At 40.9% G+C, this 144,179-nt stretch overlaps 2 protein-coding genes and 1 long non-coding RNA gene across 10 annotated transcripts in view; 1 reads left to right on the top strand and 2 right to left on the bottom strand.

Moving 5' to 3' along the window:
- SGCG (sarcoglycan gamma) overlaps positions 1-5,739 on the top strand; it is a 133,004-nt gene extending 127,265 nt beyond the window's left edge. For all 4 annotated transcript variants that reach the window (XM_019801195.2, XM_011226789.3, XM_011226784.3 and 1 more), the window contains 2 exons: positions 2,640-2,763; positions 4,928-5,739. In XM_019801195.2, coding sequence (XP_019656754.1) covers positions 2,640-2,763; positions 4,928-5,101 — 298 coding nt within the window. In that variant the 3' untranslated portion in view covers positions 5,102-5,739. The remainder of the gene's footprint in view (positions 1-2,639; positions 2,764-4,927) is intronic.
- A 4,538-nt stretch (positions 5,740-10,277) lies between these two features.
- Positions 10,278-106,589, bottom strand: SACS (sacsin molecular chaperone). 3 transcript variants are annotated; one of them, XM_034664978.1, is made up of 10 exons: positions 106,468-106,589; positions 92,512-93,030; positions 56,117-56,267; positions 51,866-51,953; positions 50,856-50,941; positions 44,482-44,593; positions 39,094-39,240; positions 35,408-36,890; positions 34,691-34,782; positions 10,278-23,169 (listed from the first exon to the last, which is right to left on the bottom strand). In XM_034664978.1, the coding sequence occupies exons 2-10, from the start codon at positions 92,529-92,531 to the stop codon at positions 11,615-11,617; spliced, it is 13,734 nt and encodes a 4,577-aa protein (XP_034520869.1). In that variant the 5' UTR covers positions 92,532-93,030; positions 106,468-106,589; the 3' UTR covers positions 10,278-11,614. The 3 variants fall into 3 exon arrangements, with proteins under 3 accessions (XP_034520869.1, XP_034520870.1, XP_034520871.1); XM_034664979.1 differs by lacking the exon at positions 106,468-106,589 and adding an exon at positions 106,245-106,400; XM_034664980.1 differs by lacking the exons at positions 92,512-93,030; positions 106,468-106,589 and adding an exon at positions 56,383-56,422.
- Positions 106,590-132,574: 25,985 nt separating this feature from the next.
- LOC117803064 lies at positions 132,575-139,635 on the bottom strand. Of its 3 annotated transcripts, none has more exons than XR_004626670.1 (6): positions 139,261-139,635; positions 138,464-138,579; positions 138,241-138,356; positions 137,910-138,063; positions 136,090-136,257; positions 132,575-135,499 (listed from the first exon to the last, which is right to left on the bottom strand). It is a non-coding gene; the product is annotated as an uncharacterized LOC117803064 (long non-coding RNA). The 3 variants fall into 3 exon arrangements; XR_004626669.1 differs by having other exon boundaries at positions 136,090-136,260; XR_004626668.1 differs by lacking the exon at positions 136,090-136,257.
- Positions 139,636-144,179: the final 4,544 nt, after the last annotated feature.

The raw sequence follows: 144,179 nt of genomic DNA on the forward strand, positions 1-144,179 counted from the left end.
ATTCAGTCAGTTCAAATGCAAATTAATGACCCACATTCTTCTTTCCTCTGGAGCCACTCCCCTTTCTCTTTCCTGCCCATATCTACTCTAATCTTACCCTACTGTGGGAGGATTACAGACCATTTTGTATCCTGTTCCTCTTCTCATTGATCTTTAAACATTTCAATTACATCAGCCTTTCAGACTGTCGGGTGGGGTTGGGTTGGGTTGGGTTGGGTTGGGTTGGGTTGGGTTGGGTTAGAGTAGCTGAAAAATCTTTCAAGTGATCATGTTGTGCCACCTGGTGGAAATTTAGTATTTTTCAAGCAGAAGCAAATAGAATTTCTCTGGTTCGTATACTCTTGGTTCTCTACGTTTGACTTAGTCACAGAAGGTTCTGATAAATTATACAAAAATAAAGCCACCTGAGGCCAGTGTCCATTCTGTCTCTCAACCCTACCAGTTCAGTATTTTCCCAAAAGACAGCTTCACATCTGCCCTGTAATCCTCCTAAAAAAACAAAACAAAACAAAACAAAACAAAACAACCCTGCAAACAAAACCTAAAGGCTAAGCTTACATTCTACTTTACAAACAGGCAGCAAATGAACATGTTACCCTTAAGTTTGTCTTTATCCCAGACGGGTTTGTGTTTTCACTAAAAAGATAGTTTTACAAAGTTATTCACAAATAGCATTTTCTCCTGGTGTGATATGCAGTGTTTAACCCTGCCATCTGAAACTACTATGTGGGGGTAGAGCTGTGTAAAGTTTTTATCTGTTTTTAGAGGATACTAGTCTTGTAGACACTTATTGGTGGGAAGTTAATTTCTTTACTGCACATTATTTCTGGATTTATCGATAAAGAATGTACACTATATTAGCATTCAAGAATAACATCATGAGAGATCTCAGTCTGCTTGACCACTCTCTCACACCATACACAAAGATAAACTCCAAATGGATGAAAGACCTCAATGTCAGACAGGAATCCATCAAAATCCTAGAGGAGAACATAGGCAGGAACCTCTTCAACATCAGCCACAGCTACTTCTTTCAAGATACATCTCCAAAAGCAAGGGAAACAAAAGCAAAAATGAACTTGTAGGACTTCATCAAGATAAAAAGCTTCTGCACAGCTAAGGAAACAGTCAAAAAAACAAAGAGGCAGCCCACGGAATGGGAGAAGATATTTGCAAATGACACTACAGATAAAAGGCTGGTATCCAAGATCTATAAAGAACTTCTCAAACTCAATACACAAGAAACAAATAATCAAATAAAAAAATGGGCAGAAGATATGAACAGACACTTCTCCAAAGAAGACATATAAATGGCTAACAGACACATGAAAAAATGTTCAACATCATTAGCCATCAGGGAAATTCAAATCAAAACCACATTGAAATACCATCTTATGCCAGTTAGAATGGCAGAAATTGACAAGGCAAGAAACAACAAATGTTGGAGAGGATGTGGAGAAAGAGGATCCCTCCTACATTGTTGGTGGGAATGCGAGTTGGTACAGCCTCTTTGGAAAGCAGGGTGGAGGTCCCTTAAAAAATTAAAAATAGAGCTACCCTACGACTTAGCAATTGCACTACTGGGTATTTACCCCAAAGATACAGACGTAGTGAAGAGAAAGGCCATATGCACCCCAATGTTCATAGCAGCATTGTCCACAATAGCTAAATCGTGGAAGGAGCCGAGATGCCCTTCAACAGACGAATGGATAAAAAAGATGTGGTCCATATATACAATGGAATATTACTCAGCCATCAGAAAGAATGATTACTCAACATTTGCATCAACATGGATGGGACTGGAAGAGATTATGCTAAGTGAAATAAGTCAAGCAGAGAAAGACAATTATCATATGGTTTCACTAATTTATGGAACATAAGAACTAGGAAGATCAGTAGAAGAAAGGGAAGAAGGGGGAGTAAACAGAAGGGGGAATGAACCATGAGAGACTATGGACTCTGAGAAACAAACTGAGGGCTTCAGAGGGAAGGGGGGTGGGGGAATGGGATAGGCTGGTGATGGGTATTAAGGAGGGCACGTATTGCATGGTGCATTGGGTGTTATACGCAAGTAATGAATCATGGAACTTTACATCAAAAACTAGGGATGTACTGTATGGTGACTAACATAATATAATTAAAAAATATTATTAAAAAAAGATTATGCTAAGTGAAATAAGTCAAGCAGAGAAAGACAATAATCATATGTTTTCACTCATTTGTGGAACATTAAGGAATAGCAAGGAGATTGTTAGGAGAAGGAAGGGAAAAACGAAGAGGGGGAGTAAACAGAGGGGGAAATGAACCACAAGAGACTATGGACTCCTGGAAACAAACTGAGGGTTTTAGAGGGGAGGGGGTGGAGGGATGGGCTAGCCCAGTGATGGGTATTAAGGAGGGCACGTATTGCGTGGAGCACTGGGTGTTATACACAAACAATGAATCATGGATCACTACATCAAAAACTGATGATGTATGGTATGGTGACTAACATATCATAATAATAAAAAAATAACATCATGATATATACTTTATACTTTATTAATTGTATTTTCTATGCAAAGCCATTCAATAAAGGATTCCTGTGGCAGCTTTTCTCTTTTAATACTATTTTTTGTTGTCTCTTTCCTTCATTTCAGATTAGAATCTCCCACACGGAGTCTAAGCATGGATGCTCCAAAGGGTGTCCATATTAAAGCTCATGCTGGGAAAATCGAGGCTCTTTCTCAAATGGATATCATTTTCCAAAGTAGTGATGGAATGGTGAGTTTGGTGTATGAAGCTCCTGTTGTACATCCTGATAACTTGCAGAGTGCTCAGAGACCATCAATTCTGCCATTACCTACCGATCCAACTTCTCAATATGGCGGTCACTGGCAGTTACCTGTAAATGACAACCATGATCAGTTGTTGCCTTGAGTGCTATGCTTGCTCACATCAAATTATGTTTAAACGAAAATTAAATATGAAAATTAAGAGCTTTAAAAGTCAACCACAATAAGGATAAAATCTGGAAATTCAAGTCCAGAAATAAAACATCACTGGTATAAGCCAAAGTCATAAGACGGCAGTAGAGCACTTGCTACTCAACACTGATTGTTCTAGTACTAGACCAATTCATGAATTACCTGTCTGAATTCAGAGAAGTTGACAGGCCTCCCCAGACCTGGGCTATCTTCTCATTTGTCAAACAGGGAAAGTACTATTTCCTTAACTATGTCACAGAGCCATGAGATATCAGTGTGGTACTATGAGTGGCAAGGTTTTGAAATTATTAATTTGATATTAAGAGAAAGGTGTTGTTGAGGCAGCAAATGGGGACCATGAGAGGCAGCTCATGAGTGTGGACAGGACCCATCCAATGGCAGGCTGCTAGTGGAATATAAAAGATATCCAGTGAAGCTCCTACAAGTTGTAACTTGAAAAGTTATGATGCCAAGAGCAGGTAAATGCAAAAACGGAAGTCAAGGATTTTGGAAACTCATTACTAATTATAATGTCACAACATACTTAAAATGTATTACCTTGGAAAAATATACTAATTTTAATTTTGAAATAGTCTCACTTATTTCCACAAATAAGGAACCACTTTTTTAATAGCACATAGCCTGACTCATAAGTTGATATCCCTTATTACTGGGAGCTAGTTCAAAGTGAGGGGATATCTGGCCTCCCACAAGATACATTCCCATAAAGATAAACGAACGTGAGCAGGGAAGGGGTATGTGGACTGCCAGGGACTAGAGTTTGCTAGAAGAGCAAGAAAAAAATAACAACTAGAAAACAAATTCACTGATTAACCATAAGAAAGGAGAGCAGAGAAACCAACAAGGAAAAGCTAGAGCACATTAGGGAAAACCAGGTGGCCACAGACCCAACGCACTGGACAACAGCTTAAGTAGGTTCTGTGTTAAAAAAAAAAAAAATGCAATACACATTTCATTTCTTTTACTCTGACAGTATCCCAGACCACAAGGTAACTTCTAGTGCTGTTCCACCCACTGCTTCCCATGCGGTGGTCAGCTTCCCGAGGGGGTACAGACTGCAAACACCGGGTTATGAAAAAAGTGGAGTTTGTGGGTGAGAGTGCAGAAAATAAAGGAAGAGTCCAACTTGTTTGCAAGGAAAAACATTATGCCCGCCCATGACATGCTTTAATTCCTTCTAATAAGTGAGGGCCCTGGCGTGGGTAAGATTGGGCTACTCAGTGGGACAGTTCTTCGTTCCCAAAAAGATATCCAAACCTCAATGGCCATCTATTTACATTTCAGTGTAACTAAACTGTCACAGGAACAAAAACCCCAGTAGCTTTCATTTAATTTTAGTTGGCTTTGGTCTGTGTGTCTACTGCTTTTCCACATCTAAGAGAAGGCAGCTGAGTTTCGAATATTTTAGAAGTTAGGGAAATGGTTGGTAGCTAATAGAATGAAGTTAATTGCCTCTTATAGGAAAACAAAATCAGCAGAAATTCCAACATTCACAGGTAGAAATTATTAAGATGAACTTATTTCTGTGGCTTCTACTTTATCCTAAGGGGGTAGAGAAGGTGATTTAGCATAAAGTCAAAATAGGTCGCAAGATAAATGTGAATTAAAAGAACAATTTTTTTCAGATAATTCTGAAGGTATTTTTAGTATAGCATCATAAATCTTCCTAGCTCAACTAGCATAATGGGTTTAAAAAAAAAAGGCTTCTCTTTAATTTGGAGAAGGAATTATTAAGCCCCTGCCTGAATGGGGAAAAAAAAGAAAAAAAGAAAAGAAATAGGCTTTAAAAGACTCTGATAATGTCTTAAGTCAAGTCAGGTGCCTATTTCATTTTCTATGCAGAGAAGAAACTAATCTGTTCGGAGCATTTTGAGATATGAGTTTCACGCTATCATATTCATTCTCCTTTACCACCTCGCCTCTCCTTTTCTCCCAAACAGCTTGTGCTTGATGCTGAAACTGTGTGTTTACCCAAGTTGGTTCAGGGGACTCAGGGTGCTGCTGGCAGCTCACAAAGACTCTATGAAATCTGTGTGTGTCCAGATGGGAAGCTTTACCTGTCCGTGGCCGGCGCGGGTACCACGTGCCACGAAAACAGCCACATCTGTCTCTAAACTCCCTGCATCTTCCACGGAGCACCTGCCTCATTTCAGTGAGCTTTACAGATGCCAACCTCAAGCCTTCACACCAAGCAACTTGACAGTGGGTGGGAAGTAGGAGGGCACACTTTCAAAAGGAACTCAAAAATGTACCAGCGAAGGTGTTCTGATGAAAATACATGATCTCAGAATGGTGTGCACATATTAGACATTAAAGTCTAGCAATAGCAAAAAAAAGAAAAGAAAGAAAGAAAAAAAGTCTTTATTCTGCTAGGTTTATTTTCATCAAAGCCATTTTGACTTTTTTTTTTTCTTTCTTGTGGATAATCGATCTACAATGAAATATTGAATTGCTGTGTGCAATTAATTTATGCTGTTCAACTGTGAATGTCTAACTCCCCATAAAAGTAGCTTTGGTCAATACTAAAACGCCCCCAAAGTTCCATGTGGTGTTCCCACTATAGCACTCAAACCCACAGGTGCTCTCATTTTAATGCAAAGTCAGGTTTCACAAGAAATCAGGTTTTGAGGGGACTTGGGTTGATCTGATTTTCAATATGTAGTCAAAGGAATAAATTATACAAAATTAATCATGTTTTCTTTATACATAGTCATAAGCAATAAAAATCAACCTACATTTTTCACAAACTTCAGTTTGTCTTCCTTCCTTTAATCCCCACGACAGCGCTTTGAGGTAATATTTTCCTCCAAGTTAACTGGTAATTAAAAAAAAGGTTCAGCTAGAACAAGTCAGAAGGTCATGCAGTAGCTAATGAAATTAAACTGAAATGTGACCCTACATGTGAACAGCTGTTTTCACTTTGAAAATCTCTGGTGTGTTGTCTCATTCTATCCAAACCCCAACCTATGTGAGAATTGTGTAGATGGGATGATATTCTTTGACAAGTGAAGAAACCAAAGTCCACTAGGATCAAACAACTAATAGGTGGTGGGACTCATTACTGCCCAGCCGGTGCGTTTACCTCTTACATGACAGTAACAGACTGGATGTTACTTCACAGAATCAGACTCTCTTCATTTTTGAAAGTAGGTTTAGTACCAGTTGGTTGTATGTGTTGCTATATAAGTCAAATAGGACACACTGAACCTATGAAAATAGGCTAGCCTTGTGTAAGCCACTCACTCACTTTGTAAAATTCCAGTCGTCACAGACTGGTGGGTTTGCTTTGGTTTCATTTTGTGTTTTACCAGTTGTTATAACTAGGATCTCCACATACCACAAGTTGTGGTAGGACCAACAGCATTGCAACTTTCTATTTATAGGATTTATAACTGTAAACATGAGTTCAGATTCATTTTCTGCTGTCTCAGAACTGAGAGGAGAAAAGTAAACTCTTGATTTCTCATGCTGTTTTAACAAGATGTTCATTTAACAGCATAGCCCACTTATAGCAAATCCTGGATTTTCAAACTGCTATGTACATAAACACCTGAAATTACAAAATAAAAATTAGGTGTGCCCTGGGCAGTTATGAGCAAACTCGACTCTAAATATAATGCAGCTAAAGTTTCACAGGGGGTGGGTATTTTTAGGTACTAAATTGGTATTCACCTTTTCCATTTAGTTAAGTCCTGATTTCTTAAGTTAATGTCTGCTTTACTATAGCATTCCTACTGTCCTAGTAAGTAGTGCTGCCTTTGTTCTGTCATATTTACTCTCTTGTTCCATGTTTGTGCAAAACAAATGTCTAAGCTCAATTGACACAAGGTCAAGAAAAAGAATCAAGGAGAAATTATGGAGGATAGAACCCTTTAAATAAAAGATGTAAATTAGATATATATATTTTTTTTCTTTTTTGGCTCCTTTGCTATTTGGAATCGTCATGAAAGAAGTTGTTGTAGATAGCTGCATTCTCTAGAGTGATAAGGAATTTATCCTTGGTTAGTATCAAAACTTTTAGATAGGCTGTATTATAAAATGTATTGCATAAATCTGTCTTTTTAAACACATTATGCAATTTAAATTTTCATTAAAAGTCTAAGGTCATGACTATGAACATACCTAATAAGCTATGTACACTAAGTGGTTGTAGACTATTGAGTATTGATTTTTGAGTGACCTCAAAAAATAGCTCTTATTTCTTTTTCAATTTCCAAACCAGCTGAGTAGGCACAAGTCAGAAAGATGAAGATCAGGGGCGCCTGTGTGGCACAGTGGTTAAGTGTCTGCCTTCGGCTCAGGGCATGATCCCAGCGTTCTGGGATCGAGCCCCACATCAGGCTTCTCCGCTATGAGCCTGCTTCTTCCTCTCCCACTCCCCCTGCTTGTGTTCCCTCTCTTGCTGGCTGTCTCTCTCTGTCAAATAAATAAATAAAAATCTGAAAGAAAGAAAGAAAAGAAAAAAAGAGAAAGAAAGAAAGAAAGAAAGAAAGAAAGAAAGAAAGAAAGAAAGAAGAAAGAAGAAAGAAAGAAGAAAGAAAAAGAAAGAAAGAAGAAAGAAAGAAAGACGAAAGAAAGAAAGAAAGAAAGAAAGAAAGAAAGAAAGAAAGAAAGAAAGAAAAAGATGAAAATCAAAATGTCAGCTTTAATAGTAAAAAAAGTTTGCTTTGCAGCAAAATGAATTCCACTAAGACCTGACTATCATAGGAAGCTCTCCCGTTCCAGGGAGAACTGTGGGCACCTGACTCTCGGAGCTCACCACGTGGAAGAGGGTGGGCAGGTGCACCTGTAATGAAGGCAGCCAAATTCAAAGTAAAAGGAAGGGGTGAGCTACACGCGTTCGGGTCCTTCCCCCAAATCCACCCAACAGGTCAATCTCCACCGCTTTGGGGATAAGGGAAGGAGAGCAGAAGCTGCTCTGAAAGGCAGAGCCCCTCACACTAAGGCTGTTAGTTGGTGTCTATCTAGTTTTCTGTCCCTTCCTTCCCTGATTTAAAACGTCAATTCCTACTCAGCTTTAGAAGTTTGCCGTATTAAAAATGCCATTTCAGATTCAATGTTGTTTCGAAACCGAATAAGCTTTTGTATCCGGTGTAAACCTGCAGGCGAAACAAGAGGATCTAAGGGCACCGCTAAGCCAAAACCCATCTTTAACTGAACAGACAGTGCAGCTCCACTTCCAGGATGGAGTGCGCACCTTCACGTCCCCAGCACCTGACAGACACACCTGCACTCGGTGCTGGGGGCGGTTTTCGAATGAATGAATGAATGGCACTGCTTTAAGCCAAGTTTTTTCAAACAAGGTAACAGAAAAAGCCTTTGGGAGCCAAAGCGCGAGGACACTCCACGGGCAGTCTGCAGGTCCAGCCCGGCCGAGTGTGTGGAATGTGGTTCACACGCCCGCTGGGTCACACGCTTGCCCACCCCGCAGCCACTGGTCACTTCTGGGAAACAGATCTCTCCGTGTGTCTGTATCTGGACATCTCCTCCTGGTTGTTTCCCTGGGAGAACCCTGATTAATACAGGACTAATTAAAATCTTCTATAATTGCTCTTTTCTACAGCACTACACATTTTATCCTTGAGAGCTATGGAACACGTGAAGTACAGAGGATGTTGACCGGCCCCAAGAGAATCCCACATACCCGCACGTCAGACCGTCAGATCGTGAACAACTGCTCCTTATTTTATTAAACACTACTTGAACTTTGTGCCAATGTCGTCCTCAGGCTCTCCGCAGCACCACCCCCAACTCCCCACTGCTTTCATTTTATTCATTCATTTATATTTTTTATATCTATTTAAGATTTTATTAAGTAATCTCTATGCCCAGTGTGAGGCTTGAACTCACAACCCGGAGATCAAGAGTCGCATTCCCCGCCGCTGCTATTCAAACTATCCGGGCTGCACAGGTTGTCCCTGAGCTTCCTTAAGGATGCTGTGACAGTCCCACCAGCCCACTGTGGATGCTTTTAGACCTTGCTCATCTGGCAGCACAGCATCTGCTCCCGACTGCAGGAAAGCCAGTTCCAAATATTTGTAGACTGTAGGCTACCCAGGAACTCCAGACACAGGCTAAGTGTCCACTTTCCTTTTAATAAGAAAAGCAAAATGGTGGGTAAGCATAAAATAATAAAATTCAAAAATCAGTTCACATCAAAAATTCCTTACCCTGAATTTCAAAATCTAAAAAGCTCCAAAAATAGGAACACTTTCCAAATATGTCTGCTGCAAACTATTGGTGGCAAGATCTGACCAGAATTTGGGTGAGGTATTTATCAGCCTGTGTATTAGAGTTAGGGTGAGTATTCATAGGTTTCATGGCAGAAATATGAATGTGTTTAAGAGTGCTACCAACCCAGATGGGAATGCTTGTATATAAGGGATTGTAAACCTTTCTTTTTTTAAGTATGGGGAAAAAAAAGAAACAGAACTCCAACTAGATCAACTAGCACAATGGCCAGACAAGGTTTTCTGGGTAAATTTTTTTTTTTTTTTTTAAAGATTTTATTTTTTTATTTATTCGACAGAGATAGAGACAGCCAGAGAGAGGGAACACAAGCAGGGGGAGTGGGAGAGGAAGAAGCAGGCTCATAGCAGAAGAGCCTGATGTGGGGCTCGATCCCATAACGCCGGGATCACGCCCTGAGCCGAAGGCAGACGCTTAACCGCTGTGCCACCCAGGCGCCCCTCTGGGTAAATTTTAATATCAAAAAACAATAAAATATATTCCAAGTGCTGAATCTGAGTTTCAAAGTGGCAAGCACTTCTTAAGACATCCCAGAAAGCTGAAGACCCAAAATTTGGTAAGCCCCAGAAGAGAAAACTCTTCACCCTGATCTGCCTAGTTTTGAAGACCTGTGCCTCAGGTATAAAGATGAACATTTTTTGTTAGGGCTCAAGCTTAAATCAGCCCCAGACATGCAGCCCCCTCCTGAGGCATGGTAAATTTCAATTCAGCCTCTGCCTATGGAAGAACCATAATAGTTAATGTATCTACATCCAAATACACACACACATGTGTGTGTGTGTGAGCGTGCATACCACATATATCAGCTAATCTTATTCCCTAAAAAGGGAAAGTACAACTTTTAACTAAACCAATGAACACCTAATAAACCCAGTATATATCAAGTACTTTATATTCAATCATAAAAAAAGAACATACTAAAATTCAAGTATAAAATATAATTAAAAAATTCTATCCTAAATATTGTCAATAAATACACACATATAAATGCTATATAGGAAGATACTAAGTTTGATTTTCAGGAAATACCAGTTACAATAATTTGATATGTACATTTGCTTTATTAAAAGTATGGCACTTAATATAATAGCAGAAATAATTACATAGCTTCACGTCCAGAAGCAATACAATAGTCGAGGCACAAACATTCCTTATTACCATAAAAGTAAAAAAGTTTTAATGTGTTCCATAAGCCCTTAATTGCATACAATATTATATTTAGCATCATTTACAGCCAGCACACTTATATAAACTAATTATCATTACCTTTCGTTTAAATTCTGCAAAAAAGAAAAAATTCCAAAGTAAGTACAGTAAGTAGGGTACTCAACAGGATGAGAATCAGATGTCAGTTCTGAATCATTCATGGGGAAAATGCAAGCTGACAATTCCTCTTCTATAAACTACTGGATATTGGCACAATGATTTTACACTTTTTTTTTTAATGTTTTCAGAGTAAAATCCAAAAAACTCCACTAAGTGCCATGTTGAAAGAAGAGATTTTTTTTTAAGTGCAGCACCTTTAGACAACGAAAGATTGCATCCTGTTCAATCACGCTATATAAATTATGATATTGGTGGAAAATATATACAAACAAACAGAAAGCAAATGTTCTAACCGTTGATAAATGTTGTTTTGGTAAGCAGTTCTTGGACGCAATATTAACATCTGGTGATAAGAACTGCCACCATTTTGAGTTTTCCATATGTTACCTTCGTGAAATAGGAAGCCTGTAAACATAAGGTGTAAAAAACCATTTAAAATAAAGATGTAAAGTGCACCCAGTGCACCCTAAGTACTATCTGCATACTCTTAATCAAGTAATATTCAGGATTAAAATACTGTACCATTTTTTAAATGTACTGAGTATTTAAGATGTAAAATTGCAACAAATTCATAATCAGATCCAGCTGATAATAATGCATCCAAAAGAGGATCCAATTAAAGAAGTGGTCAACGCCAAAGACTTAATTCCCCTCATTTGTTAAAACCAATGATATGTCCAGTGTTTCATTAGCTCCTTCAAAAATACCATGTCAAAAACAGAAAAGTAACTTCATCCTGATGCAGACATACACAGATTCTTACCTAACAAACCGCTAAGCTTTGGTTACTTAAAGTGCAGGTCAGTATGTGCCACCCTAGCCATTCAAAGACTTCCAGCAATTCTGCAGCTCACCATCTTCAAAATGCTGCTCTTTTAGATTGCGTCAAGGTCCTCCACTGATTTTCATGCTAACAACTCCGGAGTTCTTCCCAGCGATCTGCAATGTGCTTTACAGTTCTTAAAGAACTGGCAACGAAGCATAAGGAAGTACAGCAATTCATATTTGTGCTACGACACAGTCAAGCTCTAGCTCTGTTTTTTTAAATACCTTCACACTTTTTGTTGTATAAAATTTTCAAGTTTTATGATGATACAGGCAGTACATTCCATCACCCTCATAGCAACTTCAGAAGTGAACCTGTCATTTGGGATCTGTGGGAAAGGAAGCAAATCAGGGTATCTGGTTTTTAAACTGTCCACACCATAAGCCTCCAACGTGTGGACGTCATTTGTCAGTCCTTCGAGTTGCTGACTGTACTCCTCTATTTTTTGTGCAAGTGCAGTGGGCTTGACATCCTTATCGGACTTCCCTCTCACAGCATAGTCAGCGGCGATCAGAGCTAATTTGGTAGAGAGGTGACACTTAAAGCACACCCACTCATTGGCATTTTTATGAAGGTCATTCCTGGCAGCCGAAAAATTGGCTCTAGCTTGTCTTAACCATCTCCGTGCTTCAACTGGATTACCAACTGACTTGAAAGTGGGGGGAACGAAGAACCTCTGAGAGTAAGGCTGGCCAGCTGCAGGTGTGCTTTTTTCTTTATTTTGTTGTTGCCTTTCAGATTTATGGCTTGTTGCTTCTTGATTCCATGAAGTATAAAATCTCTGAAATGAGTACTTCTCTGACTGAAACCGGGATGCCGAGGTTGAAAATGTCCGCCTTGAGGCTCTGTCTGAATTCTGATCTAGAAAAGCCTGTTTCTCTAGTCTGTTGATTTCATTCTGCAAATGTTTAAACACTTCATTGGCAATGTCGTGATTCTCTGGATTTTTGTCGGGGTGCCATTTCAAATACAACCGCCTAATAATCTTTTTTCTTTCAGATTCTGGGAGCTTCCAAGCTTGCTCCACCACTGATGTCACTTCTTTTAAGATTTCTGGTAAAGAATTCACCTTGAGCATTTTGGGAGAAGGATGTTTTGAAGAGGAGGTCTTCTGGCTCTCTCTACCGGAGAAAAGAGGAGGGATGCTTCGTAGACCAGGGGCTAGGAACTCAGTAGGGCTGGTGGGCGTAGAAGGGGCACTGTCTCTGCTCTGAGAGCTTTCCTCGGGCCTCGAAAACTTATACAGATCGAGAGAGCTAACTATTTTATATTCACTATAGCCAATATCAATCTGATATATCTTTCCCAGGAAACTAGAATTATCAGCATCTTCTCTTTCAACTTCTTGTACAATAATTGCGTATGTGTATGTTGGCTGGTACGATCCATAGATATCACCACCTTCAGCATCGACAAGGTACCCAACATACTCTCCCGGGTAAAAAACGTTCATTGGGTCCATAAGCAGTGTATAATGGATTTCGGCAGGTATTGGGGTGCCGGGCATTGGAAGTTCAAGTTTTGATGGTTCTGAAGAGTCATACTTTACTCCTAAACTGTCAAGCTTCTCACTGATCCTGTAAATATCATTGCATCCCAGCATTGCAATTAAATATGAGGTGTCCGAAATCAAATTGTCCGTTGCCGACTTCAGCGTCATTGCCAACGCTAACAAGAAGTTAATGTCCTTACTGTCTGAGTGCTGTATGTACAGCAGAATGACTGCATTACCAAATCTCTTCAGAAAAGCAAAAGTTTCACTTCTACTGTGGGGAATAGGATTAAAACCTTTAACTCTTAATGTTGTTTGAAGCTTTTCAAAGCAGGACACTTTCAGTCCTTCTCTTAGGGCTTTGCAAAGTCTTATGGCTTTTTCTTCATTGGCCAGGAAAGCATTATCGTTTTCATGCTTCATAATTCTAATCAGTCCCGTGATGAACTGTTCAGAAGACAAGAGTAACTGCAATCTGCCCTGAAGAGAACACAACGCTCCAAACTGACAAACTTTGGGAGTCTCTTCATCTAACTGTTCTTCAAGTATGCTGCTCAGTAAACGGGGTCTAAGTTTTTGAGGAAAGAGCATTATCAGTTTAGTGTGAAAGCCATGGTCCTTCCCTAAGTAGCACTGGCTAAGGTCAACCAGCATCTGCACACCAATATTCCCCTGGATTCGACTTTTGTAATGCGGTGCGTCATCAAACACTAAGATGCTCGACTTCACCAGTCTGCCATCCTGGCTTGGAAGGTAAAGTGCGAGGTCTCGTACATTCTCCAGATCACCCCTCACCTTGACTGAATCATTCTGCAGACTCCTGAACAAGCCAGAAACTACTCTCTTAACCGTGCGCATTTCATTAGGATCTAACTGTTTTCCTTCAGAATTTTTGAATATGCGGCTCAACACTTCAACATATTGCTTGGTTGAAATAATATCTTCGGTACCTAGATGTTTGAACAACTGGTGAAATGTGCCCAGCTCTAAAGGTAGCTTGTACAAGTAAGGTTTAAAATCAGATTCATATTCTAGATTTATCACTACCTCCTCGGGCTTTAGGAGTTTCCAACCATCTTCTACCATCACAAAAGCAACCCCCCGCAGTTGAAACCGAAACTCCCTTTTTTCTGCACTGAGAAATTCGTATATGCTCCTCAAGACCTTTGCTCTAGTTTTTACCATCTCTTCATCCAAAGTAGTTATGCTGCATATGTTTCTGCAGTTATTAATGACCTTATCAAGAGGAGGATCCAGGTTCACATTAAGCATACTTAAAACTTGTTCAAGTTGTTCTTGTGGACCAAGCTCACTACCTTCTTGTTCTCTGATACTCAAGGGTGTGGCTTTCTCTGGAAGAATAGGGCAGGATGTCCAAAGGAGCTGGAGCACATCACACTGCTTGAATTTGGGGTTTACCTGTGCTCCATTGAACTTTATGAGAGGAAGTGTTCCATTGACCTCTTGGTATTGAGGATGAAACCTAATGAATTCAGCAGGGGCCCGCTCAGGACACAAGAATGGTATTAAGGAAAGTTCTTTCAGAAAATTTCCAGATAACAAATCCATTCGTTCTTGGAATATATGATGGAGCAGGATATCAACTGTATTTTGCAACGTTTCCTTAGACCAGTTTTCCGTATTAGCTCTCACACTGATTTCCTTAGCAAACTGCAGCAACTGCTGCTGAGAAAGTATGTATTTCAGTCCGATGTTTCGTAAGAATTCCACCCACGAGGTCATAAACGTGGCTTGATTTTTGGGCTTTATAAGTTGTTCCAATTTTTTAAAGAAGTCTTTAGGAATAAACAATTTTTCGGGAAGCATAACTTCAAAAACTCTCACTGTTCTATCATAGAAATGCTTTGCTTGCTTCAGTCGACTGTTAGCATCATAGATTATCAATAAACTTTCCAGTTTTTCAAAAAGTTGTTCCTTGATTTCTGACAGTTCCTCAATACTTGATAATCTATTCTTCAGATAGATCAAGTGCTCTAATTTTGCATCATATGAGAGATTTTCAATTTTTGGTAAAAGGTGTTTCAAGTATACCTCAAGATCATCTACAGGTACACAGCCAAGCACCTCATATAATTCTTTTAGGTGTATTTTTTCTTCAAGAAATGCAGACGACGAAGATTGTGTCCATTTTTCCACTTCAGCTGAAGGGATACTTTTTGTGAGTACATAGCATGTTCCAAATTTTGCAATGCTCATGTAACGACCACTGATGGATTTGTAGCACGGAAGGGACTTCAAAATTTTTATGTCATCTTGGGACATCAAGTGACTCAAATTGCAGTTGAAATACATCAAAAGTGCTTCAAAGTCATTTTCTACTAATTTTTCAGTTCTAAATGTTGAAGTTTGAACCATATAATGTACAGCCTTTAAAATGCTTGTGGGGCTCTCTATGTTTGCTGTGTGACATGACAACAGAGGAACAAATGCACTGTCTTTGGAGCAGATTTTGTTCAAAGCAAGTTGAATACAGCCAGCTTTCATGAGAGCATGAAAAACTTTATCACTTTGCGCATTGGGAAAAACTGCAATGTGCATGAGACTCAAAGGAAGCAGAACGTCACCTTCAGGAACTACAAGCTGGTTAGCTGAAACGGTAAACTTTGTTCCTGGAAGCAAGGCCCAGTCTTTTAGGGTATCAACAACAATGTCAAAGGTTGGTTGTGTTTCTTCTTGATCTTCTTTCACATTTACAGACTCGCTGATGAAATGCCATGCATTCTTAAGCCAAGACTCACTTGCAAAATTATCCTTCCACTTTGTACAATTTTTGGTTTTATACTCACGAGGCAACACAGAGGATAACAAATCTGCAAAGGTGGAAATGTCAAACACTTTTGCCACCTTACAGTTCAACAAAATATTACTGTATTTCAAATATAGCGTATTCATGAACAAGTCTTTGCGGGATGGAATCAATTCGTGGTATGTTGTCAGAAACTTGGGTCGTTTCGCATCAAAAGTTTGCAAAACACTGTCCAGTGTAATGAGAAGGGGCAATCCCTCCACTTCAATCTCATTTTCTTCAGCGTCCTTAAAACAATAATCCACTAGAAGTTTTAAACTATGAAAAAGCTTCAGGTTGGTCTGCTGGAGACGACAAGGCAGCTTCCCAATGTGGCAGTTTGTGTCAGGAGAAGAAAAGGTCATTAAAAAAGCCCTCACATCAGCAGGAGTGACATAACTGACAGGAATATCTGCGTCTATAAGACAGTGGTATAGGTTAGCAGTCTCATCACAGTTATACACCAAGTTGAAACCAATTTCTAAAAGTAGGTGTTTCAGTCTGTAGACGTTCTCCGCTACGGTCTTGCGGGTCGTGATGTTATAATCTGCATTTTTAAGGTGTTGTAATTCATCCTGCAGTAAGTTGTCAAAAAACGGCCTGGTTTTATTTGAAGTAGACATATTAATCCAAGTAATTATAACTGCAGAGTGTAAATCAGAGCCATCAATATTTGGAGCCCGTACAACAGGGAGAAGACGTTTCATGTCTTCATGAATACAACTGTAAAGCGCTTTCACTAGACAATATAAATCTGGTTGTAGGTCAAGCCTGTTAACTGGGAAAAATGATAAAAATTTCTTTAAAGTATCTTTTACAACATGAATAGGAGTGTTCTGTAAAACTGATAACGTTGGGTCAGAACCAGGGAAATAGCGCTTTTTCAGCTGGATTAGTAATTCCACATATGCAGGCGCTATTAATGCTGTCATTAAACTGTTATTCCAGTCACTGCGAACACCAACTCCGTTATCATCCCGCCACAGATTTCTCCTGGCTGAATCTAGAGCAAAGTGGCCATTCACATGAAATGGTAATCCTGTCTCTAAAGAGAGGGGCAAGAAACAGAAGGCCCTGTGGGGTTTTTTATAGTTGTGAGTAATGCAGGCAGCTACGCCGCCACGTGGAAACAGAGTGATATCTTGGTTCTTGTGAGCTGATATAACACTCTTAGACACTTTTTCCATACTTGAAAAACCTGACCTATTACAAATGAGCCATGTGGTAAGATTTCCTTCAGAGTCTTCAGTATCCATAGTATAGGTTATCTGTTGAACTGGTATGTCTTTGAGCTGTCTCTTTTTAGTAACACTATCGATGACAGATGCATGAAATTGCTTCCTTTTCAATCTGTCCCCATCAGTGATTTTGCCCTTTACCGAATACAGCACGTTCAGAGCTCCAGTACCTTTATCTATTTCACAAATAGAAATCTTTTCCATGTGGTTAAGAAACATTAAAAGTTCTGCCCCATCTGACCGCAGTTTGTCCAAAAGATTCTGGACCATTCTATCTGATGATGGAACTGAAGAAATTTCTGAAACCTTTGCCATTTCTGCATTACGAAGAGGAAATCTAAACATTGTGCAATTATCCAATTTAAAGTGGGTTCCCAGATAAAGATCCAGAACATCTGAGAACTGTGTCCGAAAATCTGCATCCAAATCTCTAAACATGCGTCCAGGACTAACGGATGTGGCTCCTGGTGCATATCTGGCATGAGGATCAAAAATACACAGGATATCATTGCCAGAAATAAAAGAAGGGCAGTCTGTAATATGATACACAGAATTGAATCCTATCCCATACTGTCCAGTTTTACAAGGATTTCCTTCTTTGGTGCCTTTTCCAAGATTCTGAATTCCTCTAACATCATCTTCTGTAAAAGGTTGGTTGTTGTACACACAAAGCGCCGGCCCTTGCAGTGGGGCCCACTTATCATCAAATATCCTATCGACTGGATGCTGTCTAGGATCAAACACAAAACAGATTTCTGTGGCCTTTGCATCATCAGCATTTTGAAGGAGTTCCTTCAACATTTCCTTTTCAGAGGGATAGGCATTAAGGATACTCTTTATTCTGCTGGTCAGTTTTTCTTTCTGCCCAAATTCCGTGCCAAGCGTGGTAAAACAGATGTTGGATGCATACCGCTCTAAGGCTTTATGCCGCTTTGGGACTGCTCCTAGTTTTACAGCTACTTCCCTGGGTATGTCGGCATGACAGTATTTTACGGTGGTGTCCTTCACTTTTATCCAGGGACAGTCGTTGTAGCATAAAGATTTAGCAGGGAGAAGCTTAAGATTAGTATCTGGCAGCAATATCTTGCCATAATTTTTCTCACAAAACTCTTGTTTCTTTTCTCTAATAAGACTCCATATTCCTTCACTAATTATTCGCCGGCAAAGCTGGAAATTCTCTTCTGTTATTTGCTTTGTTCCCTTCTCTTGATCAATAGATTCCAAAACAAGGGCAAAATCTTCAACAGTAAATGACTGCCTCACACCCACACTTTCAAAAAGTTCACGGAAATTATTTTTGTACTTATTAGGCAGCTGATAAAGGTATGGTGCCGCTTCAAAATTCAAATGAAAAGAAACTTTCTCTGAATCAACATAGGCATTCTCCACTAGAATGAAGCCAAAGGGTTTTAACTTTTCAACAATTGAAATCTTAATGATTTCATTTTGCATCATTGCTTCATGAAGGTATTTGTAGCAGGCATTGGTGATGTTCTCCTGGTACAATGTAATTCCATCATCCACGGATTTTGCAACTTCTTTCAATTGGTTCACAACCAGATCAACTGTTGGCTTCCTTAGTAGCCCCAAAAACTCCTTAACAGCCAATGACACGGAACCACAACCTCTGAAGGAATGTGAGTTTTCATTCAGAATTGGTTGCAAGAGACAAACTACATCTTGATGCTCAGCTGTATAAAGGTCAGTTGCTGCAAACATGGTTTCAGGCTTAAAACTGTTCCCCTTCCAGTCCAAAGAAAATCCTGCTGGCTTTGTGAGAAATGGAAGGAAAGGGATTGTTTGATATTTTGTGGCAAAATCCTTTGCTCGAGGATCCCTTATTTTCAGTTTTTCGTCAATGAGACTTAACAGGATGCTACTTCTTAGACAAGCAGCAGCATGATCACTTTTATTAATTTCGGCCACGGACTGTGCCCGTTCCAGCATGTCATCCCATAAAATGTCATCTTTTGCCATGCCTAACTGAACCAGCTTAATCAAAATAATAGGATTAAGATAATCCTGAGTAGAACCATAAGGAAACCGTCCATCTTTAGTATCAAATAACTTTGCAACTCGTCCTTCAGGGTGGATTAATCTCGATGGTAAAACCAAAGGATGCCCCTCCAAAGAGCATGGAATACATGGAGTAACACGAAGAATTCCTGAGAATTCATCAATTTTTTCATTTAGAACAAAATTCATTAAAGGATCTCTGAGTTCTGCTTCAATTTCTTGAATATTTGGAAAAAACACTTCCGAAAAAAACTGCTTCTCTGAAAATGTATTTTCAAGCAGTATCTGTTTGCAGCCAGCTTCTTCAAACCCTGATTTCACTGAAGAAGGAAGTTCAACAGCACAAAGGTTTTTTGACCCAGTCTTCTTGAGGTATTTCAAAAATATCTTGAACGCTGCTGGACCAACATCTTTTCTTTTAAGTATAGAGTCATCTAGAAACCTCACATTCTTCATGGAAACCCATGTGGATCCATCAGAGAAGACTCTGGTCAATTCTTTCCCTTTTCCATGAGCTATATCTTCATAAAACCCTTGGCAAATTACAGAAAAATCATCATGAACTAACTCAGGATCAGGCCACACAGAGTAGTAAGTATAATCCATTAGCTCCCCATTAGTGGCCAGGTCACGCAGGACACTGAGCGCCTCCAAGTAAGCTTTCACAATAACGTGCCTCATGAAGGTGGTGTTCCACCGTCCTTTTGTGTCCGTCTTCCAGATTTCTTTTCTATTTGAAGTAACAGCAAAACACCCATTGATGTGAACTGGCAATCCTGTTTTGATTCGTAAGGGTAAGTAGCAAAATACTTCTCCAACATGTGGTTTCACAGCCCACTTCTGGTCCTGGATTTCAGACAGCAGAACTCCCACTGCCCCACAAGGAACCAGCCCTAGTCTTCGCCCACTTTCATTCAGGGAAAACTTTAGAGCCTCTCCTGTATCCATGCAGGTACATATCAGCCACGTGGTACACTCTACCGTTTTTTGTGGCAGCTCATCTGATGGCTTTTTCGATTGGCCAGACTTAGCCATCTCAAAGAGAGCAGTTAGGTCATCATCTGGACCTCTGAAGAGTGGCGACTGTAAATCAGCAATCCTTCTGAACACGTGGTGAAATTCTTCAACTGTGATCTGAAGAATGCAAGATGACTTTGGCGCATCAGCAGGAAGCTTTTTATTACTGCTGCTGCAAGTCTTCATGAGCCTAGCAGCTTCTTTTAAAACACTTAAGACAGGTGCGCTCAATGCTTTGGAAGAGCAGGGTTTTTTTTTAATTACAACTGTATCTTGAGCCAATCTAGGATTGGTTTCCTCAATTTTCAAGTACTTCAAATACATTGAGTTCACACTCTGAGTGAAAATGATAAGCCGGTGTCCACAGAGACTAAATTCATCCACAAGAGAGTAAATATCTGCTGTATTATAGCAGGTACTACTAACTTCACTTACTTTTGCTTCCTGTTGAGTTCTAAAGGACAGTCGGAAAAGAGTTCCATTGTAGCTGTAAGGTGCTTCTACAGTCAAGGGTAACTGACAGCCAAAAACATCTATAAATGGTTTAAACTGATTAGGAAATTTCCTCAGTCTTTTCTGTTGTTTACTCCAATTAATTTTGATCCCAGGATTAGATTTGTCTTTAATGTGTTTACTGATATGGTTTATGTTTGGATCGAACATTATCATAAATTCTCGACTCATGATGATGGGAATGTCGGTGATATGGTACACGGAATTAAATCCAAGACCAAATTTTCCAACTTTGTCAACCTCTTCCCTCTTTAAAGATTCTCCTAGCCTAGTGATGTTCACAAAATCTGAATCAGAGAACTGAGAATTATTGAATGACCACAGAGCCGGTCCGTGGCAAGCCGCCATGCCAGGGTCCAGCAGATTCTCTCTAATGTCCATATTTCTTCGCATATCAATCATGAAACTGCATTCTGTTGCATTTGCGTCATCAGCATTTTGAAGTAGTTCTTTAAAAATATCTGACACTGAAGGGTATTCTTCCAGAATATTTTTAATTCTTACAGTAAGTGGTTCCCTCTGCCCTGACTGCTCAAATCCCATGTTTTCAGGATTGATCAGTCTTGTGCTAAGGCATGGAACTTTCAGCCATTCTGCAGTTTTCATGGGTATGTCCTCATGCACCAGAATGATTGGTTCCACTGAATCTTCCAGTAAGTCATTGAGGTCATCAACTTTGATGTCGCAGTAACAGCATTCATGAATTGGCTTCATGATAAGTTTAGAAGGATTTTTGCTATGATATATAGGAACAGGCGTGTTGGGGCTTGCTGGAATCTGATTGCTATAAAGCCATCTGATGATATTCAACATAAGGTGAAGATTTTGTTTGCTTTCTTGATCACTGAGATCTTGGTCACTTTTGAGATACACCTTCTGAATGACCATGGAAATATGATCTGATGTCAACTCCTCTATTGAACCACATACTTTAAAGAGTTGGTGGAATTTTGCCATGGTTTTAGGCACACTGTGCAAATAAGGCTGAAGGTCAAGATCATGGAATGGTTTTATCACAGCTTGGGCAAGGGGACAAAATTTTTTGCCAGTCCAAACCCATGGAAATTTCAAGGCTCTAAAAGCATCCTTCCCTTCATTTAAATGATCATGCATGAATCCATAAATTTCAAGCAAAATATGTTGAAATTGGTAGTAGTCTTCATCACTAAAGGTTTTTGAAGTATACCAATCAACAACAATTTTAAAGTGTTTTAAGACAGCACTGATGCTGGGTTTGGTGAAGATCCCTAAAGCTTTCTCCAAGTTAACATGGACACTCTCAACAAGGGGAAGTGACGAGCCAACCAGAATCGCGTGGGCTCCATCACACATATCTGGTGGGGCACAAAGGTTACATATATCTCCCTTCCAGACTAATGAGCCTGGATAGTTTGGTGGCCTTTCCTTGCAAGCTGGAACCCATTTTATTTTCTTCAGGGTCATCTTTCCTTCAGACGACTGCAATAGCGTATGATTCTTGTTTAAAACCAGTAAGAGTGTTTTGGCTTTCTTTAGAAGATCTTGATTTGGACAAGAACTGACCTGTAAGTCTTCAATTTTTTTTGCTACTTGCACAACATCATTCTCTTTGAGACTGGCTTCATTTTTTAGACCAATCTGTCTTAAAGAGTGAAGAATATCTGGTGAGGTAAAAACTGAAGGTGGGAAGCAAGTTTCTTCTTCACTGTAAAAGAGATCCTTTAGTATTTCTATATCAGGATCAAAGAGTTCATTGGCTGACACCATCTGTTCCTGTGAAATCTGAATGAATTTTAATGGCATTAACCAATCAAGCACATTCGGATTCTCATTTTTAAGAGAGGACAGATTCTCAAGGGTCCATAACATAAGCTGTGTTACCTCATCGTGTGAATAAAATGCATTTTCAATATCTTTTAAAATGAGCTTCAAGCAATTAGTGCTCTTTAACTTCTCTATTTTCAACATGTTTGCCAAGCGAATAGTTGCTTCGTCACTACTGTCTATTACTGAAATAGAGAGTCGCAGATCTGGTGGAAGTTTGGCAGTATGGTGCAAGACCTTACAACCTTTTAGTTTTGTGTAAGAGGAAATTCCCTGATCAGGTAAATGGTTAATTCGCTTGAATATTGGCAATTCCTGAATTATTCTTTTCTCTTTTTCACTGCTATCAGTTAAACTAGCTAAAAACTTCCTCAGGGCATCTTTGTGTGTGGGAAGTAGCGAAGCTATCTGATTACACAATTTCTGCAATGGCATCTTCTCCATTATCTGCAGAACAGAGCTCGGTAATGGTGAGTGAATGTATTTTTTAATAAGTGGATGCTGTATGGAGGCGTCTAATTTTTTAAGGACAATCCCTCCAAGTTTTTGTACAATGTCTGCTAAAAATTCAGGAAGCTGTGCTTCAGATTCATCATCTAAAATGACTAATGATGGAATCCTGAGTCTAATGAGTTCCACACACATCTGACCTTCTTCTAGTGTAGTTCTGGGGATAAGTGGCATCTCATCAAATAAAGTCAAATCCTCTGAAAAATGTATATAGAGATTCTTCCAAACCATTTTAAGCCATGAAACAGATGGGTGATTTTTGTCTTCATCAAATGGATACCACTGAACAATCAACTCTCTGCCAGGCCAGAATGTATTCATTACTTCTTTGATAAGACGTGCAAATCGTTCTGGATTTAGAAGCTGCAGCTGAGTACATGGTCTTCCTGTAAATCATATACAGAAATGTTACAAATACATATAACTCTACTATAACTTATTAGCTTTCTATTCTTGCAGATTAGATAGTACTACGAAGCCATTTTTAGAAGGTTTAAGTACACTATAAAAATGCAAACATTCAGCATACCTGGGCTAAAATAATTTTTATGTAATGACAGAGAATCTACATATACACTTATATTTATAACGACTTATGGGAGAAAAAATTCTCTTTGGAAAGTGCTTATTTTAAATATATAAAATGCATTTGCATATATTTTAAAAATTATCCTATGATGTTCTACAAACGGAATCAACATGGAAAATAATTTTTAGTGGTTGTCTGTCCACAAATAAAAGCACCAAAGAAAATGTGGGCAAAGCTTAACTAAGTACCATTCTATTTAAGGATAAGCAATTTATAAGCAAACCTGATATGAATTTCCTTTCTTCCTGTTTCCAGTATGGAAACGTGGCTGCATGGGAGGAAGAGAAGGGCAGGAGATTGGAGTCCCTGTCTCAGATGACCAACACTCTCTGAAGCTGAGGCAGCGAGAACACTTATAGACTTTCCTTCCACTCACTAAAACTAGATGTGTAAGGTAGGTGTCACTTAATCTTTTGGGGACCTGATTTCTCTCTGGAAAAAGAATGGGGATGAAGTTCTGGTCCCAAGACTGCTCCATTTACACGCCCAGGTAGGGACGTATTCACAGCTTGTCCAAGGAAGCTTTTACCTGGCTACTTACTACTTATTTATTAAAGTGTGTTCTTCGGAGCCCTGGGATTTTGCAGAAATGCCTCAGGGACAAGGAAAGGGGAGCAGCTCGGCACTGCTGCAAAGACGGGGCTTGTCCTCCACCCAGCAGCTCTACTTCTAGATGTTTTATAAGTGAGGAGACTAATAAGATTTCGTCTAGGGAAAAGATTTTTGCTGATTTTTAACCACTGGTCCAGAAAATAACATTATTTCTAAGTATATTTTATGATTCAGAGTATTTAAAATATCAATAGGAAAAGAACACTATATACCTATAGGTATGTGTTAGCCCATATAGAGAAATAAAAAGCATCTCAAATTCAATCTTGTGGAAAACTAACAATTTTCGTCCTATGTACATACAATTTCCAGACTCTTAAAAAGACTAATTTAAAAAAATTACGAAAGAGGGTCTCAAGCCCTTTGAAACTTTGGTACATCACTATTTTTTAACCAAGAAAAGGACACCCTTATTTCACAGTCTTACATGTCGGGAAGATGACTTTACCTTCTACCAAGAAAATTATCTTTCATGCTACAATAAGACATTTTAAAATTACTGCCACAGCAATTTAAGCAAGGACACAATTTTGCAACTTTTGGAAGATGTCAATACCCAAATTCTGAATATCTTCAGTTTCTACATGTGTGATTTAGGGTAAATCCAGTAGTAACATTTAGGAAATCATAAAATCTTGTCAGTAGTCTGACTAGTACAGTCTCCTTGACTTATGAGTCCCATTAAAATATAATTTTTAATAATTAAGTTTTAACAACAATGTTCTAAAAAAATGCTTACTGAATTGAATTAGTAGAATATCCAAATCATAAGAAAGGCAAGGATATAATACCAAAGATACAAAAAAGAGTTAGAAATTAAAATTCAGAACACTCTGAAAACAAAACGTTAAATGTGCACACACTGTGCTCTATGTTAATACTGGCCACATGACGTGCATTTTGTAGATAATGTTGTCTAGTATCCCCGTATGAAACTGGCAATTTATAAAACTATACCCACCTTCAGGAAAAATATCTAATATCAATGTATAAATAAGATACCAAGAAAACACCCACATCACATGTAACATGCAACTAAAACACCAGTCATGCTCAACTGAAAAAACGTAAGGAAAAATAAAGGAGAGAGAAAATGAAGTTAAGACACAATTCTAAGTACTTAGATGGGTTCAATCTGAAGTCATGATTTCTATTTAGTTTGTATTTAAGCTTTCAGCTTTTCACCCTAAAGTATAAATGTTAACACAGAAAAGTCTTCATGTCTTAGGTTAGAAAGCCATTGAAATGGTAAAGCACCTCCAACAGCATCAGCAAAATAATTTTTATAGCATTTTAATAAATGACTGTGTATTTGTTGTCCTAGCCTTAAAAATCATCAGCACTGTCAAAAGAGGTCAACTCGACAGTACTGAAAGTGTTCTGGAGACAGAAATGTGTTATCTAAACTATTATCAGACATGATTATTTCAGAAATAACCCTTTTAAGAGTAGTTTTTGTTTTACTAACGATCTGTTCAAAATAAAAAACATCCACACACTGCATCACTCTTTAAAGACTGAACTATGTTGTTTTGTTTACATTTATTTACATGTTTATGTTCAGTACTAACTTTGAGAAAGATTTTTGACAGAGATGAAAACAGGATATTATAGATTACTTCAACATTTACTTAGCCAAGAAATCTTAGTCCTGAATGCTTTCACTGACTGGGGGTTCACTATACTTGACCAGACTCCTTTGGAGTCGCAGACGGCTGACTCTCAGCATCTGAGGCCGTAAGCACAGCAACAGCTCTTTACGCTTTTCTTGTACAGAAAGGGGCAGTGGCAGCTTTGATGGTTGATGAGTTCTAACTATGCTCCACTGTGCAGAGCTAGCCAAATCTCTTTGTAAATACATGTGTGACAGAGTGGAAATCCATTCAATGGTAAGCTACACGAGTCAAATCTTCCCAGAAACAGAAAGAAAGATGGGAAAAGAAAGAAACCAAGGAAGGAAAGGAAAGCGCATGTCTGCCCGCCAAGCACTCCATCTGGCACCAGGCATTGTCTAGCGGCAGCACCGCGAGCATCACAGGGGTCCAGAAGAAACATCCACTCTGACGTGGAGCCTGACAGTGTGGTTCAAAAATCCACTGGTGGCCAAATTTCTTCTCAAGAAGCTCACACTGGCATCCTGCCTTCCTAGTGTCCCTAGTGTTCATCTAGAAAAGGAGATGCCACGAGACAAGGGGAGAGTCACTGCCATTACCCAGAGCATCCCCAGGGCATACGATAACTACACAGCCTACTCCTACCACCATTTTGTTTTCCTCTTTGATTATACCTTAAAATCTAGGATACATTAGGGTTTAAAAACATATACTAAAAGTAACAAGCTAGAAACCAAATTTAGTATTAATAGGAATCATCAATATAACAATGACTTGGTTTCTCAATTAATTTGAATATGGGTACAGCTTACTTCAAAGAACTGATTGACTCCAAAAATAATATTTACCATAAAAACAATTTCCGTAAAGCAAATCTTACATCCTCTCATTTTCCAAGTGAAACATGAACTGGGGGAAAATAATACCAGCTGAGTCAAAATATTTTTATTTAAAAAAAAAGTCAATAAAACGACACACTAGGCACTGTAAGAACAATCAGCCGATTGTTCCGAATGAAAGCTGTGTTAGCCACTTTACTTTCCTTAGTGTGCCAAGTAAAGGGGCTGCCATTCCCACCTGCGCCACGGTAAGCCCGACACCACTGTGGGGCCCAGAAAGCCTCCTCCCTTCACGGTCACAGGTCCCAGAACTGGGTCCCCTCTACACTTTCTAATCTCAATATTTATGTGTATCATGTAAGAGAGGTGCATTCATTCACACTTTCCCATTAAAAACCACAGCTTAAAATACAAATTTCAGCAGAATTCTTTGAGACCAAATGTTCTATGAAATGTTTTCAAATCATTTAAATATGGTTTTATTGTGGTATGTACAACCACCACCCATATACCTATATTGGTATAGTTTCCTCTCTCCTTTAATCAGCACCAGAAAAAAAAAAAAAAAAAGTTAACATAATCTCTAGCTACTTCAGTAAATGAAAAAACAAGATCCAAAGAATCAAATGAACAAAAACAACAGGCTACAAATAAATACAACATTTAGTCAGTTACCATACCTGAATATCCCCAGAGAAGTTGTTGTGCTAGAATATAATTAAATCCAATCTTAGAAAAAGCCAGAATTGTCACAATTTCACATGATGGCTACAGAAATTATTCTACATCTCAAGATAGCACTGTCTATGGAATCTTACACCATTATGTAAAAGAAAAGCCATAAACAAAACTCCAAATATAGCAGAATTTACATTTAAGATTTAAAAATGTATTTCAATGCAAACTAAATCCAAACTACATAATGGGTGGGAAATCTTAGTTCAGAAAGAAAGCAAAGAAGAAAGGAATATGAACTTTGTATGTATAAATTACATTTCAACAGCAAAAATAAAGTCATTTGATAAGCTCCCAATATGTTTTTTGTACAGATGATTATCATGTGATATTCAGATATTCCAGATAAGAATTAAGAAAGGGAAGGGTGCCTGGGCAGCTCAGTCAGTTAAGCATCTGACTCTTCATTTCAGCTCAGGTCATGATCTCAGGGTCATGAGACTGAGCCCCACTTCGGGCCCTGCACTGCGTATGGAGCCTGACTGAGATTCTCCCTCTCCCCTCCCTTTACCCTTCCCCCCTGCCTCTTAAAAAAATAATAATAATAATTAAGAAAGGGAAGACAGCTAATTTACAAGGTAAATCACTCCATAAACTGGAGTATCTCTACAAAAGTCCTCAATTTTTGGACTATATCTATAAAGTAAGTATAATTCGGACTCTATGATAAAGAAAGGGAGGTTTTCTCATATATTTCCACTGCTTGCTTATGGTAACTACCAATAAAATCAAAAATCAAACAATCCTCCATGGCCATCTAACCTCTCCTCGGCCTGAAGCAAGTCATTTCTTTGCTCAAGTACACCTCCATAGCTCTGTGTGATGTTTGTGTATTTGGCTACATTAGGTTACGCCTGGCAGCTAACACAGAGCCCATGCTCTTACCAATGGAATTTAAACTCTTCTAATCTGTACATCCTTCCAATTACTTTAGAGGCATTCTGTCAGTCAATATTGACTCAGTGCTAGAGACAGAAATAAACGCGATACATGACCTCAGACCATGTCTTATAGTGTAATGGGGAAGGCAGGTATTAGATAAATTATTATAAATGATGAAACAGGTACATGGGTGGGGCACAAGTGGTATGAGGAGCTCAGTGTACCATGAGGACACATGGGCCAAGAGACAGATGAGCATGAGAGTGAGATAGGCGGGCAAAGGAAACCATGCATACAACATCTAAGGGAGGAAAAGAACAGGCCATCTCCCAAATATGAGAAGGATCAAGGGAAACAATAAAAGAGATTATTAATAATAATCACAATAACAGCAAATTCTGATATATCCTTTCCATGAATTGGATTCCAGGCACCTTTTAACACCCAGAAATGGAGCCACATAATGAAGGCCCTCGTAAGAAATGTTAAGGATTTTGGCCCTTATTTCAAGGAAAAAGGGGAAGCCTTTGAAAGATCTTCAGATAAAAAGCAGGAATATATTTAAGAAAGATAATCATAGCAGTACTGTTGTGCTAACTAGAGAGGCAAGAATGGATGTGGGAAGGCTTTCAAGGTTAGTCCCGTATTCCAGGAGAGACATAATGGCCACCTGAAGGAAGGCAAGGGTGTGGTTGGGAGACTTCCTAAGACAGGGCCCTTCTGTTAGGCAGGTGGCTGTGAAGTAGTGACCCAGAACAGCCTCATGGCACAAATCTTACACCAAAATCTTTGGATGATTGCTCATCCATGTACCTGAGGTTGGCACCTGAAATTGCTACTTCTTCTGAAGATTTCTACATACACCTATGAGATTGTCTCTGCAATGAATACCGTAAATCACCGCAAAGTAGTGTCAACATGGACAGGTGAACATGCCATCCCTCCAGCCATGATGTTTGCGGTCTTTCCCTTGAACATCTGAGAAAGCACACGTGCCAGCTCCTCTGTGAGGGCCCCCAACCTGCCACCCCCTCCTCATACAGACCCTATTCTCAGTATTTGACACAGGACACACCCCACTAAATGGCAGTATTATTTACATTGCCGTCCCCACTGGATGTGAGCCCCCTCACTTTTATTCTTCACATTATCTCCATCTAACACAATGCCTGGTACACAGGGGAAATTCATACAAATGATTACTAGAAGTCTTTGGTCATGAAACAGAGCAAGGCGTGAGGCCATATGTAATAAGTAAATATTAAAAATATTTCAAATATAAATAGGACACTGGTGCTAACCTATCAGGTACTCCTACCATTTGTCTGATATAACTGTTTTTTCTATTTATTTCCTCCCAAACCCATCTACCCTCTCTTCTAACTATTCCCCAAATTCTGATAGTCAAGCATTTGTTCAAGTAACTTAACACTCAAATAACTCAAATGAAGAGGACAATATATACTCGATTACCTCACAGTTATGGAGAACAAGTAAGAGGACAGAAGATACTCATCCGAAAAGTTAACAGTAAATCACAGGCACAATCCCAGGGATTTATTTGCCTCTTCATCTTTGTGCCCCTGTCCCCTGCAACACCATCCCCAGCCCAGCATGTGGCAGCATGAACATGTCCAACCAGACTTGTCAAGCAGGCACTGGAAATACAAAAACAAAGTAAGAGATGGTCCCTCCTCTCAAGGATTTTACAGTCTAGCAGAGTAAAATTATGACCACGATAAGTTAGAGAGGACTGAATGGACTATGTACTGAGAACCCTGAGCAAAGCAGAGGCATCTACCTCAGAGATGCAGGGCAGGGGTGGGCGTGAGGCAGCCCACGCGAAAGGCAACCTCTTGGAGAACATGTGTGGGCTAGAGCATAAAGGATGAATCCAGCTCAGAGCAGCAAAGTGGAGGATGGAGAGAGTGTTCTAAGCAAAAGGAACGCCACATACAAAAAACAGACACGAGAAAACTTTCATTCAGGTAAAAACAATTACCAAGCACCCACCTTGAAGCAGTTCCTGTGCTACATGGTCGTGACAAGTGTCTCTGCTCTCATGAGATGGATAGAGTGGTAAGTTTATCAATCCACAAGTGCTTGCGATGGTGAGTACAGGAGGAGGACATTGAATGAACCAAAGCCAACGAGATGGCGAGTTCACAATCACAGAAAGCCCTGTCACCCACAGGAACAAGACCAAGTCCAACCTGAAAGGATCAGTGTCCTCTGATGCCGAGCAGGGGAGGGACATGATCGGGTGAAGAGTGAATACTGGAGTGAGTGAATCTGTGAGGAGGGACCTACACTACAACAGAGGCAGCACAGGAAGAGAAAGCCTAAACCAGAGAGCTGGGAAGCAGGGGAAAGTGATTTAGAAGAGGATGAGGACTCAAGTCGTGAAAATGTTGATTTCAAGACACTTAACAGAACTCCAAGTGAAAAATAATAGCAGCCATTTCGTCAGCGTCCTTATGTGCCCAGTACCGTGCTGAACTGTACATATTACGTATGCATCATGTGATCGCCAAAGTAACGACCACCGTGAGTAACAATACAACAGTGCTTTTCGATAATCCGCCCTGCTGCGATACGGCAAAACTGGATAAAACTCAATTAGAAAGTTGTGACTGCCTGCCATCCTTGACTCAACCCTTACTCTCATTTCTTTAACCTTGTAATAAAGCAATCTTGCACTGGATATCATTGAATCATAAGGGCTTCAGACAGACTCTCAAGGAAGGATGTTATTGTATTACCTTGTTACTGATTGGGAAATACAGGCTCAGAGAGGCTGGCTAATTTGTCCAGAGTCACACAATGGAGGAGTCAGGTGTCAGTCCAGATCTGTGTGACTACAAAGTCTCAGACACGTAACCACTACACTACACCGCCCCTCCTGACACTGGGATGGCAATGGGAGATGCAGTGGTCCTTCCACAGGCATGGCGGCAGGTGCCTGGGCTGGGTGGGGATACTCAAAGAAAGTGAAAGCAAAATGGAAGAGGTGAGAGAGAGCTCCTACACTAGCCCATATTCAAGGATAAACTCAGGAATAGGAATTCACAAATAATTCTGGGGAGCAGGCAAAGCAGCATAAGGACACCAAAAGAGAATGATGCCATAAAAGCCAGGGCATTCAGAAAGGGCATGAGCAATAGCATCTAAGCTTCACAGGGATCAGATAAAAGCAACAACAAAAGTCCACAGGATTTAACAATAAAAAAGTCATTAACTGGTGACCTCAGCCAGGCAATTTTATTGGAAATCTAACAGAAGCAAAGGTTCATTTGCAATGATAACAGATGATGAGGTGCAGACCATAAGCATATCCTACTCTTTCTAGAAGATGGACCAGGACAGAATGTAAGAAAGGAAATCAAAAGTCAAGTTTGTTCTGTTTTCCCCAGAAAGGGAAAGACTGAAACAATGTTTAAGGCTAACAATAAACAGGCAGTAGAGGCAAACAGTAAAAATACAAGCAGTTCTTGATATTTAGCTCAGGATTCTAAATGCAATACGAGTAAAACTTTCAAATAAGAAGACGGATTTTACCCAAGCAATGAAATCAGAGAAGTACCCACTGCAGAGAAAAAAAACACCTCATGTTTCAATTCTGGGCAGCAGTACTTTCAAAACTGGACAATCTGCTGTTACTGATAATCAGTAAACAGAAGCCCACAGTGCTCTATGCCAGCGAAATAGCCACATAATCATTATTTAGACCAAAAATTATAAAATAATAAATAAAAAACCAAATGTTGTATATGTGTGATGCTCCCTACCATATGAAGGGAGCTCCATAAATAGCACGTGGCCTCTCTTCTCCCACACTTACTAATGCCCCCCGACTGTTCACGCCACCAGAACGTGGAGTAGCATATCTGATTGGTCACTTCAGAAAAGGACCTGCATGTTCCCAAGAAGTCATTAGGGGTGGCTTCTCCTACACTGTGCTGTGCAGGGGCAGCCCGTGCAGGGCAGCTGGGGTCTCCCACACTGCCTGTATCTAGACCAGTGAGCTAATCTGGATGATTCTGGATCAAGGGCAGAAGCAAGCTGTCTGCCATCAGTCATGATCTCCAACACCAGAATTATCAGGATGTCAGGGGTGATCTGTGACGTTTATCTGCTGGACTCCTCTCTGGGCATCTCTTCGCCAACTCAGCTCTCAGAAAAGCAAAGCAAAGGTGTCACTTACTGGGTCCTCATCAGCCTCCACATCATAATGCTCCCAAAATATTAAAACTGTTCAAGGAAACAAATGAATATCAAAAACTAATTTTTTCCTGGAACTAACAGTACAAAAATAATAGGGAAGATGCCCAGGAGGCAGTTACCCATTACCTGTATGGCCAGATAGAATACTGAAAAGGCCAGAGGTCAGGATTAGTAAATAATCATGAGACTCGTACCCTAAACTTAAGCTGAGATAAAGAAAAGTAACTTGAAGACAATTTCTGGGAGAACCGAGCTACACATTATGGGTGACAAACAAAGAGTCAACCCAACCTATCCAGTGTAACAGTCCAGAGAAAATTAACCAAGAGCCAGAAACAAAACAGTGCTTACGGTATAATCCCAAAATAAGAAATCAGAATCCATAGTAGATGAGAAAATGAAAAGACACACAAAGTGGGAAGACTCAACTTTATAAAAATGTCAAATTATCTAAGTAAATGTATAAATTTAACTCATTCCTAAACATATAACAACAGGTGCCCCCATCCACCTAAGGCTAGACAAGCAAGCTGTGGCCATGCCCTGTGCCACAGGGTATCTGAAAAGTTTTGAGTAAAAGCAGTATTATTCTGTAGGACTTGTACCCTTTGCACCTGATTTGGTTCTGAATAACTTGAATAACTGGGCTGATTTCCAAATCCATATCCACCTGAGAAACTACTGGCCATTAACAAAAACATTTTCTTCAAAAGAAAATAATACATCACACGAGAAAGAAGGATCTACAACTCAGACAACCCGGATGGATAAGAGCAAGTCAAAGACACAAACACACCCCACCCACTGTATGATTCTCCTTCCAGAAAGCGCAATAACCAGCTGAGCTCCTCTGTGCTACTCAATGCTAAGATCACGGTGTGAGCGGATAGGACTGAAGAAGGCCTGAGATGGGGTCTGGGTGTGGGCAATCTTCTGGGTTTTGACCTAGGTGTGTTTGTAAAAATTTTATTGAGCCTACATTTATGATATATGTACTTTTCCGTATGTGCATTATATTGCAATGTAAAGTCTTTATACAAGACTATAATACAGATTTTGAAAAATAAGGATTTCTAAAACTTTGGAGCACACAACAGCAGAGTTATAGGAATCTAAGGTTAGACTTCCAGAAAAGGCTACTTTGAAGACGACCATTCCCAACTAAGTGAATCATCTATATTGGAAAGATCAATATCCACTTCCTAGCTCACAGTCACAGATCCTTATGGTAACAGCACTGCAGACTCTTCTTCCCTTAGTCTTACGCGGGCTCATCCTTAGCTCACCTCTCCCATTCCAACTCCTTTCATTTTTATTTAAATGAATAAAGATGTATAATAATTAGCAACTTTTCCTTTAGTCATTATCCTTCAAAAGAAACAGCATATGCTATAAAAGACACACCACAAGAAATATGCTTTATAACCTTAACCAATGGGACAAATCCAGAATTTTTCAGGACAGCATCTAACTTAGAGTTCAGACAATGGTTATATAAGGGAAAGGATGCTCACAAAAGTTTAAGGATACTATTAAACTGAGACCCATGCTGGTTCCCCCCCCAGACCACTCTGTCTTTTCCTAAAAAGATTCTCAATAAAGGACATCCATCCTTTGCCAAGACCTCAAGGGTCCCCTTTCCTGACGCTGCCATCAGTCTGCAATACCCGGAGTTGAGCCAGCACTGCCACACGAAACTCTGAAGGACTGGGTGGTGTGGCCAACACAAGGCTGGCAGGTGCAAGCCCTGAGCTCCAGGCACACGAGCTTCTGACCTTGAACCAATCCTCTTTCCCTCCTTCCTCTGTCCGATCCAACCAACAACAGCTGTGCTCACTACTACATGGGCTACACGATATGAGACTGGGGGTACACATGAGAAATGAAATGGGAAAGCATTAAAAAGCTGTGTAAGGGATGTCTGGGTGGCTCAGTTGGTTAAGCAACTGCCTTCGGCTCAGGTCATGATCCCAGGGTCCTGGGATTGAGCCCTGAGTCAGGCTCCCTGCTCAGCGGGGAGTCTGCTTTTCCCTCTGCCTGCCGCTCCCCCGCTTATGCTCTTACTCTCTCTCTGTGACAAATAAATAAACAAAATCTTAAAAAAAAAAAAAAAAAAAAGCTGTGTAAGAAATTACCATAAATGCATACCACCCTACCCTGACAGGAGAGGTTTTGAAATACAACACCTGCCTTTGGATTCTTTCAGATGTCAGAATCTAGCAATGAAATGCCTTAAAATACAACAATTACATTAGGTTGAACCATCTGAAAGTGCTGACTTATAGGTCTAGAATAGATAACTCCTGGCAATTTCATACTGGTTCAACTCCACAGAAAACTTATAAAAACTATTTATATTTTTAGAAATAGGTTTATTGTGAGGAAAAAAAAAAAGACTAAGCAACTATAATACCTCGGGTTTGGGCAGCTTCCTTTAAAGCAGCTATAAGGTGAGGCTTCAAGCTATCCAAAATGAACCTTCCTTCAAGACCTGGGAAAAGGGACCTAAAAAGTGAAAGAAACACAGCAATCATAACCTTCTAACAATTCTAAGATAAAGAAATTCTATTACATAATTTCAAATCAGTTAAATGTACTATTTTACATAAATTATAATGCACGTACCAAATCACACTATAATACTTTTTGATCGATTATCTAGGCTTCACTTTAAAACCTGGTAGCATCATGTACCATATCCAAGTCCAGAATAGTCTAAACATCTTAGAATGAAATTAACTTTATTTTCTGAGATGTCATACACATCTCAGTTATCAAGAGTTCCTTAATGTACTATTCCCATTAAATTCAATTTCATCAAAATAATTCATTATTGACTTAATCTTACTTCATTATTAGCACTTTAGAACCATTGTTTTCAGTGTTCTGTTATTGAGATTTCCAAGAGAAACAACTGTTGGATAACTTTTTGGCTGATTAACATCTGAATGCTTTTTCACTTTAGAATGTAAAAATATACCCTTTCATATTTTAACCAAGTATTTCTGCAAAAGTCTTCCTGACTATAAAATCTACGCTGATGATGACTGACGAATTTCACAATAAAGGACTCTAGACATATGTGGGGGTGGGGGGAGGGAAACAAGCACTGCAGAAGCGTGAGCTCTACCTTGGATAGTCTTCTGAGGTAATATAAATAACATCTTGATCTGATACAGATGAGGAGAAGGGCACAAAATTTCCGTTTTGTAAAGGTAGCAGCTCCAACCCCAGGAGTTCACTGTAGGCTTGGTCAGAAAGCACAAATTCCAGAAGGTGCAGCTTGTCTTGGGCATTGCCCGGGTGTGCAGACTTCCTCAGCACCTGCCGCACCCACGCGGGCGTCACCTTCCTCACAGGTTTGGGGCTGGAGGCAGCAAGCTGAACGGCAGCAGCAAGATTGGCCGGTACCTTGACAATCTGCTTCCCTGAGCTCTGGAGGTAGTTGAGCACGGTTTTTGTGTATTCCAAACTTTCGTCCAGGTCTGAGAAGTAGGCCTGCTCCAACTTGACCCAGTGGTTGCTAATGGAATACATGACTGCATTCTGGAACAGCTCGTTAAACAGAGGTTCTAACACCGGCTGCCAGTGCACCTTGACTTTGTTCGCATCGGGCCAAAGCTTATAGATGATGTCAACCGACAAGGGAAAATCGGAGCTCTTTTCTGTCTCCAGACGTTTTATGGAATCTAAGATCAGAGTTGCGTAGGCTTTAGGCACAACGTTCACAACAAGAAATTCATTCCACAAAGCTGCCGGGTCTCTCCACTGATCCAGCTCTCGCCACTTTATGCTTCTGCGATTGTCAGTCAGGCCAAAGAACCCGCTGATGTGAACTGGGAGGCCTGTTTTGCTTTCCTCACCTGGCGGCAAAGGAAGGAAGCAGAAGGCTTTTCCTGAGAAATCAGCTATTGCTCCTTTTTCTTCATCATCTCTTGATAAAGACATGGCTATTCCAATGATTGGGACAAATTTCAATTCATCAGCTAAAGAATCAAGTTTACCACTAATCCCTCGCCCGCCCACACTGTTACACACCAGCCAAGAAGTTTTTTGTGCATCCTTAGTACTCTCATCTTCTAAAACTATATTTATATGATATGTTACACAGGTTATGCTATTGCTTGGAATCTTTTTACAATAATTACTTATAGCAGTTTCCAGGATCTTTACAGAATTGGGCCTCTCATGTTTCAGGGCCTTATTCTCACTAGCAGTTACCCTAAACACCAGTCTCTCGGTTCCATCGGCCTCTCGGACATGTAAGGAGACATCCTGCACACTTTTTAGGAAGAGCAGCACTGTGTCTGCATCTGCCCTGAAAGACTCAAACAGCTCAAGAACCTTCTGCTTATTGTAGAGGTTACTACTAAGCTGGGAAGGTTGTAGGCGAAGAGGGAAACGGAAAAATGTTCCTGGAAAATTGGCATTTACAAACGTTTCCTTGGTGCTTCCAAAAATGCCAATAAATGGTGCAAACTGGTCTGAAAGTTCACTAATTTCTTTGCTGTCATCTTTGAGGTTCCAACATTGTCCTGATTCATGTGGACCAAAAAGTGTCTGATGAGGATCTAGCATTCCAATCTGGTCACCACTAAAAATACAAGGAACATCTGTAAAGAAAAATTCAACAGTCACGATCAACTCTAAAATTCAATGGACAATTATAATTACAATGTATAATTACTATCAAAATATTATATGTGGAAAAGCATACACCGTAAAGTGACTCTAACACAGATTTATCTAAAATCCAACTAAATTTAGCTCAGAAATTTAATTCTCTGAACATGAAATCTAATGATTTCTCTTTTGATTCAGTAAATACGAGGCAGAGAAACTTTAAATGATTACTGTGAAAACATAAGCTAAGTCTTCAAACACCTACTAAACAATTAACATATGTAAAGGGTATCTGGATATTTATACTCGGCCCCCACAGCCACCTGAACTCAATTATACAAAGAGTTGCATCCTACACTCAAACATTTCAACCACAGATCCTCTGCAAAGAGGGGGAGAGAAATCACAGCGCAGGTGACTCTGCCCACCGTATTATTTGGTAAGCAAAAGCCCTGGGATGAGTCTACAACAAGCCACCCCGCCCCCCTGCCGCAATTCGCCTCCACCCCTGTGCCTCTCATGCTGAGCACACCTCACCACACGGAACCTAAGCGTAATGCTGCAAGAGACAAATTTTTTATATAGCATGGCTCCTAAAACCAATAGCAACTGTTTCACCTGTTTCTCAACCACAGAAAGAATAATATTTCCACAGAGGCAGAAAAACTAGGAATGTCAGATGCTCTGGACTTCAGCAGGCTGAGCTGTCACAACCACGGACTCCTAAACTTCCAGGTATTTTAAGCAGGAAATGTAACATCCACCAACCCAGCCGCTAAATCCATCAACAATGTGGTGGGATGGCACTCTCGTCTGCACTCCCTTTACATCACATCTGCACTCCCGTTACTGAAATTACATCAGAGAGATTCCTGACAGTTGTAAAGCACAATGCATGACCTTTGCAAATCCTCAGATTAGAGCACAGCACTCCAGTTAATACCATCCCACATAACCGTGCTCGTTCGCAAACAGGGAACAAGCAAATCCACAGTGATTCGCAGATGCTGGCAGTCAGCTAGACTCTCTGACTGAACAATTCATTCCTGTACAAGTCTCCATGCTTATGCAATTCACCTATGTGCCCCCATAAAATTTTAAAACTTCCACAGGTCTCAGACCTGAGGGGTAACTCATAAATAAACACATCAATGTTACCATTTGTGTATAGTTGTTACACAATACTGTGAGATATGATTTAACATATAATTTACATTACACAATATATTATAATAATATAAATGCAATCAAAATAGACGCTTACTACAACTGGGCTATAGTGAGGGTGACCCAACATCCCACTTGCCAAGGGCAGCCCTAATTCAGACCAGCAGTTTGAGAATGATACCACCCTCTTCCACTCTGCTGAGTGTTCCAGTGTGAACAATTAGTTATATGATTACCCTAGCTATAGCTATAGCTCTGCCAGCTAGCTCAGTCTCTCCTCCTGCAAGTTCAAAATGCAGACAGAGTTTGAAACCAAACCATAGCAAGTGCCAATTACATTTAAAAAACCTTCTTAGCACAAACTACAGTAAATAAAAACTGAGAGCTCTGACTCTGGAAGAATAGCCAGCTACTCTTAGAGATGTCTACACCAAGAGTTTCATGTACTTCCTATTGTACCCATGAACCAGAATCCTCATATTCTTTCTAGATTCAAAACATGATTTCAAAGTAATCTTTAAAATACTCAAAAGTTAAGAAGAGCAAAATTTTTATCAGGAAAATGTTGAGAAACCAGAATCAAAGATCTTCACTTTGTTATTCAATTCTACTGAGTATTATACTTTCCTCTTTAATCTCCTAATTAAAAATATGTACAAGAAAATCTGTGAAAATGTTTGTCTGACTCAAAGATATTCAGTGTAAAATTTTTTTAAAGTAGTAACAATTTATGTAGGCATTTCAAGAGCTACATTTCAAACCTCATGTAAGATAACTTACTATGTAATATTACACTGATCCCATCGGATCACGACATTAACTTTTAGCATCACATGATGAAGCTTTGGTGTATCGACCATGGTAACTTTAGAAAACATGGATAGTTCACTGGCATACTTCTTGCTGTCACCAGAGAATTTGGAAAAGATGCCTTTCAAAGTATCATCTCCAAAGTTAACCAAATAAATTACAAAATATAGGTTAAAATAATTTTCACAACCGTGACTCAAAAACTAAATACTATACCTGTTATATGATAGACAGAATTAAACCCAATTCCGAATCTTCCAACCTTCAGGGGGTCGTCCTTTTTCCTGCTTCTGGCTATTTCCTGAATGCCGTGCCAGTCCTCTGGGGTGAAAACTGCATTGTTGTATACATACAGAGCCGGCCCTGCGTGTCAAAGCGCACATGCAGTATTCAGAAAGAAGCAAGCTGTGGTGCTCAGTCCTCTGTCAAGAGCTTCTTCTACATAAAACTGCTTGTTCCATGGGAAGATAGAAAGAAGTGAATGGAATGACTGAATTCTGCATGATAATTCTGATTTTCACAATAAAAGTAAAAACACAAACTAATGGTAAAAAATAACTAGCAGGAAAAAAAAAATGATTGCTGGCCAGAACTTCAAAAAGGAAAAATGAAGGACGTTATGATACGTAGACATCCAAACCACAGAGCAAATGAGGAAGTTAATCAGAGTATAGTATTACTTTATAAAATTTGTTCCTAAATGGCATATTTAAATCATTTTGTAAACAGGACAACCTATAAATGTACTAAGGAGACTTGCTATCTAAAAAAACCTTGTTAATATATTATTTCATAAGGAGAAAAATAATCCTTTAGTCATGTTAATAATCACCTTGTTTGTTTGTTTTTGTCAGCCTGTGGATTTTTCTATACAAGGCATTACCTGTGTAACTAAAATAATCATTAATGTGACAAATTTTAAAATCAGCACTTCAGAATACTACTACCCTGTCTTCAAAGTAGTTCTTTTAAAAGGTTACCTTTATAATTCAAAATATTTGCATTTATAATGTGATTTTATCATTCAAAATATTCTTGGAACACCACTTTTTGAAACTTCAGAATCTCTAACATTCTTTGACTATGTTCAACTATAGTAATTAATTATATTTAAAAATAATTTATATAAAGTGCAAAGATCTTAAGTGCACAGTTTGATGAATTCTTACAAAGTGAATAAACCTGTGGAAATGTCATCCAAATGAACACAGAGAACCTTCCGGCACCCCCAGAAGCTTCTCTTCACGCGCCTATAAATTCAAGCTCAGATATGGGGATGCTGGCCATCCCTTGTTTTACAAAAAATGGCCTGGTGCTGTGTGTAAAATAGTCTAAGGATGGAGAGGAAAGTAGCCAAGACTGCCGAGGCCTTTCCGAGGAGGAGCATGCAGGGGCTGAAGTGGACGCCAGATTTCTGACCCAATTCTACCATTACAAACTCATCACTTCGGGCAAACGAAAGTCTTTAAGGCTCAGTCTCCTCGACTGCTAGTCTGTAAAATAAGAATGAGAACAGTGTCGCCTCACAAAGTGTGGAGGCTCAAATGACACAATACAAATGAGGGCCCAGCACAATGCCTAGCAGAGTAAAGGCCTAAACAGTCAGATACCGAGACTGTTGTAATCACTAGTGGGATATGATATGTTAAATACTTATGATTAGCAAAATATTATTATAGGAATCTTAATAAAATTAGTATTTTAATCATCAACAGCTAACTATAGCTGGGCCAAAAGGGCATCTGGTGAACAGTGTCTGGTTCTGCCTACTCCAAATGTCCATTAAAAATACCTATGAAGACATAGACACAGGGACCACAAAACTTCACAACACTGAACACCAGGACTGAGAGTGAACCTCTGCCAGAATCCAGAAAGAACTTGCATAACTAGAAGGTCTACAGAAGGGAATTAGAAATCCAGCAGGGAACACACCAGGTAACCCCGGCCAGGAGCAAAGCAGAGCTGCCAGCCTGGAGGAAGACTTCCCTTCTTTTCCACTGTCAACCCAAAAACCCTCTGAGGCCCAGCTGCTTTTAGAAAACATCTGTCAAGTTACACAACAGATACATGTTCTTACAAATTCAAACAAACTAGTGCTTCACATGAAAAAGAATTTCCTCCTCACATCCTCACTCTCCAAGGTTTAGGACACACCAAAACTGTCTCCCATCAGACCCCATCACTGAGCTACTAGAAGGAAGGAGACAGGCGACCAACACCCCCGTGCGTGGAACTGTCCTACACACCGGCTTCCTGACGGCGCCTGACACACGTGTACATGGCTTCCGGGGAGCGCCTGACACACATGTACGCCGCCTTCCAGGGCGCACCGGACACACGCGTACGCCGGCTTCCGGGGCGCGCCAGACACACGGGCTAATCGGTCCTGAACCTTGCGGCGCACAGACAGTCCACTCAGCCAGCAAACAACCTGGTGAGGCAGCGCTATGCATCGCTCTTCACTGGCTTCTCTATCTAGCAGGCATAATCCAGTTATTTCAGATTTTAATCACGGTATTATCTGATTATACTCATCCTGAAATCATACTCATCCTGGAGGTTTAATCTCGTATCTCACTGAATCTCCACCTCCATCTTGCAGGTCAATTTTAAAAGACCCCAATCAACCCTGATTGAAAAGGAGCCTCTTGGTCCTGAGAGTGAAATAACAAAAGAATAAACCTCTTGAGACAATTTTCTCAGACAGAAGTTATTTATCTGGGAAGGAAAGGTGAGCAGCAGGCCTGCAATCTACTTTCTCCTTCTGAAAGGGAATAGGGGGAGAGAGGGAGAACCCAGACAAATCTCCTTGTAAATATGCTAATGACAGATCTCTGGGTAAACACACTATCTGCTAGCAGAGGAGTCCAGGGGATGCTTTTTTGAACTTGCTTATTATAAGTAAACCTGGAATTTACAGATTTATGAAAGAGAACTCCCTGAAAAAGTCACAAGCTATTTAATTATCAGAGAAAAACATGAACATATTTAATGACTGAAATAGCTCCTTTTGTGTAGGCGATGGCCTGCATGCATCACTCAGAGGCCATCTCCGCTAACTGTAGGCCCAGGTGTGTCCAGCACAGCATGAACGGACCTAGCAGGAGGTGCTAGGAATCCAAGACTTCTCCATACTTCCTTCACTGTGTCTCTTAATTAACCACATCCTTGAAATCCTTACTGGTGTGAAAATGGGTGAGATCTCCTCATTTCTATGCACCTGATTTGACAGACTGAGTCTTCTGTCACCTGATTATATAAAAAAGAACAAAAACAAGGTGGACTGAAAAGTTCTCTTTTGCAAAATTAAGTATCAATAAAGGGAAACAAAACTAAGATCCAAGACAATAATACCAGCTAAGACAACATTTACATCTGAACATAAGAGAAAGACATTCTCAAACATCCAAGAGCATTGAGCAAATATTTGTTAAATAAAGGTATCAAAGATCATTTCTTCCTACTTTAATGTGTCCAAGTTTATTTTAATTCAGCTCATCTGATAATAATTTAAAGACCCTATCTCTAAGTGTATAGCCGACCCTTGAACAACACAGGTTTGAACTGCACGGATTATACACGAATTTTTTTTGGTAAATGCTGTAAATGTATTTTCTTTTTTTTATGATTTTCTTAACATTTTCCTTCCTCTAGTTTACCATTTTGGAAGAATACAGTACATAATACATAGCATACAATATGTGTGTTAATTGACTACGTTATGGATAAGATGTTCTGGTCAATAATAGACTGTTAGTAGTTAAGTTTTGGGGAAGTCAGAAGTTATACACAGATTTTTGACTGCATGGGGGTTGGCACCCCTAACCCCGGCATTCTTCCAGGGTCAACTGTACTTATGCACAAATTAATAATCTGTTTTTAACACACAGTTAAATAATCTGGTTTCAAATATATATATATGTATATATATATATATATATATATATATATATACATATATATATATACATACATGTATGTATGTATATATATACACATACATATATGTGTATATATATATATATATTTTTTTTTTTTTTAAATGAGGTGAAGTCAAGGCTGGAAGCAAAAAATCCTAGACTTTAGGTAGGAGTTTGAAGCAAAAGACTTCTAGGATCTTCTCACACTGTTGCCTTTATGGCTCTACAGTACATACATAATAATATCAGTATGACACGAGACATAAAATTATCACACAGATAAGCCACAAAATAACTTGGAAGCAGGAGCACTGGGTAGCTCAGTTGGTTAAGTGTCTGCCTTCTGCTCAGGTCATGATCCTGGGGTCCTGGGATCAAGCCCTGCATCAGGCTCCCTGCTCAGAGGGGAGTCTGCTTCTCCCTCTCCCTCTGTGCTCACTTATGCTCTCTCTCTCTCAAATAAATAAAATATTTAAAAAAAATAACTTGGAGGCAGATTTTGTTCTTATTACCATTTACAGACAAGTGGACTGAAATTAAGCAGGGCGAGGCCATCTACTTAATCATGGTGAGTAAATATGAGGATTGGAGCAGTCGCCGGGCAAACTGGTGCCCAGTGGAGACATGCCTCGTGGTGGGCCCGTGCAGGACCAGGACCTAAACAAGAGACTCCTCTCCACATCTGGTATCTTTCAACAGTAGTTAAGAATAAATCAAGGAATCCCAGAACCAGGACACCTGACTTGGTACTCCTCTCATTATAAAATTGGAAGACGGTAGAGAGACAGCCTGCCCCCATCACCAAGGCAGGAGGGGTCAGGTCTAGAATGGCAGCCTCCTGGAATGTTAGGTCTCACTGTCTTCACACAACAAACAAGTACAACTTGCCCATCACAAATCTGACCAAAGAATGAATATATCAGCTCTAGTAAATGTTAAATATATAATGTTTAAGTATTTAACAATGTTGATTACTCTCCTAAATCATAAAACATCTTTTCAAAAATATATGACTTACACCTCTTTAAAAGTCTGTTCAGGGAAGTCTGAATCAATCGTTCTCATTTTCAATAACCCTCATCATATATAGTCATTCTATTATATATAATCATATGTGGTTTGTATGTATCATATATATATATCATTCTATTGACTTCTAAGTTCCACTAAAAGTTATGAACATTCTTTTGAGCACAACACATCAGAGTAGGCCAGGAGTTGATTGGTTATGGTTCTCTTACTGTCTTTCATTGTCCTTCCTTATTCTCTTGTCTCCTTCAATCCTTCTTCCCAACCCACATCAAAACACGTCAAGGGTACCCTAAAAGTAGAAAATGATACTTCTTCCTAAATGCAGAGAAATGTTACATATGTGGAAAGGGTGTCCTTCTGTCTTCCTAATGATATAACTCACAAGTTCACTGAATAGAATAAGAGGCTTATGTATTTACATTGTTACTTTGACTTTCAACATTTTTACTCTTTGTTCTCTAAAAATACTGACTTAGCAGACTCCTGCCCATCAAAAGCTGAGAAAAACATCTGAAAAAGTGGAATTAAGTATACCAAGAAATACAGTATGCATGGTAATTAGACTGTTCATCAGAGTATTGTAAATCACTATAAATTACCTGTTCACACATAAAACAAACCTTGTTCCTAGCTAATTATTGATTCTTACCCTGATATTGTGCCATATCTTTTGACCAAAGAGTCTCTGTTCCATATTGAGTTTCATCATATAAAAATTTAACTTCTGTGGCCCCCGCATCTTCTGCATTCTGAATTAATTCCTAATCAAGAAATACACCAAAAAATAATATTTAATAATAATACAGTAGCCTGCCCATCTTCAAATTTACGTATAACGTTTAAAAAGTAATTACATTTAAGTAACAGAAACCCACTATTGGCATCGTTACCTTTAAATCCAGTGGGGATATGATTGCAACTAATTGTCACAGCATTGAGAGTCTGGTTGAGAGCTTGTGAGTCCTTCTCCAATTATACACCTAAAATGCGATTTTTAACTTGCTATCTCCTTGCCCCGAATACAAATCCTAAGACTATAACTCTCTTATTTATAATCTACCCAAAGCCTTCATTCAAAAGAAATTAGTCCATTTCTGAAAGCTGCATGGATTGTTCTGCTTCTGGGACAGGTATCTTCTTCTCGAGGTAGTTACCAAATACAGACCTTTATTTATCACTTTCTTACCAAACTTACTTTCTCTTAGGAAAAATGTATGTGTGTACCAATTAGTATTCTGCATTCTTGAGAAGTTGGGTTATGAACCTGTCTCTCCTCTGCACTAAAGCTGAAAGCTTCTTCAGAGTCAGGAGTGACTCATTCCTTTCTCACAAGGAAGGCAGTAGTATTATTTGTTTGGCAGATGGGTGGTCACACCTCTGCAACATAGAAAGGAAAGAGCAAACTACAAGATTTACACCCATCCGTAGCCGCAAAAAAATCCTCAGTCTCAACAACCCCAATCAGTTTGGCATGCCCACCAAAAACAGGCTGGGCTGTGGTCCATTTGAAGGGAGCACCAGACTCTGAAATAAGAGTCCAACTCTTAAAGTCAGCACCATAATCATCAAACTTGAACTCAAGATATTATCTCTTGTTTATTCTGGACCTTGTCTAAAGTAAGGAAAAGTCAACAAAGGATAACTGCGTGGAGAAGCTCTGACTTAGACCAAACCAAATCAAGTGGTTATATTTTAAATGAATGGGTCTTTAAAACACAATAATTTACCTTGTATTATTCACCGTAAATGAGGGGAGGGAGCGGTGAGGACAGACAAGAAGTAAGGAGAGCTTATACTGATCCTATGGCAATGCCAACAGCAAAACCTACAAGAGACTCCTTTTAGACCTAAAGACACAGATTGAAAATGAGGGGGTAGAGAAGCATCTATCATGCTAATGGCCACCGAAAGAAAGCCAGAGTAGACATACTTATATCAGACAAAAGAGATTTTAAACCAAAGACTGTAACAAGAGACCAAGAAGGGCATTATATCATAATGAAAGGGTCTATGCCTCAAGAAGATCTAACAACTGTAAATATTTATGCCCTCAACTTGGGAGCACCCAAACATATAAATCAATTAAAAACAAACATAAAGAAAATCATTGATAATAATACAATAACAGTAAGGGGACTTTAACAACCCACGTACATCAATGGACAGATCATCTAAGCAGAAAATTAACAAGGAAACAATGGCTTTGAAAGACACACTGGACCAGATGGACTTAACAGATATATTCAGAACATTCCATCCTAAAGCAGCAGAATACACATTCTCTTCTAGTGCACATGGAACATTCTCCAGAATAGATCACATACTGGGTCACAAATCAGGCCACAACCAGTAGAAAAAGACTGAGATCATACCATGCAAATTTTCAGACCACAATATGAGACTTGAAGTCAACTACAAGAAAAAATTTGGAAAGACCACAAATACATGGAGATTAAAAGAACACCCCACTAAAGAATGAATGGGTTACCCAGGAAATTAAAGAAGAAATTTAAAAATACACAAAAACAAATGAAAATTGAAAACAAGACAGTCCAGAACCTTGGGGATATAGCAAAGGCAATCCTAAAAGGGAAATATATTGCAATATAGGACTACCTCAAAAAGCAAGAAAAGTCTCATACAACCTAACCTTATACCTTAAGGAGCTAGAAAAGAACAGCAAAGAAAGCCTAACGCCAGCAGAAGAAGGGAAGTAATAAAGATTAGAGCAGAAATAAATGATAAAGAAATGAAGAAACAAAAAAACCAGAACAGAGCAATGAAAATAAGAGCTGGTTCTTTGAAAGAATTAATAAAATTGATAAACCCCTAGCCAGACTTATCAAAAAGAGAAAGGACCCAAATGAATAAAATCACAAATGAAAGAGGAGAGATCAGAACCAACACCACAGAAACATAAACAATTATGAGAATATTATGAAAAAGTATATACCAACAAACTCAGCAATCTAGAAGAAATGGACATATTCCTGGAAACATACACACTACCAAAACTGAAACAGGAAGAAATAGAAAATTTGAACAGACTCATAACTGGCAAAGAAACTCAATGAGTAATCAAAAAGCTCCCAACAAACAAGAGTCCAGGGCCAGATGGCTTCCCAGGGGAATTCTAACAGACATTCAAAGAAGAGTGAATACCTATTACTTTGAAACTGTTCCAAAAAATAGAAATGGAAGGAAAACTTCCAAACTCTGAGGCCAGCATTACTTTGATTAAAACCAGACAAAGACCCCCATTATAAAGAGAATTACAGGCCAATGTCCCTGATGAACACGGATGCAAAAATTCTCAACAAGATACTAGCTAATAGGATCCAACTGTACATTAAAAGAATTATTCACCACGATCAAGTGGGATTTATTCCTGGGCTGCAGGGGTGGTTCAATATCTGCAAATCAAACCACATGATATACCACATTAATAAAAGAAAGGATAAGAACCATATGGTACTCTCAATAGATGCGGAAAAAGCATTTGACAAAATACAGCACCCATTCTTGATAAAAACCCTCAACAGGGGCGCCTGGGTGGCACAGCGGTTAAGCGTCTGCCTTCGGCTCAGGGCGTGATCCCGGCGTTATGGGATCGAGCCCCACATCAGGCTCTTCCTCTATGAGCCTGCTTCTTCCTCTCCCACTCCCCCTGCTTGTGTTCCCTCTTTCGCTGGCTGTCTCTATCTCTGTCGAATAAAAAAAATCTTTAAAAAAAAAAAAAAACCCTCAACAAAGTAGGGATAGAGGAAACATACCTCAATATCATAAAGACCATTTATGAAAGACCCATAGACAATATCATCCTCAATGGGGAAAAACTGAGAGCTTTTCCCTACAGTCAGGAACAAGACAGGGATAGCCCCTCTCACCATGATTATTTAACAAAGTACTGGAAGTCTTAGCCTCAGCAATCAGACAACACAAAGAAATAAATAAAAGGCATCCAAACTGGCAAGGAAGATGTCACACTTTCACTATTTACAGTCAACATGATACTATATGTAGAAAACCTGAAAGACTCCACCAAAAAATTGCTAGAACTAATATATGAACTCAATAAAGTGACAGGATATAAAATCAATGTAAAGAAGTCTATTGCATTTCTATACACCAATAATGAAGCAGCAGAAAAAGAAATCAAGGAATCAATCCCATTTATAATTGCACCGAAAGCCATAAGATACCTAGGAACAAACCTAACCAAAGAGGTAAAAGATCTGTACTCTGAAAACTAAAGAACACTTAGAAAAGAAACTTACGGGAACACAAAAAAATGGGGGAAAAAATCCATGCTCATGGATTGGAAGAACATTGTTAAAATGTCAATACTACCCAAAGCAATCTACACATTTAATGCAATCCCTATCAAAATATAACCAGCATTTTTTTAAGGTTTATTTATTTTAGATAGAGAGAGACAGTGTGTGCACACGAGTAGGGAGAGGGGCAGAAAGAGAGAGAGAAAAACACAAGCAGACTTCCCCATTGAGCTTGGAGCCCAATGCAGGGCTTGATCTCACAACCCTGAGACCATGACCAGAGCCAAAACCAAAAGTCGGACACTCAACTGACTGAGCTACCAAGGCACCCCACCATCAGCATTTTTCACAGAGCTAGAACAAACAATTCCAAAATTTATATGGAACCACAAAAGACCCCAAATAGCCAAAGTAATGTTGAAAAAGAAAATCAAAGCTGGAAGCAACACAACTTCAAACTTCAAGCTCTATTACAAAGCTGTGGCCATCAAGCCAGTATGGTACTGGCACAAGAACAGACATACCGCTCAATGGAATAGAATAGAAAACCCAGAAACAGACCCACAGCTATATGGTCAACTAATCTTCAACAAAGCAGGAAAGAACATCCAATGGAAAAAAGACAGTCTCTTTAACAAATGGTGTTGAGAAACCTGGACAGCAACACGCAGAAAAATGAAACTGGACCACTTTCTTACACCATACCCAAAAATAAATTAAAAATGGATGAAAGACCTAAAAGTGAGACAGGAAGCCAACAGAACCCTAGGAGAGAACACAGGCAGCAACCTCTTTGATCTCAGCAGTAGCAACTTACTAGACACATTGCCAGAGGAAAAGGTAACAAAAATAAAAATGAACTACTGGGATTTCATCAAGATAAAAAGCTTCTGCACAGCAAGGAAACGATGAGCAAAACTAAATGGCAGTCTATGGAATGGGAGAAAATATTTGAAAATGACATACCTAATAAACAGTTAATATCCAAAATCTATAAAGAGCTTATCAAACTCAACACCCAAAAAACAAATAATCCAGTTAAGAAATCAGCAGAAGGCATGAATAGACATTTTTTCCAAGAAGACATCCAGATGGCTAACCGACACATGAAAACATGCTCAACATCACTCATCAGCAGGGAAATACAAATCAAAACCACCACCTCACACCTGTCAGAATGGCTAAAATTAACAACATAGGAAACAACAGATGTTGGCAAGGATGTGGAGAAAGAGGAACCCTCTTGCACTGCTGGTAGGAATGCAAACTGATGCAGCCACTCTGGAAAATAGTATGGAGGTTCCTTAAAAAAGTTAAAAATAGAACAACCCTATGATCCAGCAACAGTATTACTACTATTTACCCAAAGGATCCAAAAGTACAGATTCAAAGGGATACATGCACTCTGATGTTTACAGCAGCACTATCAACAATAGCCAAGCTAGGGGAAAGAGCCCAAGTGTCCATCGACTGATGAATAGATAAAGAAAATGTGGTATATATTTACAATGGACTATTACTCAGCCATCAAAAAGAATGAAATCTTGCCATTTGCAACATGGATGGAGCTAGAGTGTATCATGCTAAACAAAATGAGTCAGGCAGAAAAAGACAAACACTGTATGATTCATTCACATGTGAAATTTAGGAAAGAAAACAGATGAATGTGTGGGAAGTGAATAAAAGGAAAAAAACCATAAGAGACCCTTAATGATAGAGAACAAACACGGTTGATGGAGGGAATTGGGTGGAGGGATGGGCTAAATGGGTAGAGGGTACTAAGAAGGGTGGGCACTTGTTAGGATAAGCACTGGATGTTATATGTAAGTGATGGATCAGTAAATTCTATTCCTGAACCCAAAAAAATAAAAATAAAAATAAAAAAATAAAAAATGAAAATAAAAACAAAAAAAATCACTAATGATGGAGCAATCCCCCCAATCAGCACCTATCAGAGTATGACTATTTAAATTCAATTAAACACACCTAATCCTTACTCTCTAAAAACTTAGCATCTAAACCAGAAATATATTGAGGGATAAGATGTTAAAGGCAATAAACACTAAATAAATCAACAAGAAGAAAAATGCAGGATAGTTGATCTACTCTTAAAATTAATTGAGGAGTTTCCTCATTAGGCTTAAACACAAAATCTAATTTTTGCTGTATTTTCTACCATTGCTTTCTTTTATGGTTGTTCAGTTTTTTGGGTTGTCTGACAGGTTTTCAATGAGTGTATTCAAACTAAAAGAATACACTGAAAATAGAAACAAATAACTAAAATCATTATCCTATTAAATAAATTCTCCTAAAAGGCAAATCTCTAAATCCAGGGGTCAAATGTGTTCATGGCCCCTGAATGCGGGTTTTGCATTATTTTGTTCATCTGGTCAACTGGTTGTTTTGTAAAGGATCTGCAAGATGTTTCACGTAACATTTATAAAATTACACTATATACTTACATAAAATGACAAAAAGAGTGTCCCTAGAGCAACAGTGTCTTGATCACAGCACACAACAACTTAGTGAGTTCCTCTGACTCTGAAACCTCATGTATTTACAATGGCTGCATTTTCAACCCATCCTATCCAGCATATGCACTGCAGGCACAAAGGGAAATAAATACTGCTACTCAAATATAGACAAAATTTTTAAAAAGTAAAACACTACTAGGACTTCCAATTCATTTTACTCCATCTCATTTTTATCAAAGTAAATTCACACATGTACACAACACATGCTCTACCTTAAGAATCTGTCCTCCTTCTGGATACCTTCTTAAAATGTCCTTGAGAAAATCAACAAGCGGTGGAGTTGTCTGACCAAATCGACCTAAAATCCATAACACATTTAAAAAATGATTTAGAAAAAAAAATGCCATGACTATTACCACTGGGTTATTTGATTCTAAGACACAGTAAAATTATACAAGTTATGACTTTATACATTTTATTGCAGCACTCAGGTATGGAAATCTACCTAAGACCGAGTAGAAAGCAAAGCGGACTCAATTTATCGACTCTCAAGACTTTTAATTAAACTACAAAATTCAGGTTTTAAAAAAATGTTCAGAAATAGACTATATATCACAAAAGATTATTAATTCAAAAATAAAAAGCATGGCAGGGGGTGCGGGCAGGGATTGCTGCCATTTTCCAAAGCAAGTGAAATAATGGCATCACTTTGTAGGTACTTTGCCACTAAACAATAAGCCAGAAATAGCGGTGTCTATCATGACATTGTTAATATTCTCAAACTCAACCAATGTTCTGATTATTCTGAGATCGGCATAGTTAATGTCCCCGTGGCTGTCCAGTTCAAATAGCCTTAGGCACTTCCTAACTGAGAGAATCATAGAACTGACTGACCCGGTTGCCTTCAGAGAGGTGGTGACAGGCAAGTATAGAGAGGATGGGAAAAGAAAAGTTAACTTTTCAGATGCACAGGGAAAAAAAAAAAAAATCTGTGTATCATTAAAAAAGAACTCTGTGCTTAAAAACAATGAAATCATCACTACAAATTTATCGACATCATTTTGGCACAGTGCCAACAGGAGCAAGCCCCAGCAAGATTCTGCTCCACAGGGTGTGATACCCCACACATTCTTATAATTCACCAGCTCCATCTACCCTTGCTTTCCTCCGGCCCGGATACCCCCTCATCTCATCCCATGGAATATACTTTCATTTCACTTTTAAAATATAATCTTTATGCAACTAAAAATGGCATACGCTTCCAGTAAAATCAATGTAATACCTCCCCCTTTCAAGCCTTTTGATTGAAGGTTTACAAAAAGATGACAATTTTTGAAAGTCAGATCTCCAATCTTGATCCAGTTAGGTAACTGAAAAAAGAAAAGAAAATGTAAGGAAAGCATTATTGTTCCTAAAACTGTACATTAGAAACTACCTCGTTTTTTTTTTTCATTTAAGAAATAATGTTTGTTAACCATTCTCATCAGGAAATGAGTTGCTCTGGAGAAGTGAATATTTCAAAAAACAGAAATTTAGTCAACAATTTTATTTAAAGGATTTTTCTTAACCTAAAGGATTTTAACTTAAACTTAAAAGATTTTTCCTTAAATAATTACAAATAGAGACCTGCTTCAAAAGAACTTAAATTTTTTATGATGAATCAGAATCATTAAAATAAACAAAATCATTCTTTTCACATTTCCAAAGTGTACAGCTCAGAAGCCAAAGCCACATCGACATTCTCCTGCACTCAAGTGTTACTATGGAATGACCACTCACAGGTCAACGGTCTGCAAATCATTACTCAAAAGTTCACCTGAAGAATCACCTTCATAACTTACACTCCTCAACAAGGTGTGAATGACATCTTTTACCATATCAAAAATTCATTATTTCCAACTGTCTACCACCCATCCCACACTGATACCCTTCAAGGTTCCTAAAGCTCAAACTGTCAAAAGTGACCTCACTGGATTTCCTTCCAAACCCTTATCTCTCATCTTCTACTTTGTATCTCAATTAACAGGGGCACCTCCTAACTGTTCACTTTAGAGGGAACCTTGGGGAGAAGTTCTCTCTCTCTGCAAACCACACGTCCAATTACCCTCCAGTCTACAGCAAGTACATTCCCAATTTCTCTCAGACCTAACCTGTTCTTCTCCCATTTCCAATTGCTCAGACTCCCAATATTTCTTGGATTTTTATAATGATCTCACCTCTGGTCTCCTTACTTTCTGTGTATCATCATTCTAGTCCCCATTTCTAAAATACATATCTGAGCACATTGTTACGGCTCCCAGCTTATAAAGCACTTTCATATACATATTCCCACTGAACCTTAAAGCAGGCCCAAAAAAACTCCCTGCATATGAGATATGGATAGGAATAGTAATTACTTTGTGTTGTTAACCACAAAAATTTTAGAAACAACCCAATTCTATGACATATTAATATAGCGGAATATCATACAGCAGAGAAAAATGGATTAACTAAACTGTACATAACTTTGGGTGAATATTCATAACATAATATTGAGTGAAAAAGCTAATTCCAGGTTACTACATATGGAATAACAAACTTTTTATAAAGTTCATAAACAAGTAAAAGTAAACAGTATATCATGCAGGTTATAATATTTAGGTTATACACATACACATATATAGATCGATACGTACATAGGTGTATATCATATACACACACACATACACACACTTATGATAAAACTATTAAAACAACTACAAAAACAGGCAACAAAATAATAAACATGAAGGGGTAAGGGAAAAAAGGCACACAGGCTGGGGAGGAGAAGCAGAGAGGTAAATATAAACTATCAACAGTGTTCTCGTTCTCCAGTTGGATGATGTCATCTTGGTTGTTCATTCTATTGTTAGTTAATTAACTAATTGATTAGTTACTAAAAGAGAGCCATGCATAAGCAAGGATTACTAGTCCAATTTAGTAATAGCCAAGGTACATCTGAAGGAAGAAAGGCAGGAAGAGAGGAAGGAAGGAAATTTTTTAGGCAGGAAGAAGTTTGCAGGTCTTAAAGGAGACTTCAATTGAGAAGGAAGAGGACACAGAGTAAAACGTTAGTAAAAACAGGTGTAACCGACTATGTGAGTCCGACTGTGAATGCTTTTAGTGGACTGTAATCAGTGACCTATCTACAGTGAAGTGATTCTCCCAGAGAGAAATCAAGCAGCACAGATAACTCATCTCAGCAACGCTATCAGCTTTCTCCTCCTGAGTCTGCCAAGATTTTGCTTGGGCCTCTCTCCTTCTAGACCCAAAATCACTCCAACTGACCAAAGTCGCACTGGTCCTATTCATCTCCAGAGGCAATGAAATAAAGTTGCCCATTTAAGTCCTTACACATGTATTTTAAAACAGAGTGATTGTAAAATGATTTGAACATCTGGATCTCCGTCCATGCCAGCCTCAACCTCCCTCAAAAACTTCAGACATGCTCATTTTCATTTACCATGAAACAATAACTATTTCCAAATTACTATGCAAACAATACAATATTGATTACAATTGGATCTCCCGACACCTCTTCCTTTGTTCAGCGGTCAAGGACACAAGGAGGTTCTAAGATTCAAGAGTTGACAGAAAGGACATTTTTGATCAATTAAGGGACAGGAAAGTTAAGTAATATTTCAAACCTCCTGATTTGAGGCTCGACCACATTTGGAACAAGAGGAAAAACGATCAGGGAGATACACAGCTATAATGAATAGTTTCAGTCTCTGCATGAGACAGGAGGTAAACTTAAAAATTCCACTTCCGGGCCAGGAAAACAAAAGAGAGATAAGGAGAAAGAGGACAGTAGATGCCCCAGAAAGACAAAGTACTGAGTGCCTACTTCTTACTACGTCCAGAACCAACCAAAACCAGTGAGTGACAAGGAGTCCTCAACAGCTTTTGTTTCCTTCCTACCCTGACATATTTAGAATTCCATTATTTCTGGGTCTGACTCAAGGCTTGTGAACATCCTTGGCAAGACCTTCTGTCTTATTTTACATCTACCCCATGACACTGCACACATGCACACAAGCACACACATGTGCACACCCATTTGGTACCAAACTGCCATAATCATACTTCTCCGAAGTCTGCTGTACATCCTTTCCTTCCAGTTTCACCTCTACAGTCAGTCATAGTCTAGAACTCCCTAGCTCAGGACAACACAAGTTTCCTAACCAGACCCCCACCCACCCATCCACTCAATCTGAAACATTCCATGCACCATAGCCACATTCACCGTCCACTACCAATGCTTTGCAGACACCTCCAAGAACACTGTTAATGGCAACACTGAGCCATGACTGAGCCTCTTGGTATGAACACATGTAAGGGACAAGATGACAAAGCAGACCCAGGGGAGTAACCAAAGAAGGAGGTATAGAACCAGAAGAGTATACAAGGAAGGCTAAGAGGCAGAGATGGGCCCAGAAAAAAGAGGTAAGAATGACAAACTTTGCTCCTCAATTCTGTCCAAAGTCCTCAATCAAGTCACTGTCTGCATGCCACCAAAACACCTTGGGGAGTTGGTAAGGAGGGCTGAGCTGTGGAGGAACATAAGAGCAGTTTAACTGAAAGTCTGTGTCTAAATGGTCAAGAGACCATGGTGTGGACCCAGGTACACAGAAGGTCAAGATTACATTGAGGGATTAAAAATCACAGGTATCAAGTACTTCCCCAATGTTTGTACTGGGTACAAATCCAACACTTGAAATGTCATTCTGTATGGCTCAGTGTCCCTTATATATTTGTTTAACATTTTTACCTCTTTAAAACCTAGAAATGAACTTTTATCACATAAAATTTGAATAAATTTTTAGGATCGAAGAACAAGTTAATTTTCAGTAAAATGCCTCCATTTAACTCCTCCTTTGAGAAAATTTAGTTTTTTCACTAACCTTACAGTATATATATGACAATACGAAATATTGCTATCATCCAAAGTTTTGCTCCCATTCATTTGCAACTCAAAAGTTTTAATGAGCATGTATTCCTCAAAATAACAGCTTCTATAATACAGTCTGAAGATCCTTTCAGCCCTAAATTTCTATGACTCAAAACTGAGGGGAACCTCTAAGACATTAAAGGTGAAAATTACTCCAGCTAAAAGTACAACACAATTAGGAAAAACGTGAGTAATGGTTAAGTCACTTCAAAACAAGTAAACCACAACAACAAAAACCCTCTGACTATAAAGCCCATTGAAAAAGTATCTTAATTTCAGGAAGTGAAGATTCAGACAAAACGGCGGGCTGGGGACAGGGTGACACAAATGTTGAAATGGTATATCAATTAAAATTACAACTAATGATGAGAACCCACCAGTGTACAAAGCATTATTTCCAGGGTGACCATTAACTGAGCATCTATCTGCCTTCCACGACACAGGAATAAAACCCGTTCAGTTTCACTCTCAGCGAGCCTAATGATAGCTAGTGGATGCGCTACAACCCGGAGCACAGAGGCGGGCCCATCGTCCTACTAAGGAGAGGGGACCGGCGGGCCATACCTCCCTGTCGCCGAGCCACAGCCGCTGCTCCGACACCGGGAAGCCCGTCTCGGCCAAGATGCGCTCCTTGAGGTCGCGCACGGTCCAGGACGCCTGAACGGCCACGGTCCTGCAGCCCACGCAGCCGGGGAGGACGGTCACCCGGAGCCACCTGTGCAAAAGGCAAAAGGACCTTCAGTGGGGCCACGTGGGGGCCCTCCCGCCTAGGGTCCCGGTGGCGGGGAGGCCTCGAGGCCCTGGGCTCGGCCCTGCCCGGGCAGGGTTACCTGTCCCCCATCGCGAGCGTCTTCGGCGAGCGCCTGCAGGCCCCGCCCCGCGCCGCCGGAGCCCGCCTCCGCGCCGGGGCCGGGACGACCTGAAACACTTAATTGTATATGCAGAACATACATTGAGGGAAGACGTGTATTTTCCCTGGTGGAGTTCAACAGTACCGAGAAATGCAGAACTAGACATTCCTAGGGCCTACGTCTCCTTCGCCTCTAAAGACTTTTTAATCTCTGGAAGCGTCTGCAAGTAAGATCTATGGTGGCCTCTTGGGCACAGCGGGAAACGTGATTGCAGAACACAAGCGTCTTTCATGGCTTCCCCTTTGTTTCTAAGGCACAAAAGTAGGATCAGTGGTTCAGTTTGCTAGAGGTAGGAGTGCCAATAAGAGAGTAAGATGATTATACACATGAACGTATCCTATGACATGTTAAAATACATGTAACTTATTTTGGCAACATTATCTTTCATTGTTGGTAGCCTGTTTTCCCATCACACCTGCAAGCTCCTTGAAATCAGAATACCCAGTCTTAAAGTTGATGGAATCACGCCAGAGTAACTAACGTTGCCTTGTAATTTGATAGTATACGTAGCTGAATGAGCCTTCAGAAAAGATCAGTCTTTTCCTCTGGCTTATTTCTCATAGGTATAGATGAGACAGATCGGAAAGGGGGGGGCAACATCTGTTAAGACGATTCAAAGGCTATGTCCTGAACAAGTAAACTTGGGTGCTTCTTGCTTAAATACCCAGAATAGAATTAAATTTTAGCGTTGGCACAAAAAAATGATACTAATTTACTGTTTTTCAGTTATCACTTCTCCCCCTCTTCCCCAAAAAAATATTACTCAGAACTCATTATCAGTAATAATAAAGCACCCATACAGATATTCCATCCCTTCCTATAACCGTATTTAAAAAAGAAAGTCTGTAAATCATGCAGCTCTTTCCCTACTTGGAACAAGTGAGCACAATCATTAGAGAATAGCTAATTCAGTATAAGATTAGGCCAGAAAACCCTAATGGATGAATATTTACTCTTTCAGTCAGACAAGACTATACATGTAAATGCATTAGAATGTTAGCAAGTAGAAAGAATGAGCTCTCACCCTTCTACTACAGTGTCACAGCACAACTCCTCCAGGACAAATCCTCCACACCTAAAATCCTTTGATAACCCCCAGGTCTACCTGCTTTCCTTATGCTCTCTCCTAGGGGGCCAGCAAACATGATGTGGTGCAGAGGTGAAGCCATGAGAGAAACATGATTTTAATGCGGAGGATTTCACAAGAAGTGAAGCAGATTTGGCTGGAAAAGGGGACTGATCATGAATACCTTTGCATATCTGGAGTCTAAAGTATATTCAGGAACACTTTAAAGGGTTAGTCCGTATGAGAAATACAAACAAATTTCAAAAGAGATTTCAAAGCTAAGGGTATAGATTTAGAAATCATTTGTTTAATCATTCAGATAATATTAAACTTCTCCTATTTCTAGAATAACTCATTTCTAAATGACAACAAAACAAAGTCCCCATCTCAGGCTTGCATTCTAGGGGAGGAAGACAACAATAAACAAATAGATAAATAATATATAAATCCATCCTATGATGGCAGCCTAGTAGGGATAAGTACTATTTAAAAGTGGGGGGAGGAATGTTCATAGCAGCATTATCCACAATAGCTAAATTGTGGAAGGAACCGAGATGCTCTTCAACAGATCACTGGATTAAGAAGCTGTAGTCCATATATACAATGGAATATTACTCAGCTATCAGAAAGAACGAGTTCTCAACATTTGCTGCAACATGGACGGCACTGGAGGAGATAATGCTAAGTGAAATAAGTCAAGCAGAGAAAGACAATTATCATATGATTTCTCTCATCTATGGAACATAAGAACTAGGAAGATTGGTAGGGGAAGAAAGGGATAAAGAAAGGGGGGTAATCAGAAGGGGGAATGAAGCATGAGAGACTATGGACTCTGAGAAACAAATTGAGGGCTTCAGAGGGGAGGGGGTGGGGGGATGGGATAGGCTGGTGATGGGTAGTAAGGAGGGCACATATTGCATGGTGCACTGGGTGTTATACGCAACTAATGAATCATCGAACCTTGCATCAGAAACCAGGGATGTACTGTATGGTGACTAACATAATGTAATAAAAAAAATTGGGGCGCCTGGGTGGCACAGCGGTTAAGCGTCTGCCTTCGGCTCAGGGCATGATCCCGGCGTTATGGGATCGAGCCCCACATCAGGCTCTTCTGCTATAAGCGCTTCTTCCTCTCCCACTCCCCCTGCTTGTGTTCCCTCTCTCGCTGGCTGTCACTATCTCTGTCGAATAAATAAATAAAATCTTTAAAAAAAATTTTTTTTAAAGTGGGGGGAGGGAGTTGGGGCAGGACACGAGAAGAGAAGAAAAGAACTAAGATGGTCCTAGAACTCCTTTCTAAGAGCTGACATTTGAGAAGAGGCCTGAATGAAACAGGAAAATGAAGTCATCCAGAAAAAGGTTACATGAGAAGAAAGGGGGATAGAGCAACAGTTGCTGTCCATGTGTCCGTCATCTTTGACCTGGATTTGGTACCATCCCCTCCCACTTGTTGCCCCTCCTCAACTTTTCTCCTCCCCAGCCCACCAGCAAAAGCAAAGTTGAAATTGATGTCTTTTCTGTTTGCTGATGGCTTCCCAGAGCCTGAACAAGGTCCTAACACAGAATAGATGCTCAATAAATATGAGGGAAGGAAGGAAGGAAGGAAGGAAGGAAGGAAGGAAGGAAGGAAGGAAGGAAGGAAGGAAGGAATTGAAGAAAAGAAAGTGGGGCCAAAGGAAAGAGAGAAAAAAGGAATGATTAAATATCTGGAAAATACAGGAAAGTAGACAGAAGCTCAAATCTTACACATTATTCTAACACCTCAATACAAACAACATTTTTTCCCATTGCTATTAATTTAAGGGTTTTTTTATATGATTACAATAATACTATGGGTGCATTGTGTTTTTCCATATTTTTATCACTGTAGAAATTGTATTTCTAATAATTTTCCATTGAGAAGAAATGTCTTAGGCTACTCATCCCTATTGATACTTACAAAGGTATTTTAATTTTTCAAAAGTACACTGACCGATAAATAACTTTGTTCGTGAACTTTCAACCCCAATTTAAGATGAGAAAAAAATTTGCAAAAATGATGTATCCTTTTTTTAATAATAATATTTTTTATTATATTAGTCACCATACAGTACATCCCTGGTTTCTGATGTAAAGTTCCATGATTCATTACTTGTGTATAACACCCAGTGCACCGTGCGATACGTGCCCTCCTTATTAGATGTATTCTAATAAATGTGTAACTGGGCCTTCACTCCTTCTGTAGGAGAACATTATAAAATGCAGAACAGCAAGAAGCCAAAACTTTAGTCTCTTCTTTTAGAATGAATGAGTCCAGACTCTGTAAAAAACAGGGAGTCATGGGACCACCGTTTGAGCCTATTTCGGTTGTAGAGATGAGTAAAATAAAATTATTTTATTGCACAGCCAGACTCAGCAGAAAACAATGTTATTCCTTCTCAGGAGTCCCTCTTTAATTTACCCTGGTGCTTCTTTCTTTTCCTTTCCCTGGATGACAGAACCAGTACAACTTGGGCCCTAGCTTCCCCATCACTCCTAGATCATAAAAATTATCCAGTCCCAGTCGGTCCCTCAAATGACTCATCTTAATTATTGAAAACCCTACCCAGGGTAACAACCAAAACTCCAGTCCAATCCAATGTAAAAATTCATAAACAGTAACTGGGCTTCCTTTATTCTAGTTCATTCTCACCGTGTGGACTGTAGTCTCGAAGTGTAGCTCAAGGCTGAGAGTTAATTTCCCCTGAAACAACGCTTCATGATTTTATGAAATGGAATGTGCCTACTAGTATGTCTTTGATCAGAGGGAAACAATAAATTAGTCCCTTCTGGAGAATGTTCGCCAGTTATATAAAGACAGAAGAATGACAAATCATGATTCCTTTGTTTAATGAGTCAGCGCAAGGCTGTTTAGCTTGAAAATAAAAAGATGAGGATATTGTTGGCAGGCTTTAGGACACTGAAGTCCTAAAAATTGAGTAAAAATCATAAGCCAAACAGAAAAAGGAAAAAAATCTCTCAGGGAGAGCAAATAGCACCTACGAAATCATGGAGTCAAAATAGCCATAAAGCTGAGGAATTACAAGTAGCTCCATATGAGAGGGTCAGAGGGTAAGATCCATGTAAAGGTACAGGAAATGTGATCCGAGAGCAGTTTGTGGGAATATGGTCATGAAGTCTCCGTTATGCTACCTCCGGAGTTATGTGGGAGCCACTTTCAGATTTTAATCAGGTTAGGTGATCATAATTACACTATAAAGATTCCTCAGGTGACCGAACTGAGGATGACTTGGAAGGAGACAAGACTTAGTATAGGAACAAAACCAAGAAAAAAAGGGTATCTGTGAGATTAAGTAAAAACCTTCAAGAAAGGAATCAGCAGTGCCAAGGATCACATAGGGAAATTGCCTGTAGGATTTGACAACTAGTTAGTTTGTCTCTGTGCTCCAGAACCTGCAAAAATTTCCTGATGCCTGTAGGATCAATTTCAGGTTATTATGCATGACATATAAGGCCCATCACAACCAAGTCCTGGTCAACCTTCTCAGATTCTTCTGAGGCACCCCACCGTCTGTCCCCACGACCAGCTTATGATAATGCGTAACCCTTAGTGAATACTTACAAGGTGCCAGGCACCTACTAAAATCCTTATGCGGTTTAACTCATCGGATCTTCCCGACAACCCCACAAAGTACATAAAACCTTCATTTTCAGATAGAGAAAATGGAAGTAAACATTTTACTTGTAGCTCCAGAGCTATCAGTGGGAGAGCCAGTAGGACAGCCAGGATCTGTAGTCCAACTCCAGAGCCTGGGCACTATTAATATTAAACTATAATATTCACAGAATACAATCACTTCACATTGCCTAGCTCCCTCATGTACCCTGCCTGTATTGTCCTCACCTACTTGCACTTTCCTTCCCATCACTTTCCATCTGACATATCCCTAGGTCCTCCTCCAAGAATGACCACTCGTCCCAGCTTTCCCTGACTCTTCCAGGCTGATTCTTTCTATCTAATGTGTACATTGTATATTCACTGTTAGTATATAGAACATGTCACATTTTTATTGACTATTGTTAATTTTTATTCATTGCAACCCAGAGCACCTTTGCATTCCTCTTTGTACCTGAAGAGCTGAGTACAGAGTAATATTAAATAAATGTTGCTAAGATGCTTGAGAGGTGAAGGAATGACTGCATGTAGGTCAATGGCAACTTCACACCTAACATCAGTCAATGAGGTTTTGTTTTGTTTTGGGGCCTGTTCAAAATGCTTTGGGCTGCAAGTAACTGATTACCTAACAGTAGTTAAACTGATAAGGGTTTGTTTTTCTCCATGTCAGAAAGTCTGGAGGAATGCCATTCTTTGACAATGTCAAGACCTGCTTCCCAGTGATGTTTTGGGGCTCTCCTTGTCAGAAAATGGCTCTACAGCTCTAATATATCCATATTCAATGTAGGAGGAAGGGGGGAAAGGGAAGAAAACATTTCTACCTGCTTTAGCAGAAAAACAAGAATATTCCCAGCAGACTTCTATTTCTCTCTCAGTGGCCACCCTGAGCTGCAAGGAAGGCAGGGAAAACCAAGCCTCCATAGAAGGTTCAAGCAAGAGAACAGGGTTTTCCAAGTGACTGATCAGTCTACAACACTATCTACAACATTGCTCTAATATACGTGGCAAATTTATTTTTAAAGTGTCTACAGAAATATTAGAAAACAATGTAACTAGTAAGTTTTTTAAAGCCTGATTAGTGACATATCAAGACACATTTTTTAAAAGGATAGTAGGCAGAAATATTTCATGCAACTAATCTTTCTTTGCCTTGGGATGGCATGATTTGGGTAAATTCTATGATTTTTTTTCTGCTCACTTTTATATAATGACACTCCTGAGGTCACTTTAAATTACAAAATATAGTTTCAGTTCTCTAACAGAATAAGTTCCAGGCAAAATCACTAAATAAAGATCCGCTTCTCCTTGATGTTGCCATCAACGCCCCACACTAAGTCCTGTAGTCAGATGCTGCCTGCCTTCCAGGGGGAGGTGGGCAGCCTCTCTTCTCTCCCTGTTCCCCCAAATAGTAGTTGTGATTCAACCACATGCAGGCCAAAGCTGTGGACACAGGAAAGACAGGAGGATGGGCTGCTCCTTGGCTGGGTGGTTTTGAGCCCTGTGGGTCTGGCAGGCGATTAAGCTCAGCATTTCTCCTGTGGGACTCTTTGAAAAGTCCTGTCACTGAGGACCTCAGCAGAGAGGCAAAAGCATTTCTATACTGAGTGATCACTCATGAATCCATCCACAACCTTAAGGAGCTCTATGTCACCTCCCACCTCTGGTTGCTCTGGCCCTATCTCAAGCAGACCCTATGGAAGAAGCCCCAACCTGATGCTTTCCACTTAGTTCAGGTGTTTTCTATGGAAAATTCTCTCATGCCCCTTGCCCAGCAAGCTTGGGCAATGCCATTGCCAATACAGCCACCTCCCTCCTGCTGCCTCAGAGTTCTTGGGCCCCAGGCCTGAACTGGCCTCGACCCCATTTCCAAGTTCTCGCTGTGGTTCACCAGGCTTAATGCAAACGAGGTAAACCCCTTTAATCCTGTCCACTTGGCAACATCTCTATCCAAAAATCCTCTACCAAACTTCTCTCTCTGTCCTCTGGCTAAGCGGGGATCTCAGTCACAGAATGTGCTCTGAGGCTCTCTGTAACTGTGTATATGTGGGAGGGTCTGTCCCCAAACACTTGGGTATTCAATATCACCATCAAAACTGAGGTAGGAAGCACTTTATTTTAGCACTTTCTTACCTTAGATACACATTAGCCATCAGAATGATTCAAATTGTGTTCTCACAAAGCCCAAGAGAAGAAAAAAATATGAATAGCATGTAAAGCAACAAAAAAATATATATATGTGAGCTACATATAATTATATATTCATTAACTCAAAGTTCAGACACCACAGTATACCAGAATTACAGCAGTTAAACAAAACAATATTCAGCTCCTATGAGGCTCACGTTTTCATAATGGGGAGACAGAAAATAAGTAAATACACAGATAAATAATAAGTCCTGTGATGAACCATGGTGGGCAAACAATGGACATGGGCTGGGATACTGTTCATCTTGATGTCGTCTGAGAATGGAACCAAATATGCAAAGTGAGAACGCATACTGAAGGAAGCTTTAGGATAATGTTGGTGATTGAGAAAACAACCCTTACGCAAAGGCAAACTGTAAGGATATGATTTAAAAAAAAAAAAATTTGCTATTCTGGTTCATTCTCCTTAACTCACCTCACCTTATTACCATAACTCTGCTTAAAATAGTTAAATTTAAGAAAGTACTCATCAGAATCCTATACATTCTACCCACTACAAATTTCTAAATGGAGTATCTCAACCACATTAATAAAAGAAAGGACAAGTACCATATGATCCTCTTAATAGATGCAGAAAAATCATTTGACAAAATACAGCACCCCTTCTTGATAAAAACCCTCAACAAATTAGGGATAGAGGGAACATACCTCAACATCATGAAGTCCATATACAAAATACCCACAGCTAATATCATCTTCAATGGGGAAAAACTGAGAGCTTTTCCCCTACAGTCAGGAACAAGACAGGGATAGCCCCTCTCACCATGACTATTTAACATACTACTGGAAATCTTAGCCTTGGCAATCAGACAACACAAAGAAATAAATAAAAGGTATCCAAACTGGCAAGGAAGATGTCACACTTTCACTATTTTCAGACAAAAAGATACTCTATGTAGAAAACCTGAAAGACACCACCAAAAAATTACTAGAACTAATACATGAACTCAGCAAAGTCACAGGATATAAAATCAATGTAAGGAAGTCTGTTGCATTTCTACACACCAATAATGAAGCAGCAGAAAAAGAAGTCAAGGAATCAATCCTATTTATAATTGCACCAAAAACCATAAGATACCTAGGAATAAACCTAACCAAAGAGGTAAAAGATCTGTACTCTGAAAACTGTAGAACACTTAAACAAAAGAAATTGAAGAGGACACAAAGAAATGGGGGGAAAAAATTCCATGCTCATGGATTGGGAGAACAAATATTGTTAAAATGTCTATACTACCCAGGGGCGCCTGGGTGGCTCAGTCAGTTAAGTGTCTGGCCCTTGATTTAGGCTCAGGTCCTGATCTCAGGGTCCTGCATGGGGCTCCACACTCAGTGCAGAGTCTGCTTTTCCCTGTCTCTCTGCTCCTCCCCCTTGCTCATGTTCTCTCATTCTATCTCAAAAAAATACATAAAATCTTAAAAAAAAAAAAGTCTATACTACCCAAAGGCAATCTACACATTTAATGCAATCCCTATCAAAATACCACCGCATTTTTCACAGAACTAGAACAAACAATTCCAAAATGTGTATGGAACCACAGAAGACCCCAAATAGCCAAAGTAATGTTGAAAAAGAAAACCAAAGCTGAAAGCATCACAGTTCCAAGCTTCAAGCTCTATTACAAAGCTGTAGTGATCAAGACAATATGGTGCTAGCACAAAAACAAACACAGAGATCAACAAAATAGAATAGAAAATTCAGAAACGGACCCACAGCTGTATGGTCAACTAATCTTGGACAAAGTAGGAAAGAATATCCAATGGAAAAAAGACAGTCTCTTCAAACGTTGTTGGGAAAACTGGACAGCAACATGCAGAAGAATGAAACTGGACCACTTTCTTACACCAAACCCAAAAATAAATTCGAAATGGATTTAAGATCTAAAGGTGAGACAGGAAACCATTAGAATCCTAGACGAGAACACAGGCAGCAACCTCTCTGACCTCGGTGGTAGCAACTTCTTACTAGACACATCACCAGAGGCAAGGGAAACAGAAGCAAACATGAACTATTAGGACTTCATCAAGATAAAAGCTTCTGCACAGCGAAGGAAGCTATCAACAAAACTAAACAGCCTACAGAGTGGGAGAAGATATTTGCAAATGACATACCTGATAAAGGGTTAATATCCAAAATCCTTGAAGAACTTATCAAACTCAACACCCAAAAACCAAATAATCCAGTTGAGAAATGGGCAAAAGGCACGAATAGACATTTTTCCCAAAAAGACATCCAGATGGCTAACAGACACATGAAAACATGCTCAACATCACTCATCATCAGGGAAATCAAAACCATAATGAGCCACCACTTCACACCTGTCAAAGTTGGCGAGGGTACGGAGAAAGGGGAACCCTCTTGCACTGTTGGTAGGAATGCAGACTGGTGCAGCCACTCTGGAAAACAGTATGGAGGTTCCTCAAAATGTTAAAAATAGAACTTCCCAATGATCCAGCAATTGCACCACTAGGTATTTACCCAAAGGATCCAAAAATACAGATTCAAAGGGGTATAGCGCTCCGATGTTTATAACAGCATTATCAACAATAGCCAAACTATGGAAAGAACCCAAATGTCCATCAACTGATGAATGGATAAAGAAGATATGGTATATACATTTGATGAAATATTACTCAGCCATAAAAAGAATGAAATCTTGCCCTTTGTTATGATGCAATGATATGGATAGAGCTAGAGTAGATATTATGCTAAACAAAATGAGTTGGGCAGAGAAAGGCAAATACCATATGATTTCACTCATATGTAGAATTTAAGGGAAAAAAAGATGAACATATGGGAAGGGGGAAAAGGAGAGAGGGAAGCAAACCATAAGATAGTCTTAACGATAGAGAACAAACAAGGTTGATGTAGGGAGGTGGGTGGGGGGATAGGCTAGATGGGGAATGGGTGTTAAGGAAGGCACTTAATTATGATGAGCCCTGGGTGTTATATATGTAAGTGATGAATCACTAAATTCTATTCCTGAAAACAATATTATACTACGTGTTAACTAACTAGAATTTTCTTAGAAATTTGAAAAAATAGTCATTTAAACTACCTGTTTGATTGAGGTGTTCTTCCAACTGCTGAATATTTTGTTTAGTATTGGTTTTCAATTCGTTCAGTGAGTACTATCGCTTTCAGGGGGAGCACTCCATTTTTGTTTATATTCCTACAAGTGTGCACTAGGCTATGTGTGTACAATTATGAGTATGCATGTTTGGGCATGTAAAAGGCAACTGTCACTATTCTTTTAGCATGCTATGGGTCTTTATGCATCTGAATGATAATGAACTACTCTCACCAATGGAAGCAGGATTTTCAGCTGTCTGTGCCCAGAGACATTCTGCACAAGTTAAATGAGGAAACTTCCACATTCCTTCTCATCTCCTGCACATCCCAAAAGACCCTGTGCAGTTATGGCAGGATATACACAGCACTCAGGGGAGAGGGGTGGCAGGTAGCACCCAGACCCGTGACATCCGGGCAGGACAGGATGTTAGGCGGTGTCATTAATAACACTTTTCCTGCAGCTAGGAGAAAGCCACACATCTCTATGCTTATCTCTAGAGCCTTCTTCCCGCTGGCCTTCTTCTCTTCCTTGCCCCTGAGTTACCGACCTTGCTGTGTTTGATAAGCCCCCCTCCAGATTCTGTCGGACTGACCTTGGTAAGTACTTTGCCTAAGTCAGGCTTGTTGGCGTTCCACCAGCTTTCTTTTTATGCTCCTCACAGCGTCCACACACTTCCTCCTCTACCTCACCTTATCCCCTTCCCCCCGCTGCTGTGGCAGTACCATCCCCATCTTCTCTTCCCTCTTCTAGGCTTTTCTAGAACTAACTATTCACATACAAATCCTGTTCTGACAATTCTGAGTTCAGTTCATGACTGCCTGTGAAACGAAGCGGTGACCCAGTATCCATACACAAACATGCAAGAGCACTGCAGGGGACAGCGAGGGTCTTGGGGAAGCACGACTACAGAAAACAGGGGCCAAATCAAGACAAAATGGTGGGCTGAAGATGCAAATTCCTGTACCAATGACTCTCCTGTCACTCAGAGGAAAAGTCGGTGTCCTTAGCATATAAGGCGTTAGTGGTCAAGCCCCCCGTGTCCCAGAGCTCATATCCTCATCGATCATTGTCCCCCTGGTCCCTGTCTCATCTCCCTCTGGCTCATTCCACCCCAGCCACACTTGGCACCCTTCAGTCCTGAACACCAACCACACTCCTTGCCCCAGGGTCTTTGCACTTGCTATCTCCCTGTTTGGCATGATCTTCATCCAGATGCCATTTCTTACTCCCTCACCCCCTTTATGTCTACACTCAAATGTCATCTTTCTCAGGAGGCCTCCCCAACCACCCCGCACAAAATAGCAATACTCCCAATGCCCTCCCCCTTAAGTTACCTAATCTTTCTCTACAGCACCTATGACCATCTGCTACATACTCGGTTACTTATTTGTACAATATCTATGTCAACACACCATGTTTTCTACTCCATGAGGGCAAAGCCATTATCTGTTGAATTCACTGCTCTCTTCCCAGCATGGGACAGGGTCTGGCGTGCCACAGGCACCCAGCAAACACTGTGGAATACGTGACTGGATGGATGCTCACTCTGCTGGCATCCTGGACCCCTGGGGTATCCGTTCCTCCATACCCCTCCCACCTTGTTCCAGTCTTGGTTTCCAACGTCTGACCCCAGGGCTCCAGCACTGCCAGGTTCCCTTAAGCCACAGTTGTGGAGTGGTTCTCACTGTGCCCTGCTAGATGTTGGTTGTCCCCTGGCTTCAGCCCTCTGGCCAGTGGCTCTCCGTTGTGCTCCAGGGAGCCTGTGCCTGTGCCCACACTCAGTCTGCAGGTGCCAGCTGACACCAACCCACAGGTCATTTAGCAGGACAGGTCCTGCCTCTTTGGCTTTTCCCAGGACAAGCAACCACCAGCAGATTGGGAGAACAAGGTCACAGTCACATTTTACTTCCTTAATGAAGATTCTTAAACCTCGGTAAGAACTCACAGCCGAAACATTCAGAAAACCTGCGTCTGGGAGAAGGGGGTTAAGATGGCGGAGGAGTAGGGGACACCTTTTTCAGCCGGTCCCCTGAGTTGAGCTGGATAGGTACCAGACCAGCAAGGAATATCCACGGAATCAGCCTGAGACGCAGGAAGATACATCTGGATCTCTACAAATGAACATCTCCAGCGCTGAGTATCGAGGTACGAAGCGGGGAGCCGTGAAACCGCGCACAGATATCGGAAGCTAAACAGAAGGGGGAGGGAGCCGCCGTGTCAGGGCGCCGGGAAGCGGTAGCCACCTGCAAGGGGGAGCGGACAGACCGCGGACCCGCACGCTTGAGACAGCAGGCTGAGAAGGGAGCTCCGGGAGCGCACGCGGGACGGCTGGCGGTTGGCGGGCCACCTGCACGGGGGAGCAGGCGGACTCGCGGACGGCACCCGCGAGACAACAGACTTAGAACGCGAGCTCCAGGAGCGCGCGCGCAGGGCGGCTGGCGGGCCACCTGCACCGGGGAGCGGGCGGACCGCGGACCCGCACTCTGGAAACGGCAGACTGAGTCCGTGAGCCGGGAGCGTGCACCACCAAGCATCTCACGGAGCTCCGGAGCTCCGGTGTGCTCACTGGATCGAGGCTGAGACCGGGAGCTCCGGGAGCGTCCGCGGGGCGGCTGGCGGCTGGAGGGCCACCTGCACGGGGGAGCAGGCGGACTCGCGGTCAGCACCCGTGAGACACCAGACTGAGACGGGGAGCTCCGGGAGCCCACGCGGGGCGGCTGGCGGCTGGCGGGGTTGGAAACACAAAGGACAGAGACGTGCCGGCCCTGGAAGTGAGGGCTGGGACGCCGGGTGTGGGGCGCACAGCCCGGGATGCTGCAGGGTTGAGCAGCACCAACAGAAACAGAGTTAAAGTGGCCAGAACATCAGTGGAGAACGATCCGCGATCCCTCTGTTCTGAGACAGAGGCTGAATTTCAGCCGCTGCTGCTCTCTCAGAAGAGGCATAGCAAACCGCCAGGGAAAGCCGCCAGAGAACAAAAGCCCGGAAATACCGGCTCACAGGGTGCCCATCCCCATCCCCCCTCGCAAGGGACACAGAGACTCTACCCAAACAGGGTTTTCTGAGTACCGGCAGGCAGGCCCCTCCCCCAGAAGGCAGGCTGAAAAATCAAGAAGCCCACAACCCGGAGCGCCTGAGTGGCGCAGTCACCAAGCACCTGTCTTCGGATTAGGGTGTGATCACAACGCTCCGTAAGGAGTCCTTCATCGGGCTTCTCCACCGGGAACCTGCTTCTTCCTCTCCCACTCCTCTGCTTGGGTTCCCTTTCTTGCTGACTGTCTCTCTCTCTCTCAAATAAATAAATAAACTCTTTAAGGAAGAAGCCCACATCCCTAAGATCTCTATAAAACAAGGGCGCACGGCCTGGGTCCCAGTCAACACTTGGGCTCTGGACAACCCTGCAATCTCTCTTCATCAGAATGACGAGAAGGAGAAGTCCCCCCCAGCAAAGAAAAGATAATGAGTCTGTGGCCTCTGCCACAGAATTGGCCTCGGCCACAGAATTAATACATATGGATGTATCCCAATTATCAGAAATGGAATTCAGAGCAACAATGGTCAAGATGATGAGTAAACTTGAAAAAAGCATCAGAGAAAGCGTTGCTGAGAATATAGAATCCCTAAGGGCAGAAATGAGAGCGAATCTGACAGAAATTAAAAACTCAGTGGGCCAAATACAGTCAAAACTAGAGGCTCTGACGGCCAGGGTCACCGAGGCAGAGGAACGCGTTAGCGAATTGGAGGATGGGTTAGTAGAAGAAAAAACGAAAATAGAAGCTGGTCTTAAAAAAATCCACGCCCACGAATGTAGATTACGGGAGATTACTGACTCTATGAAACGATCCAATGTCAGAATCATCGGCATCCCTGAAGGGGTGGAGAAAAACAGAGGTCTAGAAGAGATATTTGAACAAATTGTAGCTGAAAACTTCCCTAATCTAGCAAGGGAAACAAGCATTCGTGTCCAAGAGGCAGAGAGGACCCCATCCAAGCTCAACCAGGACAAACCTACGCCACGGCATGTCATAGTGCAATTCGCAAATATTAGATCCAAGGATACAGTATTGAAAGCGGCCAGGGCAAAGAAATTTCTCACGTACCAAGGCAAAGGTATCAGGATTACGTCAGACCTGTCTACAGAGACCTGGAATGAGAGAAAGGCTTGGGGGGGCATTTTTAAAGCTCTTTCAGAGAAAAACATGCAGCCAAGGATCCTTTATCCAGCAAAGCTGTCATTCAGAATTGATGGAGAAATAAAGACGTTCCAAAATCGCCAATCATTAACCAATTTCGTAACCACGAAACCAGCCCTACAGGAGATATTAAGGGGGGCTCTATAAAGGTAAAAAGGCCCCAAGAGTGATACAGAGCAGCAAGTCACAACCGATACAAAGACTTTAAAGAGAAATGGCATCATTAAAATCATATCTGTCAATAATCTCTATCAATCTAAATGGCTTAAACTCTCCCATAAAACGCCACAGGGTTGCAGATTGGATAAAAAGACATGACCCATCCATTTGCTGTCTACAAGAGACTCATTTTGAACCCAAAGATGCATTCAGACTTAGAGTAAGGGGATGGAGTACCATCTTCCACGCAAATGGACCTCAAAAGAAAGCTGGAGTAGCAATTCTCATATCAGATAGACTGGATTTTAAACTAGAGGCCATAGAGAGAGATACAGAAGGGCACTATATTATTCTTAAAGGAAGTATTCAACAAGTGGATATGACAATTATTAATATATATGCCCCCAACAGGGGAGCAGCAAGATACACAAGCCAACTCTTAACCAAAATAAAGAGACATATAGATAAGAACACAGTAATAGTAGGGGACCTCAACACCCCACTATCAGAAATAGACAGAACACCCTGGCAAAAACTAAGCAAAGAATCAAAGGCTTTGAATGCCATACTCGACGAGTTGGACCTCATAGATATATATAGAACACTACACCCCAGAACCAAAGAATACTCATTCTATTCAAATGCCCATGGAACATTCTCAAGAATAGATCATGCTCTGGGACACAAAACAGGTCTCAGCCAATACCAAAAGATTGAAATTATCCCCTGCATATTCTCAGACCACAACGCTCTGAAATTGGAACTCAACCACAAGGAAAAACCTGGAAGAAACTCAAACACTTGGAGGCTAAGAACCATCCTGCTCAAGAATGACTCGATAAACCAGGAAATCAAAAAACAAATTAAACAATTTATGGAGACCAACGAGAATGAATACACAACGGTCCAAAACCTATGGGATACTGCAAAGGCAGTCCTAAGGGGGAAATACATAGCCATCCAAGCCTCACTCAAAAGAATAGAAAAATCTAAAATGCAGTTTCTATATTCTCACCTCAAGAAACTGGAACAGCAACAGAGGGACAGGCCTAACCCACTGACAAGGAAGGAGTTGACCAAGATTAGAGCAGAAATCAATGAATTAGAGACCAGAACCACAGTAGAGCAGATCAACAGGACTAGAAGCTGGTTCTTTGAGAGAATCCATAAAATTGATAGACCACTGGCAAAACTTGTCCAAAAACAAAGAGAAAGGACTGAGATTATTAAAATTATGACTGAAAAGGGAGAGGTCACGACCAGCACCATTGAAATTGCAAGGATTATTAGAAACTTTTATCAACAGCTATATGCCAAAAAACTAAACAATCTGGAAGAGATGGAGGCCTTCCTGGAAACCTATAAACTACCAAGACTGAAACAGGAAGAAATAGATTTCTTAAATAGGCCAATTAACTATGAAGAAATTGAGTCAGTGATAAACAACCTTCCAAATAATAAAACTCCAGGCCCAGACGGTTTTCCTGGGGAATTCTACCAAACATTCAAAGAAGAAATAATACCTATTCTCCTAAAGCTATTTCAAAAAATAGAAACAGAAGGAAAGCTACCAAACTCATTCTATGAGGCTAATATTACCTTGATCCCCAAACCAGGCAAAGACCCCCTCAAAAAGGAGAATTACAGACCGATTTCTCTAATGAATATGGATGCCAAAATCCTCAACAAGATCCTTGCTAATAGAATCCAACAGTACATTAAAAGGATTATCCATCATGACCAAGTGGGATTCATACCTGGGATGCAAGCATGGTTCAACACTCGCAAATCAATCAATGTGATACATCATATCAACAAGAAAAGACTCAAGAACCATATGATCCTCTCAATTGATGCAGAAAAAGCATTTGACAAAATACAGCATCCTTTCCTGATTAAAACCCTTCAGAGTGTAGGAATAGAGGGTACATTTCTCAATCTCATAAAAGCCATCTATGAAAAGCCTACTGCAAGCATTATTCTCAATGGGGAAAAGCTGGAAGCCTTTCCCTTAAGATCAGGAACACGACAAGGATGCCCACTCTCGCCACTATTATTCAACATAGTACTAGAAGTCCTTGCAACAGCAATCAGAAGACAAAAAGGGATCAAAGGTATCCAAATCGGCAAAGAAGAAGTCAAACTGTCTCTCTTTGCAGATGACATGATACTCTATATGGAAAACCCAAAGGAATCCACTCCCAAACTATTAGAAGTTATAGAACAATTCAGTAAGGTGGCAGGATACAAAATCAATGCCCAGAAATCAGTTGCATTTCTATACACGAATAACGAGACTGAAGAAAGAGAAATTAGGGAATCCATCCCATTTACAATAACACCAAAAACCATACGTTACCTTGGAATTAACTTAACCAGAGACGTAAAGGACCTATATGCTAGAAACTATAGATCACTTTTGAAAGATATTGAGGAAGACATAAAAAGATGGAAAAATATTCCATGCTCATGGATTGGAAGAATTAACATAGTTAAAATGTCCATACTACCCAGAGCAATCTACACTTTCAATGCTATCCCGATCAAAATACCGAGGACATTTTTCAAAGAACTGGAACAAATAGTCCTTAAATTTGTATGGAACCAGAAAAGGCCCCGAATCTCCAAGGAACTGTTGAAAAGGAAAAACAAAGCTGGGGGCATCACAATGCCGGATTTCGAGCTGTACTACAAAGCTGTGATCACAAAGACAGCATGGTACTGGCACAAAAACAGACACATCGACCAATGGAACAGAATAGAGAACCCAGAAATGGACCCTCGGCTCTTTGGGCAACTAATCTTTGATAAAGCAGGAAAAAACATCCGGTGGAAAAAAGACAGTCTCTTCAATAAATGGTGCTGGGAAAATTGGACAGCTACATGCAAAAGAATGAAACTTGACCACTCTCTCACACCATACACAAAAATAAACTCCAAATGGATGAAAGACCTCAATGTGAGACAGGAATCCATCAAAATTCTAGAGGAGAACATAGGCAACAACTTCTATGACATCGGCCAGAGCAACCTTTTTCACGACACATCTCCAAAGGCAAGAGAAATAAAAGATAAAATGAACTTATGGGACTTTATCAGGATAAAGAGCTTCTGCACAGCCAAGGAAACAGTCAAAAAAACTAAGAGACAGCCCACGGAATGGGAGAATATATTTGCAAAGGACACCACAGATAAAGGACTGGTATCCAAGATCTACAAAGAACTTCTCAAACTCAATACACGAGAAACAAATAAACAAATCATAAAATGGGCAGAAGATATGAACAGACACTTTTCCAATGAAGACATACAAATGGCTAACAGACACATGAAAAAATGTTCAAAATCATTAGCCATCAGGGAAATTCAAATCAAAACCACACTGAGATACCACCTTACGCCAGTTAGAATGGCAAAGATAGACAAGGCAAGAAACAACAATTGTTGGAGAGGATGTGGAGAAAGGGGATCCCTCCTACATTGTTGGTGGGAATGCAAGTTGGTACAGCCACTCTGGAAAACAGTGTGGAGGTCCCTTAAAAAGTTAAAAATTGAACTACCCTATGACCCAGCCATTGCACTACTGGGTGTTTACCCCAAAGATACAGACGTAGTAAAGAGAAGGGCCATATGCACCCCAATGTTCATAGCTGCATTGTCCACAATAGCCAAATCATGGAAGGAGCCGAGATGCCCTTCAACAGATGACTGGATTAAGAAGCTGTGGTCCATATATACAATGGAATATTACTCAGCTATCAGAAAGAACGAATTCTCAACATTTGCTGCAACATGGACGGCACTGGAGGAGATAATGCTAAGTGAAATAAGTCAAGCAGAGAAAGACAATTATCATATGATTTCTCTCATCTATGGAACATAAGAACTAGGAGGATCGGTAGGGGAAGAAAGGGATAAAGAAAAGGGGGGTAATCAGAGGGGGGAATGAAACATGAGAGACTATGGACTGTGAGAGGCAAACTGAGGACTTCAGAGGGGAGGGGGTGGGGGAAGGGGATAGCCTGGTGATGGGTTGTAGGGAGGGCACGTATTGCATGGTGCACTGGGTGTTATACGCAACTAATGAAGCATCAAACTTTACATCGGAATCTGGGGATGTACTGTATGGTGATTAACACAATATAATAAAATAAAATTAAAAAAAAAAAGAAATAAAAAAAAAAAAGAAAAGAAAACCTGCGTCTGGGGTTTAAGATTAAGAACGTACATTCTGAGGGTGCCTGGGTGGTTCAGTAAGTTAAGCATCTCCCTTTGGCTTAGGTCATGATCCCAGGGTCTTAGGTTTGAGCCCTGCACTGAGCTCCCCACTCAGCAGGGAGTCTGCTCTCCCTCTCCCCTTGTCGCTCCCCCAACTTGTACTCTCTCTCTCTCTCTCTTTCTCAAATAAATAAAATATTAAAAAAAAGAAACTACATTCTGATGACTCTCGCTGAGAGATGTTCCTAAGACATGCACCTGTGCACAAGAGACTTCAGTTCTGTTGCAGCAGACACTGCTAGAATGGCCTCATGATTGCTGTGCCCTCCCCAGATCCTCCTAGGCGGTCCCCGACGCCTTCCCATCTGCAGACACATCCTTCTCTTGCCCCTGTGCCATGTCCTGCCTAAGGTAGGAAGTCCCAAAGCGCCCGGGCATGTTAATACCCCCCCTGCAGTGGGTGTATCACTAAATCACACTCTTTGCTCCCCAATACTGCAACGTAGACTGTAACAGTCTCAGACAGTGTGACCCCTCCACCACTGGTTTGCATCCCCCCACAGGCCCCTTCCCAGTACGACATCTCTCCATCTTGTGCTGAAAACTTCCAAGCCTTGAAAAATTTCCTAAGTGAAATTAGTCGAGCACTCAAGACCACACGTTAGGCTTCCACTTGTATGAAATGTCCGGAATAGGCAAATCCATAGAGACACAAAGTAGACTGCTGGCTGCCAGGGGCTGGGGAGAGGGCACAGTGAGGAATAACTGCTAATGGGCTTCTTTGAGGGATGGTGAAAATGTTCTGGAATAGTGACACATACTGATGAACATCGTCAAAAGCCACTGAATTGGATCCTTTGAAATAGTGAACAGTATGGTATGTGAATTATGTCTTAAAAAGAAAAATAATAACATCGTAGTTGATGTGAATATATCACCGTACCGCCATGTGTAGATTCTCTCTGGGCACAAACATTTTTAATGTGGCTACCTTGACCTTTTTTGGTGAATTAGGTGGTTTATTTCACTATCTTCTTAAGAGATTCTCAGTCGTTTTCTGGAATGGTCAGAACTGACAGCTTTGTCCCAAATACATACACAAATAAGACAAAATGCAAACTCCTTATCAGAACATCCAAGTCCTACTTTCATCCTGACCTCTCACTGACCCCGGTTTACTTTCCCCACCTCCCACCTACCCTTGCAAGCTCCTCAAATTAACCCGCTGAGCTTGGTCACGTGGCCTTTGCATCTGGTCTCCTTCTGTCCTCAGTGTCCACTGTGCCTTCAGATTCAATCCTCTTCAGGAAGCCTGGCGCTTCCAGCCTGATGACACCATGGCCAGGTTTCCACCTCCTTGATCACTCATCCCATCTGCATCTCCTCCCCAGGCATGCTGACAGCAGCAGGGCATCGCACAGGGATCCTGAGCTCCACCTTCAAGGCCTTGTGCCGAGTAACCTCTTTAAGGGAAAACGAGGTCTTCAACCAGAAATGCAGGTGGCTCAGGCAGTATTTATCCAAGAGGTCACATTTAATAACCAATAAGTCAGACAAATGACAAAACTTCCCTTCTCTTTGTGTTAATGTAGACACAATTGCTTAGCTTTTATTTTTAGTTCCATTGAACGTGCTTTGGGAAATGATGTCATGTTTCTGAGTTAACATCCCTTCATTTTCTACTACCAACGAGGGTACTATGAATTCCCTAAAGTGCTGTAAAAATTATGAGAAAACAGGCTTGCACAGACTTTACATGATGCTTTTGAATCTATTGTTAATTTTAATAAGAGTTAGTTGTTTGGTTGCCAAAAATCCTAGATTATTCAAACACAGCTTTGCCAAAGCAAAATTAACCAGTAGGGGCCTTAAGTGTAGTCATGCTTACATATATCCATTGACTAATCCAAAAGGACTTTGCATTAGAAAGGAAAAAAAAATGACTCAGCCCCCTGGATATTATAAAGGTGACACATCTTGAGCTGTGTTAGCCATTTCAAGGAATACTAAAACCACATGTGAATTCCTCTGAATTCTGAATCTCCCTTCCATTTATAGTGACCTTTGATTAAACATTCTCTCTTGGAATATTTTATAGAAAACATGGAGACAGAGTGAACTGGCTGTAGCAGTATGTACGTTAAAAATATTTGCTGCTTGCTAATAAATAGAAAGTTTGAATGGAGTTTCAGGCCTAGACACAATAGTAGGAAACACATGATATAAACCCATCCCACCATAAAACTGAATAAACTGAACATGGAAAAGGAAATAGTAGGAGCAACAAATATAATACATTTCTTCCTTTTTTCTGCTTCTCCTGCCTACTGTTATTCTTCCAGTCAGTTCATTTTCCTTCTATTTATCCTTTATTTTCCCCATTTGTTGTTCTTCACTTTCTGCCTTTCTCTATCCTCTGCCCCTTGTGTGGTAGTGAATGAGGATGTGACCCCCCCTCCAATTCTCACACCTGCTAGCTGGGGGGATTGTCACTGTTCTGAGCTCACGTTCTCACCTGTTTAACTGGACTGATTGTCAGGTTATTGTCAGGTGAAATGGGGCAGTCACTGACCTGGAAAGTGCTCATTTATTCATATAAGAAGATGTGTAGTACCACTATGCGCTGGGTACTGGTACCGTGAAAAAAAGAGCACAGTTCCTGCCTTGGGGCGCATCACCTCGCGGGAACAGCAGCCAGGCAGGAATTGCAAGATGGTGGCCTCCATACTCCTTTTTTTCTCACTCCCAGTCTCTTTCTTCACCCTACTCTCTTGCTCTGGCATCTGAACAGTTAAGATCAGTGCCAAAAAAAAAAAAAAAAAGAGAGAGAATCAAGCGCTAGGTGTCTTGGGTACTCTTGAACCCCTTTATCTCAACTTCACCTCCTCCTGATGTGCCCTACCCTTTTCCCCAGCACTTCCCCAGCTCTGTGAGTTCAGTGAACAATAACTGCACATTTTCTATGTGAAAGCACTCTATCAAATCAGAGATGATGGTAATAGTAACAGTCCTACCGCCTGTAAGGAACCTGAAGAATGGAACAATATGCAAACATAATCAACATAATTTTCATATAAAAGGAAAAGTGCTAAAATAAAGAAAACCTACCTAAGTCGTTAGTGGCTACAAATGCCAAGATACTGTCTTCCCTTAACAGGGCTTTCCTGGACCAGCGCCATGGCTCCACGAGCCCGTCAGGAAAGAGACTGCACTCCTGGTTGATTTTATATGTGGAACGAAAGCTGTTTTTTTCTTTTTCCTTCCTCCATTATCCTTATGCCCAGGCATACTGCAGGGCTCAGCTTCCAGGCAGATCTATCTAAGCATTGGCCGTGGTTCTCCTGCCGGTCTAGCACACACATAAGCTCCACAGCATCCTCACTCCAAAGTGGCCCTGGCATTCCCTTCTTGTGCATCTTCATGTGTCTGTGTGTGTTTAGAGAGAGGATGTGTCTTTCCACCTCTTTAGACCTTCCCTAGGAAGGACAGCACAGACCAGGGAGCTGTCAGGACACACCACTCTCAGTGGCCATGGCGCTGTCCTTTGATCACTGCTTGCTTCTTCACACAGGAAGGCAATGAAAGGCTAATACCTCTCTCTCAAGTGTACCTGTATTTTAACAGGGGATTTTCATTCTGGTGCTGTGCAGGAACTGGGTTCATATTTTGGGAAGTTTAGTCACCCGACTCCCTCTGAAATCATATCACAAAGACAGTCACTCATTTTAAGCAGCAATGGGGATTGCAAGAAACTTGAAACAACGCCTAATAATAATACCTGTCATTAATTACTTACCAGGCACCAAATGCTTCTTATTTAATCTTCACAAAAACCCTATGAACCATTCTTATTCCTATTTTATTCTTATAGATGATGAAAGATTCAGAAAGGTCAAAACTGCCCAAGACCACACACAGGGTCAAGATCTAACTCTTCTCTGAGCAAACCCAAAACCTGGATATTTAATCACTGCCCACATCCCCATATGGGGTTGTTACTGACGGAACTAGAAATGTTTATCTGGAGAAAAAAATGACTCCAGGAGACCTCTTATAGTATCCAAATATGGGAATGGTTTTCAAGTATAAATATTTCTGTGGCTCCAGAGACTGACAAATTTGGGGCACACTCCGACGAAATATATCCCAACAAGTAGAATAATTCTCATTTTTATGCACTTACCACCAACTACATGTCCAATCCTTCACATCCACTATCACATTTAGTTTCCCAATGAACCTAGAAGGAGACATTATCATCCACACTTAGAAGTCAGGACTCAGGGGGTGCCTGGGTGGCTCAGTCGGTAAGCATCTGCCTTCGGCTCAGGGCATGATCCCAGAGTCCTGGGATCGAGCCCCATATCAGGCTCCTCACTGGGAGCTTGCTTCTTCCTCTCCCACTCCCCCTGCTTGTGTTCCCTCTCTCGTTGGCTGTCTCTCTCTCTCTGTGTCAAATAAATAAATAAAATCTTAAAAAAAAAAAAAAAAGAAGTCAGGACTCAGGACCCAGAGAAGGTAAATAATCTGTCTGAGGTTTCCTTGCAAATGCCAAGTGTCAACATTAGAAATCAGGTCTCTGTTCAACTTCCCTTATTGGGTGCTGCTCTCCAGAATCGAGTAAGGGGGAAACACATTGCTTGGGAAGTTCAGTCATCTGACTCCCTCTGAAATCATATCACAAAGACAGTTGCTCATTTTAAGCAGCAATGAGGATGGCGAGATAGTCAGAGTTGCCTTATGGACAACAGTGAACGGTGTCCTAGGTTCTCTTCTTAAAAAAAGAAAAGAAGACTTATTTACTATTTTAGAGAGAGAGAATGAGAGAGTGGGGGAAGGGGCAGAAAGAGAGGGAGAGAGAAAATCTCAAGCAGACTCCCTGCTGAGCACGGAGCCCAACAAGGAGCTCCATCCCAGGACCCTAAGCTCATGACCTGAGTCAAAATCAAGAGTTGGGCGCCCCCTAGGTTCTCTTCTAAGGGCTGATCACAGTCTTGTATTTCAAACATGGCAATTTTATTGGCTGGTGGGATGTAGGTACGTGCAAGCTCTCACACACACACTGGAGAGCACTTCTAAATGTATGTGGTAAATATACAAGCATGAATTATGGAATAGAGGTACAGATATTCAGTCAAAAAGGGGGAGACTTTACAATTAACTACTTCTATTTAGTTAATGATAGTCAATTGAGTCCCCTTTATTTAGCTTTGAAATGGTGTCTCGAATAGAATCCCAAACCACAATTTGATTAAACTAACATCCTCTAGTCACAAGTACTTAAGAAATATGAGTTTATTTATGAAAAATAAATGGAAATCTTATTTATTTTGTCATAATTTGTTTTGAATATTTCTTGCTTAAATCACTAAAGATTTTGAAAAATAAAATATGTGTTCTTATGTATCCCATTTCTAAATATCTGGACTTAGAGTGACATTAATGAATAGTTCAAAGGGTGAACATTATTTTATCTCTGCTCAGAGCCAATGCCATAATAACTTGGAAATATGAATCACATAAATCATGCCCACAAAATCACATAACTGTGAATTTGTGAAAACTAATACTGTATTCTTTTCCTTGCTTTAGTAGAAGAGGAGCACGCCACAGTCTTCTTCACACAGAAGGGTTTATAAATGGCTGCACACACATGCTGTCTTGGGGAACAATTATAGTAGTTGGCAGGCAACCTCCATTGGAGGGGACACAAAGAAAACACTAGATAGAAATAGGTCAGGGGAGTTGTTTAATGAAAATTGAGAGTGAATCCATTAAAAAAACAACTGGACTTTACATGAGTACTACAATTAAATAGAAGCTTAACCTGTTAAAATCCTACATTTTGCTCATTTCGCAGACCATTTCAAATTTTCTTTTGATAGGATTTCATTGGATAAATTAATAGTTGTAAATTGGAAAAGGAAGATGTCTATTTGCTCACTGCTTATAAAAATGAATTTTTAAATAAGGAAAGCATAGATAATATTCAAATGTACATTTCGTTTCAGAATTCACCCAAATCTGAAAATAAATCACCCAAAATGAATCATATGATTGCTCATTATTTCTATCCTCTTTATAAATACATTGGCTAAACAATTGACATAAAAAACTCATCAATTAGAAAACTACTTAGGGCAATTGAATATAGTTCAGAAAACATTTTTAATTTCATTGGTAATTAAACTTTTATGTGTGTTTGTCATTTAAACTTTGGTCACTTTCCTGTTCTCTAAATATTTTCCATTTTTGATTAAATGATCTGCAGATATTTAAACATAAAACAAATATTCCCAGAAGGAAATTCTGGTTATTCTCTACAAACCACCTACCTACACATGCAGTCAGCCACCATGTCTAAGCGCTCCACCATGCTCACTCTCCCTTGACTCCATTCCTTCCTCATGTTCATAGCACTTCAAGCTTTACTCTTTCTTGCTCCGACTATGAGGTCAGGGCCCTAACTCTTCTCTCTGCCCCAAATCCTTTCTCCTTCAGTCAATCCTACATGGTGTCACTGAGTTATTCTCGAATGGAGTATGACTAAGCCTCTGCTCATCATCACGATACACAGTACTTCAAGTTACCCACATGATAAAGTTCAAATGCTTCAAAAACAGGCTCACTTTCCCTCCCCTCCTTCCTGAATATTCCCCCAGAGCACTGCAGGCATGTTCATGTTTTTGCGCTTTTTTTTTTTTTTGCACATTTCTCTGCACATTCTGTTTCCTCCTGCAGCATCTGCTTCCTCCCTACATGTTAAACGCCATACCCATCCTTGGTGGCCCAGCTCAAATGCCACTTCAGTTGTGAAACTTTCCCTCTCTCCCTAACACTGTTTAAAATGGAAATAGGTCCATGACAAATAAACCTTGTGTGCCCTTTCTTATTCTCTCATAATACTCTGCATGTCCATCTATCCCAACTCTTCCCACATTACATAAACCAGGACATGGCTGAATGCCCCTCTGCAGACTGGGGACCTTCTAAGAACAGGAAATAGGTCTCAATATCCTTTTTCTGCACCCCCGGGGCCTGACACACACCTGGTCAGTGCTTATGGAGTGAATAAGGACTGAGATAGGTAGGTAGGGAAATTACAAGATCTCTTCCTCTGAAGAGTGGTGAAAAGCTAGAGCCTCAGACTTGGATCATATATCCAGGAAGCACTGATCTTATATTTAAGTGTTAAGTGAATGGGAAGTTGGAAACACTCCTTCACATATCAGGAGACAGATATAAAACATCTCAGAGATGGGAAGAACCTGATAAATGATGCTACTGAGATCCTACCCATCAATCAGTACCCAGACAGAAGAGTAGAAGGCTTCCTCCAACTGAGCCAATGAGACAAAACCTCTATATTCTTGAACATCTCCAGCACTTAACTTTCACTTATGAATGACTGAAGAAAGTATGAATTTTCTTTATTCATAAACTGCTGAAACCTCTCTTGCTTATAATCTCTCATATGTTGTTCTATGTCCCACAACATTCACAGCTGAAAATGGGAATGCTGTGGTCTTCACATACTTGGCTTCTGATGACTGTTCCCTACAAGCACTTTGCATCCTGTATGCAAAGTAAGAATTAGAAGAAAAGTGGGTCCTTCTTATCTTTTTTTCTTTTCTTTAATAATTCTCTTAAGGACAGATATTAATAAACTTGCATTAGATAAAGCTGTGAGCTGGTAGCCTTTCATCACAACTCCAAAGTAACTTTTCACAGCTTGGGAAAAGGGGTGCTCCTTCACAACACATAAGTCTGAGAGAAGCAATAGTAAAAAAAAGAAAGAAAGAAAGAAAGAAAGGCAACAGGGTCAAAGGAAGGTTGGGATTCAGCCTATGGATGATCAGAGGATGAAGTGATTGGCATTTATACAGAATCTAAAGAATTTTTTGGTCAATGTTGTTAGCATTTACTGATCACTTACTGTTCTTAGGCCTTCCTTCGGTTACTGAAAGACCCCTACATGTCAGCTGGTTCCTCTGCTCACCCTGTACATTTTTTAAGTAATCTCTTTTTTTTTATTAATAATTTTTATTATATCATGTTAGTCACCATACAGTACATCCCTAGATTTTGATGTAAAGTTCCATGATTCATTAGTTGCGTATAACACCCAGTGCACCATGCAACACGTGCCCTCCTTACCACCCACCACCAGTCTATCCCATTCCCCACCCCCCTCCCCTCTGAAGTCTTCAGTTTGTTTCCCAGAGTCCATAGTCTCTCTATACCCAATGTGGGGCTCAAACTCATGACCCCGAGATCAAGAGTCACGTGTTCTACCAATTGAGCCAGCCAGGAATCCCTATACATTTCTTTTTTGTCTTTATATATGGGTGATATCAAACCTTTTACCTGTGCAAGTACCTACCATTCGTATGTGTAGGATGTTGGCTTGAGATCTGGTGAAGCAGCTGCTGGGGAGAATCTCTAGAGCAGAAGACCCTTTTTGGGCAGCTCAAGCATGCTCTTCTTCACTATGTACTTGCAAATGAATTTGTTCCTTAAATTTAAAATTCCTTAAGCTTAAGAATTCCTTTTAATTGTGAGAATAATGAATTTTAAAACTATCATCTTATAATATATGACTACCCGTGAGAAAGATATTAACTTAAAAATGTTAGTTCTTCCATTTTAAAGACCTTAAGGTGGAAACAAACCACCAACAGCTAGGCGTGGCTTCAACAGTCAACTGACTGGACATAGGAGGTTCAGAAGACAACTTAATTCCGGGAGAATCCACTTTACTAAGGAAAGGCAAGGGCTAAAGATCCTTAACTTAACCCTGAGAGCAGTCTTCACTAAATAAGTTTAAGTAAATCGGTAACATCCATGGTACTTACTTCCAAAACGCAAACTGATAATTACCTGTTCTAGAATAGGAAAGAAGGGTTTTTAATAAGCTCTTACTGTGACACTGCCTATGGATCCAACGAATATGATGATAAGGTACCGTTAAGTAGCAAAATGTAGCTATGTTTGCCTTTTTCAGTGACTGATCAGTGGGCAGAGAAACAATCAGTTGCCTCTGCACTTAATATGATGTTTTCAAAGCACATGTTGTCCTTGTAAACCTGTCCTCTCCTTCTATAACTCAACTGAAGTTTTGAGCTAAGCCTTCCCTAATTAAAAAAAGGAAAAATGGCAGTGAATGTGTACAAAGGCTCTGTAGTGCATTCTCTTGGAAGAACACGTTTACTTCCATTCTTCTCCATGCAGATTAAGAAGGAATAAATTACAGTGTCTGAAATCTGTTCCTTGGACTCTGCATTTAGCCAGCATTTTCTTGCAACATGAGAAGGGACAGTTCCTTTTTTCTTCTTTTTTTTTTTTTCTTCTTCTTTTGGGGAGGAGGGAGCAAGTGAATTTATGTCAAAATATCCAATTGTTTGGCTATACCTACCTATGCCAGAGGTCACAAGATTACAACCACTTTTCTACAGCTTTTCTGTTTTTTATATTTTCAAAGATTTTTCAAGGGATTTTTTTTTCTATTCATTCTATGTGGGATTTTATATAGAACCTATTTACTTGGTCTAGGAGCTGCTGTAGGCTTCAAATTGTTTTCAGCTCTGAAAAGAATTAGTGTTTTGTTTCTGCACTGTTTTTCTTATGGCTATGGCTTTCAATCATAACAAATTAGAAATTAGAATAATTTATATTAAGGATTCATATATAAAGCCTTTTTCCTACTGTTTAATTTTTAAAAAATATATCTTATGTCAGTTTGACTCTAAGTTATCATTTCTATATGGATTTTTTTTCCTCTTGGGAGAGTCAGTAAATGAGATCATTTAAAACCCTAATGTTTCATGCTGGGTAATAAATTAACTATATTCTTCTCAAAAAAAAAAAAAACCTATCAGATGATTTTTAGTGAAGAGGGCCTACCTAAGTAGTGTTTAAGGGGTAATGTTTCAAGTACCTCTAAATATTAAATAACAAATGTATTTCTTATTTCTACTGTGTTACCACTCCCCCTTCTCCCTTCTGATAGCTTTGGGTGATGGCAGTGAACTTGCTCTGGCCCCGCACGCAGAACACCCTTCTTCACACACACCTGTTGGGAGTGGAGAAGCCTTCAGGGCTCCTTCAGGGTGACCCCTGCAGTTAGAGAAATGCCACCGCACAGTGCACCCCCAAGGGCCTAGCCAGCAGCACCAGCACAAAACAGAGTATGTAGGACCTGCTTTGACATGCTGGAGCAAAGGGAAAGAGGGGTATGAACAAATCCGGCAGAATTTCATTAAGTATTTAATTTTATGGGTATTTGTTGTAATGGTTTCTTCTACTTCTACGTATGCCTGAAACTTTTTATAATAATATTTTTTAAAGGAGGTAAGGGGGCACCAAGTCCAGGCATAGGATTTCTGCCAATCATGGCTGAAGAGGGTGAAAGCCCAGGCTTCTTTGCACATATAGTAAGTACCACTCTGCCCCTTAGGTCCACTCTCCACCTTGCTCACCTGGGCCAACCTGTCTGGACTGCATCAACGGGGCCTCAGGCCACTTCTGCTGCATGCTGAGTTGACCAACAGAAGCCTCATCAGAGGGTGGAAGAGAGGGATGAGAGTGATGTCAAAGAATTTATTCCGCCAGCACCCACCACACAGCCTCACACGTTCTGGCTGTGTTTTTCAACCAAAGGTCACTGCCCTTCTCAAGAGGTGTTGCTCCAAGGTATGACGTTTTGTCCTTCAAAACTCGAGCAATTGTTTCTACCCTGGTCCCTCAGGTCTTGGGAGGTAACAGTGCGTCAGCTGCCAGGTTCCTTGGCAATCTCTCGTTCCTTTTCACCTCTGCATGTAAACTCTTGGCTTATCCTAAGTTGACTGTGGGGACCCTGTCTATAGACCACTCATCACAGCATGATTGCCAATTCGATCCATGAAGGAGAGGGTGAATCAGACCTACTATTCTGAAAAGCAGCAGCGTGCCTGATTGGCAAACAAATACCACAAAGCCTTCATCAGTATGTCTTTCCCTGCCTCCCTCACCAAATTCCTCCCCTTGATTACTGAAGATGGATTTCTTACTGCTCTGAAGCTAACAGCAATGGTGAGTCACCTATTGCACACCAGACCTAGGCTGCGAATACTCCACCAAAGGGATTAGAATCACACAGGCAGGCTGAGTTTTCCTTCCCCTAGGAACCAGGAAAATGGAAATTGCTGCAGAGCCCACAGTAAGAAACTGCAGGGAAACCAAGTTGGCCTTTTCATTCTCACTTGGTGAGGACCACCAACTGTCCCAAATCACCTTGCTGCCTTTTGATGATTCTTTCCCTAAAGATACTATGTGGTGTTCTCCAGGATTCTCCCCAGCCCCTCCCTTTGCATCTTGTGTTTCCTATTGGATGGCTAGACACTGGATAAGCCCCTCCCCAAGCAGATCTTGGCACACATGGACACACTCAGGGGATGACAGTGGCAGGAAGGAAAATCCCCATAACCAGCCAGGAGGGGTAAGACAGACCGGTTTGCAACCGCTCATTAGCTGGAATGGTGGTAGGCAGCACCATCCCTGTAACATATGCGTGATGGTGGAAGCTATCACAGATGGCTAGACTTCATGCTAGTTTCGGGATGACAGACTGTGGGAAAGAAAACCCCAAGCCCAAAACGGAGTCATTTATGTTAAGAGCATCACATCAGCAAACCAAGACTTAATACCTAATCCAATTGCAGTTTCACCCTCCCCCAGAATGTAACCTTTAACCAGTCAACATGGAATTTCCTGGTCAGTACTAGGAAACATACTGATAGACCCTTTCCGTTCCCACTTAGGAGGGTGACCTTGCCTCAAACAATGCATTCTTCACTAATAATTTCCTTTTTTCCACTCCCTCTCTGCCTTTAAAAACCTGTCCTTTCCTGCAGCCTGATGAACCTCCTTCCTATTTGCTAGAAGGGGTGCTGCCTAATTCATGTATCACTCAACAAGGCCAATTTGAATTTTTGAATTACTCAGTTGAATTTTTGCTGCTTAACAGAGGTCATCATAAGTGTTACCTTTTCTTGGGCATTCTGGGTCAACTACTATGCTAAGTGTTTTACATTCATGATCTCTAACCTAACATTACTGTAGGCATTATGGCCCCATATTAAGAAAAAGTAACCTATTCAAGGCCACGTAACTAGTAAATAGCAAAGCTGAGATTCAAGCCAAATATATCTGGTTGATATATTTGACATATTTGATACCCTTTCCAGTACACAATTTGTTTTCTCTGAAAGGAGGTGGAAGGATATTTGCTCTGAGTTTGTTTTGTCTGGGTGCAGAGGTATCCAAGGAGAGGAGAGGAGAGAGAGGAGACATAGAAGAGGCTGGACAGAACCCATCCTCCCCTTTCTGCCCATATATGAGGGGCTGGTTTTGAGCCTATGAGGACAGAAACTCAGGCACAATGTTTATGAAACATGGGACAAGACTAAGTCCATGAAACACTGCTTCCCTCCGAGAAAACAATATGAGCACAGGCTTAAGGAGAAGCCATGCATCTCCCCTTACTGCCCTCTCCTCAGGTTTCAGAGTCATTTCGGGCTCAGGGGATCCATTGGGTGCAAGGGATAATGTCTTACAGAAACCCCAGCTTCAGAGGATCAAGAGGAAAGAACACAAGCAAATTAATTCCTGAACCCATATAAGACGTCATCATCTTGAGGATACCCAGAAATAGCTGGGGAAGAATTTAAGCAGCCTAGTGGGGCATGGGGGTTAAGGTCTTGTCCAGCAGGTGAAGGCTTGGAGCCATGGAGATACAGATGTAAATATTAACTGACCTTATTTATACTCATGAACTACTGAAACTAAGGAGGTGTGGAATAATTGCTAATCCACTTGTTCTCTCTTTGGACCCCAATCACCCTGGCTCTGGTTCTGGATCACTGCCATTCGACCCATGACTTCAAGTCTGAATCCACTCCTGCCCCTCATGAGTACAAGGTCTGGCTTGTTTTCCTGGCCCTCTATTGCCTACTTGATCTTCCCTGTCTGGGCTTAGTTTCATACACTTGGACTCAGCTTATATTTGCCTGTTCTCCTGCAGACTGAATTCTGCTTTCCTGTCTGAATCTTTCTTACTTCTAGTGTGCTATTGTAGAAAATGTATATTTGGTCTTTATCTTCTTGGGCCTGGCACAGAGCTTTTAAATTTCCTGAGGATTTTGTATACTGGTGAAGTAACTCAGAGCAGGGCTCCTGGGTAGCTTCAGGATCAGTGGTTAGAAGTAGAGGAACCAATCGTGCAAGTAGAGGACTGGAACTTTCAGCTGTACCCCCTGACCTCCAGGGAGGGGGGAGGGGCTGGAGATTCAGTTCAATCACTGATGATTTATTCAACCGTGCCTACAGCATCAAACTTCAATAAAAACTCTGAAACAACAAGGATAAGTTCACCAGATTGGTGAACACATCAAAGTGATGGGAGGGCATGGAAATTCTGCACATCCCCTGCCCCCAAATCTTGCCCCATGCATCTCTTCCAAATGCCTATTACTGAACCATATCCTTAATAATAAACTGTAATCGTGAGTAAAGCGCTGTCTGAGTTTTGAGTTGTTCTAGTGAATTATTGAACCTGAGGATGGGGATCATTGGAATCCCTGAATTTGTAGTTGGGTTGTCTGAAGATCCCATCTGTGCCTGGCCCCTCAAGTGGTGCAGTCTTGCAGGACAGAGACCTTAACCTCTAGGGTCTGTGCTAACTCTTGGTAGTTAGTGTCAGTTGGAGAATTAGGGAATTGATCGTTTTTGGGGAAATGGCCCAACACCCATCATAATTAGGTTGTTGACATTCATCTTAAGTGTATTCAACATTCCCACACTGCCAGGTGGTAAGGATATTCTCGCAGCTTTGGTGAAGACACCCACAAACACGTGCATGAACCACCGCAGAGCCATCAGGTAAGAAGTACCTCCAACACCCTTCCATCCTGCCCAGAGCCATCATCATCTCTCGTCTGGATTGTTACAACAACCCATAATAGGTCTTCCCACGTCTACATCTGGCCCTCTTCATAGCAGCTAGAGGGATCCTTCAAACATGTAAGTCAGAGCGCGTCACTCCTTAAAACCCTGCAATGGATTCCCATTTCCTTCATGGTGACCTGGTGCCCAGCCTCCTCCTCAACCGCACCATCATCTTGCCTTCACTCCCTTCACTCCAGCATGCCCACCACCTCCTTATTCTTGTGATATCCCAGGCAGCTCCCCCCTAGGCGCTTTGCATGGGTTCCCCTGTCTAGAACATTCTTCCCCTATATGATTATGATTATTCCTTCCCCTCTTCAAGTGTTTGCTCGGATTTCATCTTCTCCATGAAGTCTGTCCTGACCTTCCTATTTAAAATTGTGACACACATTCCTATACAATCCCATCAGACTCCCACCTCCTTTTTTTGGCCTACCATTCCTTTTGTTCCATCATGTAAGATACTATATAATTTAATTATGTATTACATTTATTATTTGTTTTCTGTTTTTCCCTGCTAGAATGTAAGATTCACAAAGTCAGTATCTATATCAGTTTCATTCCCTGATGTATTCCAAGTACCTGGTACATAATAAATGCTGAATACGTGTTAGTTGAGTGAATGATTTTAAGAGCAGAGGTTTATTTGGAGGATCCTAACTGAAAGTGCTCCTCTGTACTCCCCAGGTTAGATGTAGAGCCAGACACATTGCGTAGGCCCTAGAGGAAGATGGGAGAGGAAGGTCAACCTGAACCAGGTTGAACCTGGACTCCCTCCATGACCAAACTTTAGAAGGCACTTTTGAGCCCTCTTTTTAATGAGGCCTTGCCCTTGGGCTCTGTTTCTGACCTGCCTAACCCAGTTTTAACAAGAATCCTGCTAAATCAGTTTAGCAAAAATCTCCCTACCCTTAATATCTGATTGCCCTCAATATTTAACCAAAAACCCTGATACCTGGTCACCCTGGTCTACCTTCAGCAAGAATTCTGTCAACTTGGGTCAGCCAGAATCCCCTTACACTGGATATCTCCTCTTATTAAGTTTCCATCCCCTGTTCCCTCACTCTGCTCATTGGCTATAAAACCCCACTTGCCTTTGTTGCATTCAGATTTGAGCCCAATCTCTGCCCCCTTTTGCAATGGTCTAGACACCTCTTGCAATAGTCCTGAATGAAGTCTTCCTTACCATTTTAACAAGCGTCAGAAAATTTTTTTCTTTAACTAACCCTATGAGTTTGAGCAAGCCACATAATTTCAGTTTTCTTATCAAACAAAATCCATAAGAAATTCTCTCAGACATCACCAACAGCCTGAATCAATACCAAATCTGCAAAGCTCTGTAGCACACTGTACCTAGAACTGTTTCCTAGGCATCATAGGGGGCAATTTCCCCAAACCCTTCCATATCCTGCTTCTACACTGGCGTGTACTGAAGCTCCAGACTCTTCCTGATGGCCATGGAGAGAGAACCAATCCCAAAGCAGCCTTCAACAATGGAGATTAAGTCTGAGCTTTTAATTTAAATATCCAGATGGTAGATCTAATAATACATCTGCCTTTACTTGAGCACCACACTTGATATTGCTTATTGGATAGACAATCTAACTTCAAAAAAACCATTTACATAAAGGCAGCACCCTCAGAAGGGCCTGAGTTGTTGATGCCATGACTGTGCGAGCCCCCACCGCACATGTGCACCTCCGGGAACTCCGGATACAATGCCCCAGAGTTCAAGAAGCCCGGACTAGATCTTTTTCAGCTTTAAAAATCATTACCTTGCCCCAGGAACAAGGAGACCAGGCAATCAAGTTTTATAGATTTATGGTCTTAATAAGATAGGTTTTAAATGCCTTAATAAAAGTGTGTACTTACAAAAATGACCTTAAGATTGATGTTTTGACCCTCAACCCATGTACTCCACTCTGTGTAGTCACACACTTGCTATATCCAGTCACTGACATTCTGGCTTTAAGTAAATGAGTAAATAAGCTTTAAGTAAAACAAATACACCTGTTCTGAGGAAATTCTACAGTACCAAAGCCTACGTAATCTGCAAAGATACACTCAAAGTTAATATACTTTTTTTAAGCTATAAATAGAATTTATCAGCCAGTGACTGCAAAGACAATTGAATCTTTTGTTTTTTTCAACATCTGTCAGATGCTTCAAATCAATCCTGATTGTTGAAAAGTTATACTTTAGTGACATCAGTGATTCTGCTACATAAACACTGCCCTTGAAAATAAATTTATAAATGATATTATGTCTAACAAATCAGTCAACTGCCAAGTTGTATGAAAATGAATTCACCTTTAGTTTGTAAAACATCTACTTTCACAACTGAGAAGGCATTATATAGAAGCACTTTAAAAGATAAAAATAGAAAAATCCAGAAATAGCATGAGATAGCATGTATGGTGCTACATAAGTATGTTTCTCTCATATTTAAATAATTTAGCAACAGTAATATTATCTTAGATGCCTTACATGCCTTATTATACCTGAAAATACAGAAAATAGACAAATATTCCAATTGGCCAATAAAAACCAAATCCATTAAGCAGTCGCAACACTTGTGTGCATTCACATATTTAAATAACAAGCAGTCAGTCACAAAAGTAATCCTCATTTGCTAGGAAGCAAGTTCCATTGAAAAAGTTACACTTACCTCCTCTGTCTAATGAACAAAGCATTTTAAATTTTTTATTTTGGAAATTTTTAAAAGATAAAAACAAATACTGGGTTTTTTCCCCAATGTTTCAAATTTGGCAACCCAAATTTGAAAGCCAAATTTGAGAAGTCTTTTCGTCTGTTGATTTCATTAGGTTACAAGATGTGAAGTCTTACCTGGTCTCTATTGGCACTAAAATTCTATTTACTGAGCATACTATTTGAATACACCATTCAAAATCAATGAAAGAATGTTTTGTTACATGCTTAAGAAAAAAAGAACACAAAGAGATTTAAGGGGTAATTGTAAATACTATATTTTTGCTTAAATCCTCAATCTTGTACATATTCTTATAAAATAACAACTAAATTTGAGGAAAGGACTGAAATTTATTGTTACCAGCGTTCACAAAGCAAATGCAGACTGCTCTCTCTCTCTCCTGTCCCAGGGTATCTGACACAACATCAGGTACTTCCCAGTTTTTTATTTAATAGTTTCTGAATAATCACATGGCCAGTAAGAGGCCCTCGCATATACACTTGAGGAAAGAGAAAATGGGGTTCATCTAATCAACCACCCATTACAATAGGCACACCAAAAGAGAGAAAATCCAAAAACCATCTAGAAAAAGGTAAGGAATGATTTTCAACCCTTGGCTTGAATTTTTACAGACATAATTCCAAGTTACAGGTGAAGTATCTACAGTTGATTTACTTTTCTCTAGAAGTTTTCAGCTGTTTTTGCCTATGTATGTTTCATTTGGGAAAACCCAATAAGCCTTAAAATATCGTGCAAATTGTTGTAATTTAAAGCATTAACTCATTTACCTATTATCCTCGGTCTGCATTATCACTTCTGGCACATGTGTCCGCGAAAATCATGAAACTATTTTTCCGTCTTCTAAGTTTTTCGTTCGTGTTTCCTTTAAATGTGTACTCCAAGCACAGCTCTGCCTGGTCGGTGAGAAGCCTGTGTTCCCCTTAGTGTCCATTCATCATCTGATGCCTGGAAGCATTGCTGCGCTCTGTTGGGTTCCTCCAGGCAAGACTCTCCAGTCTGAGAGTGGCTGCCTCCCTGGGTTATGCCTTCTGATCTGGCCACTCACAGAAGGTCGTAAGGTAAAATAGTATTGAGTCGGTAATGGTTTGGGGCTTTTCTCCACAGCAGAAATAAGCTATTTTCATCTGAGAATCTCCTGTATTTCTTTTTGAAGGTGGTGAGGAAAAATGTCATAGAAGCTCTCGGGCTCCGTGATTCTCAGCCTCATCTCAGACATGAAGCACTCGCTGGCGAGAGCCCTTCTTCTTGCTCTGGCGATACCTGCATTGCTGCATCACATTTAGATCCTGAAAGAAAAGCCAAGGAAGGTTCAAGGAAGGAGTAGGGGAAAGTACTCAGAGTAAATGCACTGAAAATGTAATTCCTCATGGAAGATAGCCATGGTTCTTATTCCAGTGGCTTTCTAATTATAAACTGCTGGTTGCACTAGAGCCCTGCCAAATCGCACGGCATTTATCCCTCACCTCACAACCAACAAACGCACATGTGTAACTACACATGGTGGGCTCTATAAATAAAAAACATGTCTACTTAATTTAGTTTCATGTTCTCACTCCCCACGCGTTTCTTCTCATTTCTCTATTTCCCTGGCTCCTTTCTTTGTTGTTGTTTGATTCAAATTTTTATTTACATTCTAGGTAGTTAACATACAGGGAAATATTGGTTTCTGGAGTAGAATTCAGTGATTCATCCCTTACAACACCCAGTGCTCATCACAAGTGCCCTCCTTAATATCCATCACCCGTCTAGCTCATCCCCCACACACCTCCCTCCAGCAATACTCAAGTTTATTCTCTATCTTCAAAAGTCTCTTATGATTTGCTTCCTTCTGTCTTTTTTTTCCTTCCCATATGTTCATTCCCTGGCCTTTTTCCAAAAGGAAATATGTACTTCACATGATGTGCCTTTTTTCAGAAACATACCTTTAAATCCAAAGCTACAACTTTACATATAATATAACTCATGTTTGAAAGCAAAACATCTGCCAGAAAAAGAAAAGAAAATGTGTATATCCTAAAGTCTTTTTTTTAAGTAATATTCCCAATAACCACTGGTGATTGAGAACAGTCTAACATTTTAAGAAAAAAAAATATGAAGATAAAGGACATTTGGTGGCAGTGATAAACCAGAGGGGCACATGAGATTGAATTTTCTACCCATTCATACAACTCTCCCGCATATAAATACTTGATAATTTTCAAGGTGCTCTCTTAGCACCACACTTAAATGGTTCCTTGAGGTGGACAGAACAAGAGAGGTAGAGTTGCAAGTATGCTCAAGAAACTTGAACCTTGGACACAGGAAGGTGAGGAGCCGTGTTCAAGCTTACTCAGCTAGGAACTGATAAACTGGAAACTGGAAAACCAGCTCCCGAATTTCTGTTCTCCTTGTGTTAGCCGACAATATTTCACTGTTGACAAACATAATTTAGAAATGGTAATCTAAGCTAGACTTCTAACACTAGAGATTCTTGGTTTCATGAAAACCCAGGAAAATAACTCAAAACTCACTGTAACCTATTCCCTGAAAACACTTCCCCAGGAACTTGTTATAATAAAAATATTACCAGACGCCAGGAGTAAGGTTAATTAAAACAAACCAATCTTAATCAGTCTTTCATATAAAATCATATATAATGAAATTTGATTGCCATGTGTCAAGAATTAGAGAAATTCTAGATTTAAATTTATAATTAAAAAATTAAAATTAAATTAAGAAATTATATAACATGAAGATGAAAGCCTTTTGTATGACAATGGATTTCAAAAATTAGACTCTTCAATTTGAAATGTTGAATTAAGAGAAGTTATGTGTATTAAAGCGGAAGGTTAGAATCCTTTTCTTTGTCTATAAAACAAGGGGTTGGAATAAGTGTTCTAAGTTATTAACACCTGTAAAATTCTATGATTCCAGACAACACTTTTAAAATTCTATGATTCATTCTGTGATCTAACTCATAAACAATTCTGAGAATAGGGGGTGCCTGGGTGGATCAGGTGGTTAAGCGTCTGCTTCTTGCTAGACAAGTCTCCAAAGGCAAGGGAAACAAGCGCAAAAATGAACTTTTGGGACTTCATCAAGATAAAAAGCTTCTGCATAGCAAAGGAGAAAGTAAACAAAACTAAGAGGCAACCCCACAAAATGGGAGAAGATATTTGCAAATGACATTACAGATAAAGGGCTGATATCCAAGATCTATAAAGAACTTCTCAAACTCAACACCCAAAAAACAAATAATCAAGTCAAAAAATGATTAGAAGACGTGAACAGGCACTTCTCCAAAGAAGACATATAAATGGCTAACAGACACATGAAAAAATGTTCAACATCATTAGCCATCAAGGAAATTCAAATCAAAACCCCACTGAGATACCACCATAAACCAGTTAGAATGACAAAAATTAACAAGGCAGTAAACAACAAATGTTGGCGAGGATGTGGAGAAAGGAGAACCCTCTTACGCTGTTGGTGCAAATGCAAGTTGGTACAGCCACTCTGGAAAACAGTATGCAAGTTCCTCAAAAAGATAAAAATAGAGCTACCTATGACCCAGCAATTGCACTACTGGGTATTTACCCCAAAGATACAGATGTATTGAAAAGAAGGGGCACCCCAATGTTCATAGCAGCAATGTCCACAATAGCCAAACTGTGGAAGGAGCTGAGATGCCCTTCAACAGATGAATGGATAAAGATGTGGTTCGGATCTACAATGGACTATTACTCAGCCATCAGAAAAGATGAGTACCTACCATTTGCATCGACATGGATGGAACTGGAGGGGATTATGTTAAGTGAAATAAGTCAAGCAGAGAAAGACAATTATCACATGGTTTTACTCATATGCGAAACATAAGGAATAGCACAGAGGACATTAGGGGAAGGAAGGGAAAACTGAAAGGGGGGAAATTAGAGGGGGAGATGAACCATGAGAGACTATGGACTCCAGGAAACAAGCTGAGGGTTTCAGATGAGAGGGAGTGGGGGGATGGGGTAGCCAGGTGATGGGTACTAAGGAGGGCACATGTTGTAATAAGCACTGGGTTTTATATGCAAATAATGAATCACTAATCAAAAACTAATGGTGTACTGTATGGTGACTAACATAACATAATTAAAAAAAAACACTACGATGGTAATCCTTTTGTAATATGTATCAGATCAACATGTTACATAACTCAAACTTACACAATGTTATACGTTAATTATACCTCAATAAATGTGGAAAAAGATAGGTTAAAAAATAATAAAATAAAAATAAAAAGAGGGTTAATAAATGTATGAGGACATTTATAGCCCTTAATGATTTCATTTAGAAAGACAGAAGACTGAAAATTAAGTGTCCACTTTAAGAATTTAGAAAAAGGTAATGGGGTAAACCCAAAGAAAATAGGAAATGATGATAGCAGAATTTATGAAATGGAAAACAAAGACACAGAGGTAATTATCATCAGAGTTCTTTATTTTTTTTTAAAGATTTTATTTACTTGAGAGAGAGAGCACAAGAGAGCATGAGTAGTGGGGGAGGGACAAAGGGAGAGGGAAAAACAGACTCCCTGCTGAGCAGGGAGCCCTGGGACCCTGGAATCATGACCTGAGCTAAAGGCAGACGCTTAACCACTGACTGAGCCACCCCGGCATCCCAGCAGAGCTCTTTAAAAAGACACATTGACAAACTTGTGGCAACGCTGATCAAGATAAAAGCAAAGTTACCCACACAAAAAGAGTGTTGGGAGTAAAACTTTAGACGCATCAGAAATTTAAAAGATAAGAGATTATAAAACCTTTCAGGTAATGAATGTTTAAATTTTGGAAATGGACAAATTCCTGGAAAAATATAAAGTACGAAAATTAATTCAAGAACTAAGTCCATCCTATGAGATAGATTCAATTGCTGATATTGAAAATCTCACAAAGAAAGCAAAAGGCTGGCCAGTTTCACTGATGAACTATAACCAAACGTTCACTACACAGCAAATTCTAATATCTTACAGATTCTCCCAGAGAACATAAAAACAGACAGTATGTCCAAGTAATTTCATGAGGCTGAAAATATTTCCAAATTAAATGATCGACACCAAATTGGGACAATATGAAAAAGCAAAATTCCTGGCTAATCTCACTCAAGAACATAGATGCAGAAATTGGAAATACATATTAGCAAGTTGAATCCAGCAGTGTGTAATAAACAATATCTTATGATCAAATTGATTGGATTTATCAGAAGATAAAATTTAATAGCCCCTAATGACCAAAAAAGAAAAAGTTTAAAAAGGGAAAGGAAACAAAAAACTTTTAGTCAATGAGAAGTAGATGAGAACTTCACTAAAGGGCAGACATACTTTCCTGCCTTCGTTTCTAGTCCACGTTTTACTGAAAGTACCAGCCAATGCAAGACAGCAAAAGGGGGAGCAGAATGAGGAGTGAGGGGAAGAGAGGAAACAAAACATCACTATTCACAGATGGAATATTCAAAAAAAATTTTAGACAAATTACCAAAGTTAATAATAGAGTGTATCAAGATTACTGACATAAGTTCAATTGCATTTTTACATACTAGCAAGAGTTGTGTTTCTTTTTTAAGGTACTTTTTTAAATGGTAGCCATTTATGATAGCCAGAAAAAAATAAGTTATCTTAAACAGTTATAATGAAAGAGCTTGTATAAAACGGTTTAGGAAGAAAAATCCATAAACTTGAACAAAATACATTAAAGAGGTTCTTTTAAAAAACAGAAGCAATGAACATAATGAAAAGGAAGGCTCCATATCATTGAAAGGTCAACTCTCCTCAAACTGGTCTTCTCATTCAAAGGAATTCCAACCAAAATCCCAGTAAGTTTTTAAAATAAAACTTGACAAGCCGATCCTCAGAGTTTTATGCAAGAACAAAGGAACAAGAATTTCTTTAAAAAGACACTCCTTCAGAATAGTAACGGAAAAGACTTGCTTTTCTAGATATTGAATCTTAACGTAAAACTATTATAACTAAGTTAGTAGTAGGGCATTCACACAGAAACAATCAGAATAAAAAGCTTAGCGACAGAGCGTGTATTCATGGAAACTTGATACGTGACAGAGGTGTTTGTAGAGTTCAGTGGGGAAGGCGGACCATTCAGAAAATGTTACTGGGACAAGCGGTTATCTACATAGAAACAAAATGGGTCTGAATCTCCCACTGTGCACAAATATCCAAGCCAGACATAAATGAGAAAATCAAACCTTAAAATTTTTAGAAACATAACACAATATCTTTATGACCTCAGAATAAAGATGAATTCTTTGAAGAACAAATAGAAGCCACTAACCATAAGACAAAAGATGATTAGATTACAGTCAAATCACATTAAAATTAAGAACTTCTGTTCACCTAAGGCAGGCTACAAAAATCAGGAAAATATATTTGCCACACAGATAATTGACAAAAGTCTGTGTCCAGAGTACATAAAAAACTCTTGAAAATAAAAAAAAGAAGCAACGTAAAAAAAAAAAGTAGGCAAAGGACTCTAATTTATATATATTCTTCCATATGCACAGTATTTCCATTTGAAAATAATAAAAATTAAATTTGTACTATAAATTGTGTCTCATACATGGGATAATATTGAAAATAGGTTTATAAAATGAAGAGCATACAATGACATGCTTGCTTAAAATAGTCTTTAATAGCTTTCATTTATTATTATAATAGCTGTTAACTAAGAGTGAGGTACAGATAGAAAAATAGAGTCTAGGGAATAAGGTTTTTATACAAGAGGAGGGAAGGACAGGAAGAGAAGAGAGGGAAGGGAGGCAAGTAGAAAAGGTGTTTGTAAAGGGGGTCATATCCTCACTGCATAATCTCATTTTTTTTTTTTTTTGTGCGTATTTGAGTAGCATCTTCTCCTTTCCTAAACACCAACCATCCCCTCTGTTTTCAGGGCATGTGTCCTCTACCTTGTGAAACACTCTGTGAGAACCCACTCCCCAAGCATTCCAAACTATTCCTCAGAGTTGCAAAAATCCACAGGGTACCCATAAACCCTTCCTAATTAATTAGAAATTCTGAGTGTGGTATTTAAATGATAATATCTTACATTTCTGTAGTCCTTTATAATTCCATATATGCTGTCCTGTGATCCTTAAGACCACTTGATAAAAGAGGTAGGCCAGATAGTTTCTCCATTTGATGGGCTAAGAGATTGAAGCTCAAGAAAGTTAAAGCATGTGCACAAGCCACAAGGGGATAGAGAAGAGCACAATGTGACAAAAGTCTCCGGGGCTGGTTTATGGCAAATGTTGTAAATGTTAGTTTACAGAGATGTTAAAGGCAATGTCAAAGGAAGGGGAGAGACTGTGCATACCATCACGGTGTCTCTTGGGGCCACTAGGGCACTACAAGGTCGCAGTGGGGAAGTGACACAGCTCCAGCACGAGCTCTAGACCCTCAGCTCAGGTTTCTCCAATAAACCAGACTGCTTCTCATATAATGATATTGAAATGTATGGAGAACATCAGCATTCAAAAAGCATCTATCATATATTCTTTTCTTTATTCTCATGATGACTTTGTACAAATACAAGATCAAAATATACAGGCAAAAGAAATATTAACATGTCTTTTTTGGGGACACCTGGGTGGCTCAGTCTGTTAAGCATCTGCCTTTGGGCAAGTCATGATCCTGGAGTCCCAGAATTGAGCCCTTCATCGGGCTCCCTGGTCATGGGGGGAGTCTGCTGCTCCCTCTCCCTCTGCCCCTCCCCCATTCATGTGCATGCACGCTCGCTCTCTCTCTCAAATAAACAAATAAACTCTTTTTTTAAAATGTCTTTTTTATTCCCAATTCATGATTGTGCATGCACGCACACACACACACACACACACACACACACTCATCTTTATTCAATTCAACAAATATCTATTTCTTGGTATGCCATAATTTCACATTTTAAATATGCAGATATATGAACACATCTCTGCTTGTAATTAAATATATATTTAGTTCTATTTCACTTTCGTTATTTTAAACTACAGAAATGCTTTTTGTTCTTTACTGATTGTAAGGTTAACATTATATAGGATTTTTATATGTTTAATACTTTTTTTATATCTGATACTTTTTTTTTTATCTGATAATGCATCCATTTTTGAGTGCTTCAGTATATCCACACATTTACTTTTCTAAATCCTCAACAAGGATATTGCAGGGAAGAGAAAAGCTCCTAGCCTTTTTTGTGGCATTAATCATGATTGAACAGCAGTCTAATGCAATTTAAAATATAAGAAATGTGAGCAAACTATCTATACTAATACATTTAAGTCAGTTCCTCAAGACAACCAAATTAATCATGACATGATAAAGCCTGGTATTTTTTACTGCTTTTATTATAACATTGTGCTAATGTAGTTCAGTGACACAGCCAAGAAAATTAGTCTATCCTAAATTTTTTATATAATTGAAATAATGTTAGTGATAGTTAAATTATGATGCAGTATAGTCAGGTTATCTTGTAGAGATATGGTATTTTTAATTTGTTGAAATGATTCCATAGACATGATCTTAGTTCAGTTTCATAACAGCCTGGTAATTCGGTAGGAAATGGTTAATTCTATTTCACAAATAAGGAAATTGGGGGACAGAGAGTCAAGTGACACCCCATGTGGGGACTTAAACACAGGTTCTTTGGCTTCTCTCTCTTTCCTTCTTTACCTAACACAATGTAGGCACTCAAATATTGTTTCCTTCTCTCGCTATACCTTCCCCAAAAGGGAAGGAAGCTGTTTCCACCATATGGCGTTAGGGGTAGTGTGGTACGATGAAGGCCACGACTGGGGAGTCACATAATGTCTCCATGCGTCATCTGTGAAGCAGGGCTAGCCTGCCCCATCCGTGTGCAGATTCATCACAATGACCCCCCCTCCCCGAACTATGTCTGCAAGTACTTAATAAACTGCAGATAATTTTTGCAAACATTGGATGTCACTCTTCATGTTCACGTAATATTCTTTAACACATGAAGTGACATGAAACGCATTTGTGATGTTCTCTGCCCAGTGACTCAGGTCCTTGTCTCACGCACCGGGGGCCCAAACAATCATTGCTCTATCCTGGCGATTCAGGAATGGGGCTTGGACATCCATCCCCGCCAGCCATGGAATCCGTTCATCTGGCTTGGAACCCTGAAGCCGCTGCCCATGGCTAATATAGGCATAGCGTGCCATTCAGTGACCTCTTCTCCTGCTCAGCAAAAATACCCTGTTTTGGCAACCTGGGTTTTCCCCGCAGCGGGTGAATTTGGAACTAAACATGATCTCATTTAAGGAGTAGGAAAGAAACGTGCCAGCTCCACTTACTCACTGAGCTGAAACTCTCTTTGAGTTACACTGCTTGAAACAGAAACAGCCCAGAGACTCAGGGTGTAAACCATGACCCTTGTGTAAGTAAATGGTGACGTCCCCAAAAGCTGTCCTTTGGTAAGTAGGCAGGGGGGAGCGTGGGAAGATGAAGGGATCTCTAAGGCAGAAGAAAGGAGACTTCACCAAAAACAAAGAGACAGAAGAAATGTCCCAGGAACTAGAGCAGACACCTGGCCATCACCCACGGGAATGAAAAGAAAGGTCTTTCCTGTGGGGATGAGATAAAAATATAATCAGGAGCTACCCGTGAAATGTTATCTTCAATATGGTGACCCTTCTCTCTGATTTGTGTGTCCATTTAATTGCAGAACTGCATGCTTTTTGCAGAAACTTAGGAGTAAAACCCCTCCTCGTGGAGAGGGAGGAAGGGGCCCATGGCCCTGGGGAAGCAAGTATGTCATGGGTGACCTCTCCCCCTTTCCACGGTTCTCTGTGCTGTCAGGATGCACAAGCACCACCCTCTGCAGCTTTACCCATCCTCATAGCTTTCGTTTCCCTAGAAACAGCCTTTCAACCCATTTACAGCAAAGAATCGAGCCAGAATTGCCTCCAACAATCTCCTGAGAATGGCATGCACATTCATCTAAAAATGGGATTTAAAAATCAACATCACTTTCTCATAGGTAGCTAAATCCTCTGTAACGTGGTGAAAATTTACCCTTGAAAGTCCCTAACATTACAACAACAGGGAGCTGAGTACAGACAGACTTTGAGCCCACAGAAAGCCTCGACTGGAATTACCCTCAGAAAAATTGTCTTGCCCCCTTAATCTCAGAACAAAACATGAGTCAGCAAAGGCTTTAAAATGGCATCTCTGCAAAATGGAGAAATCAGATTAATTCACCCTATAAATCAATAGAGCAAAATTAAGATGTTAAGACACAGCAAGAATTGGGAATGTCGTTCATGACAGAGCTGTATTGGCACAATCTGTTGTAGAAAAGGTCATGGTCACTACAGCCCTTATTTGACCCCAACTCTGTGTCCCTGTAATTGAAGGGGCACATAAATGTACTTTGTAGAGCCCCGAAAACAAAGTTAAAGATGAGTGATGCTTAATGGGTTGGCTGTACGTGTGTGTGTGTGCGTGTGTGTGCAATTAAAGATTTCCGTGTAAAATATACAACAGAGATGTTCTATGTAAGATGTAATACGAAAAAAATATACATTATTCCCTCAACATTCCAAATCTCCTCTGTGTTATACAAATCTTCCTCTACTTTGCTGAATGCTCCTCAAGAATGTCCTGTTCATCCTTGACTCTCCTACTTGGTCAGATTGAGGGCCACGGATACAGACGGTATTCAGTAATGATTGAATAATTGAGTCACTTTGGCCAATTTCCAGGTGATAAAAAGACACATAGTTCTATAGCACATCTTGGATTGAATTGGAACCTCTGCTTTCAGTCATGTCTACTACCAGAGCTCCTTGTCGAAGGCACAGACTTGGGGAGGGCTAGAACTGGAACAGGAGCTCCTCAGGGTCTTGGGTTTACCTTTAAAAGCTCAATTTAGCTTCGAAGATAACATTTTACATGAAAACAAGAGACCATGTAGATGAGTTACATGGTATATGAATTATATATATCAAAAAAGCTTTTCAAAAACAATAGATGAAAAATAGATTCTCTGATTAAAATGCACCTCATTTCATATTATCTGTCTAATATTATCATTTGGCTTTTGGAAGGGAAAAATAATATTCACTCATTCACTTAAAAACCAACCTTTCTCTGGGGAGCTTGCCATAGATAGCCATGCAGGGTCTTTACTTACCTGTTGTCTGCTCTCTGAGGTGGGGGTTATTAATCTATGATGAGTCCTATTTAAGAAGGAGAAAACTAAGATTCCAAGAGATGAAGTATCAGGGCTAGTATAATGTACAGTCAGTTTTCAAAACCAAATTTATCTGACTCCGAACAAATATATTTAAAATCGTGGGTATGTTTTTTTCATTCATTAGCAAGGCCTCCAGGGAGTATGATGTGTGTTGGACATAATATCATCTTTAGGACCAGGATTTTCTTAGAATGGTCACTCAGCTTAAACATTTGATAAAAGCATCAACAAATAATACTAGGGAGATGTTTGCATATGATGAAAAACTGATAAAGGTCGGATTTAATTTATGTTTTAAGCTTTAAAACTACAAATTAATATCTTCACTCTCAAAGTAAATGATTATCTAATTTATCAATTAAGGTTCTGTTTATATAAGGTTGCTAGATTTAACAAATAAAAATATACCTAGTTAAGTTTGAATTTCAAATAAATAACAAACAATTTTTTAGATTATATTTATTTTATGCAATATTTCCTGTAATTTATCTGGTAACCCTATTAGGGCTTTTTTTAGTGATTAAATTTATCATTGCATTAAAAACAAGGAGAAGGGCTAAACCTTTACTACTATGTAAATTAGCACACAAATTCCAGATACCTGAAAAACTCAAATACATATGCTTCTCTTACACTTACTACTTGAATGAAATAAAGAGATCTATGAAGTTTAAGTGATCACCCACAATATTATTTGGGTGTCTTTGACTTCTTTTAAAATGTTCAAGTTTCAGGACACATGAAAAGGGATACGTGGATTATAGAGCCCGCATTTTCTAATTTTCTAATCCAGAGCACACTGTTTAAATCAAATGTTTGTCTGGACGCAATGTTACTCCAATCAGACCATAAATAGATGTCACCTTACAAAAGCAAGAACTGGTGTGGCTTGGGCTTCATGTGCTATGAGAGGGGACACTGAGGCACAGGCACCAGAGCTCAGGGTTTGCAGTCTGAGGACTCACTGATGTTCAGCAAGAAAAGCGAACTTAGATATCCTCTAGTCAACCTCCTCTTTTTACAAATAAGAAATAGCTGGGGCTCTGCTCTCTCTTAATTTTACATTTCATAATCTGCAAATGGCATTGCCTATTCTGCGAGATTATTGTGAGAATGACAACAGACAACAGGTGTGAAAGCATATTATTCGACCAAATAATTGTTATAAACCAAGGGTATTCCAGAGATGGGCTGCATTAATTTTGTACCCAGCACTCAAAGGAAACTTAAAGAATACCTACTTCATTCCTCTTATTCAGAGATGAAGCTAGTGACTTTCCAGTTAGCACAAAGAGAAGCCAAGGCGGAGCTAGCCCACACCCCTCGATTCCCACCCAGTGCTTCTTCCAATTTCATCATGTTCCCCCTTAGGCCTCGGCACAGTGGCTCCATCCTAGGTGTTAAAGTCAGACACGTGTGCTAAGTGTACAATTTAAGGAAAGAAAGGTGGCAAGGTGAACGGAGAAAAGCACATAAAATAGAAATTAAAATAGTAACAGGATTGGCAACACAAAAAGCAAATTGCTCCCCAGGTTGTCCAAGATCAGAATAGCAAAGGGAATTGTCCTGGTTTCCAATTTGGCACCCTTTACGCCAATCACATTTAGCGGTCCTTGCTTGGACTCATGGCAGGACAGTCAATATCGTCATCTCTTCTACCATCACAAAGGATTTGGTAGGAGCTATGCAAAGAGAGTTGGCTTTCCCTTCTCCAATAGAACACTCTTACGGCAACGTGGAAATGTCAGTGTTACTTTTATAGGCGAGAGATCTTTAGCAAGTCCTGAATATATGTTTTATATTTAATTAGAGCTGATTAAGATGCCCTTGGTCAAAAGATCATTTCAGAATTCCTTCCTTTAGGGAAATGGTATGAGAAACCACTTTAGCCTTCCTCCTCCTGGTTGAGGGGATAGGAAGGTGGGGAGACAGAATGGGAAAAGTCAAAACTCCTGCTAAATAGCAACATTGTGCCAACTTCTGGGCTGGTGCCTTCATTTGTATTACCTCATTCCGAACCCCACAACAGTTGTGTGAAAAACAACTGCCAACATCTCTAGCAGAGGAAGGAACTGAGACTCAGAGAAGTCAAGTGAGTTTTCAGTGGTTGCAGAACTAAGCTGTGGCAGAGCTGAGTGAGATTAGAACTCAGAACATCTTCTGAGAACAAATCCAGCATAAAGCAACATTACAGTAGAGGCTTCTGATGTAAGCGAAACTTGGTTTCAAAAAGCTATGATCGGGCTTTTCTTCCTATCATAGAAGAATAGAAAACACCATCTAAATCATGGATAGGATCTTACAAACCAAGAAAGACACAAGCAAAAGATGGGAATACAGAACCTTCTGCTTGGTATGTTTGAAAGGCAAACTGACGGAGACTTGATCTCCATAGAAGAGATGGGGGAAATTGGCCAGCCCAAAAACCAGACAAGGTAAGAAAAGGATGAAGTAAGACTTTGCGTCAGGTTTAGGGAAAGAAAGCTAGTTAGTCAAAAGCAAAACCACCGGGACATCCTAATCCTGCATTAACCTGGTTATCAATGGGTAGCTTTAAAAAACAATCTAGGAGATTCACTTTTCATGTGACAAATAAAATGGGATTAAGTGTCAATCATTCTATCTGCATTGGTAGAGAAATAAAAGAGCATCCTTTCCATACAACTTCAGGGCAGCTCATGCTTGGGAAACACATGGAATTAACCTGCATTCACTTTTACTTACACAGAGCAGGATAAAATTAAAACCAAAACAATTAGGATGTTAGAAATAAATCCAGCGGTCTTTACTGAGGTATTAACCTTGTTTTAAGAAAAAGAACAAGACGGAGATTCTTGTTAAAACTGGAATACTCTTTCTACGAATGTAATGATCACTTATTAGAAAAAAATTGAATAACGAAGTAAAATGCTTCTAACTAAAAGCAGGATTTTCCAGTATCATTGTATAAGGTAACTATAATATGTGGAATAATTTAAGGGCATGCTGTTTGAAATGAAGACACTCACCATAAATTAAACTATAAGCCACTTTGAGAATCCCACTTTCTTATTCAACAGGGCTCTTAACCCCACACTCGGTTTTACAGCAATAGACCCATTGTGACCAAACCCTGCAACCCAGGGTGGAAATTAAAATGACAAAGCCAGGGGTCTGAGCATCTCGACCGCAGCGGATCTCTAGTAACACGGCAGCTGGCGCCTCCCCCACAAACCCGCAGGCTGCCAGCCCAAACTGTACATTTTTTAAAAGAACCCATTACTCACGTCTGCACAACACGTTAGAGAAGATTCTCTATCCTCTATGGAAGGCGGGTGTCTTGGGAAAGTGGTCAGTGATCTCCGCAAACAACTGCAGTGACTGACCGACCTGGTCCAGCCCAGCTCTCAGAGGATGGAATAACCAACCAAACCGCGGGCCTGCCGATTTCCATAAGCTTCTTCCTTTTCCCTTCCCGTTAGTTATCGAGCTGGATCCTCCAATACTTACCGGTAGCTGTCAGCGTCCATCTGGGCGCCTTTGTTTTCCTCTGTCACATCAGCAGTTCCAGTGTGACTGCCACCGCAGCCCGCACTGGGTCTGGCGGACTGGATGCCGATGCCGCAGTCAGCAGCAAACCCCCCGCCCCCTCCACGGCAGCCTTTTTTTTTTTCTTTTAAAGAGATAGGACCATCATCACCTTAGGTTTTAATAATGCTGCACAATGCAGCATGGTTGCTGAAGCTGGTGGTGCAAAATGACAGCAAGTGCAGTTTCAATTCTCATCAAATTGCAAAGATGAATTTTAGGTGGTAGGCATGGTAACAAAAGACTGGCTCTGTTAAACACTAGCCGTGTGACCTTAGACAAGTCACTCGTGGGTTTCCGTTTAGTTCATGGAAACTGAGGAGTTGTGACCAGGCAATGCTCAGTCTGGAAATCCTCTCATTTACTACAATTAGATACAAAGACATCAGCCACATACTCACTGATAAAATACATTAACACACTATGTGTGCATTGCAGGTTATAGTTCACAAAGCGGTTTTTGTATTTTATTTGGATTTGGGTATGAAGTTTCAAAGGTTTAAAAGAATAAGTATTTACCCAAAATGTTTTGTAAATTGTGAAATGTTGCACAGCATTGTTACTGTTACTGTCAGTTCAGTAATAAAAATATTGTAACAATGAATTAAATAGAGTTCTACCTTCTTGCTTCCTACACATGGGGGATGTGAAATACACAGAGTCTGGTTTTGTAAATAGCTCTTCCCCTGTGGTCCTTGGGTGCACCATATTCCTCATAGCCTCCCAGTAGACCTGCCTACGCCAGTAGAAACCTAGAACAGAGGCTTATCTAGAACTACTTCTAATTTGAAGCTCCTGGTTGCTTCACGTCTGAGCAAAATACCTAACTCAGCTCTACCAACTCCAGACCTGAAAGGCTAAACTGATCTCTCCTGGGAAGACCAGTGAGGGCCCAAAATGTTAGCACCCACTCCAGGAGCCATGCCACCTGCCTCTCTGCAGCAAGGGCTTCCGTGAGGCTGCCACTTAAGACACCAAATCTAATTTCCTTTGTGTCCTAGACTCACGAATTCACCCATTTATATATACTTTATATATAAATTCCTATGAAATAGTAGGGAGATGTGTTATTCTGATAAAATCACTATATAACAACAAGGGAGAAATAGTGTCCTGAGGATCTTCTATCTGATCTTAGGGGAGGCCACCAGCAGTCTGGCCCTTAGTGGAATGCCCCCGTGGGGGTGAGCTTTGCCTCTCCAGAGGTGTCTCAATTCTAAGAGCACCACCTTGGTCGTCATCAAATTAATAAAGCCTGATCTATGGAGCACTGGCACTCGGCTAGGCACAGGGACTGCGAGACAAGTCTTCGGTTTCCTCTTCACACAACATGATCATCTGCATACTTACAACTTTGAACTATTAGAACCCTGGGGGGGCAGATGTTATAAATTGTAAGTATTTATAATTCCCCATTCCTCCACCTTCCAAGGAAAATGGGTCCCTAATGAGATCATTTTGCTTTGTTCAGTGTAGCCATGCTGGGATGCAGGCAGTGGAAATAAAAGAATAATGACACTACTGTTTTGTGCTAATTAGAAAGACAGTGTGTGTTTATTTTAGAAAATATGAGAAATATAACCCATCATCCCACCACCTGAAATAGCTGTTATCTTTTGATATTTGATATTTGTGTATATATAGATATACACATCTTATACATATATATAAGTTTAATATCTCGTTTTCCCACTTCATATTGAAAATATTTTCCTCTTTCATTCTTTGAAGTCCCACTTTTTAATGCCTGCATGAAAACCCTTCTTACAGTTATACCGTGGTGTCTTCAACAATTCCCTACTGTTGTTCCTTTAGATTGATATATATTATTTTCAGAAAGGTGATACCATTTTGCCCACCTACTCACACTGCATAAAAGTGCCCAGAGACATACTGGTTATGTAGAAATGGCCAAATGATACAGAGGTTAACACATCAGTTCCTTCCTGAGCAGGGCACATGGCATGCCTTTGTGCTATCACAAGGATTTGCATGTGTGCGTGTGGTTGCACACACACTCGGAAAGTGGATTCATGTGGAGTACAGCACTGGGCCTTGCCACGGTCCAGACACACTAGCACACTCAAGAAGCCTCACGGGTCACTTCAGTCTGTGGTATTATTTATGGTTTTGAACATTGTTGTCACAAGATTTAGACTTTGTCCTAAAAATGGTAAGAAGCCAAAGGTTTCTAGATAATTAGTGAATCACAAATCTTCCATGTTCTGGTCAAAGATTGACGGTTGAGGTACGCAGTTCAGAGGTCTGCACACCGTCCTCACCTTAAGCTGACCCTAGAGAGAGAGTATCATCTAGTACCTCCCTTACGTGAGGACTTAGCCACTTTTCGAGAGCTTTTAAAGAGCTGGCACAACCAACCCTCTGGCATCTTCTCCTGGATGACTCCCAGCCATGGCTTTCGCCATGGCCCACACTTCCTTTCCAGCCACATCATGTAGCCTGGAGTCCACGTGGCCTTTGTGGCCCTCTTCCATAAAGCTGTATGAATGTCAGATTTTCATCAACTCAGGAATGGCCATTGTTCAACCTGAACAACGGTCAACTCAATTTCAGCATCTACTCATAATTCTAGAGTCTTAGCCTTAATATCTTCGTCACAGTTTCTGTTAACTCCCTATGTATGATGCCAGAACTCTCTCAATCTCAATACCTGCTTTTAGCAGTTTAGTAGGGCGGCATGGATTCAACCCCTATGAACCAGAGAATGTCTAGGCAGAAAGCATCTATGCTTTTTGACCTTCAGTTTCTCCTTCTGTGAAAGGGTGATATTACCTCCCAATACGGGAATACACAATATTCTTGGCATATAATAGGTTTCCAAATTAGAGAGGTTATTCATTTTTTATAATATTTTTTCTGCTTTAAGTCTCTTTCCCCAATTGAGAAGTATAATTTTGAATGTAAGAGCCAGACACTTGCCCTTAAAAGCTACCTATACAACCTCAACTCAAGACTTCCAGAAAATCCCCAGCTACATTTCTAAATCACAGCAGCAATGGGATCCCATGACATGGCCTAAGAAGGACACGTAGAGTCTGAGTTATGAAAATATGGAAGGCATCAGGTAATAACTAACACAACTATGACCTCATAAGCACTGTGGATCCTCAGTACAAACGAACAGGCCCAATAAAGGCATCTGCCATGTTGCAGATTTTTTAAAAATCCCCACAGCATCTAGCCCAGGCTGGGCAGGTAGTAGGTGTGTGGGCCAATGTTAGCTAACAGAAAACTTGGGGCAGAGCCCCACTTCTTCCTTGGGCCAATTTTGTTTTCATATCCCACTGTCATATTTAGGGGACCAGACTATGCCACCCTAAAATATGCTATTTTGGCCTAAGGATTATTTTGCACTGAAAACAGTTGAGAAACAGCAGGAAAAAAGCGCTTTATCTTCCTCTTCATCACCAGAGAGGAGCACAGATATGTTATATACATAACATATCTTGCTAAAACCACCCTTACCTCCCCATATAGTGCCCACAGTCTGCCACCCCTAAAAGCCTAAATCCCTTCTCCTTTGTCTTGTCCCATCTCTACAAACGTATTGTTCTTTGTGAAGACCCTATACAGAGCCCCAAGTTCTAAGCCCCCCTCTGAGTTACTGCTCATCGTTGAGTTTCTCTGGTGTTAATGCACACTGCACATATTATTAAAATGTTTGTGCGTTTCTCTTGTTAATCAGTCTTTTGTCAGTTCAATTTCCGGAGTCCTGTCTGCAGAACACAGAAGGATGGAAGAAAAGGGTTTCCTATTCCCTTGTCTACAGTTACAGACTTGTCACTCGTTCCCTGAACTATTTTCTGAGAAGTCAGTCCCTAGAGCTTAGCTCTGACAACATTCCCTGCAGTTTTGCAGTCCTGTGGTGTTCCAGAAAAAACAGGTTTCCTGAGGCACAGTCACAAAGACAGGTAGACCAACATCACACTGCATGGCTTCCTTGCAAGTAGCTTTCTGTACAAAGGCAAGGTGGATTCCTCCGTCCTTGCTTCACAGTGTAACAATACTACAATGAAGCACTGCAGACAAGGTGCATCTGAATTACAAGGTACCCAGTTCTGCCACAGGATGCAGTGTAGGCAAAATAACAATCAATTTTTAAGGTGATGCTTAAAGTCATCCTGGTCACCTAAGAAAAAAAATTGCACACCAATTTACAGGATCGCCAACTCACTATAAAAGGAACACTGTCATCAATAACCCAAACCTCACTGAGATCACAAAACAGAGTCTAAACAAGTAGGAGTTGTCTCAGATGAGCCTCCCTGCTCCCACGTTTAAAAAAGGGGCGCCTGGGTGGCTCAGTCGGTTAAGCGTCTGCCTTTGGCTCAGGTCGTGATCCCAGGGTCTTGGGATGGAACCCTGGCATTGGGCTCTCTGCTCAGCGGGGAGCCTGCTTCTCCCTCTGCCTGCCACTCCCCTTGCTTGTGCTCTCTCTCTTTCTCTCTCTCTGACAAATAAATAAATAAAATCTTAAGAAAGAAAGAAAGAAAGAAAGAAAGAAAGAAAGAAAGAAGAAAGAAAGAAAGAAAGAAAGAAAGAAAGAAAGAAAGAAAGAAAGAAGGAAAGAAGGAAAGAAAGAAGAAAGAAAGAAAGAAAGAAAGAAAGAAAGAAAGAAAGAAAGAAAGAAAAAGAAAGAAAGAAAAAGAAAGAAAGAAAGAAAGAAAGAAAGAAAGAAAGAAAGAAAGAAAGAAAGAAGAAAGAAAGAAGGAAGGAAGAAAAAAAGAAACTTGGTGGTGCCTGGGTGGCTCAATCGGATAAGCATCTGCCTTTGGCTCAGGTCATGATCCTGGGGTCCTGGGATCCAGCCCTGCATCCATGGGGCTCCCTGCTCAGCGGGGAATCTGCTTCTCCTCCTTTGCCCCTCCCCCTGCTCATGCTCACTCTCTCTGTCTCTCTCTCTCTCTCTCAAATAAATAAAATCCTTAAAAAAAGAGAAGACCTTGAAAACCAACTCATTTTAATATGTAAAAATCAACCATCCTACCATTCAGAAAACACACACACACTGTTGGTATATTAGTGGGTATAAATCATTGCATATTATTTCCTAGACATTCGTGTACATCAACAGCAACTTATTAATTTCTCATGTGGCTTCTATATGTACAAGGCCCTTTCCACCTGCCACAGTAAAGAAGTGGCAGAAAACCAAACAGACAGGGGCCCTTCCGTGAGGAGCTTACACTGCAGCGGGGAGAGACAGAATAGACACAAACAAACATGTATATGCCCAGAGGTAAAATCAATGTTCCCAAAGAAATTAAGTACTGTAGGAAGGTAGTAATGGTATTGGAGAGGTGCTCCTTTTTTTTTTTTTTGAGATTTTATTTATTTGAGAGAGAGAGAGGGTGTGTGTGCACAAGTTGGGAGGCAGAGGGAGAGAGAGAAGCAGACTCCCCTCTGAGCAGGGAGCCCAATGAGAAGCTTGCTCCCAGGACCCTGGGACCACAACCCAAGCTGAAAGCAGATGCTTATCCAACTGAGCCACCCAGACACCCTAGAGAGGCACTACTTTAGACAGAGAAGGAATCCAATCAAAAGTTATCTACCAAACATTCATCACATGCTGGAGTTAAGAAATACAGAATTTTCAGGTTTAGAACCAGAGCTACAATTCTTAATTTAATGAGATTAAAGTTAATAATAACTAAAGAAAAACATCCAAAAAAAAGACAACCACTCAACATTTTCATATATTTTTCTTTTTTTTCTTTAATACTCAAAGTTAGTTTATTTTTAATTGCACAAGTACATATAATTGCATTCTTCTTGGATATTTTAAACACTGCAGCTAAAATGAATTTTCCATTATAACCAGCTCATCCTCCATTTCTCATCTCAGAATAAGTAGCCATTATCATATGTCTCCTTCCAGAGTAAGTCTTTCAATAATGCGTACTCATACAGACATAGCAACATATTGCATTGAATCTTCAAAAGAACATAAATTATACTTTCCTTCCTGCAACTTGCTTTTCCCACCTAATAATCTATCAGTAAATATTCTTGTATTTCCATGCCAGCACCCCATTCTTTCTAACTATTGAATGGTATTCCATAGTTAAAACATATCACAGTGTATTTAACTCTTCCATTTTGGTAGATATTAAATTGACTTCCAATTTGCATTATTAAAAAATAAAACTGTACTTGCCTCTTTATGTCCATGGGACTCAGGCAGGTAAGATGGAGTGGAATTGCTGGATCATAGGATTTAAATTTTATTTATTTATTTATTTAGTCAGTTATTTTGAAGACAGAATGAGAGAGCGCAAGTGGGGAGGGGCAGACAGAGAGAGAATCTTAAGCTGGTTCCACACCCAGCAAGGAGCCCAACTCAGGACTTGATCTCATGACCCTGAGATCATGACCCTGAGATCATGACCTGAGCCCAAATCAAGAGTCAGATGCATAACTGACTAAGCTACCCAGGCACTCCAAATTTTAATATATATTGTCTAATAACTCTAGCATTTAAAGTGCTTATATTGGGGATGCCTGGGTGGCTCAGGTAGTTAAGCGTTTGCCTTCAGCTCAGGTCATGATCCCAGGGTCCTGGGATGGAGCCCTGAAACAGGCTTCCTGCTCAGGGTGGAGTCTGCTCCTCCCTCTTCCTCTCTCTGCCCCTCTCTCTGCTCGTGCTCTCTCTCTCTCAAATAAATAAATAAGATCTTTAAATAAAAAATAAAGTGCTTGTATTGGTTTAAACTTCCACCAGAAATGTACCCTTTGCAATATTAGAGCCACAACATACCTACCATTTAAGACTACATTTTCTCCCATGTAACAAAACAGCATGAACACTTTTCTATGTATTTAAGTGTCTTTTTAAATGACAATTTTTAATGGAAGTGTATTATTCTATTTCAGTTGCATTAAACTGTTTTTTTAAATCAATGTCCCTACGATTGGATATTTCAGATATGTTCAATTGCAGCTATTATCTTTGTATGCATTTGGGATAATTTCATTATGCCACATTCTTTGAAGTTAATATTGGGCCAAAGAGGATGAATATGTTTAAAGCGTCTGACACAAGAGTTGCCAAATTGCCCTCCAGAGGACTTCACCGGTTGACATCCCACCAGCAGGTGGTCAGAATAACCACAGGCGTGTTTGATGAGCATCTCAGGGGTCCGTCAGGATTTACGTGGTATGAGAAGTCACGAAGGACTTTATGAAGGTGCTGAACTGCCCACTACGGACCTGAGGACCAGCCCCCCACCACAATATGGTGTGACGTGGCAGAATGAGTGAGTGAATGTGCCATCTGTGGTCAAGCTCTGGCTTCCCACTGTCCACCATGGGCCCAAGAAACACGACTTGATGTCTTCCTGCTTCAGCTTCTTCGAGCGTAAAATAGGAATGTTAATAACACCCTAGTGGGTGCATGTGTGGAGTAAAAGAGCCTATGTATACAAATCTTTCAGCACAGCACCTGGTTTAGCTCTCTCAGAAATATTAGCAGGAAATCTTTATAGCTTTGCTGTTTTCCAGGGTGTCCAATGCCAGCAGTATAAAGCCCAATATTCATTTGTCCAACATATGTATTGAATAATTCCTATGAACCAGACTGGGATAAATAAGTATCCTTGCCCATGTGACAAATCTAAGCTAGAATTTATTAGGAAGACCATCCACTGGAAGAAGCATCATCTCTTGTGAGCAATAGCAATCATATACACATGCGTTTTCCTTCTTGCCTTTGTTCTTGGGAAGGTCAGAGCAAAATTTAACTCTCTATTTTGATAATACTGATATTATTGGTTTATGGATTTAGTATATTGACTTCTTTCTCACTCTGATACTTTTCTCACTTTCCATTTCATGATCATTGGCCTTGCTTGGAGTAGCTTTTATATAGATATATAACTGTATACTTTTACTTAAAGAACTGTACATTCAAAGTTATGAGTAAGGAAATTTCTCATTTAAATGGCTATAGAGCTTTCAGGAAGAGGACCAAAGGCAGAAAGAATAACAAAGTACAAACTACAAAGAATACTAAATAAAAGGAGCCAGAGCCGATTTTTGTGATGGGTCTCTCTGTATATTTGGAAAAGACAAAAAAATGGGGTGGGGGCTTGCAGCTCCAGAGCTTTGGTTTCCTGGGTCCCTGCGCCAGTAAGCAGTGGAAACTGATTTTAAGCAGGAAAGGAAACTCACGTTTATTTTGCATCTGCAGAGTTCCCGGCACTACATTGGTTACTCTAATGCTTGGTCTTCACAAAAATAGTCCTTCGGGGTAGGTATTATTCCCCAACTAGATGAAGAAGCTGATGTCTAGAGTGATTCATGCCCAGGTCTCTGTAATTGCCACCCCCATTCTGAGTAAGGAGCAGCATGCTGGCTTCTCCGGTCACACCCAGGGCTGGGGGAGAAGAAAGACAAGGGCAGGGCTCTCTTGAAATAATCCTCTTACTGGCTTAAAAGAAGTAGGTTGTGTAATACTTTTTTTTATAAGGAATATAGGGAAATGTAGATATCATATCAGAATATAGTGATATGAGACATGAAGGTGTACTTGCTGTGGTCCATAAAAGCCGCAGCTAGCATTTATCCTGATTAATTTAACAAAACAAAACTCCATAGACATAAAGATACTTTTGCAGCATTATCTGTATTTGGTACAGCTTAAATGAACATAGAGTAAATTATGAAATGATATAGTCGTCAAATAAAATAAAAGAGAACCTACGTAGCCCAGCTACATAACTTGTGGGTCCTACTACCAAATAAAAGCATCAGTCACTTTGCTCAAAATTATTAAGAATTTCAAGATGTTGACCACAGATCATTAAACCAGGTCCAGGACCCTTATGAGCATGGGATCCAATGGGACTTCATCAAGCTGACCTTGACAGAAACACAGAAAATGTTTACAGTATGTTACACAGGAAACAAAATACATGAAGCAAATACACCACAATTGTAATCACATAGAACATACATGAACAGGAAAAACGTTTGTGAATTAACTCCAAATAATCAAAATTGTTGTTAAGGTGGTAAGATCGTGGAGAAAAATCTTCCTTAATATTTTCACTATTTAATTTTGGGGATAAAAATGGTTGGGTTTTTTTTTTTTAATAAAACAAATAGGCCAAGGAATTCATATCTACAGAAACAGGACAATGAGTTATAAGACATGCAGCCTCTGCAGAACTGTGTGCCTCCTCTGACAGTTGCCTTGCCATCCCCACTCAGGTCAGCGCAGGTCCCCAGGAAGAGACGGCGCGCTGGTGCGATTTCACATGGCTGCCATGTTTGTGACCATGATTGTCCTGAGCTGTCTTAGTCATCAGGAGCCTACCTGGTCCAGGTTCCTATCTGAAATGCTACCTGAAGGATTCTTTTCACTCATGTCCAGTAATACAACAAACAAAAAATCAGTTGAGAATGATTAGGCACAAACTATAAAATCAACAAAGCTGATTCATAAGATATAAACTTAATATCTCAAGAAAATGTCTCAGCCCTGGTCCTGACCCTCCTGGCGTGGTGTCGTCAAGTGCTCCTCTGAGTCTCACACAGTTCTGTCCCTTGTACCACCTGTGTCCAGGCTTCTCCGGGTCTCTGTGTTCACCATAGAGCATTGTCCCTATGGCATCTGCAGTGGCACAAAGCTAACCAGTAGAGGGTATGGTGATGGGTCCCTGGATGAGGGAGCTTGTGTGCAGACTTGCTGTCACCCACTGGATGTGAACAGGGCCTGGGAGCCTGTCGGGCCACTTACCCAGAACATTCACCAAGAATGAGCAGAACCAGGAAGGAAAACCAAACACATGGTCTGTTGGGAGGGTCATAAAACAAGACTGAACTCTGCATGAGACTGTGGGGGCACAAATTTTTTCCAAGCAGCAAGGCAACAAAGTCTTTGGTACAGGGCAAATGGGGTCAGTATTTCAGACCAGACCAGCCTTCCCCAGAGCATTCCACAAGACGGCTTTCTCCTCAGATGTTGGCCATTCCATGCTTTAAGAGTCTGAAAAAATAAGATCTGCCAATACCTACACAGTTGGAGCCTGATTTTGACTTTGAAGGCGATTTAATTTTTACCACATGACATTTCACAAGGTGAACGCAACACAACCAAATGTGTGGACCCAGCCCAGCTGCTTCCTAACAGCTGACAGTGTGCTCACTGCTCTGCTCCATCAGAAGTATTCACAAGCTTGCCCAGTTTACAAGTGCATGCAGAGCCAGAGCTCAGACCCTCATCTGGGCAAACGACATCTATCAAAATCAGTCACCATTTCTGCCCATGGATTTTGGACACTGCGTCATGTCTCAGAGCCTCAAGCTCCTCTTTAATGATTGTTTATGGAATGTTCCCATTCTCTTTTCCTGCAGTGGGCACCCCATTGAAGTGAGACATTCAAGATCTATTTAGGGTCTCTGCCTTCCCACCCCTGACACCCGTCCAGCTGACTGAACTGCGTCACTACCCGCTGAACGGCCATCATGGCCAACCGACTCCTTCCAGGACTCTCTCTTCCACCATCCTCTCATCTGGCATGTGGGTGGCCCTCCCTGGAAGCCACTTCCAGATTTCACAGCCACATCATAAACGCTTCCCACTTAATCCTTAGCTGGGTCTGCAGTCACATAAATTGGATTTTCCACCTTTCATTAAGAAACTGCTGACTCAGAAACAGGATAACTTTCTGTTGCATGTTTTTGAGAAATCTTCATCTACCTCACTTTAGGCTTCCTCAGGCTCACTGTTGTAGAATCATAGGATCACAAATTTTTTAATATTATGGACATAAATATGAGGCACAGAGAGGTGGAGTGACTTCCTCTGGGTAACACAGTTACTAAGTATCAAATAGTAACTAAATATGGAGCCTCCGAGCACACTCTTTCACATGCTGCTGGCTGGAGCCTCAGGTCCTGCCCACATGGACCTTTCTGTAGGCTCTTTGGGGTTCCCACAGTGCATGCAGCTGGCTTCTCTCAGAACAAGCAATCCAAGAAAGGGAGCAAAGAGGAAGCCACAATGCCTTTTGTGTCCTAATCTCAGAAGTGATACACCATCACAACCATTCTGTTCGTTAGACACAAGCCACCAAATACAGCCCACATCAAGTAGAATGGCTCACCTTTTGAGGGAGGCAGGTCCAAGAGTTTGCTAATGTATTTCAAAACCACTGCAGGGTATGTGATCTGGACATCCTTTCTTTCCTGTTATCTAACCAGCATTTCACCAACATGCCTACCTGGGGATGCGCTCCCTGTGGGAAGACTTCCATCTTGGACCCTGGCAGCTAGGACACGGGCCGATCACCTAACCATGGCTATTCAAATCTCTGCTTTGGGTTTTGAGCCCTGATGGAGTGCTTCACAGACTTGGGGATTACTGAGGAAGTGGTTTCTTGTGATGAAACCCTGGCTCTTCCCCACCACCCCGCCATCCTTGGTCCCTGCCTGTTTTTTTGAGTCTTCCCAACATTGCAATGAGCTACCCAGTATCTTCCGATAATTTTATTTCTACCTGTTGGTTAGACTGAGCTGGTCTTGCTTGGCACATGCTCTTGGCAAACACAAATATATTAAAGTCTCAGCAAACTTGTTTACTCGGAACTCCACTGGAGAACCAAGGTCAATGAAATGCCTCAACACACTGCTAGACCTTGTTTATATGTTTGTTTACTTGTGAGTTGTGCATGTCCATTTGAATACCAGCTCTGTAAGAGACAGTCTTATCAGTTTTATATCTTTTGAAAAATAATTTTATATTTTGAATTCATTCATGAATTGCAAGAAGCTGCAAAAAAAAAAAATGGTAGAGAGAATTCCTGTGTACACTTTACCAGCCTCCCCAGTGATAGCATCTGCCTAAGTGTAGCACACACTGAAAACCAAAGAACATGACATTACTGTCATTGGTATTGTACTGTCGACTCAAATGCAGATCTTTTTCTTCTTTTTTCTTCTTTTAATTGAAGTATAGTTAACATGCAGTGTTATCTTAGTTTCTGGTGTACAATATAGTGATTCAACAATCCTATACATTACTCAGTGCTCATCGTGATAAGTTACTCTTAACCCCCTTCATCGATTTCATCCAGCCCCCACCCACCCNTCAGTTGATTAAGGGTCTGCCTTCAGCTCAGGTCACGATCTCAGGGGTCCTGGGATCGAGTCCCATGTAGGGCTCCCTGCAGGGAGCCTGCTTCTCCCTCTGCCTGCCACTCCACCTGCTTCTGCTCTCTAATTCTCTTTCTCTCTCTCTGACAAAAAAATAAAATCTTTTTTTAAAAAGTCTGTTTTTTGTCTGCCTCCTTTTCCTTTGTTTGTTCATATGTTTTGTTTTTTAAATTGCACATATGAGTGAAATAATATGATATTTGTCTTTCTGTGACTTATACCCTCTAAATCCATCCATGTTGTTGTAAATGGCAAAACTTCATTCTTTTTTATAGCTGAGCAGTATTCCATTTATACAACATGAAAAGATGCTCAATACCACTAATCAGAGATATGCAAACCAAAACCATGGTGAGATATCACCTTAACCTGTCAGAATGGCTAAAATCAAGAAGCCTGGAAATACCAAGTGTTGCTGAGGATGTGGTGAAAAAGGAACCCTTCTGTACTATTAGTGGGAATGCATTTTGGTGCAGCCACTGTAGACAACGGTAAAGAGGTTCCTCAAAAAATTAAAAATAGAATTACTATATGATCCAGCAATTCCACTACTGGTTGTTTATTTACCTAAAAGAAAACAAAACCAGTAATTCAAAAAGATATATGTACCCTATGTTTATTGCAGCATTATTTGTGATAGCCAAGATATGGAAGCAGCCCAAGTGTCCATGCACGGATGAATGGAAAAACAAGACGTGGTTTTCTATCTTCAAGAGCTGGTAGTAGTGCTTGGCACATGACAAACACCCAACCAATTCTTGCTGAGTGAACAAATAGGTGAATAAGCGAATCAATTATAGCAGTGCTTGGTGAAATTAAGTGGACGCTTTTAATTCCAAGTTGCAGGACGCAACCTTCACATGGAGAAAGAGGAAGGGCAAAAAGGCGTGGAGGGGTCATGGAATGGAAGGTGGTAGGGACAAGAAGTGAGATTTTTGAGCAGCCTCCGAAGGGAGTGATCAATTACGAATGTTTTCCTATTGGATGTACTGTGCAATCCCTTCAAAAAAACCCTACAATCATAGTCTACATTATTCTTTGAAGTCATATTTGACTTTGAGGGCCTAGAGGTCATATGTGAATTTCATTTAAGCACACCAACAAGTAAAGATGATCCTCAAGGCACTCCAGATACATTTGGAGTCTGTTAACTTACTAATAAAACTTGACACTGTAACTTCACTGGAGAAGAAGATAAAATGAAGGAGGAGAGGGAACGTCCAAGCTACATTGGCTCACTGGACTGCTATGCAGGGAAGTGGGGCAGAGCCGAAATGGAAGGAGGGACCTGCCCCAGCTCATCCTCATGGGGGGAGGCCTGTGGGGGTAGCAGCAGGACACAAAGAGATCCCAAGAGACATGTAAAGCCTGCAGATCACAATCCACCATCACCCTGTGACACTGGTGAAGTAAGCTGGGACCCAGAGAATAACAGGGAAGAATTTGCAATCGGGAAGAACAGAATGAAGTTAAAATTAGGTCGATTAAGTCGCAGATATCAGATTTCAGCCTTTTTACAATTGTAGACCCACCAGGAAATTATTCCAAAATGGAAACTTACTTGGAAAAGGGGTCTTGCAGATATAATTTAGGATCTTGAGATGAGTTCACCCTGGATTATTTGGGTGGACCCTAAATCCAATGACAAGCGTCCTTATAAGAAACAGAAGAGGTGGTGACACAGACACAGAGGAAAAGGCCATGGGAAGACAAAAGCAAAGATGGGTGTGATGGATGATCTACAAGGAACAGCTGGAGCCACCAGCAGGTAGAAAAGGCAAGGAAGGATTCCCCTAGAGCCTTCAGAGGGGGCACATCTCTGCCAACACCCAGATATGGAACTCCTGGCCTCCAAAACTTCTGGCCTTCACACAGCCTCCACATGAGAAAATAAATGTCTATTGCTCTAAGTCAAAAAGTCTGGGGTAATTTGTATTGTCAGCCCAAGGAAACGAATACACCACATGAGAACAAACATTGTCAGGTTTGAAAATGTGGGCTAGTAGAGCTTTCAAGACATTGCGTAATACCATCTGTATCAGTCAGGGTTCAACCAGTCCCACAGGAGATAATGAGATCTGTTGGAATGAACTGGCTTGTGCAATCGTAGGGGCTGGCTAGGACAGTCTGAAACGTGGAGGGCAGGCTGGAGCCCTTGGCACCTGCAGACACGGCTGTCCTCAGGCTGACTTCTTCCTCGGCTCAGCTCTTAAGACCTTTCCACTGAGTGATCAAGGCCCACCCAGATTACCTAGGACAATACTCCCTTACTTAATGTCAGCTGACTTTGGACTTTTATCATATCTACAAAATACCCTTAGAGCATCACCTAGGTTGGCATTTGGTTAAATAACTGGAGATGGTAGCCTCTCCACACTGACACATAGACAGAACCACCACACCATCCCTGAGCTACCACTGCATGGGCCACTGTGCTGGAAGTCTGTACCCTCAAGTTGGTCCCACGTTTTCTAGTCCAGAAGTGACTGCTCCCACCAACAGTTCTGACCATGACCTCATCACTCCTTGTCCCCATAGCAGCAGACCTAGAATCCAATACAGAGCAAAACATGGTTAAGAACAGAGATGCTGTGTCAAGAAACATCCGACAAAGCTGTAAGTTGAAAACTGAACAAAAACCTTCTGGTTCTTTTCGCCTCCCGCCAGAGCGGACTTTTCCCCTCACGGGGAAAACCGTCTCGTGTAACTGATACCCTGGACCCACGGACAACCTAACATTTTTATTTTCAGAGCTATAAATAAGGAGTTGTCGCTGGGAGGAAGGGGTCAGGCAGAGTCGACTGCTGCCAGGGTTCTCGGTGTAGAATTTAGACAAGAGGTTGCAAGTTGGCAGCAGTAAGGCTGGTGACGAGCGCCAACCCAGCGAGGAGGGCACAGCGGAAAACTGGAGACAGCCACGTCCTGGATGGTGTCACTGAGTGGCCAGACCAGTGCCCACCACTGCCGACCCCCAGACCCCTGCTTATGTGGGTAAAACACTGAGATCTCCTTGGGGCATGCCCATTTCTGTGAGTTTTCTCTTATTCGCAGAACAAGAAATGTGGCTGATGGGACAAAAACAGTATTTACCACACAGTCTGTCCTGCCTGCCTCAGCAGGTTATTATGTGAATTAAATGAGCTAATGCATCTATAAACAAGATACTAAAATAAGGCCTTTTAATATAGCACCCAGCAAGTGACAGCTGCCCAAGAAAGGTGTGCTTGTTTGTCCTAAATGACACCACAACACACATGAAGCAAATGGCTTACTTGTAAGGTTTGTTTGTCTCTTCCCTATATGAGAGCAAATGAACAAAAGCACAGGAAATCACAATATTTGGATTTTTTGATTCAGGAAAGCAATAGTAAATTTTATTTTTCACAAAGAGAAGAGAACGTTATTGTTTGTGAATTTCCAATTTGCATCTGAATATACATTTCCACTTAATCACAGATTTTGAAAGATTTTGAGCAAGTTGAGAAGTTATTCACAATGCCACACTAGCCCATCTAACTTGAGAAAGGCAGGAGTTACCAGTACCAGCTCATTGGCTGCCTCGCTTTGTGTGGACCAGGAGGAAGCTATGGATCATGAGATATGGAAACTAGAAAAAATTATGTTATGCCCCTAGTGAACCTTGGAAGGTCATCAAAGACCATCTTTCTGTGTCGGGCCAGCCAAAATCTAAGCCACCCATGGGAGATGAGTGTTTGCCTAGCCCGTCATGCCACCTGCTCCCCATTAATCAGGATGACATCTGGAGTCAAACGTGCCCTCTTAAATTCTGGAAAGCATTCTGGTGCACGATGACGACATTTTTCCCTTGGATCATGAAAGTGAAATGTATTTAGTCCAGTTGCAATAGCACACTATGTCTTCATGTCAACCTCGGAAAGTTGTCCCCTTTATAGAAAGGGCAGGCGAGAAATAGGTGAAGATGTTTAAGAAAGGGATTGAACTTCTGGTTTTATTTATTTTTATTTCTGTAAAGGTTTTATTTATTTATTTGACAGAGAGAGAGAGCCAGCCAGCAAAAGCAGGAACACAAGCAAGGGGAGTGGGAGAGGAAGAAGCAGGCTTCCAGTGGAGCAGGGAGCCCCATGCAGGGCTTGATCCCAGGACCCTGGGATCACACCCTGAGCCAAAGACAGATGCTTAATGACTGAGCCACCCAGGGGGCCCTGAACTTCCGGTTTTAAAATAACTAAGTCATAGGGGTGTAATGTGCAGCACAGAAAATAGAGTTAATATTGTCATAACTTTGTGTGGTGTGATGATAACTAGACTTATTTCGGGAATCATTTCATAGTATATGAAAATATTAAGTCGCTATGATGGACGCCTGAAACTAATAGGATATTGTATGTCAGACTTTAGTTAAAAAATAAAATAAAATAATTAAAACATCTCAAAATCCCTTCCCCCAAACCTTTACTGGTTTGTATAGAATTGTTCACCATAATAAGCAAACTCTTTCATTTACCACTTTTAGAAAGATCAACATTAACTGGGGAGAGTTATCATAGTGGTTAAACACAGAGACTGTTCCTTGATTGAATGTTCAACCTCTCCACATAGCTGTGTGGCCTTTTGCAAGTTACTTACCCTCTCTGTGTCAGAATTTCCTCCACTGTCAAAGGGGATAGATATATATATTATTAATATATATTTTAAAATTTTGTATATTTTAAGATGCTTTCACATCTTGGGGTCCTTGCTGGCCAGAGGAGTGACTGCCCCTTCAGGAGTTAACAAGCACCTTGCTTGAGAGCAGGCCTTTCATATGCAAACCCACCAGTCCAAAGCCCATATTCCCAAGCACCTCCTTTATCTGACTCTCTCACACCACGCTGGTATTTCCCTGGCCTGTATCCTCCAAGGGCCAGGTCCTGGATGATTGGAGACCACTTCTATAGAACAAGGCCCACCAAAATTATTCAAGGTGTCCAAACCTAAATCTGCTCAAACTTGACTACACTTCCTAATGCATTGCTTCTCTTTCACACGGAAACCACGCTAAAGGCTCTGGGCCATGCTTTCTCCTTCATACTCCATGTCTTGATGCTGGTACTTCTCTATGTGGCCCTATGTGGGGTCGAGTACCCCTCCTCTTGGAAACTGGGGGGCTATAAAACTTCTTTCAGTACCATCCATCTCTCTGTTGTCACTTGGTCACCTCTATAAATTAAGCCCTGGGTACAAATGAAACAGGGCAATGTTGAAGGTTCCCATCTCTAAGGCCAGTATGAACACCAAGCAACCGAATACCTATAAAGCATGCAGGACAGCGCTGGTGCTTTGTATGGCCACCATGGGATAGCTGTTACTCACCGGGCCCACGTTGCTCCCTGTCTGTGGATGGAGAGCCTAGCATGGCTCCCCACCACCAGAGCCCTGGAGAGGTTCCGCTCATTCCCTGTCTTGTGACTGCAGCCTCCCTGCCTTCAACACCATGTCTTGCTGCCCTGTCCTCCTTAAAACAGGCCTCTTCTTTCTCTCTGATTTCGGACTCCTCCTAAAAGCATGCTGTCTGGTAGGTCAAGACCAAGAGTACACATTTCTCCCCAAGAGGGCCTGGGCTGGCCCAGGCACCAGGCACCCATCTCCTCCCCTGCCCAGCACGCACACCTGTTCAAGGTGCCCTGATGGTTCAGTCACAGGCTCTCCAAGATATCAACAAAGGTGTGGACGATATTACTCCCCATCGTAACAATTTGAACATAATAGCCAGAACAGCTACTAGCAATACCTATGAGTCTCCTACGAGCCAGTGTTTAGTCACCTTCATTTAAATCTTACTCCATACAAGTCTTGAATACAGGTATCACTTTACAAGCAAGAAAACCATTGCACAGAGAATTTCAGTAATCTACCCAAAGTAACGACCACTGACGGGCTGGGCCAGATTTCAAATGTGTATCTACCCCACTCCCCTCCACCCCTTATCACATCGCTTGTGCGAGTGGCTTTTAATATTCTTGCGGTACTGTTTACTGTTATTGTTACACATGTTGTAATTCTTATCATTACTTTTTTTTTTAAGATTTTATTTACTTATTTGACAGAGAGAGAAACAACCAGCGAGAGAAGGAACACAAGCAGGGGGAGCGGGAGAGGAAGAAGCAGGCTTCCCAGTGGAGCAGGGAGCCTGATGCGGGGCTCGATCCCGGGACTCTGGGATCATGCTCTGAGCCGAAGGCAGACGCTTTAATGACTGAGCCACCCAGGCGCCCCTTTTATCATTACTGTTGACTCTATATTACTGGCCAACATCATAGAAGTTTTTATCTCTCCAGTTATCCTTCCCACCAATGAAGAATCAAACTTCTAGCATAAGCAACCAAGGCCACTTCGTTTGGTACACTAGCAAGCCAGAGTTTTCTTGTCAACCTTGCTTCCATAATTTACTTCTTCTCTAGCTCATACTGTTTATTGTAAAATCATGCTTAAATACCATTTTTTCTCTGATAGAATAATTTTGGATACAAAACAGCAACAACTCTCTGTGTTTGAAACCAGACTGAGGACTATTTGTTAGCCACTTCCCAAGAGGAAAAAAATCTTCCCATTCTGTCATAATATTTTCCAGTTAATTATCCGGTTCAATGATCAATTATCAACTGATAAATATCTATTATCCAATTAACTGTGGAAATTGAGTGGTCTGATTTATTAACTGGATTTTCTAGGCAAAGCTATAAAATTCTATGGGTTTTCTAGGCATATTTATTCGTTTTGTATAAAAGTAAAAATTATTTTATAATAATAAGACTGACTGTAAGTTGATTAAAGCATTTTCACATATGACCAGGGTTGGGGTTTGAACCTTTATTGAAGCAATTTATTTCATTTAGAAAATTTCCCTGCTCCACAGGACCATTTAGGACCTCCAACCCACACGAAAGCATTGAGTAGATGAATAAGCAGTTAAAATTCTAAGATAAGCTGTTAAGACTCATTATGGTTAGAAAACCCACAGGACTCTGATACAGGGATTTCTTTAATCTATTTTTTCCAAGAGAATAAAGGAAAACTCAGAGATGTTGATGCATCCTAGAGCTCATGGCCAGATGATGTGTGTATTGTCTTTAAATTCAAACAGCACATTGTTAATAATCCTTAGCATAAACAACGCTTCAACAGCAACATTCACCCAACTGTATGAGGGCCTTCAATATGCCAGGTGCTGTTCCAAGTTCTGGGGTTAGTGAGAGTAGAGACACGTTGCTACGTTGAAAGGATTACAGTCTCCTGGGGGAGCCAGGCATGCAAAAGTTTAAAATACAAGGTGTTAATGCTATATATGTTAGAGGGACCGTCGTGGCGCCTGCCATGGGAGTATAGGCGGGTACTCACTCTGTAACCAGGGCAGCTCTTACCCACTAAAGATTCTACGCGAATGGGTCTACAGACCCAGGAGTAACAAATGAAGCATTTTCCTTTTTAATTGTGTACAATTCCAGCCCTGCACACTGTCAAATGTGCCTCTCCAGCCTCAACTCTGAGCACACTCACTTGCCTACGTCTCGCCACACTGACCTCTTCTCCTGCCTCCAGATGTCCTGCCTGGGCTCTCTTAAGCACGTTCTCTCACACCTGCCCTCCTCCTTACACTCCCCTCTTACCCCATCTTGGTCTCGCCTAGAGGCCACACATCAACTCCCACAGGAACAAATGGGTCTCTGGAGACTCTTGGTCTGGGAAATCATCTCTAGCTCTGCCAAGACCATGTACGGATGCCCTCTCTCTGCTTTCTTAGCTCCTCCGTGACCTGGCCCTCTTTCCTGCCCTAGCCCCCTCAGGAATGGATTCAGGGACCACACCACTGTGCCCAGGGGAGATTCATCCTAAGCATTCAGCAAGTTGGAATAAAAGCAGTTTTTTGATAATTTATATCAAAATTCTGTTTCCACTTAAAAAGTGGCACAAACAGAGTGGCATGTCCCTTGAACTCCATAATTCTTTATCTAAAATGCACATTGCCGGGGGGTGCACCTGGGTGGCTCAGTCAGGTAAGCTTCCAACTCTTGATATCAGCTCAGGTCATGTTCTCAGGGTTATGAGATCGAGCCCCATGTCCAGTCCCATGTTGGGCTCTGCACTAAGCATAGAGCCTGCTTAAGAGTCTCTCTCCCCCTTTCATTCTGTCCCTCTCCACCCCCTGCTCACACTTGCATGCACTATCCATAAATAAATAAATAAAATGCACATTGCCAGGGAATCAGGTTTCTTCACATCTGTAAGCTAGAACTCCCAAGATCCCAAGTACGGCAGGAGCTCCAGGGTGACTCTCAGTGTAGTCAAGGGTATGTTTGGGTTTTTTTAATGTCTCGACTAAACTCTGTGCTGTATTAGGTATAGCATTTGTACAAGGCATTCAGATATTAACCAACCTTTTTGTATGATGGCGGTAATGATTATGAAGTGAGACAAAACGTACTGTCAACTGTGAATCAGTATACAAATTTGAGGGACCATGAGCATCTGGACTCTGCCAGGCCTAGGACCCCTCAGATGCCCCCCCGTCTCTGGTTCATTCCAGGCTGTTCTCCCTCCTTCTCCTCAGGCCTAGCCTAACCTAGCTGAACACCTGGCAGTGACCAAGAAAACTGACCCCAACCCAAGAATGGCTCCAACTTCAGCAATAAACATCAAGGCCACTGTAAGCTTGGCACACTCCCACCCTCTCCAGTGTGATGATTGCTTATATTTGGGCTCCCAGCAGCCCCCCACCCACCAGCACTGTGAGCTAGAAGATGCTCGCAGCATAATGGGGGCGCATGGTGTCCACCACAATCATCTTCAGGCACTAGCTCACAGAGAGGTAACAACACCCTGGGAGGACCTTGTTTTCCAGCCGATTCCCTGAGCCGACTCCAGACTTTGCCTCTTCCCAGCTGTGTGAACTTGAACACGTAAACTAGCTTGTCCTCATTCTTCATCTGAAAAATTCAACAATAATTAAACTTCCTTTGTAAGAGTTTTTGTGAACACCAAGTGAGATAACAGTTTTTGGGATTAGAAAAGTGCCTTGCGTGAAGAAAGCACTCAATACTATTATTATTAGCACCATGGTCATTCTGTTGGTTTTCAGGAAACTAACTCAAACTAGGTTAACCAAAAAGGGACCATTCTGGCTTCAGGAGTGCACAAACAAGGGTTTGAAACGCCACAAGGACTCTCTCTTTGTCTTTTGTCTCTGTTCCTGTCTTTGGCCAGGTTAATTCTCTTCACTGGAAGCATGGAATGAGAGAGACACTCCCCACCGGGGCTCCGGGGTTGGTCCGGCCAATCCCGTGGACAGGTCATGGGATTTGAGGAAGGTGGTAGCTTGCACTCAAACCTGAGAGAAAGGAGCTCCTTGAAACAGGGGCACTCTTGCACACAGATAAGGAGCGCTCACTGCCCGCTTCCACAGAAGCATTTCTATAGAGAGCAACCCCTTCCTTCACAGAACATTTTTCTTTCTCATTCATTCATTCTCACACCTGTTTAAACATTTAATCACACATCTGTAAGGTGCCAGGTGCTGCGCTCTGAGGTGGAATCAGAGATGAAAAAGACACAGCCTCTCAAGAATCTAGATTTCCTTTTATCCTTACAGCCGCCTTTTAGGCCAGAACAAATCCATTTGTTAATGAAAAGAAATCGCTTCTGCCCAAGGATTGATGCCTGGCCGTGCTCCCCCTGAAACAAAGACGACAGCAGCTGCTGCCCCAGAGCGGCCACCTTGTCCCTGAGACAGGGACTTTGAAGGCCCAGGAGCAGCTGCCTCATCGCGCGGGTGACACGTGACATAATTCAGTGAATCCCTCCACAAATGACGGCGGGGCAAGTGTTGGTATAATCTCCCCGTGAATGAGTGTTCGGAATGTGGAGAAGAGCGATGGGCGAAAACATGGAGCTCAGCTCTAGAACACGGACAGCTGCAGAGTCACGCGAGCCTGAGAGAAGCGTGTGAGAGGCCAAGCTGGAAAGCCAGCGTGAGGCCGACCCTTGACCCCCTTCCACAGGGTGCCCCGAGTTCATCCTGGGCCGTGTCCTTCCCCCAGCTCAGACTGTTCCCATCTATATCACTTTAGTGAACATTTCTGGAGGTCCCGTGCTACGGACTGAATGTTTGTGTCTCACAAAATTCACACACCGAAGCCCCAATCCCCTGTGTGATGGTATTCGGGGGAGGTAGCTTTGAGAAGCGATTAGGTCATGAGAGCTCCATCCTCATGACAGGATTAGTGCTCTTCCAAGAAGAGATGCGAGAGAAATGATCTCTGTGTCTGCCATGTAAGAACACAGCATGAAGGCTGCCATTCCCCCAAACAGGAGCTGACCCGGCAGCCTGATCCCAGACTTCCTTCTGGAACTCTGAGTAAGACGTTTCTGTTGATTAAGCCTCCAGTGTGTGGCATTTGTTATAGCAGCCCGAGCTGACTAAGACGTGCCCCCTAGTGCCAAGGCTGCTGTGGGTTCCGGGGATAGAAAGAGAAGTAAGAACGGTCCCTGCCCCAGAGGAGCATAGATCCCCCTCAGGAGAGGCTCACACACTGGCAGTGACTGCTGTGCGTGCACAACGGGGTGCGTTACCAAGTGCTGGGGGAACGGGACCGAGGAGGATTCCATGACTCTGCTCCTGGGACTCAGGTGCCAATGAAAGATTGTGTGACATTCGGAAGTGTGGTTTTTATGCCCCCAAATATTACCCAAGCGTGATTTAAAGTAATATTTATTTCATTAAAGTTACAAAATTTAAAATTTAATTTTCCTTTAGTTTTTAGTCCAACTTCCAAATCTTATTCTACAGCCATGAATTGCAGGACTCTGACAACTTCTTGAGATTGCCATAAAGAGCTCAAATTTATTTATAAATGCGAAATCTTCACTTTTTTAAGTGCTACAATTTAATAAAATCTTCTTGAGTAATTCAATAGCTCCTACAAATTTAATAAATTTACAAATGTAATGAATCTTCAGTTATCCTAAATGTATATCATTTTAGTAAGACTTCAGTATAAAACAGCAAGCCAAAGTGAACTAGTCAATAATACATTTTTAATAGAATCACAAGGCTAATCTGTTGCTTCAAAACACCAAATTCTTTTAAACATTACAAATCCTTAAGATGGTCAAACATACACAATTTATTTTCCAACACTCAACTATAAATACCACATGATTGATGGATTTCATCCCCTTAAATATTTCTCTGTCTCATTTACAACTTTCTCAGGATTAAAAGATGCTTACCCAGTAAGAAGGCAATCCAACAATTCTGGACGTAACTCTTCCGCTTGCTGAGGGTGCATAACGAAGGAGATATGAGCTGAGCCTGAGCTCAGAGGCCTCACACATCCAGGCCTATTTTTTTAAGACCTTGACCACCAGGCTGAGTCACACGAAGATGGACTCTACACCTCATAGAAAGGGTGTTCAGGAAGCCCACATTCTTGGACCTACACTTGACTCATCCCCTTACCTAATTATTTCGATCACTCATGAAAGTCTACAGTTACCAAATAGGATGCTACATCACCCAATTAGATTTTGTGTCTGATGTCCTAATTGATTAAGATAGAATAACACACATGGAGAAGGCCTTGGAGGGAGAGGCACCCAGGCTGCATTTAGAGGAACCTCCTCACGTCATTGTTCTGGTAAACTCGTGCCTTTTTGCTCTTCTATGCATGGTCCAGGGCCCCACTGCAGCAGCCCCATGGATGCTGGAGGTAGTCATGGGTATCTCCTCCCAGTCCTGTGTCCAGTGATATCACACTGGTAGCTTGAAATTAACCATAGTGGAAGTGTTTACAACATGAAAATAGGCAGATGCTACAAACGAGGGCCTTCAGGAAGCTAGTTGTGAAACACCAGCACACAGTAGGCTCCCCCCTTATCCATACCTTAGCCTTCCTTGATTTCAGTCACCTGCAGTCAACCACAGTCCGGAAGCAGACGATCTTCCTGTGACTTGTGGTCAGAGGGTCAACAGTAGCCTAACACTGTGTCACAATGCCTGTCATCTATTTCACTTCATCTCATCATATAGACATTTTATCATTTCACATCATCACAAGAAGAAGGGGGAGTACACTACAATAAGATATTTTGAGAAAGAGAGACTACATCCATATAACTTGATTACACTATATTGTTACGATTGTTCTATTTTATTATTTATGAGTTATCATTGTTAATTTTTTACTGTGCCTAGTTTATAAATTAAACTTTATCATAGGCATGTATGGACGTGTAAGAAAAAAATAGTATATATAGGGTTTGGTATCATCTACGGTTTTAAGCATCTGCTGGGGGTCTTGGGACATACCCCCCATGGATAAGTGGGCTACTGTATGGTTGGTGGTACTCCAGCCAAGCTTGCAACCTCTGGTCAAACTCTGTATTCCAGACCAAACGGTTGATTATTCTCTTCCTCCAACCAAATTTGGTCCAGGCCAAGTTGGAGTTATTCCGGAACTTTGTACTACTTTCTTTAATGGAAAACGCTAAACTAATGATGGATAAACTAAGTCACATGAAGATATCAGTAATGGGTGTTTATAGGTAAGCAGAGAGAGAAGGATTTTTCCATAGCATGATGGGAACACAGTTATAATTTAAGTGTCACTCTTCTAGGACCCTCTCTTCTTGTCTTGATATCTAGCTCTCCATGGCACTTTCTCTAGCATCTGTTTGGTTTTCTTGTTGATCATAATTTTAAGAACCAATGTGTAAACCTATTACTACCTTTTTAAAAAGGCCACTTTCTAAATGAAGAGAAAGGAATCTTGTGAAATCACTTTCCAGAAACACCTACTGTTCATATTTTTGGTTTCTTTCCCTAACTCTATTTTCCAGCCATACATATTTCTACATAGTGTTTAAGTTCTAGACACATTTACAATGCTTCTCACCTAGGACTCCTCCAGCCTAAGTGGACATACCTTATGCCAAAGTGACCTGAGCTCTCTGGCTACCAGATTCCAGTGTAGCCTGTTCTTAGACTGATTAAGGACCTTTGAGCTGTGGTCTGACTCGAAAAGACAGGATGAGCCAATCAGTCTAGGAATTTGAAACTGAGAGACCAAGAGCTGAAGCCAATGAGAAATGAAGCTGAGATGAACAGATACAAGATATAATAGAAGCTAAGAAAAACACTTTGAGCTATGTGCACACTGAAGTCCTAAGACAACAAAAAACATCTTTAAGAAGAGGAGGTTGGCATGATAGAGAGAGAAATACAGAACAGGAACGCAAGGAGAAGGCTCAAGTGGAGAATCCAGTAGCCCAAGAAAGGAGCTTATGCTCAGTGATCTTGCAGATTCAATTTCCAAGAGATCTATCTGTCCTTGATTCCAGTATTTTGATTCTCTTGAGATTTCTGGAACAGACTTAAAACCCCTTTTATCTAAGTTAGAATCAGTGATACTGGCAACAGAAAGACACCCTACTCAAATAATTTAAATTTGAATTGACATTTTTGTATTGACTATTCTAAAATATTTCTCCAAGTTATTACACATGCTTTAAATATATAGGTTTTAATGGCTAAATCACATTTCATAGTATGGATACAATAAGAAATCTGAATGACAAGGAAGTTGACTGTTGACACTATTAAAATTATTCCATAGGTGCTAAGAAACCCACGCTTTGGCTGCCCAAATGATTCTGGAAGGGCTCCAATATTCTTTTAAAAATCTTTTTACCTGGGGCGCCTGGGTGGCACAGCGGTTAAGCGTCTGCCTTGGGCTCAGGGTGTGATCCCGGCGTTATGGGATCGAGCCCCACATCAGGCTCCTCCGCTATGAGCCTGCTTCTTCCTCTCCCACTCCCCCTGCTTGTGTTCCCTCTCTCGCTGGCTGTCTCTATCTCTGTTGAATAAATAAATAAAATCTTAAAAAAAAATCTTTTTACCTTCCTGAGTGGCAACACTCAACCAGCTTAGTTAGCAGAATTTAGCATGGAGAAATCTAGCATGCCTCTGAAAATTCCTTGAATACCATTTTCCTAACTGAACTCATTACACATGTTTTTATGAGGGCACAGTGGGTATTTTCAGATTCCCCATGCTATTCTAACTCAGAATAATCAGCCATAGCCCCACTCTAGCCTGGTCTTAGTCATGGGACAAGAAATTCTGGAATAAAGACCTTTGTGAAGACCAGATGGAGATGAACGTGTTAGGCACACAGAAACAACACATGTACCCAAACCCTATATATACATTTTTTAAATAGAAAGACTAAAAGAATATAACAGGCCACAATTGTCTTTTACAAGAAAAGTTGAAATGGTATCAGTTCATGGATTGACATCGATTACATAGTAAACCGTTGGGCAAGCTGTGAAGAATCCAGGCTCCCTTCTCTGTTTCAAAATATAATAAATGCTGCTCTTTGTACATTTGGAAATTGTTTAGGAAAAGAAAGTTTATCACCTTTCCTCACACAAGTTTTACCCACATGGTAACTTCCAAAATCTTCTGTAGCTTTCCTTTCTCAACATATAGGACAGCTTGTCTTTGTAGCTCCGAACCTCTAATCTCACACCAATCATTTGACAAAATTACACCAATATTACCACATACATACAAGAGAGAAACCCACAGGTATAGTTCAAAAAACAGGGTCATCTCTGAATGTGAAGCAGCCTTTCTCTGAGTGCTTTGCCTTTTCTTTTTCTGGGAATGGATGGCGCTATGACATAACTAAACCCCCGATGATGTAAGGGACTTCAAGTTTTAGTGTTTATTTAATATTATTTAGAAATGATCATGAGTCCACCTAATTCAAAGGTTAGTTCTGAGAAAATGTGAGATACAGCATGTAAAGGCATTTAATTACATTTCAAGCAATTTACAAGTAAAATTATCTCGTTTTGCTGGAGGAAGAAGAAAGAAAAAGGTCTAGTGAACAGAATAGAATGGAATCTCAGACTTGGGTTCAGGTCCTTTCTCCCTGACCCTGAGCAGCTTCCTCCCTGCTCTACATTTTGGTCTCCTCATCCATAATACGATATTACTGACGTATTATGCATTTCATCAAGGTTAAATGTGTCCTGTATTATTAAAGCCTTCCTCACCAAGTTAATGAGATTAAATGACATGTGTGATGTATCTACAATAAATGTGGTCTTAATGGTGGCATAAAAAATATATATAAGGACATTTTCCAAGTGGCCTTACTCAGAGGTTTGATCATTCTTTCTACTATTCCCCTAGTTCCGTTTGTTCTTTATATCTTTGGCCAGCACAGTGTTTAATAAACAGTTTCAACATTAAAAAAAATTGCCAACATTTAAAAGTTGGAAGATTTCACTTACAGTCCAGATTTCTGGCTTCTCTTAACAACTGGAAGACCTGAGAACACATGACCCATATTCTCAAATGGCCAATGGTCAACATGTAGCCGCGGCTGGGAAGCAGGTGCACCTCTTTGAATGGGTTGCGTTGGCTTCACTTCACCACAATGTTCATCCAACCTACTTCTCTTGCTTACATTTAGTGCCTGAGATGTGTCTTGGAAACAAAGGTAACATTTCAGGCAGAATGTCAGGACAATGGGTGTTTTTCTATCATAAGGCAGGCCTTCATAAGAGGATTATTGACACTAATAACACAAAATGTTGCCAGGATGATAAAATTACAGCCCTTTTTAAAACTATTCACTCTAATGTCCTGAATGTCCATGCCAGGCCACAGATTAGATCAGCATGTACAAAATGCTTTCTCTTCAACAGAATCACAGACTCCCTGGGATGAGAGGAACTTTCATCATGATCTGGTTGAGGATTCATGCATTACTTGAAACCTCTCTACAATATCCTTGCCGGAGATTCCCAGTGAACTTCAACCAGCTTAGAAAGTCTCATCACCTCCAAAGGCAGCTATTCTGACTCTTGAGACCTTCTTCATAAATTGAACAGAAATCTGATGCCCCTATTATCACACCAAAGTTGTACAGCAATACAATCTGCAAAGTCCAATCACCAATAAACTCTCATTTAATCCTCTGTGGGACTGAGTTATTATTATTGATATTATATAGCTTCTTTACAAATGAGGAATTTGAGGCTCAGAGAAGTTGCGTGGCTTATCCAAAGTCAGAGAATTGGTAAGTAGTGGCAAGAGGTGGTTTCCTGTTTCAAATGTCAGTATGCTTTCCATAGAACCATTGGTCTAAGGTCTAGCCTATGAAATCATACTGCACATCTAATTTCTGTAATACACCTTCATATATATATATTCATATATTTGAACACAGATATGATGTCTGCCACTATTTCTAGAGAAATAGTTCCCTTTACTTCAATCAAGGTTAATTTGACAAGGTTTCTACGGTCCTCCCCATTCTCATTTCTCTTCTCTTAAATTTACGTGTCCACTTGTCCAGGCTGAGGGATGCCCAGATAAGCTGGCAAAACATCTCTGCGTGTGCGTGAAGGTGAAGAAGAGATGAGCATTTGAACTGATAGTCTGAGCAAAGAAGACGCTCTCACCAATGTAGATGGGCATCATCCAATTCACTGAGGGCCTGAGGAGAATAAAGGCAGAGGAAGGTTGAATTTGCTCTCCGCAAACAGTCATCTTATCTTGCCCTCAGACATTAGTGTTCTTGGTTCTCCAGCCTTCAGTCTAAGGCCTGGACTCACCCTATGGGTCCCCTGCTCTTGAGGCCCTCAGACTCAGTATAAATTCCACCACTGGCTTTCCTGATTCTCCAGCTCCCAACTGCAGATAGCAGAACTTTTCAGCCTCCATAATCCAATCAGGCGTTTCCTATAATAAATAAATATCCATATCCACCCTATTGGTTCAGTTTCTCTGGAGAAACCCAACCAATACAACAATCAATTTTAAAGTGTTAAAGTTCAGATCTGAATATAACGCTCCAGATCTGACCAGCACAAAAGAGAGCAGAGTTATTTTCTTCATCAGTCTGAATATCATACATCTGGTAATTCAGCCCAGCGTACCTAGTGTTTTTTGACTTTTGTATACGTACGTTAAGCTAAACATACAGAGATCATGGGCCCTGTTTTATCCAGGGCAGTGCCAAATTCTGTTTATTGTCCTGACTAAATTATTAATAATGCCCCTTTTTACTCATAACTGCCCAACTTTGGATGATTAATTGTGTTGTCACCTTATCTATCTATAGGAAACATGCTGGCAATTACATCTTTCCTACAGATGCTACTGTTTAGGCTTGTCTTCCTGGGATAAAATTTGAACCCAAGTTAAAAACCTTAAATTTATCCATGATAAAATTCATCTCATTGGATTCAACCTGTATTAGATTGCACAAATGGTCCCAATTCTTTAGTGTTCTTTGTACCTTTTACCACGTAACTTTGTAGTGCCCTTACCTTGTGGGCTTGGTGTCATTCTCCAACCCTCAGTTTAGCCATGCAATTGGCTTTGGTCAATGGAGTGTTCATGATCTGAGAACAACAGTGTCTTGCAAAGTGGTCCTGTGACAAGGCTTGCGTGCTCCCGCTTCTGCTATCACTGTGAGGTGGCTCTGTCCAGGGTGACTGCTGGCCCCAAGAGAATGAGAGTCACGTGGGACACAGCTGCCCCAGTCTAAGGACCCCATCCTCGAGCTGAGGTCAGCTGACAATAAGTGTTAGTTCAAGCCCCTGAGTTGTGGTGGTTTCTTAATGCAGCTATCCATCTACTGTCCAGGCTTTTGGGGTCTAACTCTCACCCAGTGTATTTGCTACTCCTCCCAGCTAGGAAGTTTCACCCTAAATTTGAGTGTGTACATCATTCACACCCTCACTTGGGTCACTTTTCCACTGTTGAATTGTATACGGCTTAGAGTAGAATTCTGTAACCCTCTAAAAAGAATATTCCAGGTTCATATTGATAATTTAATCCACATTCTTTGGGCAGACCGTTTATTTATAATACATATTAATAATAACTAACTTCTATTAAACACTTACCATTTGCATGTCGTAAGCATTTTTAAAAAGATTTTATTTATTTATTTATTTGAGAAAGAGAGCATGAGTGGGGTGGGGGAGGGGCAGAGGAAGAGGGAGAAGCAGACTCCCCATTGAACAAGAAGCCCAATGTGGGACTTGATCCCAGGACCCTGGGATCATGACCTGAGCCAAAGACAGATGCTTAACCCACTGAGTCACCCAGGCGCCCCAAGCATTTTATATGTATCACCTCATCTAATTCTCTCAACTTTGAGAGGCAACTATTGTCATCCCTGTTTTATGATGAAGACACTGATGAAAACATGCATCAAGAAGCATTCCCAAAGTTGTACTGCTGGGAGTAAAGCCTAGGTTCCCATCCCAGGAGGACTTCAGTGTCCTCACTTGTAGGTATCTCCTTATATAGTCTTTTGGTCTCTAACCCTCTACTTTATGATCAGATCACAGGAGATATTGGCAATGGGTTCTGGGGAGTTGAGAAATACATTTCTCAAACCTTGGTGGGGTATCACTCAGCTAAAAGTAGTCATCATGAAATAAAATATAAAAACACACTGGAGAATGCCAGACAATATGGGCTGAAATACTCACCACCTGTATAATCTGGGGCCAACTATTTGAGATCTCTGAGTCTTGGTTTTCTCACCAGGGAAATGAGGACAAAAATGCTGACTTCACATGGTTGTTGCAAGTGTGCAAAGCCCCTAGCTCAGCATTAGCCAGCTTCAAGAGATGTCTGCTCTCTTCCTTTTTTTAGGTAGAAAAATGAGGCTGGTCTGACACGTTGACCCTGTGGTCCATGAGCATGCTGGGCTCTGCACTCACGCCCAGACCTCCTTGCTATAAACTTTATTTTGTGTTCATAGTGTTCCCTCTTTCTCTGGCCACTGCTGAGTTTTATTCTGACTATTCGGCTCACTCTCTTTAAAAGAAAATGCAATCTTCTTTTTCAGCTAGCTAAGTGAGTGAAAAACAAAATTGGAAAGCGAAAAACAACAGCAAGGAAAAAAACATTTCGAGAATTCTAACTATGATAGGAGATGGAAAACTCATTCTCCAATTTTGGAAACCCCTCCATCACTTGACTCTAAGTTTAGAACTGAGCTCACCCTTTGGCATGCGGCACTGTGGAACTCTGCCATGCTAGATCTGAGTGGCTGCATTCTAACCAAATACCAGTAGAGGTAAAGATGACTGTTACAGGGTTTAGTCCTGAAAATTCCAAGGTAGCTTACCAGCAGCGAGACCTGGAATGAGCTATCCAATCCATCTGGACTTCAGTTTCCTTATTTGTAAGACGGACATTGGGCATCGCAACAATACCACCCATCCAATGGTCACGAGGATTGAAGTGCCAACGCCGAGGGAAACCTCAGCACACAGTAAACTCTCAAAAAAATAAAATAAAATCAGTTGGAATTATCATTGCTAGTAAGATTTTATTCAATTAAATATGTCTTTGGAACACACTTTTTAAAAATCTGTGTAAGCATTGCTACAGCAAACTAAGGCAATGCTATAAGAAATGTAAGAAAGTGGAAAGAAATGGAAGTCGTTGATCCTCACCTGCAACTATTCCTACTTCGGTATCGTAAAATGCTCTTCACTTCCTTTCCCCTCCTACCTCCTCTCTCTCCACTTTTCCTTCCTTCTCTTCACAGCAACAGGAGTCTAATTGGCTGCTAAGGAAGGTCCACAGAGGAGTTGATAAACAATAGGATATTGACAGACTATTAAATATCTCTCCCCAAACACTAAACAAACACAAAGTGCAAAACAGTGACTTTACCATGGAGGAACTGGCAGACACCAACTTGGCCATTTCATACATATTAGCATCATACAAGTGGGTTGAGGTGACCTCTAAGAAGAATGATATTTCCACCCAGAATTTGTAGACTGAGTCTAGCCATGAAAAACATCAGAGAGAACCAAGTGAGCATCATCCTACACAGTGGAGAATGGATATTTTTTTATTATTACTATGGAGATGTAATTGGCATATAATATTGTTTTAGTTTAAGGCGTACAACATAATGATTTGACATATGTATATATTGCAACATGATTACTACAATGTTTAGTTCATTTCCATCCCCTCACACAGTTATATATTTTTTTCTTGTGATGAGAACTTTTAAGATCTATTTCAGGCCTGTACTTTTTAAGCCTCTCAAAGACACTGTTACGAGCTGAATTGCATCCCCCCAAAAATCCATATTGAAGTCCTAGCCTCCAGTACCAGAAAATGTGGTGGTTTGAAGACAGGGTCTTCAAAGAGCTAATTAGGCAACGATGAGGTTATTAGGATGGGTCCTCATCCAATCTGACTGAGGTCCTTATAAGAAGAGCAAACACAGGGGCGCCTGGGTGGCGCAGTCGTTAAGCGTCTGCCTTCGGCTCAGGGCGTGATCCCAGAGTCCTGGGATCAAGCCCCGCATCAGGCTCCTCCGCTGGGAGCCTGCTTCTTCCTCTCCCACTCCCCCTGCTTGTGTTCCCTCTCTCACTGGCTGTCTCTCTCTGTCTAATAAATAAATAAATAAATCTTTAAAAAAAAAAAAAAAAGAAGAGCAAACACAGACTCACCCAGAGGAAGCTCGAGGAGAAGACAACCACCTGTACACCGAGGGGAAAGGCCTCAGAAGAAACCCACTCCGCCAACACCTTGATTTCAGATTTCTGGCTTCCGGAACTGCAAGGAAAACGTTGTTATTCAAGTGTGCAGCTTGGTTATTATCGTGCGAGTGAACTAATACAGTCAAGAGCGGGGAAACTGAGGATGTTCCAGACAGAAGGAAACTAAGGACACATGACAGCTAAGTGCAAGATGTGATCCTGATTCTGGACCAGAAAAAGACAAGAAGAAATGCACCAGTGAGATGAGAATGGGGTCTGGGGCTCAGACAATGCTGCACAGATGCTGATTTCCCGGTTGGGAGGCTTGTGCCTGGGCATGTGGGAGAGTGCTCTAGCTTTAGGGAGGAGTGCGCCCTCCAGGGAAGTGTTTAGGGATGATGGACACTGGGTGGGAACACATACAGTCTGGAAGTAAAGAGAAAGACTAATGGAGCAAATGTGGTAAAATGCTAACCACGGGGGAATGTGGGTCAAGGAAATATGCACATTCTTTATACTCTTCTCAAAGCTTTTCTAAAGATTTTATTTTTTTAAGGTTGAAAATGGTATTTTGGGAACGCTTGTGCACAGTTGATGGGAATGCAAAGTGGTACAACCGCTGTGGAAATCAGGACGGTACCTCACAACTCAAATATAGACTTCCCAGACGGTCCCACAACTCCACTTCCGGGTGTACACCTGAAAGAACCGTTCAGATTCTTGTACACATGGATTCTTGTACGCTTGCGTTCATAGCAGCATTATTCACAGTAGCCAGAAGGGGAAAGCAACCCAAGCGCCCACCGATGACCGAGGGATAAACAAAACGCGATGTACACATAGAATAAAATTCACCCTTGAAAAGGAAGGAAAGTGACACAGGCTGAAGTATGGATGAATTTTGAGGATATCGTGCTTAAGGAAATAGATTGGTCACAAAAGTGCAACCGTTATATGACTCCTTATATGAAGTTCCTAGAGTCGTCACGGAAACACTGAACTGTACCAGAATATGTCACCCCAAAATATGCCTCTCTGGCAATGGATCCTTTCCAGCTTAAAAGCCATTGAGAACCAGCAGATGCAAGGAAAACTCTAAAAACAGGGACTGATTTTCCTCCTGTAAAGGGAATTTGCATTTATAAAGGAAATTTCCGTTTGTAAAAGGTATCCTCTTTCCCAGTCCAGGAAGAGGAAAACTGTTAACAAATTTTATCAGTGGAGAAAGTAAGATCTGTATAACCAACTATACTAAACTACCCTCCTTTACCAGGCTTCCTGGCTACCTTTCCATAATTTGCCTCTCCCATCAAGAAGCTCCAAACCCAATTCCCTTTGCTTAGCCTATGATGGGATGGAAGCCCAAGCTGGAACCCCTGCTTCGGTTACTCATTGCTGGGCGCTTTCATGTGTCCACGTATGATGCGCGTGTTATTAAGCTTGTGTTCGTTTTTCTCTTGTTCATCTGTCTTTGACCGGTGTTTTTAGAGGGCTCCAGCTGGGAAATGTAGGAGTGAGAGTGGACTTCAGCCACCTCCATTTTGACCTCAAACTTTCTAAGTGATTTTCGTTCTTCTTTCCAGCTTATCTCTTAACTCAGACAAAGACCCCCTGATGGGAACCAAAACTACACCTCAAGCAAAAAGGACTGCCCTGAGCCAGGAAGATCCCACCCATGATTAACCTAAGGCAATGACGACTTGACCTTCACTGCCCACCCGCCCATACTCAATGAACTTTGTCCTCATTTTCCTTACATAAACCTGGAAATATTTTCACCTCTTTGGAGACAGTCTTTGAAGACATTAGTCTATGGTCATCCCAGTGTTAGCCTCACTGTAATAAATCCCTTTCTTGTGTCACCACCACTCTGTCTCTGCGTTTGGAAAACTGAATGGAAGTCATCAGAGAGGGAGAAAAACCATGAGAGGCTCTTAGCTATAGGAAACAAACTGAGGGTTGCTGGAGGGGAGGGGGTAGGGGAGATGGGGTAAGTGGTTGATGGGCATTAATGAGGCACATGATGTAATGAGCACTGGGTGTTACATGCAACTAATGAATTATTGAACATGCCATCTGAAACTAGTGATGTACTATATGTTGACTAATTGAACTTAAATTTAAAAAATAAGTAAAAATAAAAAATAAAANGTAAGTGCTCATTAAGACAGGAGAGGATCATGAGAGATGAGGGATGGTAGCGGTCATCTTAGAGAAACATCAAGGAGTGGCTGCGGAGTCCTGTCCCAAATTGTGTGAGATCCATCCTTGTGTTCAAGCGCTGAGTTTCTGTGTCTGTTGGTGGCAGGACGCGGTCAACTTCAAGTCTGAGCTCCTCGGGCAGCGCAGCATGCAGAAAGAGCTCTGTATGCCCTTGGGGGCTAATGTTGGAGGCTGCTGGAGCTAACCCCCACGCCCCCCAGCCCCCGGCGGAAGGAGCCTCAGACCCAGTGCCTGCGCTAGCACGTGTCCAACACTCAGAGACACATCCCCATTTTTCAATTCCATTTTATTTACACCTTTGCTTAATTTAGTCACGATCATTCTAACTTCATTACTGTTGTCTGTGTAATTTTATTAAATGACTGTTCTTAGATAAGAACTTTGCGTACCTTTCCAGAGGAATGCAGTACAGAGGACCAAGAACGGGAGAGACTAAAGGTACTGAAAGCAGGTAAGAAAAGTTTTCTGGTTATCAAATGTCCTGCTGCTCAGGTCTCAGGCGTCTTGATCAGTGTGGATGCCGTACTCGCAGTTAACCTCCAAAGAAGCAAGCTCTCTGCTTCTTGGGTTTTTAAGGAGATACAGTCTGTTTCTTCTGGCGGCATAGAATCTAANTTCACAGAGGTTAACTTTGCCACCAAGCCCCACCTGCTGAATGAGAGCCCGTGCTTTCTCCAGCACAGCACAGGCCTCCCGAGCTCAGCGCCGCCACTCTTCCCGACCGGGCAGGTGAGTCCACGGCTCCGGAGGCAGCCAGACCAGGAAATGCGGGTATTTAAAGAGCCCTCAGCAGACTCTTAGCCTCTGTGTGGGGAGGGCAGCAACCCTGGCGAAGGCGGAAGGGTCGTCTGAATACTCAGTTCACTAGGAAGAGAGGATGATTTCAGAAGTGCGTCTGAGAGATTCTTGGGAAGTAACTGACGAACACTCCATTTCCTACAATCCCAGCGAAAGTGGGGCTTCATATTAGGATCGGTATCGCCAGACTGGTGACACCTAGGGCTTCTCAGTTATACTTGGCAGCCGGCCTACTTGGCAATTCAGTGCTTTCTGGAATAGTCGGTTTACACATACACGGATCTTTGTTACTTTGGCTGCACTTTTGGCCAGCCCACATTTCCCCAGAGCCAGCTTGACAGCTTTACTTTCAACCACAGGGGGGCGCAGTGGGATCATTTAAAAAGATTTCCCCTCCTCAAAGCAGCTGCTGAGGCCTTGGTTTTGGGAGAGACGCGCATTTGGGTTGGGAGGGGGCTTCGGTTTTGGTTTTTACAAAAGATTGTTTTAATACAAATGCAAATGAAGTTGTTCATAACAGGAGCCTGTTCCTGCCCCCTCGTTTTTCAAATAAGAAACCTAATCCCAGAAATCTCCAGGCCTTCCATCACCCACAGTACACAGGTGGACCAAGTGGATCACTCCAGACTCCTCCAGAGAATCTGACTATGACCCCGCCGGGGTCCAGTGATGGGGGGGGCACTCACAACTCAGAAAGCACAAAAGAAGGCTCGGGGACAGGAACCCCACTGTGTGTTGCAGAGAATTGCCAAGGAAAAGTCAGTCTTGTTTGTAGAAGTGAACTTGCGGCATAATGGGAGAAATGAGTGAGTGCGCCACACAGGAGGAGCAGGTCATGGGAACACACAGAACCCAGACGTGCTTAACTACTTGCAGCTGCGCCGCACAATGTAAAGGCTGCCTGAGGGTGAGCTGAACGTGGCTGGCACCCACGCCCACAGAGATCTCCCCGAGAGGGCTTCGTAAACCTTGTCTGATTCATGGATAGCTCCTCCCCCCTGACAAAGAATGGTTCTGTTCTTGAGTGTCTGACGAAGAATCCAATGTAAGTGCTCATTAAGACAGGAGAGGATCATGAGAGATGAGGGATGGTAGCGGTCATCTTAGAGAAACATCAAGGAGTGGCTGCGGAGTCCTGTCCCAAATTGTGTAAGATCCATCCTTGTGTTCAAGTGCTGAGTTTCTGTGTCTGTTGGTGGCAGGACGCGGTCAACTTCAAGTCTGAGCTCCTCGGGCAGCGCAGCATGCAGAAAGAGCTCTGTATGCCCTTGGGGGCTAATGTTGGAGGCTGCTGGAGCTAACCCCCACGCCCCCCAGCCCCCGGCGGAAGGAGCCTCAGACCCAGTGCCTGCGCTAGCACGTGTCCAACACTCAGAGACACATCCCCATTTTTCAATTCCATTTTATTTACACCTTTGCTTAATTTAGTCACGATCATTCTAACTTCATTACTGTTGTCTGTGTAATTTTATTAAATGACTGTTCTTAGATAAGAACTTTGCGTACCTTTCCAGAGGAATGCAGTACAGAGGACCAAGAACGGGAGAGACTAAAGGTACTGAAAGCAGGTAAGAAAAGTTTTCTGGTTATCAAATGTACTGCTGCTCAGGTCTCAGGCGTCTTGATCAGTGTGGATGCCGTACTCGCAGTTAACCTCCGAAGAAGCAAGCTCTCTGCTTCTTGGGTTTTTAAGGAGATACAGTCTGTTTCTTCTGGCGGCATAGAATCTAAATGAAAGAGGATTTAGCAGGACAATAAAAGACAGTTATGTTTTATCATTTATAGAAACCTTGCCTTCCTCCAAAATGGTTTTGATATAATTTACAACAGAAAGCATATGACAGGCTTTATAAAAGAAGAATGGAGAT

Source organism: Ailuropoda melanoleuca, chromosome 7 (genome assembly GCF_002007445.2).
Source record: "Ailuropoda melanoleuca isolate Jingjing chromosome 7, ASM200744v2, whole genome shotgun sequence".
Classification (NCBI taxonomy): domain Eukaryota; kingdom Metazoa; phylum Chordata; class Mammalia; order Carnivora; family Ursidae; genus Ailuropoda; species Ailuropoda melanoleuca.

Coding starts and splice junctions, on each gene's coding strand:
- SACS (XM_034664978.1), bottom strand. CDS start 92,531: ATGCAGACCGAGGATAATAG. Junction 39,241..44,481: donor AGATATGGCACAATATCAGG/GTAAGAATCAAT, acceptor TTTGACACGCAG/GGCCGGCTCTGTATGTATAC. Junction 36,891..39,093: donor TTCTGTCTATCATATAACAG/GTATAGTATTTA, acceptor TTTTCTTTACAG/ATGTTCCTTGTATTTTTAGT.